Genomic DNA, 121,241 nt, shown 5'->3' on the forward strand with positions numbered 1-121,241 from the left:
GGGTACATTAATAGCACCTGGTTAAGGCTGGAAATAAATTTATTTGTTTTATTATTTATTATTTAGATTTGTATGCCGCCCCTCTCCAAAGACTCGGGGCGGCTCACAACAAGATAGAACAAATCATAAATAATTCAAATAACTTTAAAATATTTAAAGATTTAAAAGAACCCCATATACTAACAGACACACACACAAGCATACCATGTATAAATTGAACATGCCTGGGGGATGTGTTTCAATTCCCCCATGCCTGACGGCAAAGGTGGGGCAAGTAAAGCAATGGAACCCCCCCCCCTACAAAGGCAGGGTTTGTAATACATTCTTGGCAGAGAGTAACAATGAAAGAGCTTGCAAGCTGGTAAGAGCTGGGAACATTGTTAGTACCTGGTTAGGGCTGGAAAGAAATTTACTCAGAGCAAGTTAGAGTAATGAAACAAACCCTGCAAAGACTTAGGGATTGGAAAACATTCTTCACAGAGAGAAACAATGAAAGAGCCTGCAAGGAAAGAGCTGGGAAGATTGTTAGCAGCTAGTTAGGGCGAGGAAAAAAGCTACATTCAGAGTATAAGATGCACACTAATTGTCAGCCTTTTTTAGGGAGGAAAAAGGGGCATCTTATACACCAAAAATACGATATGAAGTTGCTGATACCATGCTAGCATGGAAAGACAGACCAACATTTATTGTTATTTAAATTTGGAGCCTTCTTTGTGTCTACGTGGACTAAAGGTAATTAACAATCAAGATAAGCAATAAGATTGGAAGGTTTTTCTGTCAAGGTGACTTCCGAGAAGGACTATTGCAGGATCCCAGTGGGGTCCAGGAGAGGCATGGGTTACTCTTTTTCAGTCTGGGTTCCTTAAAAAAAAAAAAAATAATAATAATAATAATAATAATAATAATAATAATAATAATAATAATAATAATAATTATTATTATTATTATTATTATTATTATTATTATTATTATTATTATTATTTATTAGATTTGTATGCCGCCCCTCTCCGAAGACTCGGGGTGGCTCACAACAATAATAAAAAACAATATTATAGCAAAACATATCTAATATTTAAAAAGAAGCATATAAAACCCTATCATATTTAAAAACCAAACAGCACATACATACCAAACATAAAATATAAAGAGCCTGGGTGGGGGCAGTTCTAATCTCCGGGGGGGAGTTGATTCCAGAGGGCCGGGGCTGCCACAGAGAAGGCTCTTCCCCTGGGGCCAGCCAAATGACATTGTTTAGTCAACGGGACCTGGAGAAGGCCAACTCTGTGGGACCTTATCGGTCACTGGGATTCGTGCGGTAGCAGGAGGTTCTGGAGTTATCCTGGTCCAATGCCATGTAGGGCTTTAAAGGTCATAACCAACACTTTGAATTGTGACCAGAAACTGACCAGCAGTCAATGCAGCCACGGAGTGTTGTAGAAACGTGGGCTCTCGCGGCCACGTTCTGCATGATCTGAAGTTTCTGAACACTTTTCAAAGGCAGCCCCATGTAGAAAGCATTGCAGTAATCGAACCTCGAGGTGATGAGGGCATGAGCGACTGTGAGCAATGACTCCCTGTCCAAATGGGGACACAACTGGTGCACCAGGCGAACCTGGGCAAACGCCCTCCTCGCCACAGCTGAAAGATGATGTTCCAATGTCAGCTGTGGATCGAAGAGGACACCCAAGTTGTGAACCCTCTCTGGGGGGGGATCAGTATTTCCCCCCCCCTGGTGATGGATGGACAGATGGAATTGTCCTTGGGAGGCAAGACCCACAGCCAATTCCGTCTTGTCTGGTTTGAGTTTGAGTTTGTTGACACCCATCCAGGCCCCAACAGCCTCCAGGCACAGGCACATAACTTCCACTGCTTTGTTGACTGGACATGAGGTGGAGATGTATAACTGGGTATCATCGGCATATTGATGATACCTGACCCCATGCCCTTGGATGATCTCACCCAGCGGTTTCATGTAGATATTGAATAGCAGGGGGGAGAGGACTGACCCCTGAGGCACCCCACAAGGGAGAGACCTAGAGGTCGACCTCTGACCCCCCACTAACACCGACTGCAACCGACTGGAGAGGTAGGAGGAGTACCACTGGAGAGCAGTGCCTCCCACTGCCAGCCCCTCTTGCCAGCACAGAAGGATACCATGGTCGATGGTACTGAAAGCCGCTGAGAGGTCAAGAAGCACCAGGACAGAGGATAAGCCCATGTCCCAGGCCCGCCAGAGATCATCCATCAACGCGACCAAATCAGTTTCCATGCTGTAGCCGGGCCTGAATTCAGACTGTTGAGGACCTAGATAATCCAATGAGGGAAGGTTGGAGACTGGACGGTAGTTATTAAGCATGGCTGGGTCCAGGGAAGGCTTATTGCAGAGGGGGCGCACAAGTGCCTCCTTCTAAGGGGCTGGAAAGGACCCCCTCCCCAAGAAGGTGTTGACAATCTCCTGGACCCAGCTCCATGTCACCTCTCGGCCGGCTGAAACCAACCAAGAGGGACATGGATCCAGTAGACAGGTAGCGGAACTCACAGCTCCAATGGCCTTGTCCACTTCATCAGGTGTCACCAAGTCAAACTCCTCCCAGACAGATGGACAAAGACGTTTAGCCCCAGTCACCTCGACTGACTCATTGTCAGCCGATACATTACAGACAATGGACCTCCCATTTCAAGAGACTCTGTCTCCAGCTAGGACAAGTGGAATCATAATTTGGAAGGTTATTTCACACTGAGATGAGCAGGACTTCCATGTAGTCTTGATTCAATTTCATGGGATGAGATACACATTTCAGAAGGGACATAAAATTGCCATGGTTTTTGTCCTAAATAATAATAACTGGAAATTCCAATTTGTGAATAGCTGAATCAGTTAAACAGTGTTCCATATTGTGACATCAGAAAGATATAATCATAATCATAATCATAATCATAATCATAATCATAATCATAATCATAATCATAATCATAATCATAATCATAATCATAATCATAATCATAATCATAATCATAATCATAATCATAATCATAATCATAATCATTTATTAGATTTGTATGCTGCCCCTCTCCGAAGATATGTTGGTTGATAGAATTGAAGGCTCCCTATCTAAGAGGAAAATTATATAAAAAGTACTCTGCACATTCAGTTCTCAGTGAAGGTTAACAACCATTTAGACTAGGCTTAGTTTACTTGAAATGGTTCCTCCGGCTTTATAAAAAAAGAAAGATACACCAATATTTTCCTCACCTTATTGAGCAAGTTGAGCCGTGACAGAACATCTTGGTTGATTGTAAGTCTCTGTCTTTCAAAACTCCCCAGTTGCTCTTTGATGGGATTCCCTTTGGAGAGAAATATCCAGCTCACAATGTCCAGATCAGCAGATATAGCTCCATTTTCATCCAAGTACAGTTTCACCAGGGAAATGTTGCACAATTCATTCTTCTTCAGAAAGCGGTGAAACTAGAATGGCAACATCCAAAATATTTAAAATTAGAAACAATGATTTCTTAACCAATGTGGTCTTTTCACATTTTCATCTTTCTGAGTTACCTCATTTGCAAATATTCTTATTTGGCACAACAACTGTGGAGGAAAAGAAGAAATATGCCAGAGCAGGTCGTAAATAAATGGAAAATACAAACAAAGAGATTATTCATAAATTCTTTAAAAGCAACACGGAGATTACTAGAAAGCATGGATTTGTCAAGAAGAAAGTTATCAGACTAATCTTCTCACAAGTAGATCAGATGGGTAGCAAGACCTCATGATCTAATTCTTCTTTATTATAAGGTTATTTTAACAAAATCTCAAAGGTCTGAAGGAACAAACCAGAAAAGTTAGAGATGATACTTTCTGAGATTCTTCCCCATTTGCTTATGTAGCTGTGGGCTCTTTTCTTTTCATTTGATGTTTCTGATTAGCATTTCTTTCCAATGTCCCATCACCCAATGTCAATCCAACATACATTATGCTTTCTAACTTGATTGTGGAAATTTCAGGTGATATAATTTCAATCAGAAAAATATTAGCAAAAGTACTTCATGATATGAAGATTAGGAACCCCATTAAATTGATGGGTGATCTCTGGCAAGCCCAAAATAGGGGTCATTCCTCTATCTGGTACTCCTTGACCTTTCTTTGCTGGTCCCTGGAGACTGTGAGAGTCTGGATGGGAGAACAGACTCAAGCTCAACCCTGACAAGACCGAATGGCTATGGATATTGCCTCCGAAGGACTATACTATCTGTCCATCCTTGGTTCTGGGGGGGAAACATTAACTCCCTCAGAATTATCCCTGAGATAATCTGAGGGAGATAATCTGAGGGAGTTCTCAATCTGGCTGTCCTCCTAGATTTGTGATGGTGAACCTATGGCACGCCTGCCACAGGTGGCACATGGAGCCATGTCACCAGGAATGTCAGGCAGTGGCCATGGAACTTCTGGGATCCTGGTGTACATGCTCAATGACCAGAATGCACTGTAGCAAGCTTACAAAACATATCCTCTCTGTTTGCTTCCTCTCTTCACTGGCTTAATTATAAGTGGGCTGGTACAGGGATAGAGGGGCTGTGAGGGGGGTGGCTGGCAGGAAAAACCCTGATTGGCTCCCACCTCCACTACTTCAGTCCCTCACTGTCCTATTTGCATGTTCTGCCCCGATACTGCTCAGTCCTGGAGCTGAAGGGCCAGCAGGACACCAGGCATTTTCTTCTCCATCCAAGGAGAAGAATAGAAGAGAAAGAAAAAAAGAAAGGGAGATAGAGATAAGAAAGGAAGAAAGGAAAGGAGGAAAGGAAAGATGGAGAGGAGGGGAAGGAAGATGAAAAAGAAAAGAGAAGGAAAAGAGAAGGAAAGGAAAGGAAAGGTAAGGAAAGGAAAGGAAAGGAAAGAAGGAGGCCGAGTTGAGCGTGATGCCACCTGCTGGCCATGAAGCCCCCACTGGTGCCAGACCTGTGGAAGCTGCTAACTGGGCTGGCAGCCACATGCACAACGGGGGAGTCCCAGCTCTGAATGAGCAGCTGCAGGACTTGGAGAGGTAGGCATGCCTCTGCTCCTCCACCCGAGGTGCCAGCCTGCCACTTTTCCCTACTGCGCAGCTGCACAGGCAAGAAGAAACTTCCATGCAGCACTTCCCAAGTGTCACACAGTTGAGAGTATGAGAGAAAGAGGGAGGGAGGGAGGAATGAGAGAGTAGAAGGGTGAGTGTGTATGCACATGCACATGCTCAGGTGGTGGGGGGAGATTTAAGGGTGCATTTGCAGGGTGCCTGGAGGCACAGAGGTAGGCTTCACAAAAAAAGCTTCGTGACAAAGTCTTTTAAACCTCCCACCACCACCTGAGCATGCACACCTGCATATACACACACACACTCCTCCTCCCTCCCTCTTAATGCTGCACCTGGGCACCCTGCCCCCTTGGAGGAAAAGTGGGATGGGCTGCTAAGTTTAAGGAGAAGGAAAAAGTCAGCTCCAAGTGCTTTGAATTGAGCACGCTGGTTATCTTGGTTTGCCCAGGCCCAGCGGAGAGGCTGGGATCGCCCTGACAGCCTTCCCAGCAGGGGTAATCCAGCAATTTCATCAAAGCCATTGCTATCAGCGACCCCTGTGCTGTCTCCCACCAGTACAACCCCTTTCCAAGATAACAAACGTTGAGCCCCCACACACACACACTCTTCCCTGTTGCTTCTTTTAATGTGAGAAGTTGTGTTTCCTGGCTTTTAAGATAGAAAACAGGTCTGACTGAATTACTTGCAGATTTCCCCATCCTCATCATGCAATATTCGACCTCCCTTTGTCCATTCCTTGCCTTTACAGATGGGAGAGAGGTTTTATTTATTTTATTTATTTGTATTTGTTTGTTTGTCAAACAATTATAGGGTGATAATTTGTACATATTAAACATTAGATAAGTAATGATAAAAAGAACAGATTTCTGTTCAGAAATCTCCATCCTGTTCCTTTAATTGGTTTCACAGACATTGATAAGATTTGGGGGGGGGGAGTTGAATATCTGATATTCTCTTTTTAATGCGTAATTGAAGTGTTTGCAGCAGTGAATCATCTTTAGGCTTGACAAATGCACACTATGTTAAAAGCTGAGCTCAAAACCCATGAGTTGATCGAATTGCCAACAGTTTACTTGACTTAGGTGTCTGAATTCTGTTCTTAAAAAGGGTAATCATTTGCAACAAGTTAACTGTGCTGTTAACTCCATGCAGAGTAGCAAAGGGGAATTTCCTGGGAAATTTGGAAAGGACTCATCTCTAAAATAATGATATTTCAAATATATGCTCTTTATGGCAAATGTAAGTACTGTATATGGAATTTAAAACATTTTATCTTAATTTGTGGTGAACATAATTTTACAAAATTTAATAATAATAATAATGATGATAATAATAATAATAATAATAATAATAATAATAATAATAATAATTATTATTATTATTATTATTATTATTATTATTATTATTATTATTATTATTATTATTATTATTTATTAGATTTGTATGCCGTCCCTCTCCGTGGACTCGGAGTGGCTCACAACAAATAATACATGAAATACAAACCCAATATTAAAAAACAATTTAAAAACCCCTATAAAAAACAATCATACAGTTCAGACAAACCATACATGAAATAGAGCAGCTAGGGGTATGTCAGTTTCTCAGGCCTGGCAACAAAGGTGGGTTTTCAGAGGTTTGTGACAGGCAAGGAGGGTGGTGGCAGTCCTGATGTTCGGGGGGGGGGGGAGTTGATTCCAGAGAGCCGGGGCCACCACAGAGAAGGCTCTTCCCCTGGTTCCTGCCAGATAACATTGTTTTGTCGATGGGACCCGGAGAAGGCCAACTCTGTGGGACCTAATTGGTCACTGGGATTCGTGCGGCAGAAGGTGGTCCCGAAGGTATTCTATTATACAGACTATTTAATGGGTTGTAGAGGGAGCAAAGTATAAAAGGAAATAAACAAAAGAGAGATAAAGAAAAGGAAAGGAAGAAAATGAAAGGTGAGAAGGAAAGGAAAGGAGAGAAGAATAAAGAAGGAAAGAAGAGGAAAGAGAAGGAGAAGAAAGAAGGAAAAAGAAGGAAAGGAAAGGAAGAAAAGAGATTTGCAGGGGCTTTTCATTTTGTCTATCTGTCATATAACAACCTCCTCCTTCTGATATACTGAAAACTCCAGGATCAACAGATAGATAATGTAACAAGACAACCATATTGTGTGCCAATTTCCTTGGTTGGCTGAAAAATAAGGGAATTGGAGTCCATGTTAATTGGATGGCACTAAACAAAACTGCTATATATAAATCTTAAGAATTTAAATGGATTGTTTGGCTGGGTAAATTCAACCCCACTCCCAGGGCCTCTTGGGATCAACCAGGACAGCTGTATCTCTCCCCTGCCTCCTCAGGCATTGGAACATGTGTGGGGGATACTTCTGAAGGAGGTACAGGTGGGGTGGTGATTAAGAGCTAGTTTCTGTCCCACAAGAAAGATTTGGTCCAGAGCCAATCCCAACGTGAAGATCTTTTATTTGCTCCTTGTATTCCTTGTCTTTGCATTTTTACCATGTAAGAAATTAACTTTCTGATAATGTAAAAATAGCTCATAACTCACCTTGCTAGACAGCTGTTGTTGTCTAAATGCAAGATACTCTTCTCATTTTTTGTCTGGAGTACCATTTAATCCAGAGCCTGACTTCTGGAAGTAAAAGGCTGATAAAAATGCAAAGACAAGGAGTACAAGGAGAAAATAAAAGACCTTCTAGGTTTGGATTAGTTCTGGACCAAATCTTAAATGTGGTACAGAAACCAGCTCTCGGCCCACTTTGTATCTCCTTCAAAAGCATTTTTCAATGCCAAGAGGCAGGGAAGGGCTGCAGGTGTCCTGGTTGCTAAGAAGCTAAGGATCTCTTCCCTGTTATTCCAGAGTGTGTGACATGGAAAAAATGAACCCAGTTATAAAAGGGGAGATTCTGACTTAATGAAAGGAAAACATTGTAAAAAGAAGGAACAGTTTTAGAGCTGAACCAGTAAACCAGAGAAGAGGAGCAGTCTTCTTCAAATTTATGAATATAAAATTCTATTATGCTAATCAAAAGCTCAGGGATACAGGAATCAATGCCTTAACAAAAGACATAGAAGTCACAGACTTAACAAAATAACACTAACCATTTCCATATGGTGACTGGTTTTTTTTAAATGTAGAAAGCACAAATTGGGAAAATAGTATTATACACACTGATATATAATATGATTTAATATAATGACAGGCATATTAAGGTTAGAAGGTGGAAGACTATGATTAGATATATTTAATTGTATGTTGTAAAGTGGTACAATAACTTCACATGATCTCGATTTTATCATGTTGTTGATTGGACAGTCTAGGATTGTATTGGCTTTTTTAACAGCTGCAGCATATTGCCGGCTCATATTTAAGTGATAGCCCATTAGGATACTTAGATTCATGCATGTATTCTTTTAAAAGTTAGCAGTAAATATCACCAAAGTTTATCTGACATTCTGCCTTTTCTTTGGAACATTATTCTCTGAGTGATTAGATTGGCCAAACCTTTGCCATTTTGAAGATTGATGGTATTTTGATGAAGTGGTAAAAGTGGTAAAAGAAGAGGTAAAGGAGGAGCAGAGGGAGGAGGAAGAGGAGGAGATTGGCTCTCCTTCTTTGAATCAGTTTGCTAAAAAAAACTCAGATTGATGAATCCATGTCAGGAACGCATACCTGCCATGATTGCAGGCTTGGAGCTCCAAAATTATTTCCATTCTCCTTTCTTCTCCTCCAGGAACTGGAGGAATAAGCAGCATTCAGGGCGTGGGCTAAAGTCTTAACTATACTGTAAAAATAATGGTCATTTTCAATCTGCTTTTTGTTCCATGTCCCTTGGATGCATCTTCTCCGACCTTTGATGGAAAGCACATGTTTTGAAAAAGAACAGGAAAAATTTGAAAATAGGGGTTCGGCAAGGAGTTTGGATTCAAAGGCATCATAATGTGATCTTTTTTTCCTCTGATAAGCAAAGTTTGAAATGCTATGGAAGTGTTTGTAATGTCTTTCCTTTTTTATATGCAATTCCAAGCTGGTTGAAACAATCCAGATTTTCCCTTCTATGGGTCCTGGCAAAGCTTCAAGTGTTAAGTGAAAAGGAAGAAATCCATTGATGATGCTAACAAATTTTGTAAAGAAAACAAAGACATTGACCTGTCTCCATTTAGAGATGATATTCCAGAGGGCTTCTATAGGTGTATCTCTTCTCAATTGTTGTGATATAACAACACAACATCCATTTCTGACAAGCACAGGAGTTAAACTTCTTATGGAATTCTCTCCTTCTTCTGTCTCTGTAGCAAAGAGACCAATCAATGTCCATCTGAAATGGAGGAGCAGTTGGAGAATTGCTGGGTTGTAGACTTCTTCTTTGGGGGCCATTGGGTAGAAAAAGGGAAACTGACTTTTATCATTCAGAACCTTTGAAACAGTTGCATAAGTGATCTGAAAAAGCAATGCAGAATTTTGTGTTACATTTGATAACAAGTGCAAAATATTAACTTTTAGAATACCCAACTTAGTTCTAATCAATATGTTAGAATAGTTTATTATTGAATAGCTATTTTATGTATATTGAGAGCATGTGGACCAAGACAAATTCCTTGTGTGTCCAATAATACTTGCCCAATTAAAATTTCTCTTCTATTCATTAGACAATATACAGAATGGAACACAATGCTATATGATAGTACAATACTAGATAACATAGTATCAACAGTAGAAACCCTCAAATTTTTAGGTTTAACCATATTGCAAGATCTAAAATGCTTGTTCTCTGGAGTCATCTTCATTATTATTATTATTATTATTATTATTATTATTATTATTATTATTATTATTATTTATTAGATTTGTATGCCGCCCTTCCCCAAAGACTATTTGTTCTTTTAATGTTAAAGGCCAGTCCAACGTTTTCATTTTCATCTTTGACTCTTAGATTTAGCCACCCCAGACCTTCCATGCTTTACATGTGCAATGTTGTATCATCTGCAAATTGGAAGTTATTGAAATCCCCACTGCTGATTTTAGCACCAATGGTAGATTCCTCCAAATGTTCATCTCTCATGAAATATTTCTATGTACGTATTGAACTGTATAGCTGACAAGATGCTGTTGTGGCTCACCAGCAGCCAAAGGAGCTGGCAGCAGATTCAGACAGTGAGGAACATGGGCCAATTCTGGAGTTTAAGGAAGTATCTGATGTTGGAAGCAGAGAGGCGGCTAGAGCCAAATGCCAGCTATCAGCTGCTTTCAGAGTCAGTCACCAAGAACTAAGCACAACAATACAACACCATCAAACACAGACATAATGAAGGCTAGCCCCCTCTCCCAACCCAACCAAAAAGAAAAGGAGAGTGGTGGTAATTGGTGACTCAATTCTCAGGGGCATTGAACCTGCCATTTGTAGACCGGACAATCAATCCAGAGAGGTGAGCTGCCTCCCTGATGCCAAAATCTCTGACATAGCGTTAAACCTCACAAAACTCCTTAAGCCCACTGACTACTACCCCTTACTGGTGATTCATGCAGGAACAAAAGACACAAAGAAAAACATGAATCAAATTACGAAAGACTACGACCACTTGGGCAACACAGTCAAAAAGATAGGGGCACAGGTTGTCTTCTCCTCTATTCTACTCACAAGAGGACAATATCCTATCAGAAAATGCAAAATCCCACAAATAAACCACTGGCTAAAGAGATGGTGTGGCCAAAATAACTTTGGATTCCTCGACCATGGTCTACAATACCTTCAAGAAGGGCTCCTAGCAAGAGATGGGCTACACCTTACCAGAGCTGGAAAGAACCTCCTTGGAAATTGACTAGTCCAACTTATCAGGAGGGCTTTAAATTAGAACTGAGAGGGGCGGGTGACCAAAGTAAAAGACTGAATAATGAACAAAACAAGAAAGGGGTACAAGTTAAGCCCACAAATAAACCAGAGGATAAAAAATGCCCACCCAGAACCAGACACAAACATCTAAAATGCCTGTACACTAATGCACAAAGCCTGGGGAACAAACAAGATGAACTAGAGTTACTAATGCATCAGGGCCAATACGATCTAATTGGTATTACAGAAACATGGTGGGACGAATCACATGACTGGAACACACAGATAAAGGGCTACAATCTCTTCAAGAAAAACAGGTCAAACAAGAAAGGAGGTGGAGTTGCACTATACATAAAAGACCACTACACCGTTAAAGTCGGTGTAAAGTCCCCCATTATTGTAGTGCTTTACAACCCAACTATCAGCAATATGCAACAAGCACAGCACTACAATAATGGAGGACTTTAACTGCCCTGACATTAACTGGAAAACAAACTCAGCACCGTGGAAAGTCTGACAGATTTCTCACCAGCCTCACAGATAACTTTCTAACTCAAAATGTGAAAACAGGAACCAGAGGGACTGCAATACTAGACCTAATTCTAACAAACAGGTAAGAAATGATAGAGAGAATAGAAGGAGAAGGGACGCTAGGTGAGAGTGACCATATCATCCTAAAATTCAACATTGTGCAATCACTAACTACAATACCCACTCCATTACAGTCCCAGACTTCAGAAATGCGGACTTTAACAAGCTCAGAGCGAACCTGAAAAATAAACCCTGGAAGGAACTTCTAAATAGTAAATCCACATAGGTAGCCTGGGAAGCCCTAAAAAACAGTATCATTGAGGCCCAAAACAATTCAATCCCCATGAAAAAGAAAAGCAGAAAAACTAAAATGAAACCAGCATGGCTAAACAAGGACCTCGCAGACAACGTAAAAGAAAAAAAAGCCAAATACAGAAAATGGAAAGAAGGACTCATAACCAAGGTGGAATATCAGCAAAGAGCCAGAACCTGCAAACAAAAAATAAGAACAGCAAAAGCTCAACACAAACAATACCTCGCAATGAAAGTTAATGACAACAAAAAAGTTTTTTCCATCACATAAACAACAAGAAGAAAATCAAGGAATACAGTCACTATACTAAAAAATAAAGATGGTAATGAAATCACAGACAACAGAGACAAAGCACAGCTGCTCAATGCCTACTTTACATCAGTCTTCACACATAAAGGAACCACCAACCAACCAACCTACAACTTAACTGCAATAAACAGCCCCGGAACTAAACTCAACACAGATAAAGCTACTATTAGGGACTATGTGTGGGAGCTCAATGAGTACAAATCACTGAGACCTGACGGACTTCACCCCATAGTCCTAAAAGAACTGGCAGATGCCATAGCGGAACCTCTTCTCCTCAACTACCAAAAATCTTGGGCCTCTGGAGACCTATCAGAAGACTGGAAATGAGCTGATGTAGTTCCCATCCACAAAAAAGGTAAAAATTCGGATCCAGGCAACTACAGACCTATTAGTCTGACATCTATACCTGGAAAAATATTGGAGAAAATAATTTAAAAAACAGCTTTGCCACTACCTGAAAAAAACAAGGTAATATCTAACAGCCAACACGGGTTTGTCAGAAACAAATCATGCCAAACCAATCTCATATCCTTTGTCAACACCATAACCAAATCAGTAGACCAGCGCAACATAGTGGACCTCATATACTTAGATTTCAGCAAAGCTTTCTATAAAGTTGACCACAATCTCCTAATCAACAAATTAGAAAAAAGCGGCATAGATTACAACGCATGCAGTGGGGTACCACAGGGTTATGCCCTGGACTCTGGGCCCTGTGCTCTTCAACATTTTCATCAATGACCTGGACGAGGGAATAGAAGGGCAACTAATCAAATTTGCAGATGACACAGAGCTGGCAGGGGTAGCCAATACCCTAGAAGACAGGCTCAAAATACAGAAAGACCTGGACAGACTAACACAGTGGGCCCATACTAACAAAATGATGTTCAACATTGACAAGAGCAAAATCCTTCACCTAGGTAAAAAAGAACTCTGGACACACATAGAGCCTGGGAGAAACCCCTCTTAGCAGTAGCAATTGCGAAAGAGATCTCAGAGTCTTGGTGGATAATCAACTAAACATGAGCCAACAATGTTCAGCAGCGACCAAAAAAGCCAATACAATCCTAAGCTGCATCAACGCGAATACACTCCAAGACCAGGGAAGTCTTAATATCACTCTCCTATGCCCTGGTCAGACCACACCTGGAGTACTGTATTCAGTTCTGGTCAACACACTTCAAAAGAGACATTGAAACTCTGGAGAAGGTGCAGAAAACAGCAACCAAAATGATTAGGGGACTAGAAACCAAGACTTACGAAGAGAGACTGCGGGAATTTGGCATGGATAGCCTTGAGAAAAGGAGGGCCAGAGCTGACATGATAACAGTCTACAGGTATCCTAGGGGTTTATTCTCCAGGGCATCAGAGGGCCGGATGAGGAACAACGTCTGGAAGCTGACCAAGGAGAGATTCAACCTGGTAATAAGGAAGAACATCCTGATGGTCAGAGCGATCAACCAGTGGAACAATCTACCAGCGGACGTTGTGAACTCCAATACTCTGGACATTTTTAAGAGGAGATTAGCCTGCCATTTGGCTGGGGTGCTATAGGGTTCCTGCTTAGGCAGGGGGTTGGACTTGATGACCTGCATGGTCTCTTTCAACTCTAACAATAACTAAATAAACATCAGTAAGGCAGACAAATAACTTGAACCTCCTCCCAGTGTGCACATTCACAATTTCCAGAGCAAGAGAACAACTAAAGAACAGGGGTCAACTTGGGACTCAAGTCAGATGATGAATGATAAAGAGGAGCAAACAGGGAATGGGCTTTTGCAGGAAATAATTAATTCGTTCAGTCATTTCAAGAGTAGAAAGTGTTATTAATAACTCTAAGACAGTGATTTTCAACCTTTTTTGAGCCGCGGCACATTTTTTACATTTTAAAATCCTGGGGCACACCACCAACCAAAATGACATAAAATGACACCCTAAGACACGTTCCTCTCTTTTTCCATCCCTGTCTCCTCCTCATCCTTGTGTGTGTGTGTGTGTGTGTGTGTGCATACACACTCTTGAACCATTTCCAAAAACAGGTGAGGGCTGGGTTTTTTCTCTCTCTTATTCTTTGGGTGCTTTTTATCATATGCTTTAAATCAAGAGTCACTTCTCTCTCTCTTTCCTCTCATTCTCTGTCTCAATCATTTTCTCATTTCTCTTTTTTTCCTCCCCTTTTTGCTCATTTGTCTCTCTCTCCCTCTCCCTTGCTTTCTTTCTTTCTGAAACTTGCTTTCTCTCTCTTTCTCTCTTTTCTTTCTGTCTCTCTCTCTCTCTCTTTCTTTCTTTCTTTCTCTCTCTCACTCTCTCTCTCTCAGCAAAAAGTTGCGAGACTGGAACCTGAGCTTCCTTTTTCGCGGCACACCTGACCATGTCTCGCGGCACACTAGTGTGCCACGGCACACTGGTTGAAAAACACTGCTCTAAGAGACTGTTTCAAGTTTTGCCTTGCCCTGCATTTGGAAATTAGTTCAGTAATTGGTTCTCTAAGACTCTTTGCCAAGTTCTGCAGTTATGGACCTGTCAGCTCTCCAAGCCAGATAAGGTCTGTGACTGTAAATCCTCCCCTGAAAGACTTTGCCAGTTGTGAATGAAGAGAATTCACAGTAAATTAATAAAAGGAGTTATTTTCCAGACTAGAAGTTTGCTTCATGCTCTTGGAAAGCCTTGCCAAATGTCCTTTCCAAATGCCCTTTCCAATTCTAAACCATTTTGTGTCTCTGTATTTCATTTTTACAATGGCTGCCTTTTCAGAATACAATGACTGAATGAGCTGGATGTGGTATGGGGATATTCACAATTTTAAGGCAATTTAAGAGCTTATCATGGTCAACAAGGTCAAAAGCTTTGGTGTACTCAATGAAGCACACAGAGAGGTAATATGATCACACATTATTTCTTTTAAAAACCCACTTGTACATCTGGTGCTTCTCTATTGGCAGTTAGATTCAAATGTTATTGGATTATCTTTTGAGATTTTTATTCAAGTGTAGTAACACTTGACAGTGGAATAGAACTTTTCATCTACCTACTCTCAATTCTCAATTCATTACACTTTGGGAAGAGGGAAGAGGCAGCGACTGCAGCTCCTTGGAGGGGAGATTTTCTGAGAGAAAAGCCATAAGAAATTGCAAAGAAACCATAAGGAATTGCAAAGATCCTGAGGGGAGAAGTTCTAACGACTGAATACTCCAAATAAAAGCAAAGAATCGGTGAGTTTTAGCATGCTACAAATATAGCAACGTGTACCCCTTTCCACTCACCTTCTCCTAACTGCTCCATAACAAAACAAAGAATCTCAGCAGCCAGCATCTGAGGTATAAGAATCCAGATACTTTTCTCTCCTTAACTCCAGAAAATCTCTTTCCCTCTTCCAAAGCTTAAACTCAAATCATAAGCTAAGAGACTCTTCCAAAGCTTAAACTCAAATCATAAGCTAAGAGACTTAATTAACTTCAAGAAGTTTCAAGAAACTTTAAAGAGGAAAAGTTCTTCTCTCCCCCCCCCCCCGCTTCCCCCCCTCAGCCCATCTCAGTTTGCATATCAAAGGCCTTTTCTGAGAGAAAAGCCATAAGGAATTGCAAAGATCCTGAACGGAGAAGTTCTAATGACTGAATACTCCAAAGAAAGCAAAGAATCGGTGAGTTTTAGTGTGCTACAAATATAGCAACGTGTACCCATTTCCACTCACCTTCTCCTAGCTGCTCCATAACAAAACAAAGAATCTCAGCAGCCAGCATCTGAGGTATAAGAATCCAGATACTTTTCTCTCCTTAATTCCGGAAAATCTCTTTCCCTATTCCAAAGCTTAAACTCAAACCATAAGCTCAGAGACTTAATTAACTTCAAGAAGTTTCAAGAAACTTTAAAGAGGAAAAGTTCTTCTCTCCCCCCCCCCGCTCCCCTCCCCCCTAGCCCATCTCAATTTGCATACCAAAGGCCTGAAGAAAGGAAACTGACTTTTCAAACACCCAGGTGGTGCTAGGAGCTGGTAGGCGCTAATAATACTCCAACAAAAGGAATAAACAAACCAACTTACTAACAAAGAATTGCCTTCAACCCAACAGTAAATTCTCTGATTTTCCAATTTTTACTTACTCAGCATTAGGAATCCTGACAATAGCGAAAGGACTCTGAATAAACTTTAAAAAGAGTCCAGCCATTGCAAAGGACTTGGGAAGACGCCTGACCCCCAGCTGTGTAGAGACATCATTAATTACCTGACCTTAAAATTCCTAACTGAGACACTCAGTGGTAGGAGCCCAGCCTGCAGTGAAAGACCCTGCTAACACCAGAGTCTAACTGCTAGTGAAGGACCCTGGAAGACGCCTGATCCCCCCTAGTGGCTGTATAATAACACAGCAACCTTTCTCATTCAAAAGCTATAAATCTCTACAGGTCGCTCCAAAACCTCTAGTGGCTGCAAAGGAACCCAGCAGTCTCATTCAACCAGCAGCTATGCCGTCCAAGAAAAAAATTCAAGCAAATCAAGTAAATGAGTCTGTTAACATCTGCTTCATATGTAACAACACTATTAATACACAAGAAGGATTTATAAAATGTCACTCCTGCATAAAATCAGCTCATCATACCTGCCTTAACATAAATAAGCATGTCGCCACTTTTCTTCAAGATAATTGTTCTTTCTACTATTGCTGCCCATCCTGCACTCCCAAACCAGACTCCCTTGGCAATCTATCCGAGGTAATCCAATCAGCAGTCTCTAAAGCCCAACTATCATGCTCAGAAAGCATGGAACTACGGTTTGCCTCCATAGAAAAAAATATCCAAGATCTGATACAAGCTAAAACACCAAAACAAGTACCCTACACCACTCCACCACCACCACTTTATACTCCACCCAGGCCACCACTACCTCTATCTTCAAACCCTTCTACTGACATCTCCACCCTGATGCAAGATGCCATGGAACGTGGACAAAAACGCCATAACGCCATACTTTTTGGCCTGGAAGAAAACGGGGAAACCAATCTATCAAATATCCGTAGTATCATCCACAACCATCATCCTCAATCAATCGCCCCTGACGATATCTTAGCGGTTTCTAGAAGTGGCCCTGTACAGTGGCCCTGTACAGTGATGGAACAATGGCTCCCCGGCTGTGCAGAATAGTCTGCAAAAACGAGACTACCAAACAACAGTTCATCAGGACCATGAACTCCATCGCCAGAAATAACGCAAATTACAACAAACTCAGATCCAGACCAGACCTAACACTACTCCAACGCATCCACTCTCGTGAACTACGGGCCGAACTCCGGAGACGTTATGACCAAGGTGAAACTAACCTCTACATTGACTACCGCTCTGATTGCATCAGGACCAAATCTCATAATCCTCCCTTCTTCTCCAAACCCACTGTCCCTCCTCAGCCATCTTCTCCACCTATCATCCCTCATCTTCAAACGGACCCCCCCAGCACTTCAAGCAACAAATAGGATAGTGCGCCTCTTACTACCTCATTCCAATCCAATTTCTACCCAACTCAACCCAATCCCACCCTTGACCACGAACTCAATCTCAAATGTAAACTAATCAATGCAAGAAGCATAATCAACAAATTATCTGAATTCCTCATCCTACTTGACACAAACATATTTGACTTAATATTTGTTTGTGAAACATGGCTGAACTCTTCATATCCTGACTCCATCATCACACAAAGTAACTACCTGGTCTTCCGGTCTGACCGCGACTCCCGCAGAGGGGGTGGTGTAGCCATATTCTACAAAAGCTCACTCAACCTAAAAAACATTCAAGTTACACAAGATCTCATCCTCCCTGAAAGCCTAGTTTGCGACATTTCCCTCAACACTACACTCCGTTTCCTTCTGTGCTACAGAGCTCCTAACTATGACATTACCCATGCAACTAAACTAACCACCCTCCTAACTTGGGCAACCTCCTGCCCCCATCCCATTATCTTCCTTGGTGACCTCAATCTACCACACATCAACTGGTCACTAAACAAATGCTCCACTGAACCCATACATACCGCCATCTATAATGCCGTCACCAGCCTAGGACTAGAACAATTAGTATCAAACAACACCAGACTCAACAACTGTCTCGATCTCATATTCTGCAACAGCAAAAGTGCTATCTATGGATTGCACATAAAAGAACCTTTTTCCAACAGCGACCACAGCACGATCAACTTCAACCTCAACCTACATCATCTAAACACTCACATGAAGTATGCGGCGCCTAAGTACAATTTCAGGAAAGCCAACTATGAACTCATAGATGCCAATCTCTCATTTATTAATTGGCAATCCTTGTTCTCTAACTGCATCACCATTGATGACCTCTACAACACGTTCTTATACCAAATTAATAGACTTATAGATCTGCATGTTCCACTCACCTCTCCTAGAAGAAAACGAAAAAATAACGTACCAGTCTCGATAAAGAAACTACAAACCAAAAAAAGATCCCTCTGGCGTAGAAATAAAAAAGGCCCAGTAACCAACTTTAAAAGCTGCTACAGAAGCATATGCCAACAAATAAAAGTAGAATGTCTCAACTATCACAGTGAACAAGAGGAAAACCTCCTACGTGCCAAATCTAACCGTGCCTTCTACAACTTCGTCAACAACAAACTTAATGACTCCAGACCTATTCCACCTCTCGTAGGACCCAACAACAAAGAATACCATGATGACCCATCCAAAGCTAACCTCTTCAACTCCTTTTTTGGCTCTGTTTTTGTTAACAGTAATGGCTCATCCCCCCTCTTCGCAAATCGCATTCCAAACTCATTAAAAAACCTAACCCAAACCATCTTCACTATAGACTACGTTGAAAAAGCAATCCGTGACCTCAAACCTTCCCTATCTGTTGGACCAGACGGTCTTTGTGCATACTTCCTAAGAAAACTTTCTTCTGCCATAGCTGAACCCCTAAGCATTATCTTCCAAAAATCCTTCAGGACCAGCACTCTCCCCAAGCTGTGGTCAAAAGCAGTAGTCATCCCCATTTTCAAAAAAGGAGACCCATCACTAGTTGACAACTACAGACCAATATCACTATGCTGCGTCCCTTGTAAAATAATGGAATCAATTATAAATCGATCAATCACCCTTTACTTAGAATCTAATAACCTACTATCAAAAAAACAATTTGGATTCAGAAAGAAACTATCCTGCAACCTACAACTACTTCACTGCAAAAACATCTGGACTACCCACCTTGATCAAGGAAAATCCATCGATGCAATTTATATCGACTTCTGCAAAGCCTTTGACTCAGTGGTTCATGACAAACTTCTCCTAAAACTCAAATCCTATGGCATCTCAGGACTCCTCCACAACTGGATTACTGCATTCCTGTCAAACAGGCAACAAGTTGTCAAAATCGGAAGCGCCATTTCCACCCCCGTCCCTGTCAAAAGCGGCGTTCCCCAAGGCAGTGTACTAGGTCCTACTCTTTTCATCCTATACATCAATGACCTCTGTGATAATATCGCAAGCAACTGTGTGCTTTTTGCCGACGATGTGAAACTATTCAACACCACTGACAACACACTCACTCTCCAAAAAGACCTTGACTTTGTTTCAGATTGGTCTAACACCTGGCAACTTCCAATATCAACCAACAAATGCTCTACCCTCCACATCGGCAAAAAGAATCCAAACTTCGCATATGAACTGAATAAACAAATTCTCGCAGCCAACCCACACTCAGTAAAAGACCTTGGAATACTAATACCAAACGACCTAAGTGCTAAAGCCCACTGCAACAATATCGCCAAAAAGGCTTCCAGAGTTGTTAATCTGATCCTACGTAGCTTCTGCTCTGGCAATCTCACACTACTGACTAGAGCCTACAAAACCTATGCCAGACCCATTCTTGAATACAGCTCATCTGTCTGGAACCCATACCACATCTCAGACATCAACACTCTCGAAAACGTCCAAAGATATTTCACCAGAAGAGCCCTTCACTCCTCCACTCGAAACAGAATACCCTACGAAAATAGACTATCCATCCTGGGTCTTGAAAGCTTAGAACTGCGGCGCCTAAAACACGATTTAAGTATTGCCCACAAGATCATATGCTGCAACGTCCTTCCGGTCAACGACTACTTCAGCTTCAACCGCAACAACACAAGAGCACACAACAGATTCAAACTTAATATTAACCACTCCAAACTTGACTGTAAAAAATATGACTTCAACAATCGAGTTGTCGAAGCGTGGAACTCATTACCGGACTCAATAGTGTCAACTCCCAACCCCCAACACTTCTCCCTTAGACTCTCCACGATTGACCTCTCCAGGTTCCTAAGAGGCCAGTAAGGGGCGTATATAAGTGCACTGATGTGCCTATCGTCCCCTGTCCAATTGTCTTTCCTTATCTCATATGTCATATATATTCTCTCCTTATCTATCTATCTATCTATCTATCTATCTATCTATCTATCTATCTATCTATCTTCTCTCCTTATCTCTTATATCATATATACTCTCTCCCTCCCATCTACTTCTCTTCTTTTTACTTTCTATCGTCATATATATTACTTAATGTCTATTCTCTTCCATATGTATTGTACATTGGACAAAGAATAAATAAAAATAAATAAATAAATAAAACGTATATTTTAGACACAGCCTACATTAGAAAAATAGCCCTATAATTGCTAACCGATATTTTTTATTTCATTTATAGGAACTGATATTGCTATAGATATTGATATTATTGTAGAAAGACCCTTTGATTAGATACAGAGCCTTTTCATACTTTCACAAGTGGGCAGAAAAAGAAATGGAAATGGTGTCATGTGAGGATAGGACTGCTTTCATTCTTTCTCCTCCCCATTGTGAATCAATAAGAAAAGCAGCTCTTGACTACCATAGAGATAATATGGTTGGATTTATCATTTACCAACCACCACCTCATTCACTTTATCAGATAGAGAAACACACACACAAACCTGTGGGACTTTGTATATGCCTGATAATGTTGACATCCCGATGGAGATTTCACTGTCAGCTGCATCAACAATAACCAAAATGTTGGCCTTTCTTCCACAGCTGTAGTTGGGAATATTGGCTTTTCCAGGAGAGAGCATGTCCAGCATGGCATCTGAAGTGTAAAGTGTGCTCAAAGTGTTATCATAGATGTTGTATCCCAATGTGAGATTGTATGTGAGCTGGGGATTCCTGTTGACCACTTGAATGGCAAAAATGAACTGCAGGCTTCTTGTATCATCAAAAGATAGCCAATTGTTAAAAAAAAATATGTTATCAGCATCAATTCCATCATCATCAACATCAACATTTTATTTTTTCCCCTTTGTCTCCACAAGCCTTTGTCCTATTAAGCCAAAACAGACCCAAAACTAGAGGTAAATGAGAATGTCACAAACAGTTATCTACTATAATGTCCTACCTGCCAATGACTACTTCAGCTTCAACCACAACAATACATGAGCAAACAACAAATGCAAACTTAAGGTAAACTGCTCCAAACTCAACTGCAAAAAGAATATGATTTCAGCAAGAGTGGTCAATGCCTGGAATGCACTACCTGATGCTGTGGTTTCTTCCCCAAATCCCCAAAACTTTAAGCTTAGGCTAACTACTGTTGACCTCACCCCATTCCTAAGAGGTCTGCAAGGAGCATGCATAAGTGCACCAGTGTGCCTGTCCTAATGATTCCTTTTATTTGTATGCTTTTCATGAACTCAAATCGTATTTATACTTTTATCTGTTATCTTATATATGCTTGACAAATTTTTCAAGTTTCATCTTTAGTGCTGATATGCATTTGTCCAATAAGCAGAGTGTAATTTATTTAATGAATCAGAAAAGCAATTTAAAAAATAAGTCATTCTTTTTAAAAAAAATATATAATCTTTATCACAAATAAATGGGGAAAGGGAATACAAAAAACAAAAGGTCTATTTAGACATTGGTATAAATTCGTGCAATTTTAAAGTATGCAATTCTAAAATAGTATACATATTTACATAGGGGAGAAAGGGGGAAATCAAAAGTAAGAGCAGGGAAAAAGAAAAAAAGAGGGGTAGAAAGAAAAAGAGAAGAGAGAAAAGCCAAAGGCAAGAAATGAAGAAGAGAGAGAAATAAAACAGTGAAATAATATTTCCTCACGTTGCTTTTGATCTTTCCCCCAACTAACTTCAGATTGTGTCCTCTTGTTCTTGTGTTCACTTTCCTATTAAAAACACTTCCCTCCTGGACCTTATTTAACCCTTTAACATATTTAAATGTTTCGATCATGTCCCCCCTTTTCCTTCTGTCCTCCAGACTATACAGATTGAGTTCATTAAGTCTTTCCTGATACATTTTATGCTTAAGACCTTCCACCATTCTTGTAGCCCGTCTTTGGACCCGTTCAATTTTGTCAATATCTTTTTGTAGGTGAGGTCTCCAGAACTGAACACAGTATTCCAAATGTGGTCTCACCAGCGCCCTATATAAGGGGATCACAATCTCCCTCTTCCTGCTTGTTATACCTCTAGCTATGCAGCCAAGCATCTTACTTGCCTTTCCTACCGCCCAACCACACTGCTCACCCATTTTGAGACTGTCAGAAATCACTACCCCTAAATCCTTCTCTTCTGAAGTTTTTGCTAACACAGAACTGCCAATGCAATACTCAGATAGAGGATTCCTTTTCCCCAAGTGCATTATTTTACATTTGGAAACATTAAACTGCAGTTTCCATTGCTTTGACCATTTATCTAGTAAAGCTAAATCATTTACCATATTACAAACCCCTCCAGGAATATCAACCCTATTGCACACTTTAGAGTCATCGGCAAATAGGCAAACCTTCCCTACCAAACCTTCCCCTATGTCACTCACAAACATATTAAAAAGAATAGGACCTAGAACAGACCCTTGTGGCACACCGCTTGTAACCTGTCTCTGCTCAGAATACTCGCCATTAACAATAACTCTCTGATGTCTATGCTTCAGCCAGCTTGAAATCCACTGAACTATCCAGGGATTAAGTCCAATCTTCACTAATTTATCTACCAGCTCTCTATGTGGAACTGTATCAAAGGCTTTGCTGAAGTCCAGATAGGCAATATCCACGGCACCACCTTGATCCAACACCTTTGTGACATAGTCAAAGAAATCAATGAGATTAATCTGACATGATTTGCCTTCAGTAAAGCCATGCTGATTTGGGTCCAATAAGTTATTGTTTTTTAGGTGCTGATTTATTCTCTTTTTGAGTAGAGTCTCCATCATTTTAACTATAACTGATGTCAAGCTAACTGGCCTGTAGTTACCAGCTTCTTCTCTACTGCCCTTCTTGTGGATAGGCACAACACTGGCCATTCTCCAATCCTCAGGAACATCTTCTGTTAACAGGGATTGGTTAAACAAATCAGTCAGGGGGGTGGAAATGACAGATCTGAGTTCTTTAATAACTCTGGGGTGGATGCCATCTGGACCCATTGCCTTATTTATCTTTAATGTTTTAGTTAGTTTTACTGGAGCTGTTTGAAATAGACATAGATATCTTGGAAGGATATTTAATTTAATCGTGGCTATCCTTCCCATTAGGGAAAGAGAGAGCTTTGTCCATTTTTTAAAATCTTTATCTACTTCTTCAGAAAGTTTGTCATAGTTATCTTTCTTGATTGTTGCACAGCTCACAGTAATCCATAAACCTAAGTATTGGTTTCCTTCCGATGAGAAACATTGGAATGAACACTCGAATTGTACTTAACTCTATAGAATATTATAACAAAAATATTGATAAACTGTTGCATTTATATTTGTTGACCTATATAAGGCCTTTCATAGTTTACACTGGCAATTCCTTATATCACAACTTGAAATTATGATCATGGGGGACCTTTTTGCTAATTTAATTAGAGCTTTATATAATGCACCAACAGCGAAGATATTAGTTAATAACGACACTACAGACAAGATATATATAGGTAAAAGTGTCAGACGAGGATGTCCACTAGCTCCTCTACTTTTTATTTTGGCATTAGAAACCTTATTAAATAATATAAGAGCAAATACACAGATACAAGGCCTTAAAATAAAAAAAGAACATTTCAAACTACAAGCGTTTGCTGACGACATGGTTTTCATCCTGCAGGATCCATTAAAATCAATAACAAATTTCAACAAGGAAATGGGGAGATTTGGTGCTGTCTTCGGATTAAATATCAACAAAGAAAAAACTAAAATGATAATTAAAAATATGACTCAAACCCAGATAAATATATTAGGAGAATTAGCAACACTTAAATCCACAAAAAGCCCTAAATACTTAGGTTTATGGATTACTGCGAGCTGTGCAACAATAAAAAATAAGTCATTCTTATACCAATGATGGCCTGGTACACTTTTTAATGTGGGCTGGCAGAAGCAATTAAAATTCTTTCACTAAATGTGCCAAATAAAAATCAATATTCAAGTAATGAACTCAAAGACTGGAAGATCTTCTGGATTTTTGTCTGTCTTTCTGATGTTCTTTTATGGTTTCTTCTGCCTCTTCCTTGGATGTGTATCTTTCACACAAGATAAGACCAGGGGAATTAAATAGATCTTGCAACATAGGAATAAGTAAAGGAATAAAGGAAGAACACTGTTAGAAATAAAATGGAAAGAATGTAGCTCCATCACACTGAATGACTTACCTAGGATGAGAAATATAAGGAGCTTCATTGAAATGTAATGGTTGAAACAAAGTTCTTGATGCAGTGAGAATCACATTAATGAAATGGTCTCCTGGCCTGTAATAGCTCAGTGGTTTTCTTCTGTCCTGCTGCTTTAAACATGAGGGACACTTAGTTCTGAGTTGCCCAGAATTGCCCAGCAGCATCAGAATCAGAAGCACAAGGTTCATTTCTCCTTAGACTGAAACAGCAACTTCTCTTAAAAGAGAAGTTGTAATACAAACAGAATACTAAGTACTCTCACAAAACTGAATATCAATGTTTTTTTCTGATTCAGAAGAAGACAAACAGAGATTCCCCTGGAAAGGAGACAAATTTACATCTAACAGCATAATCCCTGCCTATCCTCAGTAATGTGAAAAACCTTCAACATGAATGGAAACATTTATAATTTTCTAATGGATAATCTGATCTAATCCCATGTTGTTTCGGTCTGATGTTTATATCAAAGGCGGTCATTGGAGAAGAAGCAAAGAGATCCCCAGGACCAGGATGGTGATAATTACAGTGAGAAGTAATTTCTCCTCTGGGGATCCTGAACTTCTTTCAGAGCTCCATGTGCAAAAGACATGGGAAAAGGCATGTTAGTGAAAACTTAAAGATACAGCCCTGGGATCACTGCTCTGAAGTTGGTCATGATCTGCCTACTAGAATATGTTAGGAAATTAATGTTGGAGGCTGAAAATACAACCCCCACTTGAAAGTCGTGTGATGGCCTTCTAGATGATATATTTTCTTTCATGATTTTCAACAATAACAGAAACCACTTTGCAAGGTCATCTTCAATCACTATTACCTTTAAAGAGTTTTAGGAGACTGTAGATGGTTCAAAAAGCAGCCGTGCGAGCAGTCATGTGCTTGCCTAGATATGCCCATGTGTTGTCAACACTCTATGAGCTGCATTGTCTGCCAATTAGTCTCCAAACACAATTTAAGGTGTTGGTTTTGACTTATAAAGCCCTACATGGCTCTGGAACATATTATTTTCAGGACCGTCTCTTGCCTCATGAATCCCAGTGACCTGTTAGGGCTCACCGAATTGGCCTTCTCCAGGCGCTGTCCGCCAAACAATGTCGGTGGGTGGGCCCCAGGGGAAGAGCTTTCTCTGGGGGGGGGCGGCCCTGTGGAATGAACTCACCCCCGGAGATTCACACCGCTCCCACTCTCCCGGTCTTCTGGAAGATGCTTAAAATGTACATATGCTGGCAGACCTGGGGCTATTCAGCTTGGACACACTGCTCCAGCCATGGTATGAGTGGAGATTGAATGGATGGTCTGAATGCTTGGATGAGTCGGGCTGGAAAGGTTTTTAAATGCTTTATTGGGGTCAATTTTTAAATTTAGTCTTTAATTTTCTATTTCTAACACATTTTTATGTGTGTCCTTGGATAAGGGCGGCCTAGAAATTGAACTAATAGATAGATAGATAGATAGATAGATAGATAGATAGATAGATAGATAGATAGATAGATAGATAGAGAATGAAAGAGAAAGAAAGAAAGAAAGAAAGAAAGAATATACATATTGTAATGGCTGCGAGGATCGTATATGCACAAAATTGCAAATTGTGAACAGGGTACCAAATGAAAGAGAAATCTTGAGAAAAATTATGGATTCTGCAGAGATGAATGGATTGACTTTGAAGCTCGAAGATAAACAAGATTCATTTTATTATATTATTATTAATATACAATTTATTATTATATCCAGAAAGGTGTTAGGATTCAATGACTCAAGACCAAAGTTCTTAATTTCTGAGATTACATAAAGGCTGTAATATGATATAATGTCTGTAGAATAATGTGCATAGGTCATCTAGTGTTGCAACTGGGGGTCATCTTTTGTTCTTAAGATCTAGATTTACTGCCTTCATCTACTTTCAAAAAGTAGTCATAGAGTGAACGAGAGAGAGAGTGTGTGTTGAAAGATTTATATTTCTGCATTCAATACAGTTTAGACAACATACACTTTCTGACTATCTTTTGGGATCCTCGTCTCCTCTGCATTTGTTTCACGTCAATATAACTACAATATCTTATTTCTTATCTGGGGTATTCATCTGTAACTACGTGAGAATTTTAATTATCAATCAAATTGCTTTAGTGCTTGAAGCTTATGTTGAATTTTAATTTGATTAGACTTATACACTTCATATTTTTATTCCATTTGTTTTAAATAACCCAAATTGACAAATTGATACAAAGAATCACACAAGGACAATATTAACTTGAATGAAAAATGAAATGTTAATGAGTCTAAAAACAGTTTCACTATTATTTCCTTACTTTCATCATTAAATGTTCTTTAATATTTAGATCTGGCCTCAGGATGATGATATAACATTTGGGGAAGAAGATGCAGCCCAGAAGCCCAGCACTGGAGGCCAAGATGGAGAAGATCTGTATGACCACCATTGACTTTCCTTTGGTGCTCAGGTAGGTGGGCAGAAAAGAGACCCAGACACTGCAGAAGATTAGCATGCTAAAGGTGATTGGCTTGGCTTCATTGAAGGCCCCTGGGAGATTCCTAGCGAAAAAAGCTACAGTGAAGCAAATGGCAGCTAGGAAACATATATAGCTGAGCACAACATAAAACATGCTGACAGATCCTTCATTGCATTGAAGAATGATCTCTCCAGGTTGGGACTGCAGATCAGAATCAGGGAATGGGGGAGAAACACCCAACCATAGGGCACAGATGACAATTTGGACTCCAGAACCAGAAAGGAGGATGGAGTAGGCCAAGCTCTTCCCCAACCACCTTTTCATCCTGTTTCCTGGTTTTGAGGCCAGGAATGCCAACACCACTGTGATTGTTTTGGCTAACACAGAAGACACTGCTATTGAGAAGACAATGCTGAACACTGTTTGTCGTAGAAGGCAGGTAGCTTTTTTTGGTGGGCCAATGAAGAGCAAGGAGGATAAGAAGCAAAATAGAAGGGAGACCAGAAGAATGTAGGAGAGGTTGCGGTTGTTGGCTTTCACAATGGGAGTTTCTAGATATTTAGTAAATATAATTGAAACTAAGCCTGTGGTGAGAAACAAGAGTATGGCAAAAGAGACAAGAATGATGCCCAGATGCTCTTCAAAGGACAGGAAAGTTATTCTTTTGGGAATACATTGGACTCGGTTCTCAGTTGGATATTGATCATCTGGGGACTGGGTGCATTTTTCAGTATCTGAGGAAACAGAAAGTAATATTACTTTTATAGGTTCTCCTTTTGCATTTCAAGAAAGAGCTTCTTTGGATGACAACTGATATGACCAACCATGGCAAATGCATTAATTGGAAATACAAATGGGGGTAATAGTAACTATGACTGTGGAAAGGTCCCATAAATTTTACTTCATATTGCAACGGAATCCTCTTTCAGATGGTTCTATGGATCCCTGCATGAAATGCATCATCTCAAGCAGGGAAGGTTGCCGACTTCGGTGCTAGCAGTGTGCCTTCTAAAGCCGTTTGTTTGTTTGTTTGTTTGCTTATTTATTTATTTATTTATTTTATTCATTCATTCATTCATTCATTCATTCATTCATTTATTAGATTTGTATGCCACCCCTCTCCGAAGACTCGGGGCAGCTAACAACAGTATAAAAAGACAATGTAAACAAATCTAATATTAAAAATAATCTTAAAAACCCCAATTTAAAGAACCACTCATACATACAAGCATACCATGTATAAATTCTATAAGCCCAATTGGCCTGCATGTGCCTGTTGGTGTTAGATTTTGCTTTTGCGCATGCACAGCAAGTGAAATTGCATGTGAGGACACTCGTGTGAGCGATATTTCAGCAATTTTCACTGATATTTTTGCTTCTGCGCATGCACAAAAGCAAAAAATTCAGTGAAAATTGCCAAAATCTCACTCACACAAGCATTTTCACATGCGGGCTTGCACATTGGGACATGCAGCTGTGCACTCATCCCTAAAATTGCTACCAGAATGGAGCACTTTACCATTCCGGTAGCAGGTCTTCACTGATCTCGAGGGCATTGCTGTCCAATGTCTAAACAATCTAGATGTCCATCCAAAGTCTTAGTCACTCCAGTAACAATACATAGGATTGCCATATAAATTTGGGAAATAAATGAATAAAGATGAAATCATGAAATAAAATTGAATAGCTGAATCTATTTCCATGCTAGACATGGTGACAATTTTAATCTTAATAAGCTTAATAAGCTCTACATGGTATAAATGCATTATGTATGTATGTATGTATGTATGTATGTATGTATGTATGTATGTATGTATGTATCTCTCTCTCTCTCTCTCTCTCTCTCTCTCTCTCTATCTATCTATCTATCTATCTATCTATCTATATATATATATATATATATATATATATACACATACACACACACACACACACACATATATATATATGTAGATTGTTCTGAGTTCGGGTTTTGCCCCGTGTAATATTTTGAGTGTCTATGCGACGTTTCGGTGAAATCACATTCACCATCATCAGGCTGAAGTTGTAAGCTTCGTGCTGCTCTAAATATAGAATGTTTGCAACTGCCATTTGTTCCTTATATATAGTGTTGGGGGTGGAGATTTGGTTTGAATGTAGCAAATAGATTGGGTGACTGTGTTTTAATGATTTGATTGGTTGGTGGAATCACATTTAGTTGAAGGATTGACATGGTGATGATTATGATATGTTTTTTTGTTTAAGGCTGGTTTCCAAATCTCTGGTAGGTGGGACGTGTCATCCCGTTTGTTCATGCTGAGGGGGTGCTTTTCTATCTCTATGGCTTCCATAATTATTCTTCTATATACATTTTCTGTTTTGGAAAGTAATTTAGTTTTTTCAAAGTCAATTTCGTGCCCTGTTTTTTTAATGTGCTGGACAAGGGAGGAAGTTTTTTCTTCTTTTTTGACTGCATTCTTATGTTCTGCAATGCGTGCGTTTACTCTTCGATTAGTTTGTCCAATGTATGTGGCTGCACATGTTTTGCAAGGGAATTAATAGATTCCTTGGTTTTCAAGTTGGATTTTATCTTTTGGGTTTCTTAGGATGTTTGATATTTTTTGGTTAGTGACAAATGAAGTTTTGTAAAATTCTACACAAACATAATATCAAAACTTATATATATATAAGTGTATATATATATATATATCCGTAGATTTTCACGGGTATATGTATGTAGATTGTTCTGAGTTCGGGTTTTGCCCCGTGTAATATTTTGAGTGTCTATGCGACGTTTCGGTGAAATCACATTCACCATCATCAGGCTGAAGTTATAAGCTTCGTGCTGCTGTAACTTATAACTTCAGCCTGATGATGGTGAATGTGATTTCACCGAAACGTCACATAGACACTCAAAATATTACACGGGGCAAAACCCGAACTCAGAACAATCTACATACATACATACATACATACATACATACATACATACATACATATATATATATACACATACACATAGTAAGGTTATAGAGGAGATACTCATAGTAAAATATATCTATGAAAGAATAGAAAAGAAGATACAGTAGTCCCTTGCTATATCGCGCTTCACCTGCCGCGGATTCACTTCATCGCGGGTTTTGAAGTGAGCTTCATTTGAATGATTTTACCACACAAACAAGCGCTAGAATCCCCCAGCGGGACTCCCAAATGATGAGCGGGGCGGGGACTGAGCTCCGGTGGAGGCCCGTCCCCTCGTTCAATCCCCCTCGCCAGTGCCGAAAGGAAAAAAAAGAAAGGAACGCGACGCGGCGGGGATTTCCAGACTGGGCTCGAGGGCGGAAGAGGAAGTGCTCGAGGGCGGAAGAGAGAGAGAGAGAAAAAGAAACAGCCGGGACAGCTCACCAGGGACTTTACAGCCGGGGCAAGGCAAAAACCACAACATTTGGCCGAACTGCTGCAAAGAACAGAGTAAGTAGTAGTGGGGGGGAAAGGTTAGCCAGCCGTTGCTCGCCTCCAGGCATCCGGAACTGGTGGGAAAGAGGATAAATTCCCCATCGCGGATTTCACCTATCGCGGCAAGGTCTGGAACGTAACTCCCGCGATAGGTGAGGGATTACTGTATAGTAATAGAACATATCAATGAAAGAATAGAAGAAGAGATATAGGAATAGAAGAAAGGAATAGGAGATATAGGAGAGCAATAGGACAGGGGACGGAAGGCACTCTAGTGCACTTGTACTCGCCCCTTACTGACCTCTTAGGAATCTGGATAGGTCAACCATGGATAATCTAAGGGTAAAGTGTTGGGGGTTTGGGGATGACACTATGGAGTCCGGTAAAGAGTTCCACGCTTCGACAACTCGGTTACTGAAGTCATATTTTTTACAGTCATGTTTGGAACGATTAATGTTAAGTTTAAATCTGTTGTGTGCTCTTGTATTGTTGTGGTTGAAGCTGAAGTAGTCGCTGATAGGCAGGACGTTGCAGCATATGATGTTGTGGGCAATACTTAGATCATGTTTAAGGCGTCCTAGTTCTAGGCTTTCTAGGCCCAGGATTGAAAGTCTAGTCTCGTAGGGTATTCTGTTTCGAATGAAGGGCTCTTCTAAAAAGATTTGGAAGATACCATGAAGATCCCTTAATTATCTTTACCCCTCTTTTTTATTAGATCTGGTCGCTTTTGTGAATGTAAGGCTTTCCCCCACTTTTAGAAATACAAAAGTATTCCGTTTGTGTGTATGAGAGGGGTGGGTTCCAAGTATCTTCACCCCCAGTTTGTATTGTGACATTTCACGTGAACATCTTCTCACGCAATTCTGCATGTGTGCATGATCCGTAGCTAGAATCAGCCCAAAACACATCTGAGGAGCCGATCAGCTGTGCTTCGGGCAAAAGAATAAAGATCAGTATAAACCCTGAGGTGAGTGGGAAAGCCCTTTTACCAGCAGCAGAAAATGAAAATACTTCAAAGCAGTAAAAAAAATGCTATTTTTTTAAAAAGATGGTGGTGCCCATAGACCAGCATCGCCCAATCCAATTCAGTAACGTCACCAGCAGGTTGCTACCAGTTTGGGTGATCTGATCTGAACCGGGAAGGACCCACCCCTCGTGTGTGTGTGTGTATAACATAGAAACATAGAAGACTGACGGCAGAAAAAGACCTCATGGTCCATCTAGTCTGCCCTTATACTATTTCCTGTATTTCATCTTGCAATGGATATATGTTTATCCCAGGCATGTTTAAATTCAGTTACTGTGGATTTTCCAACCACATCTGCTGGAAGTTTGTTCCAAGGATCTACTACTCTTTCAGTGAAATAATATTTTCTCACGTTGCTTTTGAACTTTCCCCCAACTAACTTCAGATTGTGTCCCCTTGTTCTTGTGTTCACTTTCCTATTAAAAACACTTCCCTCCTGAACCTTATTTAACCCTATAACATATTTAAATGTTTCGATCATGTCCCCCCCCCCTTTTCCTTCTGTCCTCCAGACTATACAAATTGAGTTCATTAAGTCTTTCCTGATATGTTTTATGCTTAAGACCTTCCACCATTCTTGTAGCCCGTCTTTGGAACCGTTCAATTTTGTCAATATCTTTTTGTAAGTGAGGTCTCCAGAACTGAACACAGTATTCCAAATGTGGTCTCACCAGCGCTCTATATAAGGGGATCAAAATCTCCCTCTTCCTGCTTGTTATACCTCTAGCTATGCAGCCAAGCATCCGTTTCCTACTGCCCGACCACACTGCTCACCCATTTTGAGACTGTCAGAAATCACTACCCCTAAATCCTTCTCTTCTGAAGTTTCTGCTAACACAGAACTGATAATGCAATACTCAGATAGAGGATTCCTTTTCCCCAAGTGCATTATTTTACATTTGGAAACATTAAACTGCAGTTTCCATTGCTTTGACCATTTATCTAGTAAACCTAAATGATTTGCCATATTACAGACCCCTCCAGGAATATCAACCCTATTGCACACTTTAGAGTCATTGGCAAATAGGCAAACCTTCCCTATGTCACTCACAACTTTCTGATGTCTATGCTTCAGCCAGCTTGAAATCCACTGAACTATCCAGGGATTAAATCCAATCTTCACTAATTTATCTATCAGCTCTTTATGTGGAACCGTATCAAAGGCTTTGCTGAAGTCCAGATAGGCAATATCCACGGCACCACCTTGATCCAACACCTTTGTGACATAGTCAAAGAAATCAATGAGATTAGTCTGGCATGATTTGCCTTCAGTAAAGCCATGCTGATTTGGGTCCAATAAGTTATTGTTTTTTAGGTGCTGATTTATCCTCTTTTTGAGTAGAGTCTCCATCATTTTAACTATAACTGATGTCAAGCTAACTGGCCTATAGTTACCAGCTTCTTCTCTACTGCCCTTCTTGTGGATAGGCACAACACTGGCCATTATCCAATCCTCAGGAACATCTCCTGTTAACAGGGATTGGTTAAACAAATCAGTCAGGGGGCTAGCAATGACAGATCTGAGTTCTTTAATAACTCTGGGGTGGATGCCCTCTGGACCCATTGCCTTATTTATCTTTAATCGTTCAAGTTCTTCTAAGACATCGGCTTTTAAGATCACTGGAGCTGAATCCGTACAGCTGGAAGCAATGCTATATCCCTTTATAGTATTATTTTGTAAGGTGTCTTTTGAGAAAACTGAACAGAAGTAGCTATTGAAATGGTCAGCAATCTCCTTATTCCCATCAATGCATGTATTATTCCCGGTACTAAGCTTCGTGATGCTGCAGTTTTTCTTCTTCCTATCACTAATATATCTGAAGAAGGTTTTATCCCCCTTCTTTACAGATTTGGCAATTTCTTCCTCTTTTGAGGCTTTAGCAGCATATATTATCTGTTTTGCCTCCTTCTGTCTCTTTTTATATACCTCTCCATCAGCTATACTTCCAGACTCTTTATACCTCCAATAGGCAGCCTTTTTTTTCATTCTATAGCCCTTACATCATTGTTAAACCATAGCGGTTTCTTCTTCCTTTTACCTTTAGTTATTTGCCTTACATACAGTCCTGTGGCTTTTAAGATGGCCTTTTTAAATACAGTCCACTGGGTGCTCGCTCCTGCCATTTTATCCCTCCCCTTTAATTCATCATTTAAATATTTCAATGCAATACTTTGGTTGCAGTATAGGATTGCTCACAATTGTGAATTTATTCATTTATTTATTTATTCATTTATTTATTCGTTATTTATTTATTCATTTATTTATTCATTCATTTGTCCAATACACAAGTACATAGGAAGAAAAATAGACATGTAGTAATATATATAAGGGTAAAAGTGAACTTAGAGGAGAGGATATATGAAAGAAAGAAAATATATATGATAAGTGAGAGAAAGGAAAGACAATTGGACAGGGGACGAAAGGCACGCCAGTGCACTTATGTACGCCCCATATTGGCCTCTGAGGAACCTGGAGAGGTCAATCGTGGAGAGTCTAAGGGAGAAATGTTGGGGGTTGGGGTTGACACAATTGAGTCCGGTAATGAGTTCCACGCTTCGATAACTCGATTGTATGTATTGCACAGTTTAATATCTAAGAAAATATTTTAGAAAATAACTAAGGTGGGATCACGTGTGATGAGTGACATTGAGTTGGCCATGCCCACCCAGTCACATGCCCACCCAAGCATACTTACCCAGTCATTAGAGCAGCAAACCAATTGTTAAAAAAATTGCAGCCCACCACTGCCTATATTCTTAATAAAGATTGTCTGATGGATTAATAATTGAAATAATGATTGATTGATTGATTGATTGATTGAATAAATGATTGATCGATGCATCATTAACCTATGAAGTAGAGTTTGTTAGGTGAGAAAAAGGCTGAAATCATTCCTTAACTTACAAAAAATTCAGAGAGGGCAACATGGATGAACACTTCCACAGTGATAAATAGAGATTTTATCTGGTAGAAGAAACTGTGCCCAGTCTACCATGTGGTCGGGCAGTAGGAAAAGCAAGTAGGATGCTTAGCTGCATAACTAGAGGTATAACAAGCAGGAAGAGGGAGATTATTATCCCGCTATATAGAGTGCTGGTGAGACCACATTTGGAATACTGTGTTCAGTTCTGGAGACCTCACCTACAAAAAGATATTGACAAAATTGAACGGGTCCAAAGACGGGCTACAAGAATGGTGGAAGCATAAAACGTATCAGGAAAGACTCAATCTGTATAGTCTGGAGGACAGAAGGGAAAGGGGGGACATGATTGAAGCATTTAAATATGTTAAAGAGTTAAATAAGGTTCAGGAGGGAAGTGGTTTTAATAGGAATGTGAACACAAGAACAAGGGGGCACAATCTGAGGTTAGTTGGGGGAAAGATCAGAAGCAATGTGAGAAAATATTATTTTACTGAAAGAGTAGTAGATCCTTGGAACAAACTTCCAGCAGACGTGGTTGGTAAATCCACAGTAACTGAATTTAAACATGCCTGGGATAAACATATATCCATTGTAAGATAAAATACAGGAAATAGTATAAGGGCAGACTAGATGGACCATGAGGTCTTTTTCTGCCGTCAGTCTTCTATGTTTCTATGTTTCTATGTCCTTCTGTCTCATCCTACCTCTTCCTCCAAGATCTATTTCTTACTCTTATCTTTATTGGGGAGGGGGAACCATAAATGGAATATGGATAATTAAATTATTATTATTATTTATTTATTAGATTTCTATGCCGCCCTTTTCCTCAGACTCAGGACGGCTCACGACAGAAATTAATAAACAAGGACAAAATGTTTATGTGGAGTGTGTACAGTGATTCTCAATCATCCTAGTCATTGTTATCCCAAAAGTGCTTTTTTCAAGAAGCAACTGGACTTTCATGTTTAGACGTGTCCATTAACAGTACTTTGATTAAAATGCTATGCATAAATCCAGTAACCTCTCCTCAGATATCACCCACCTTCCTGTGTGGAGATGGTTCCACCTGGACAGGGAACACAGTCATAACAGCAAGCTGGCTCTCCTTCCCGAGTCTGCTTGAAAAATCCAGGATGACAATTGTCCATACATTGGGACTGAGGCAGAGACTAAGTGGAAAATGGGAAAAAACACAGAAAACACAGTATGTTTGGAATCACCATGCATGAAAAATGGAGATAGAAGTGAACATTAGCCAAGTAGTATCTTGCTGTCACTTAGATAAGTATAAAATTTCTAAGTAATACAAAATAGTTGCAGGAGATACAGCTACTGGCAGATTCTTCATTTAGTTTCTCAGTTTTGCTTCTGGGACATCAGATTGCAATAAAGGAGTTTTTATTTAATAAACTCTGAAGTAATGGAATTGAGAAAAGATTTAAGCATTAAATGTTGACCAGTGGGTTCCTCCTCATATTAATGCATTCCTTCATTCAACATAGACATATGAAGTTGATGCCACCAAGTTAGCATAGAAAGACAGACCAACATTTATTATTATTATTATTATTATTATTATTATTATTATTATTATTATTATTATTTTATTATTTATTGGATTAGTATGCCACCCCTCTCCGCAGACTCGGGATGGCTAACAACAGAATAAAAACAGCATGTAAATCCAATACAAAACAGCTAAAATCCCTTAATTCTAAAACCAAACATACATACAAACAAACAAACATACCATGCATAAATTGTAAAGGCTTAGGGGGAAAAAATATCTCAGTTCCCCCATGCCTGACAGCAGAGGTGGGTTTTTAGGAGCTTGCAAAAGGTGAGGAGGGGGGGCAGTTCTAATCTCCGGGGGGAGTTGGTTCCAGAGGGTCGGGGCCACCACAGAGAAGGCTCTTCCCTGGGCTCCGCCAAACGACATTGTTTTGTTGATGGGACCCAGAGAAGGCCCACTCTGTGGGACCTAACCGGTCGCTGGGATTCGTGCGGCAGAATTTGTTATTTAAATTTGGAGCCTCCTTTGTGTCCATACGGACTAAAGGTAATTAACAATCAAGATAAGCAATAATATTGGAAGGTTTTTCTCTCAATGTGACTTCCTAGAAGAAGAAGGACTATTGCAGGATACCAGTGGGGTCAAGGAGAGGCATGGGTTACTTTCTTTTCAGTCTGGGTTCCTTAAAAACATTACAGACTATGGACCTCCCATTTCAGGAGACTATGTCTCCAGCTAGGACAAGCTGAATCATAATTTTAAAGGTTATTTCACACTTAGATGAGCAGGACCTTTATGTAGTCTTGATTCAATTTCATTGGATTCAATCCAATTCTGAATCAAGACAATTCTTTTTGTTTTTCTATTTGAGAACAAGGAACAAGTTGTTGGAACACTTAAGTCTATCAGCACGACAACCCCCAGCACCTGATGGCCTCTCCCATACATTTTATGAAGATACACATTTCAGAAAGGACATAAATTGTCCATGCTTTTTGTCCTAATGAATAATCACTGAAAATCTCATGTGGGACAGTGTTCCATATTGTGGCATTAGAAAGATATCTCGGTTGATAGAACTGAAGCCTCCCTATCTAGGAGGGAAATTATATAAAAATATTCTGCACATTTAGTTCTCAGTGAAGGTTAACAATCATTTAGACTAGGCTTGTTTTACTTGAAATGGGTCCTCTGGCTTTGTATATATATAAAAAAGATACACCAATATTTTCCTCACCTTATTGAGCAAGTTGAGCCGTGATAGAACATCTTGGTTGATTGTAAGTCTCTGCCTTTCAAAACTCCCCAGTTGCTCTTTGATGGGATTCCTTTCAGAGAGAAATATCCAGCTCACGATGTCCAGATCAGCAGATATAGCTCCATTTTCATCCAAGTACAGTTTCACCAGGGAAATGTTGCACAATTCATTCTTCTTCAGAAAGGAGTGAAACTAGAATGGGAACATCCAGGAATTTTAAAATTAGAATCAATGGTTTCTTAACCAATGTGGCCTTTTCACATTTTCATCTTTCTGAGTTACCTCATTTTCAAATGTTCTTATTTGGCACAACAACTGTGGAGGAAAAGAAGAAGCATGCCAGAGCAGGTCGTAAATAAATGGAAAACACAAATAAATAAAGAGATTATTCTTTAAAAGATTACTAGAAAGCATGGATTTGTCAAGAAGAAAGTTGACAGACTAATCTTCTCACAAGTAGATCAGATGGATAGCAAGACCTCATGGTGTAATTCCTCTTTATTATAAGGCTATTTTAACAAAATCTCAAAGGTCTGAAGGAACAAACCAGAAAAGTTAGAGATAATACTTTCTGAAATTCTTCCCCTTCTGCTTATGGAGCTGTGAGCTGTTTTCTTCTCGTTTGATGTTTCTGGTTAGCATTTCTTTCCAATGTCTCATTCCCCAATGTCAATCCAATATACTTTATGCTTCCTAACTTGATTGTGGAAATGCAGGTGATATAACTTAAATCAGCAAAGTACTAACAAACGTACTTTCTGATATGAAGATTAGGAACCCTGTTAAATTGATGGATGATCTCTGGAAATCCCAAGATAGGGGTCACTCCTCTATCCTGGTACTCTTGACCTTTCAGCGGCTTTTGATACCTATTATGGTTGTTCTCCTCCTATTTCTCTGGTCGATCGCAGTGAAACTATTGGGTGAGATCATCCAACAGCATGGGGTGAGGTATCAGCAGAATACTGATGATATTCAGCTTTACATCTCCAACCCATGCCAGTTCAGTGAAGTAGTGGATGTGAGGTGCTGGTCCCTGGAGACTGTGAGGATCTGGATGGGAGAACAGGCTCAAGCTCAACCCTGACAGGACCAAATGGCTATGGGTATTGCCTCCAAAGGACTATACTATCTGTCCATCCTTGGGGTTCTGGGGGAGGGGGGGAGAGAAACATTAACCCCCTCAGCATTTATTTATTTATTTATTTATTTATTTATTTATTTATTTATTTATTTATTCAGTTTTTTATGCCTCCCTTCTCCTTAGACTCAAGGCAGCTTACAACATGTTAGCAATAGCGCTTTTTAACACAGCTGGCATATTGCCCCCACAATCCGGGTCCTCATTTTACCCAGCTTGGAAGGATGGAAGGCTGAGTCCACCTTGAGCCGGTGATGAGATTTGAACCACTGACCTACAGATCTACAGTCAGCTTCTGTGGCCTTCAGTGGCCAGCTCTTAGAATTATTTTTATTATTATTTTATTTTTATTTATTAGATTTGGATGCCACCCCTCTCTGGAGACTTGGAGCAGGAATGAGTTCTCAATCTGGATTTCCTCCTATATCTTTGATGGTGAACCTATGGCATGCATGCCAAAGGTGGCACATGGAGCCATGTTGCCAGGCACATCTGGCAGTGGCCATAGAACCTCCAAGTTCCTGGTGCATATGTTCAGTGACCAGAATGCACTGTTTGCTTTCTCTCTTCACTGGCTTAATTATAAGTGGGCTGGTGTGGGGATGGGGGGGCTGCGAGGGGGGATGGCAAGATAAAACATGGTTTGCTCCCACCTGTGCCACTTCAATCCCTCACTGCCCCATTCTCACATTCTGTCCCGATGCTGCCTGCTCCTGGAGCCGAAGGGCCAGCAGGGGTGCCAGGAACTTTCTTCTCCCTCCACCAAGAAGAATAGAAGAGAACGAAAGAAAGGAAGGAAGGAAGAGAGATAGAGATAAGAAGAAAAGAAAGGAAAGGAGGAAAGGAAAGAAGGAGAGGAAGGGAAAGAAGATGAAAAAGAAAAGAGAAGGAAAGGGAAGGGAAGGAAAGGAAAGGAAAGGAAATGAAAAGAAAGAAAAGGAAAGAAAGTGGTCTAGCTGAGTTTGAAGCCACCTTGTGGCCATGAAGCCCCTGCGGGTGCCAGATCCACTAAAGCCACTGACTGAAAGCTGTGCAACAGGGAGCTCCTTGCTCTGAATGAGCAACTGCGGATGTTGGAGAGGTGGGCTCCCCATTGAGCTGCATGGCCGCACAGGTAAGAAGAAACTCCTATGCAACACTTCCCAAGTGCCGTGCAGTTGTGTGTATGAGAGAAAGAGGGAGAGAGGAATGCTCAGGTGGTTGGGGGAGATTTAAAAGATTTTGTTGTGAAGCTTCTAATGCAGCATAGAGCCTTCCCCTGCACCTCCAGGTACCCTGCAAATGGGCTGCCCCTTCAGGTAGCCTTCACATCCCCGCTCTCCACCCAAATATTGTGGCTACTCCGGGGTGCAGGGATGCAAAGACTAGTTGAGGGGAAGGGGGCAGCCCATTTGCAGGGTGCCTGGAGGCAGAGGGATAGGCTCCATGTTGGATTAAAAATGTCATGACAAAGTCTTTTAAATCTCCCCATACTATCTGAGTAAACACCCTCCTCCTCCTCCTCCCTCCTCCCTCTTAAAGCTGCACAAGGGCACCCTGCATTCTTGGAGGGAAAGTGGGACGATCTGCTAAGTTTAAGGAGCAGGGAAAAGTCAGCACCGAGTGCTTTGAATTGAACATGCTGGTTATCTTGGTTTGCCCAGGCTCAGAGGCTGGGATCGCCTTGACAGCCTTCCCAGCAGGGGTAATCCACCAACTTCATCAGAGCCATTGTTATCAGTACAATCCACTTCCCCTCTGCTTCTTTTAAAATAAGTAGCTGCGTTTTGTCATTTTTAAGGTAGAAAACACGTCTGACTGAATTACTTGCAGATTTCTCCATCCTCATCATACTATTGTTGGCCTGAAAAAGTTAGAAGGGCTTCTGCATTACTGTAATATTCGACCTCCCTTTGTGCATTCCTCGCCTTTACAGATGGGAGAGAGATCCCATCCTGTTCTTTGACTTCACAGTCATTGAGAAGGGTTTTTTGGGGGGGGAGGGTGAAGCTCTGATATTCTGGGTTGGTTGTGGTTCACTTTTTCATGTGTAATTGAAGTGTTTGCAGCAATGAATCGTCTTTACAAATGCACACTGTATTAAAATGCACACTGTATTAAAAGCTGAACTCAAAACCCATGAGTTGATCGAATTGCCAGCATTATTATTTTGGTTTACTTGGCTTAGGTGTCTGATTTCTGTTTCTAAAAGGGTAATCCTTAATCATTTGCATCAAGTTACCTGTGTTGTTAACTCCATGCAGAGTAATAAGGGGGGAATTTCCTGGGAAATTTGCAAAGCACTCATATTTTTTTTAAAAAAGCACAGACTTCAAATATATGCTCTTTATGGCAAATGTAAACAATATATGGGATTTAAAACATTTTATCTTAATTTGTGGTGAACATAATTTTACAACATTTTACACAGCCTATTTAATGGGTGATAGAGGAAAGTATAAAAGGAAATAGAGAAAAAGGAAATAGAGAAAAGGAAAGAAAAAGAAGAAAGAAGGTAAGGAAAGGAGAAAAGAGGAAAGAAGGAAAAAATAGGAAAGAGAAGAAGGAAAAAGAAGATAAATTAGTGAAGATTGGACTTAATCCCTGGATAGTTCAGTGGATTTCAAGCTGGCTGAAGCATAGACATCAGAGAGTTATTGTTAATGGCGAGTATTCTGAGCAGAGTCAGGTTACAAGCAGTGTGCCACAAGGGTCTGTTCTGGGTCCTATTCTTTTTAATATGTTTGTGAGTGACATAGGGGAAGGTTTGCCTATTTGCCGATGACTCTAAAGTGTGCAATAGGGTTGATATTCCTGGAGGGGTCTGTAATATGGTAAATGATTTAGCTTTACTAGATAAATGGTCAAAGCCATGGAAACTGCAGTTTAACGTTTCCAAATGTAAAATAATGCACTTGGGGAAAAGGAATCCTCAATCTGAGTATTGCATTGGCAGTTCTGTGTTAGCAAAAACTTCAGAAGAGAAGGATTTAGGAGTAGTGATTTCTGACAGTCTCAAAATGGGTGAGCAGTGTGGTCGGGCAGTAGGAAAAGCAAGTAGGATGCTTGGCTGCATAGCTAGAGGTATAACAAGCAGGAAGAGGGAGATTGTGATCCCCTTATATAGAGCGCTGGTGAGACCACATCTGGAATACTGTGTTCAGTTCTGGAGACCTCACCTACAAAAAGATATTGACAAAATTGAACGAGTCCAAAGACAGGCTACAAGAATGGTGGAAGGTCTTAAGCATAAAACGTATCAGGAAAGACTTAATGAACTCAATCTGTATAGTCTGGAGGACAGAAGGAAAAGGGGGGACATGATCGAAACATTTAAATATGTCAAAGGGTTAAATAAGGTTCAGGAGGGACGTGTTTTTAATAGGAAAGTGAACACAAGAACAAGAGGACACAATCTGAAGTTAGTTGGGGGAAAGATCAAAAGCAACGTGAGAAAATATTATTTCACTGAAAGAGTAGTAGATCATTGGAACAAACTTCCAGCAGACGTGGTTGGTAAATCCACAGTAACTGAATTTAAACATGCCTGGGATAAACATATATCCATTGTAAGCTAAAATACAGGAAATAGTATAAGGGCAGACTAGATGGACCATGATGTCTTTTTCTGCCGTCAGTCTCCTATGTTTCTATGTTTCTATGTTTAAGAATTTAAATGGATGTGAATATCAGTTAATATATACAATTGATTAGTTAGTTGATACAATTGGTAGCAGTTGATATCCTGTTATAGTAAATAGTAAGGTCAATAAATTCATTAAGGTAAATTCATTAAATTTAGATTAATTAATATACTGAGTATTTTAATATGAATCATAAAATTATAAGTTATAAAAAATCAGATATTGTACGGTAGAAAAACCTTATGTGAATTATCAAATGTAAATAGGAATATAGCAAGACATTAGAGCTAGAAAGTTACTTATTATACATTTAAATAGAATATCAAACTCTTCTGAGTCCTCCAAATCTAAGTCGTAAAGTTCAGGTAGGATTTCAGTGATGCTGCAAGCTGTTGGTTATTGGTTAGGTTGGTTAGGTTGGTAAGTAGTTTACTGAATATGTTCGATATTAACGTGATTGCTCCAAAGGTCTTCTGTCACAGATGTAATTTAGGGTTATTTCCAGTCCTGTAGCTTCGCAAGGTCTGTCTGGATTGCGTGGGGAATTATGAAGCAAATCCTTTCCTTGCTGCCAGTTTACCAGAGTGTAGAATAAGACCAAACTGTGACTCGGCAACAAAAAGGGAAATCAAAAGAAGAAACAGGAAACAGGAAATACATGAATCACGCTGATAAATCGGAGCCTCTAAATGAGCTTCAGAAATAAAGGAAGACAAAGCGGGAGCACTTCTAAGAAGGTAAAAATTCCCTCAGGGACGTCAGATCTTCATACTGTATTGTAGAAACTTCGAATGATGTTAGTAGATGAAATAGACTGTCGGAGATTGTTACGACCCGAAACGCTAGATCGCCGCCAGCCGGAAAGAGGAAGATGTCAGTTCCTCCCTCTCCTTCTCCGGTCAGAGCTGTTTGTTTTTCGAGCTCAAAAGACGCTGCCCATAAGAGGGGGAAAGAAAATTCTCTGGTTGTAAATCTCCAGTACGATCTTTGTCTGGTATGTTAATACTCAACTCCGCCGTCTCGTTCGCCTCCGCTAGTCACCGTTTAGTCGTATCCAGCTGGGAGCTCTCTAGGCCGCCATGTTGCTCCTAGCTTACAGGCACTCAATCGTGAAGGGGATTGATCGCTCCGTTGATCGGGCTGCCGCCTCGGGATCGAACTAGCATCACCCCCAATCCGTCAGACCCCTGACCGCAGGGTCTGTGGCTCTCAAGGGACCAAAGAGAACCTATAAAAATGGAGGTGTATAATGGAGCCCAACTCCACACCGTCCGTTCAGCTCCTCCGCTGGCTCCGCCCCTCTGTATAGAATATTTTGCTAGGAATCTACTAACTTATCTATTGTCTTATAGGCTATTTGACTACATTACCAACTTTTTAAGTGTTTTTCCCTCTTGAATATTAACTATTAATTATAAGGTTACTATAGTTTAATAATAGAAATATTAGATAAGATTTACTTACTGTATTAATTTGATTTAGTTTATATGTATTATTCTGTTTCTGTTAATTTTCTATTGGTCTTTAGTAAGTGACAACTCTCTTTAGAAGTTAACTACAATTAAGACAAGGCAATACCCTCTTTGTAATATATATATATTCTATATAATCTATATATACTCAATTAATACAATATATATAATTAATTAACATAAAATCTGCTAGAATCTGTTCCTTTTCTTTTTCTTTTTTTCTTCTCTTTCATTAGAGGGAAGAATTACCTTTAAACTTTATATTTACACAAAATAACTGAAACTAATTTACCCCACTACTTTCTTACTTCCCATTTCTCTTTCTATTCCCTTTAGCTATTTACTATCTCCCCTTGCTATTTGTTCTAAGGTTTTTCAATAGATATAACTTGAATTGCTTTTCCGTCTTTACATTATCTAAAAGTCCAACAATATACTCTACTTATATTAAATTCTGGATCGGACCATTAGACAATTGTATAAGTGGGCTAGCTGGTGGTCCATCGCAAAAATGACAAGCCTCTCTAATCTGTCCAGACTGGGATCTGGGAAGAAATCAATTAATCATTCTACCTCAGCCATACCAAGTCCTTCTACCCAGAGATCTCTGGAAGATATGTTACCTAGAGAAAGGTCTAATTCCTATAAAGACCTCCAAGCTACACTGCTTCAAATGCAGGAGTTAATGCTCAAGAATCATCAAGACATAAAAAAAGAAATAGGCGAGGTGAGGAACGATACATCTGAGTTAAAAGAAAGGATGCAAAACATGGATAAAAGGCATGAGGCCTTCCAACAGCAGATGATTAAACAAGAACAAAGAATTCAGGACTTAGAAGATAGAATTGATCAGGATCATAAACAAATGGAAGACCTGACAGAAAAATTAGTTCATGCCAATAAAGAATTAGAAAGTACAGTAATTCAATTAGAGAGCGAAAAAGCTAATCAATACCTTAGATTCCAAAATCTTAGAGAGGAGAAAAGCGAAGACCTACCAGACATTATGGCCGATATTCTTTCAAAGGCTCTGGGCATTGAAAAGGACACAATGCTAAATGAAATCGATGAAGTCTATCGAATAAATACTAATTACGCCAGACGCCATAACCTCCCCAAGGAAGTTCACATCAAGTTTGTCAAAAAATCAGTTAGGGACGAAATTCTTCATAGAGCACGAGAAGACCCCATAGATTACAAGGGGAGACAATTGGTAATTCTAAAACAAGTCCCAAAACACGTTAGAGACTTACGTAGGCCATACACCTTTTTGTCAGCCAAATTGACCAGGCACAACATAAACTTTAGATGGCTTGTCCCAGAGGGTATGCTTGTGACCTGGCAAGACAAAAAGCTGAAAATTGATTCGGTCGAAAAAGCAGAATTTTTTGATAAAAACTTTCCCACTGAACGGACATCCGAGATACAAGATAGTAAAGGAACAAGGAATCCCCCATCAACCAGTGCACAACCTATAGAACAGATCCCAATCAGTTCGGAAGGAACACAGGCTATCGACAACTTAACTTTAGGTAATAATGGCTATGCAAGATATCCAAAAGAAACAAGAAGTACAAGGGCAACAAGACCCAAATATAGATAATTTAAATTTGGCACAAGAAAAACCAAACAAGGGAATTGAGTTATATTCAATTAATATAAATGGATTAAATGCACCAAAAAAAAGAAATCAAATTTTAAACAAAATTGCTAAATTAAATTTTGACATCATTGCAATGCAAGAAGTCCATATCAAAAATAAATTTGAACATTTACTCAAAAGAAACAAACTTGGGAATCTGTTTACGTCTCTAGCTGCGGAAAAAAAGAGGGGTGTAATATGTTACATCAACTCTAACATCCAAGCTAAATTGAAATACAAAGATAGGGAGGGTAGAGTCCTAATTTTAGAATTAACCATAGAACGGGATACAATAACATTAATTAATATCTACGCTCCGAATGAAGGCCAAGAAAGATTTTATAAAAGATTGCTAAATACCATTAAAGAATATTCTACAGACAATATCTGTTTATTAGGAGATTTTAACGGTATAACTAATAATGAATTGGATTATAAGAATGATAAAATGAACAAACAAAAGAAAAGAATACTACCGAAAGCCTTTTTCGAATTAATTAAAGAACTAAAATTGAAAGATAGCTGGAGAGACAGAAACCCCAACCTTAAAAAATTTACCTTCTATTCTGACAGGCACCAATCTTGGTCAAGATTGGATATGGTCTGGGCAACAACAGAAATTAATACTAAAATTCATTCGATAGAGATAGATCCTAATTACATCTCAGACCACAGTGCGCTCAAAGTAACTTGGAAAGGAACTAAACAGTGTTGTAGATGGTCTCTTCAAAAATCTATACTAAACCAGGAAGATTTTAAGCAAAAATTCAAAACCGAAATGAAAATTTTCTTTCAAGAAAATCTTAAAGACCACACTAGTCTCCAAAATGTTTGGGACACAGCCAAAGCCGTTATCAGAGGGATAGCCATTTCATATATGGCCAAAGAATTTAAACTAAAAAAACAGAAATCGGCTAAACTAGAAGAAGACTATAGGGCCTTAGAAGAAGAATTACAGAAATTCCCCCCCAAAAAAGAAATTAAACAAAACATGCTACAAATAAAGCATCAACTAAATTTAATAGACCAACAAAATTTGGCACAACAAATAAAAAGAACTAACCAATATAATTTCGAAAATGCCAATAAACCTAGCAAATGGTTAGCCAATAAACTCAGAAAACAAAAAGAAAAGAAACTTATAAACTGTCTTAAAAACAAAAATGGGGAATTATGTCATGATCTGGAAAGGAAAAAAAAGATTGCTGGCGATTTTTATAGTAAACTTTATGAGCATACCGATATTACACAAAACAATACTCATGATCTAAAAACTCAAGAAATTCTAGAGCAGGCCAAGCTACCCAAAGTACCACAAGAAATGGTTGACACAATTAATAAACCGATCACCGCTACAGAACTAAAAGAAGCAATAAAAAGTCAAAAAAACAATAAAGCCCCGGGTCCGGATGGGCTCCCCATAGAACTCTATAAAGATCTTCCCAAAGAAATGGAAAAGGCCATGTTAGAAACGTTAAATGAGGCTCTAGACAGAGGTAAAATACCAACTTCATGGACAGAAGCAAATTTAGCGTTAATTCCAAAAAAAGATACAGACCATATAGATATATCTAATTACCGCCCGATTTCTCTCTTAAATGCCGATTATAAAATCTTTACCTCCATCTTAGCAAGTAGAATCAAAGGATTCCTAAATTATTTTATACATTCGGATCAAAATGGTTTTCTTCCCGGGAGACAGCTAAAGAACAATATTAGAATTGTGTTAGACACGCTCGAGTATTATGAAGCCCATAATGAAAAACAAGTGGCGTTAATATTTCTTGATGCCCAGAAGGCTTTCGACAACGTGTCTTGGGAATTTATGATCAAACAGCTTGAGTATATGGAATTTGGCCCCAAATTTATAAATGCAATAAAAGCTATTTACTCTGTCCAATCAGCTTATATTATCCTTAACGGAGATACATCGACAAAAATCTCTCTTTATAAAGGTACAAGACAAGGGTGTCCACTGTCCCCTTTATTGTTTATCTTAACCCTTGAAGTATTAACTAGAATTATTAGAGATAAGGAAGATATAAGGGGATTAAAATGTAAGAAAGAAACCTATAAGCTTCAAGCCTTCGCGGACGACCTGGTATTTATCTTAGAAGACCCTTTAGAGTCAGGTCCCAAATTACTAGAAGTTCTGGAAGATTACGGTACAGTGGCAGGCCTCAAAATAAATAAAACTAAAACACAAATTCTAACCAAAAATATGCGACAATCACAGAAAGATATCTTAACAGCTAAACTGGATATTCAAATAGTTACAAAAATTAAATACCTCGGCATTAATTTGACAAATAGAGTGTCCAGCTTAAAATCAAACAATTATGATATTTTAATAGACAAAATACAAGCTGACTTGTTAAAATGGAGAAATTTACAACTTTCCTTACTTGGAAGGATTGCAGCCATAAAGTTAAATACTCTGCCCAAAATTCTGTTTCTATTTCAAACAATCCCTATACAATTAAAACAGGAATTTTTCAATAAATTGACCAAAATAACTAACAATTTCATCTGGCAAAATAAACGTCCCCGAATTCGATTAAAATATTTACAAGGAAAGAAAGAAGAAGGAGGACTGGCTCTCCCAATTTGGAAGGACTACTATATTGCTGCATCTCTATCATGGACGAGAGACTGGATGAGCCTAACAAATACTAGACTTCTTAACTTAGAAGGCCACGACCTCCACTTAGGGTGGCATTACTATCTCTGGGATGAAAAGCGGACAACCCATAAATACTTCTCCAATCACATGATTAGGAAATCGCTTATTTACACTTGGAAAAAAATTAAACCTAAACTTTATAAAGGAATTCCCATCTGGTACGCCCCTTTAGAAGCCTATTTTCATCCTAATTTACACAAAAGAAACAATATAATAAGATATAAAGATATTCTAAATCCAAATGGGGCAATTAGAACAAGGCTAGAACTAGAAAATCTGGGTCAAAAAGTGGAATGGTCGGAATACCTACAGATTCAAACTAAATTTAACAAAGATAAAAACAAAACCGGGATAAGCAAAAATGCCCTGCTAGATAAGCTTTGTATAGGCCCTCAAGATCAGCTAATCAAAAAATGCGCAGTGGTGGAAAAATGATGAACTACCCCCAAATGAAGTAATAATTAAAAGAAAATATACTGCGCAGAAATGTCGAAACTGACTACACTAGTTAGAAACGAATCATTGGCTACGTTCAATAATTGTTGGGACCCTTTTTATAATTGGTTAGGAAGCAAAAGCGAGAACAACAGACTACAAGATTGAAATGTCAGATATAACCTGGAACTGTTACAAATCTGGTATAAAGCAACTTTTTATCTAATATAATAACATGAGACTTTATATATATTTGGATATGAATTTTATTATTATTTGTTAATTTCTATGCAATTCGTTTATTTCAACCCTTGCATTTAATCATTCTAGATAAACTATTCGAAACATGGTAATGAGCAAATATAACTGGATCTAGTTTTCGTTCTTAATACAACTCCCATGTATATTCGCCGATACTTTTATCCTTACTACCTGTTTGGATTTTGTTTGTTTGCTTTGTTTTTTTCGTATTTTATGTTTTATGTTTTGTATTGTACTAGATGTTGTATTAAATGATGTACATGTTTCAATTTTAATAATAAAATTTATTAAAAAAATAAAATTAAAAAAAAAGAATTTAAATGGATGGTTTGGCTGGGGAAATTCATCCCCACTCCCAGGGCAAGGAGAAAATAAAAGACCTTCTAGGTTTGGATTAGTTCTGGACCAAATATTAAATGTGGTACAGAAACCAACTCTTGGGCCACTTTGTATCTCCTTCAAAAGCATGTTTCAATGCCAAGAGGCAGGGAAGGGCTGCAGGTTTCCTGGTTGCTAAGAAGCTAAGGATCTCTCCCCTGTTATAAAATAATTCCGATTTAATGAGAGGAAAACATTGTAAAAAGAAGGAACAGTTTTAGAGCTGAACCAGTAAACCAGACAAGAGAAGGGGTCTTCTTCAAATTTATGAATATAAAATTCTATTATGCTAATCATAAGCCCAAGGATACAGAAATTACTGCCTTAACATAGAAGTCACAGATTTAATAAAATAACACTAACCATTTCAATATGGTGACTGTATTTGTTTTTTAAATGTAGAAAGCACAAATTGGGAAAATAGTATTACACACACTGATAAATAATATTATTTAATATAATGACAGGCATATTAAGGTTAGAAGGTGGAAGACTATGATTAGGTATATTTAATTGTATATTGTAAAGCAGTGCAATCACTTCACATGATCTTGATTTTATCATGTTGTTGGACAGCCAGGATGTTTTGGCTTTTATGGCAGCTGCAGCATATTGCTGGCTCATATTTAAGTAATAGACTATTAGAATACCTAGATCTATGCATGCATTCTTAAAAGTTAGCAATAAATATCACCAAAATATTTTTGTCATGCTGCCTTTTCTTTGGAACATTCTCCTTTGAGTGATTAGATTGGCCAAACCTTTGGCATTTTGAAGATTGAGGGCATTTTGATGAAGTGGTAAAAGAAGAAGTAAAGAAGGAGGAGGAGGAGGTTCTCCTCCTTCTTTAAATTCCTTCTTTTAAAAAAACTCAAATTGATGAATCCATGTTAGGACCCCATACCTGCCATGATTGCATACTTAAAGCCCAAAAGGTGTCTCCATACTCCTTTGTTCTCCTCCAGGAACTGGAGGAATAAGCAGCATTCAGGGTGTGGGCTAAAGTCTTAACTATACTGTAAAAATAGTGGTCATTTTTAATCTGCCTTGTGTTCTGTGTCCCTTGGGGACCCAAGGGTGCTTTTGTGGTGCATCTTATCCGACCTTTGATGGAAAGCACATGTTTTGAAAAAGAACAGGAAAAAGCTGCAATTAGGGGTTCGGCAAGGAGTTTGGATTCAAAGGCATCATAATGTGACCTTTTTTTCCTCTGATAAGCAAATGTTGAAATGCTATGAAAGTGTTTGTAATGTCTTTCCCTTCTTATATGCAATTCCAAACTGGTTGAGACAATCCAGATTTTCCCTTCTATGGGTCCTGGCAAAGCTTCAAGTGTTAAATGAATAGGAAGAAATCCATTGATGATGCTAACAAATTTTGTAAAGAAAACAAAGACATTGATCTGTCTCCATTTGGAGATGATATTCCAGAGGGCTTCTATAGGTGTATCTCTTCTCAATTGTTGTGTTATAACAACACAACATCCATTTCTGACAAGCACAGGAGATAAACTCCTTGTGGAATTCTCTCCTTCCTCTGTGTCTGTAGCAAAGAGACCAATCAATGTCCATCTGAAATGGAGGAGCCGTTGGAGAATTGTTGGGTTGTAGACTTCTTCTTTGGGGGCCATTGGGTAGAAAAAGGGGAACTGACTTTTATCATTCAGAACCTTTGAAACAGTTGCATAAGTGATCTGAAAAAGCAATGCAGAATTTTGTGTTACATTTGATATCAAGTGCAAAATATTAGCTTTTTAGAATACCCAACTTAGTTCTAATCAACATGTTAGAATAGTTTATTATTGAATAGCCATTTTATGTATATTGAGAGCATATGTACCAAGACAAATTCCTTGTGTGTCCAATCACACTTGACCAATTAAAAACTCTGTTCTATTCATTAGACAATATACAGGATGGAACACAATTCTGTATAATAAATAGCACAATATTAGACAACATAGTATCAACACTAGAGACCTTCCAATTTCTAGGTTTATCCATATTGCAAGATCTAAAATGCTTGTTCACTGGAGTCATCATTATATTTGTTCTTTTGATGTTAAGGGGCAGTCCAAAGTTTTCATTTTCATCTTTGACTCTTAGGATTAGCCACCCCAGATCTTCCATGCTTTCCATGTGCAATGTTGTATCATCTGCAAATCGGAGGTCATTGATATTCCCACTGCTGATTTTAGCCCCAATGGTAGATTCCTCCAAATGTTCATCTCTCATTAAATAGTTCTATGTACGTATTGAACTGTATAGATGACAGGATACTGTTATGGCTCACCAGCAGCCAGAGGAGCTGGCAGCAGATTCAGACAATGAGGAACATGACCCAGTTCTGGAGTCTAAGGAAGTATCTGATGTTGGAAGCAGAGAGGGAGCTAGAGCCAAATGCCAGCTATCAGCTGCTTTCAGAGTCAGTAAGGCAGGCAAACAACTGGAACCTGCTCCTAGTGTGCACATTCACAGTTTCTAGAGAAAGAGAACAACTTTGGACTCAGGTCAGATGATGAACGACTCCTCCCATAGGATATAAAAGAGGAGCGAATAGGGAATGAGCTTTTGCAGGAAATAATTGGTTCGTTCAGTCATTTCAAGAGTGGAAAGTTCTGTTACTAGCGCTAAGAGACTCTGCCAAGTTTTGCCTTGCCCTGAATTTGGAAATTAGTTCAATAATTGGTTCTCTAAGACTCTTTGCCAAGTTCTGCAGTTATGGGCCTGTCAGTTCTCCAAGCCAGATAAGGTCTGTGACTGTAAATCCTCCCCTGAAAGACTTTGTCGGTTGCAAATGAAGAGAATTCAGAGTAAATTAATAAAAGGAATTCTTGTACAGACTAGGAGTTTGTTTCATGCTCTTGGGAAGCCTCAATCAGAACAGATGCAACCTTGATTTGATTTGATTTGATTGGATTGGATTTGTATGCCGCCCCTCTCCGTAGACTCGGGGTGGCTAACAACAGTAGTAAACAGCATATGACAATCCAATATAAACAGTTAAAAACCCCTATTGTAAAACCAAACATACATACAGACATACCATGCATAAAATTGTAAAGGCCTAGGGGGAAAGTGTATCTCAATTCCCCCATGCCTGGCAGCAGAGGTGGGTTTTAAGAAGCTTACGAAAGCCAAGGAGGGTGGGAAGCAGTTCTAATCTCTGGGGGGATTTGGTTCCAGAGGGTCGGGGCCACCACAGAGAAGGCTCTTCCCCTGGGTCCAGCCAAGCGACATTGTTTAGTTGATGGGACCCGGAGAAGACCCACTTTGTGGGACCTAACTGGTTGCTGGGATTCATGCAGCAGAAGGCGGTCCCTGAGATAGATTGGTCCGGTGCCATGAAGGGCTTTATAGGTCATAACCAACACTTTGAATTGTGACCGGAAACTGATCGGCAACCAATGCAGACTGCGGAGTGTTGGTGCAACATGGGCATATTTGGGAAAGCCCATGATTACTCTCGCAGTTGCATTCTGCACGACCTGAAGTTTCCGAACACTTTTCAAAGGTAGTCCCATGTAGAGAGCATTACAGTAGTCGAATATTGAGGTGATGAGGGCATGAGTGACTGTGAGTGGGCCCCAGTCACCTCAACTGACTCGTTGTCAGTCGACTCTGTTTTCCAATTGGAGTCGAGATCTGCTCGGATCCGAGCGATTTTATCAGCGAAAAACATGTTAAAATCCTCGGCACTACTCTGCAAGGGCTCCCCAACTCCCCCCTTGTTAAGGAGGGAGCGGGTCACCCTAAACAGAGTGGCCGGGCGGGATTCTGCTGATGCACTCAAGGTGGCATGATATGCGCATCTTGCCGCCTTGAGCGCCACTTTGTAAATCTTAATATGAGCTCTTACAAGTGTTCGATCAGATTCAGACTTACTCTTCCTCCATTGCTTCTCTAGACCAGTGTTTCCCAACCTTTTTTGAGCCGCGGCACATTATTCATATTTTCAAAATCCTGGGGAACACTGAACGGGGGGGGGGGGGCGGCTAAAGAAAAGTTTGGACAAAAAAAAAATCTATTCCTCCATTTTGCTCTATTTCTCCCTCCCTCTTTCTCTCTCTTCCTTCCTTCCCTTCTTTCTCTCCATCCCTCTTTCTTTCTTTCTTCCTCTTTTTTGCTCTCTTTCTCTCTCCCTCCTTCCCTCCCTCTATGTCTTTCCCTCTCCCTCGTTCCCCCCTCTTTCTCTCTCTCTCTTTCTTTCACCACGCCGTTGAAACACATCACAACTTCATTCCAGCGGCTCTCCAAGAACGAAACGCAGCAGGAAGATCTGCAATCTAACCGGGGCTTCTTCAGAGGGGAACCAACCAGCCCTAAGCACGGACTCAGTGTTTAAAACCACCGGAGCAAATGCTGGGGATTCAGCCAAGAAGGGGCAGAATTGCAGAGGAGCTGACAAGGGGCGAAAGGGGGGCTTGAAAAATAGCCCACCCTGGTATTTATTGTTGCTTCTGTGGGAGGGCATCGTGGGACTGCAGCCGCCTCCCCCTTCGAGGTGGGAGATGACTTGCCGGCAACAGAGAGAAAAGAGAGCTCGAGCCGGAGAGCGCCGTTGTCTTCTCCTCCGCCCGGCTCTGCAGCTAAGAGGCAGCAGTCATCAACCCCCTCGCCCTCCCAGGCGGCGCCCGGCCACGCTCCACCTCCCGGTAGCCCAGCCGACTTTTACCTGCTACCGGAGCCATTTTCTCACACCCTGCCGCTGCCAGGGAAGCTCCAGCCGGGCGGAGCGCACCGTAAAACAAGAAGAAAAGGTCAGCTGTGAGGCGGCACCCCCCACCCCGCCTTTTCTTCATGTTTTATACGGTGCGTTCCGCCCGGCTGCAGCTTCCCTGGCGGCGGCAGGGTGTGAGCTTTGGGGCCCGGAGGGAGGGAGGGTTGCCGGCGGTAGCAGGGGCAAGGTGGTCAGCTGTGAAGCGGCTACTCCGGGTGCCACTGCTGCCACCGCCAGGGAAATTTCCCCCACGCGCACTTAGCCATGGCGCACTTAGCTGCGTCTTTCGGTTTTTGAACCCTGCCCAGGAGCCAATTGCCAAAGGTAGGCTTTTGCAAAAGGTAGGCGATTGGCTCCTGGGCAGGGTTAAAAAAACGCGCTGGGCCCCAAAGAAGGAAGGTGGGAAAAAGGAGGCGTGAAGAATGAAGCTCTCCTTTTTCCCGCCTTCCTTCTTTGGGGCCCAGCAAGAGAGCGCCGAAAACAACGGCATCGGGTGGCAGTACCCTGCCCAGCTGGAGCTTCGCAGCACACCTGACTGTGTCTCGCGGCACACTAGTGTGCCACGGCACACCGGTTGGGAAACGCTGCTCTAGATGTCTCTTCTGGCGTTTCAACTCCCAGAACTCCTTGCCAAATGCCCTTTCCAATTCTAAACCATTTTGTGTCTCCGTATTTCATTTTTACAGTGGCTGCCTTTTTAGAATACAATGACTGAATGAGCTGGATGTGGTATGGGGATATTCACAATTTTAAGGCAATTTAAGGGCTTATCATGGTCAACAAATCAAAAGCTTTGGTGTAGTCAATGAAGCACACAGAGAGGTAATATGATCACACATTATTTCTTTTAAAAATCCACTTGTACATCTGGTTCTTCTCTATTGGCAGTTGGATTCAAATGTTATTGGATTATCTTTTGAGATTTTTATTCAAATGTGGTAACAAGGCTATGGTTCAGTAGGATAGAACTTCTCATCTACCTACTCTCAATTCTCCTTCAGAAGAAACTAACCTATATTTTAGCCACAGCATACATTAGACAAATAGCCCTATAATTGCTAACAGATCTTTTTTATTTCATTTATTGGAACTGATATTGCTATAGATATTGATGTTGTAGAAAGACCCTTTGATTAGATACAGAGCCATTCCATACTTTCACAAGTGGACAGCAGAAGCCCCCAAAGAAATGGAAATAGTGTCATGTGAGGATATGACTCCTTTCATTCTTTCTCCTCCCCATTGTGAATCAATAAGCAGCTCTTGACTACCATAGAGATAATATGGTTGGATTTATCATTTACCCACCACCACCCCATTCACTTTATCAGATAGAGAAACACACACACAAACCTGTGGGATTTTGTAGATGCCTGCTAATGTTGACATCTGGATGGATATTTCACTGTCAGCTGCATCAACAAGTACCAAAATGTTGTCCCTCTTTCCACAGCTGTAGTTGGGAATATTGGCTTTTCCAGGAGAGAGCATGTCCAGCAAGGCATCTGAAGTGTAAAGAGCGCTCAAAGTGTTATCATAGATGTTGTATCCCAATGTGAGATTGTGTGTGAGCTGGGGATTCTTGTTGACCACTTGAATGGTAAAAATGAACTGCATGCTTCTTGTAGCATCAAAAAATAGCCAACTGTTAAAAAAACCTTTATGTTATCAGCATCAATTCCATCATCATCAACATCAACGTTTTATGAAAGGAAGAAAAGATATATTGATATATGAGATAAGGAGAGACAATTGGACAGGGGATGAAACGCACACTAGTGCACTTATGTACGCCCCTTACTGACTTCTTAGGAACCTGGAGAGGTCAATCGTGGATAATCTAAGGGAGAAATGTTGGGGGTTAGGGGTTGACACTATTGAGTCTGGTAATGAGTTCCACGCTTCAACAACTCGATTGCTAAATTCATATTTTTTACAATCAAGTTTGGAGCGATTAATATTAAGTTTGAATCTGTTGTGTGCTCTTGTGTTGTTGCAGTTGAAGCTGAAGTAGTCTTTGACAGGAAGGACGTTGCAGCATATGATCTTGTGGGCAATACTTAAATCGTGTTTTAGGTGCCGCAGTTCTAAGCTTTCTAGATCCAGGATTGTTAGTTGATTTTCGTAGGGTATTCTGTTTCAAGAGGAGGAGTGAAGGGCTCTTCTGGTGAAGTATCTTTGGACGTTTTTAAGGGTGTTGATATCCGAGATGTGGTATGGGTTCCAGACAGATGAGCTGTATTCAAGGATGGGTCTGGCAAAAGTTTTGTAGGCTCTGGTGAGTAGTGTGAGTAGTCTCTTGATGCACTGACTCCAGCATCAACGCACCCCTTGTGAAAGTCGCCAACACTTTTGAATGGCCTTTTCCTGACAAATCTCTTCAGGCTGTGGTCATCCCTGCAGCTTATGCACCTATTTTAAATTTAATATATATTTATTAATTTTTTCCTCTTTTTTTTTTAAGTACATAGTCATATTTACAGATGAATCTACATCGTATATACATTCCTATCGACATTGCCTTCTAATTACTTTTAGATTTCTTGATGTTTTATTCCATTGCTTCTTTTAAGTTTCTTTTTTTTGTCCATTGGTACCATTTTGTCCAGGTTTCATAATAGTCCGATTCTTTTCGATTATTAAGTTCCATTGTCAATCTGTCCATCTCTGCACAGTCATATATTTTCTTGATAATCTCATTATCTTCAGGTATTTGCGGATTTTTCCAGTTCTGTGCAAATACAATTCTTGCAGCTGTTGTAATATGCAAGCTTAAATATTTTACATTTTTAGAATAGTTACCTCTCATAATACCCAATAAAAAAAATTCTGGCGTATATTCTATTTTTGTATTTGTTATTTGACACAACCAATTATTTATTTTTTTCCAGTATTTTCTTGTGCACCTTTTTATTCCACACTTATTCCTTCCATATAACTTTCTATTAATGTGCTTTGATAGAATACTTTGGGAACATCCAACATCCGATATTGTTCTATGTACAATCCATGTTTAATTGATTGCATGTAATATTCCAATTTTCTAAGATTGTGGATTTTGGGTTTTCATGAGTTGTACCCCATAGTCGTCACAATGATGACAAATCATGGCTTGAACTATCTTGCCTTGCATGTTATGAGTCTCTGTCATATATTAGTTTCATCTTTTAAGTTGCATTACTGAAATAAATGAACTTTTTGACAATATTCTAATTTTTCAAGTTTCACCTTTAGTGCTGATATGCATTTGTCCAATAAGCAGAGTTCAATGATTCAATCTTTCAAATAGAACCACCATAAAAGCAAGAATATGATTTATTCAAAGAATCAGAAAAGCAATTTCAAAAAATAAGCCATTCTTTTACCTTTGAGGACCAGATACACTATTTAATATGGGCTGGCAGAAGCAATTAAAATTATTTCACTAAATGTGCCAAATAAAAATCAGCATTCAAGTAATGATCTCAAAGTCTGGAAGATCTTCTGGATGTTTGTCTCTCTTTTTGAGGTTCTTTTTGGATTTCTTCTGCCTCTTCCTTGGTTGTTTATCTCTCACACAAGTTAAAGTGATTTAATAGATTAAATAGATCTTGCAATGTAGGAATAAGTAAAGGAGTAAAGGAAGAACACTTTTAGAAATAAAATGGAAAGAATGCAACTCCACCACACTGAATGACTTACCTAGGATGAGAAATATAAGGAGCTTCACTGAACTGTAATGATTGAAACAAAGTTCTTGATGCAGTGAGAATCACATTAATTAAATGGTCTCCTGGCCTGTAAAAGCTCAGTGGTTTTCTTCTGTCCAGCTGCTTTAAACATGAGGGACATTTAGTTCTGAGTTGCCCAGAGTTGCCCAGCAGCATCAGAATCAAAAGCACAAGGTTCATTCCTCCTTGGACTGAATCAGCAACTTCTCTTAAAAGAGAAGTTGTAATACAAACAGAATACAAAGTACTCTCACGAAACTGAATATCAATGTTTTTTTCTGATTCAGAAGAAGACAAACAGAGGTTCCCCTGGAAAGGAGACAAATTTACATCCAACAGCATAACCCCTGCCTATCCTAAATTTTGGGCAAAACCTTCAACATGAATGGAAACATTTATAATTTTCTAACGGATAATCTGATCTAATACCATGTTGTTTCAGTCTGATGTTTATATCAAAGGCGGTGGGAGTGCCCCCTCAAGACACCTGCCCGACTGCTGGTGCCCTGCTTTTTCTCTCCCCTCGTCCTTTCCAGCTCCTCGTGGGTCGCTGCCAGGTGTGGGATCCCCTTCCCCTCTCCCCTCACTAGAAAGCACATGATTATGTCAACAAGGCCTCTTCCAAGAAGTGCCAAGGAGCTGTAAATAAGCCATGCTCCGCCTGACCGATGCCAGGAGGCTCTTTCTTTCCCTTGCCGCTCCCGCTTCTTTCTTTCTCCTGGATGAGTCCACACAATTGGCTTAACCCAGTTCCTGAAATAGCCTCTGGCTGGGGAATTCTGGGAGTTGAAGTCCAGATATCTTCAGGTTGCCAAGGTTGGGAAACACTGGCCTATGGAACCACCTCGCTTGGCGTAAAGCGGGAAATGATCCCCGGGGGATGGAGTGGCTTGGCGACTTAAAGTAGTTTTACAATGGCGGGGCCCCAAAATTCCTGATGGCAGCCCTGGGTCCATGGTTGCCATGTTGCCTATGAACTACTTTACTGCTCTGTACATTTACTGCTCCATACATCAATTTTTAGATCCAACTATGAAAACATCAAATGCCTTTTTGTTACTGACCTCATATCTACAATAGTGTAACCAAAATAGTATATTTCTGGCTAAGGGTTAGATAAGGTTCAAAGGTACTGGTTTCTTCCTTCTCAATAAAAGATAAGTAGCAGTTAAGTACCACCATCCTAGAATGTCAGCAAACTACATAGCTCTCCATTCCCCAATGGTCTCAGCAGAGACCATTATCTGAGTTTTTATATTCCTCCAGCATCACCTTCTGGGCAAGAACTGACAGGAAGGAACACATGTACTATAGGGCAGTGCCCTTGGGGGGCGGGTGGTGGTGGTGGTGGAGTTCTTATTTTTCACTAAAATGCTTTTCTCCAGCTGCTCCTCTGCAAATGGAGCCCTGAAGAATCTTGGAATCCCCAGAGAAGAAGCTGCTTCTTACTGCAATATGCACTTCGGAATATTCTGAGGTAATTTCTGAGGTAAACACCAGACTGAAGCAACATAGAAAGGACCTTGCATCAGAAAAGGGTACATAAATCCGTCACCCACCTTGTGGCACATAGTTTTTGAGACAGACAAGGGTTGTGCTATTGAATGTATTTTCTCTCCTTTCCAGGTGAATCTTGGTTTGTCTCTGTCTGAATCATAAAGCCAGTATAAGTCCAAATTGTAACGGTGCTTTGAAATAATCTAATTCTTTATTTTTTTTGGTACTTATTTAGAAACGGGAAGGAGATTGATTCAGCCCCATAAATTATGGACCTTCTGCTTCTACTTCTGATGCTGTTGGTGCCCCAGCCAGTATCTGGGAAGCTTACAATTAAGTGTCCATTGAAATTTGAGCTCCAGGATGGAAAAAAGCCATGGAGCTATTACAGGACAGGAGACCATATCATTAGTATCATCACCACTGGAACAAAAATAATGCATACAACAATATTGCCTTTCAACTTGGCTCCTTATTGTCAGTTTGACACGTAAGTCATTCTGTTTAATGGAGTTGCATTCCCTCTATTTACAGTTCTAGCACTCCCATTATTTTCTTTTTTAATTTAACTTATGCTTATATTGCAGGCCTGTTTAATTTTTGAATCATTTTTAATTTCCATTATTATTATTATTATTATTATTATTATTATTATTATTATTATTATTATTTGTATGCTGCCCTTCTCCGAAGACTCGGAGTGACTCACAGGATACAAAAGCAACACAACAACAAATCTAATTAATTAAAAATTACTGCTAAAATCCCATATATAATAAAATCAGTCAGCCAATTCATTCACAACCACACATTGCATCTCATAAACAGAGGAAGGGGGCTTGATCTAATTGCCCCATTGCCTGGCGACATAAATGAGTTTTGAGCCTCTTGTGAAAGGCGAGGAGGGTGGGGGCAGTTTGAATCTCTGGAGGGAGCTGATTCCAGAGGGCTGGACTGCCACAGAGAAAGCTCTTCCCCTGGGCCCCGCCAGACAACATTGTCTAGCCAACGGATCCGGAGAAAGCCAACTCTGTGGGACCTAACCGGTCGTTGGGATTCATGCAGTAGAAGGTGGTCCCGTAAGTAATCTGGTCTCATGCCTTTGTCTTACTTTGTAGCTTACTGTAGATCTGTAGGTCAGTGGTTCAAATCTCATCACTGGCTCAAGGTTGACTCAGCCTTCCAGCCTTCCAAGGTGGGTAAAATGAGGACCCGGATTGTGGAGGCAATATGCTGGCTCTGTTAAAAAGTGCTATTGCTAACATGTTGTAAGCCAACCTGAGTCTAAGGAGAAGGGTGGCATAAAAAATTGAATGAATGAATGAATGAATGAATGAATGAATGATAAACAAACAAACAAACAAACAAACAAACAAACAAACAAATAAATAAATTCAAAGATGAGGTGGGGGGGGGGACTGAAAAATGTCCAGATTCTATAACTTTTCTGGTTGAATCCTGACATCAGTTGGATGCTTTAGATATAACCCATTTAAAAGTAACTGTTTAATGGGTTATATCTGCCTCTGCCCAGCCCATGTCTATATTTTTATATCTGCTTGTTTATATCCAAAGCCTGATCCTTACAGAAAGAGAGAAAAAACTTATTTCCTAGGTCATCTATGATGATTCTACTTTAATGATTAAATTATTTTAAATCCTGGTTACCTGGCAGGTGAAAATTTGTTCTGCTACAAATAATGCATTATTTGTGATTGCCAACCCTAGTAGAAAACTGTCACCATCGCATCTCACCAACCCTCAATTTAGGTAAAATGGTAATCGGTAAATATTATTTGCCTCTGGATTTGGCTTAGCATTAGCTTAAGACTCAGAAGGCTTGTGAAGATAAAGAAGATTTAATTTGAAAAAGTGTTTTGTTGTTGCTGCTTACGATGATAATAACGTGAACATTTTATCATTAGTTTACCTTTTGATAAGTTTAGAATACTACGCTACATTTTTAATATTCAAGTGATCAATAAGACTCTCAGGATTCTGCAAAATCTCACTCTTGGCTACAACATCCATGACAACTATTTGAACACACTAGTGACTTCAGAAGCCTTGTTAGACATGCTGTCTACTGGAGAAGCCAATGTTCCCAATTACAGCTGTGGAAGGAAGGATAACATTTTGGCTCTTGTTGATGCAGCTACTGAAGACATCTCCTTCCAGATGTCAACATTAGGAGGCACCTACAAAATCCCTCAGGTTTGTATATGTCCTTTTCTATAGGTAGATTGATTTGGAAACAATTCACAATTTGTATGAATCAATACCTTGGAGAATTGAGGCTGTATTTGCCGCAAAAGGTGGACCAACACCATATTAAAATATATTTTGATGATTTTTCAGGGTGTTTCCATTGTTTTGTCCACCCCCTGTAGATAGATAGAGAGATAGATATTCTCTTAATGTAGTGTAATATTCTGGGCTCCCAATTCAAACCAATTGAGCAAGAACAAATCAGAATAAAATCCAGTCATGCTTTGTAGAAAAGAGATGATTTATTTATTTCCCAAAACACAAGAGGTCCTTTCTGGGGGTAGTTTCAGAGGTCTAACTTTGTTTGTATGTATGTATGTATGTATGTATGTATGTATGTATGTATGTATGTATGTATGTATGTTTGTATGCATGCATGCATGTATGCATGCATGCATGGATTTATCTCTGTGTTTGTCTGTGTGTGAACATGTGCATGGTGGAATTGTGAAAAATAGGAGTGTTTTCCTATTAACCTAATGGTAGTATTGATTTAGAGGAAGGTCATTTTAACATCAATTTGATTATGTACATTTTTTAGATTCTTTTCCTTTACATTTCTGGGTGCAGAATATTGAGTATTAAATTTTTTATATTTATGGATTTGAATTCTTTGGGATTTATTTTGTCAACCTTTCTCTCATTTAAATGAATTGCCTCTAGTGTTGCCAGTGATTAGTCTAGTCTAGTTTTTGCAACATGGTTGAATATAGAAGATATAACCAAGACCCTTGTAATGAAGAGAAGTGTGTTTGCCAAGCCCCAGAGATAGACAAAACACATCTATTTGTTTTTATTTATTTATTGGATTTGTATGCCGCCCCTCTCCGTGAACTCGGGGCGGCAAACAACAGTGGTAAAAAACAGCATGTGACAATCCAATACTAAAAACAGCTAAAAACCCTTGTTATAAAACCAATCATACATACAAACATACCATGCATAAATTGTAGAAGCCTAGGGGGAAAGAATATCTCAGTTCCCCCATGCCTGACGGCAGACGTGGGTTTTAAGGAGCTTATGAAAGGCAAGGAGGGTGGGGGCTATTCTAATCTCTGGGGGGAGTTGGTTCCAGAGGGCCGGGGCCGCCACAGAGAAGGCTCTTCCCCTGGGTCCTGCCAAATGGCATTGTTTAGTTGATGGGACCCAGAGAAGGCCTACTCTGTTTATCCCGGAGATAATCTGGTCCGGTGCCATGAAGGGCTTTATAGGTCATAACCAACACTTTGAATTGTGACCAGAAACTGATCGGCAACCAATGCAGACTGTGGAGTGTTGGTGTGACATGGGCATATTTAGGAAAGCCCATGATTGCTCTCGCAGCTGCATTCTGCATGATCTGCAGTTTCCGAACACTTTTCAAAGGTAGCCCCATCTATTTTGATTAAGGGAATAATTTATTTATTTATTTATTTATTTATTTATTTATTTATTTATTTGCCTAAATAATGCCTATCCTAAATGAAGTTAATCAACCTAATGATCCCTAATATATGATTTATCAATATTTAGTAAAAGACCAGGGAATAACTCTCATCATTAATAAACTAATTCCATTATAATTAATGATTAAATCCCAATAGAATAAATCAAAGCTCCGCGCTTCAAAATAAATACATGAGCTTCATTCAAAAGGTAGATTATTTACTCTAGCAACCCAGTTCATTAATCACTTAAGATTTAATCTATCATTACTGATTATTAATGTATTCATGACTTATATATGTATGTACAAAATGTCAATGACCAAATGTATGTGAGCCTTTTCCCCCAACCGGGAGCGAGGTCTAACTAATAGATAAGAGTGGGATGGAAGATGTGTTACTGCCTCCATCCAGGAGTGTTAATTTTATGCTGTATACAGAGATATGCATGTGTACACACACACGTACACATACCTATGTCCAGATAAACATATACAGGTAAATACACTGAACATATGCCTATATTAATATGTACTATGCCATGATTGATATACTGAATAACCTGAAGGGTAAGGTAAGTGGGCAGATGAAATGGTTACACAAAGGGAATGCTTAAATAATTTAGGAGTAATTTCATGAATTAACCCAATCAACAACTCATCAGTCCCCTTTTATGTAATTGAACATCTGATCAGGCCTCCATAAGTGTTTAATTTAGTTCATGCCATAAACCTTAAGGAGTAAGTGGAATCTTGTCCTACTCAATTGTAATACAACCTGGGAGAAACCCCTCTTAGCAGTAGCGACTGCGAAAGAGACCTCGGTGTCTTGGTGGACAATCAACTAAACATGAGCCAACAATGTGCAGCAGCAGCTAAAAAAATCCAACACAATCCTAAGCTGCATCATCAGGGGAATACACTCCAAGACCAGGGAAGTCTTAATATCACTCTACTATGCCCTGGTCCGACCACACCTGGAGTACTGTATTCAGTTCTGGTCACCACACTTCAGAAGAGACATTGAAACTCTTGAGAAGGTTCAAAAAAGAGCAACCAAGATGATTAAGGGATTGGAAACCAAGAGAGACTGAGGGAACTGGGCATGGATAGCCTAGAGAAAAGGAGGGCCAGAGCGGACATGATAGCAGTCTACAAGTATGCGAGGGGATGTCACAGAGAGGATGGGATCACTTTATTCTTCAGGGCACCAGAGGGCCGGACAAGGAACAACGGCTGGAAGCTGACCAAGGAGAGATTCAACATGGAGATGAGGAGGAACTTCCTGATGGTCAGAGCGATCAACCAATGGAACAACCTACCAGCGGACGTTGTGAACTCCAACACTCTGGACATTTTTAAGAGAAGATTGAACTGCCACTTGAATGGTGTACTATAGGGTTCCTGCTTGGGCAGGGGGTTGAACTCGATGGCCTTCATGGTCCCTTTCAACTATAACAATAAATAAATAAATAATGTGCTGTGAAATAAGTAGGGCCTGAATGAAGAGCAAAAGCTTTGTAAGACAAAGGCAGCAGGAAAAAACGCTGAGCCCCAGCAGGAACCAAAAGGCAGCGACTATACAAAAGGGTGCCAGTCAGCCTCCACACACTGAATTACAGGCTGGTGCTAAAGTGAGTTTCTGAGGTGATGCTGCCTAACCGTCCCCAAGATCTTAAACCAGAAAAAACCTCCTTGGCGACCCTTGTCCTGGTCACCAGTCCAGTTGAGACCCTCAGTACGTGTGATGTTCCGGGAAGGCTGCCAAGGGAGGTTAAACTGCTCCTCCAAACCTGGGCGCAGCCTGAAGTAAGACTGCACCATGTGGAGGAGAAGACTGCAGCTTTGCAGATGCCTGTCTGCCTCTTCATTGGCCAGGGGCAAAAAGAGGATTGCCTCAGGCGCAGCTCTCTATATAGGGCTCGCCTGGCATGCCCCTGGCAGCAAAACACTGTGGGCGGAAGCTGTGATCTTGCGATGTCTTGCGAGATCGCCAATGTGAAAGTGACACCAAGCACTGGGCCGTGTTTCCATGCCCCGAAGCAATTTCGACCGGCCGCTAAATCAGCCAGCCATGCATTTAGATGAATGGCCTATTTGGATCCTTATATTAAAACAACATATTTCCTGTTTGATCAACATTTTTTAAAAATAGATACAATATGTAATCTTATTTGAACAAAACAGTTCAGTTGACATCTGCATATGCAGGTCTGATTGTCATATATTATAGGGGTGATACAAAATACAATTTCCATTCTTAGTTATTTTTATGCTATTGTCATATATAGTCCTGCTTTTTTATTCTGTATCTTGATATTGGTTAATGACTAATCAATAATAAACTATTTGACTATGTTTATTACAGCTAAATTTGATTTCTTTGAAGCTAATATTTTGGAATTGAACTGACCCCAAATGTAACATAGGATTCTTCATTGCTTTTTCAGATTAGCTTTGAAATATTTTCAGAGTCATTGCATGACAAAAGTCAATTGCCCTTTTATCACTGGCTTTTCCCCAAAAGAGGGTTCCATTACCCAGGAATTGTCCAAGTGCTCCTCCATTTCAAATGGACCTTCATTGGTGTCTTTGCTTCAGATACAGAAAAAGGAGAGAATTTCATGAGGACCTTTATTCCTTTGCTTGTCAAGAATGGAATTTGTGTGACTATATCACAACGATTCTCAGCAACTAGACATACAGCATCCCTCATGGATGCTCTTTCTAAGTGGAGACAAGTCAATGTCTTTCTTCACTACATAGAATATGGTGCCATTTTGGACAGAATTGTTCCTTTCCATTTAGCACTAACATATTTGCCAGGACCAATTGAAGGGAAAGTCTGGATCACAACCCTCATTGGATTATATCCACTGAAATACAACAAATATCTCAGATATGTGAATAGTATCTGGACCATTGCTTTGGAGGAAAAAAGATGGCCAATAAAGGAAGGCTTTGAACCCAATATCTTTGTGGAGCCACCCTTTGGAGAGCAGTCATTTCTCTGTTCTTTTTCAAAGCATGTCTTTTCCACCAAAGGACGTACAAAATGCACTCAAAAAGTGCCACTGGAGACCCAAGAAAAAAAGAACATGATCCGGATCATTAATTTCCACCATTTTTATACTGTTATTAAAACTCTAGCCCATGCCTTGAAAGCTGCATATTCCTCTGTATTCAGGAGAAGGAAGGAAATTGAAGAGAGATTGGGGACTCTAAGGATGCAGCCATGGGAGGTATGCAGGTTTACCAAACATTCATCAAATTTAGTTTCTTTTCAGAAAAAATCCAAGGAAGTGTGAGGGAAACTATATAAACATCCTTGTGCTATGAGACACCAAGAATGTTAGCCAATCTAAGCACTCAGGCCTTTATGGTCCTTGGATGAAACTGATAATCTAGGCCCTCAGCAGTCAGGATTCAGGCCCAGCTACAGCACGGAAACTGCTCCTTGACCTCTCAGCAGCTTTCGATACCATTGACCACGGTATCCTTCTGCACCAAATAGAGGGGTTGGAAGTGGGAGGCACTGTTTTATGGTGGTTCTCCTCCTACCTCTCTGGTCAGTCACAGTCAGGCAGTCAGAGGTCCCTCCCTGGTGGGGTTCCTCAGGGGTCGGTCCTCTCCCCCCTGCTGTTTAATATCTACATGAAACCGCTGGGTGAGATCATCTGAGGGCATGGGGTGAGTTACCATCAATATTCTGATGATACTCAGCTATACATCTCCACTCCATGTCCACTCAGTGAAGCAGTAGAGCAATGTGTCATGGTCTGGAGGTTGTTAGGGTCTAGATGGGTGCCAACAGACTCAAACTCAACCCCAACAAGATGGAGTGGCTATGGGTTCTGCCTCTCAAGGACACTTCCATCTGTCCATCCATTACCCTGGCGGCAGGGAGTTTCTGACCCCCTCGTAGAGGGTCCACAACTTGGGCATCCTCCTCGATCCACAGCTGACCCTGTAACATCATTTGTCAGCTGTGGCGAGGGGGGCGTTTGCCTAGGTTCACCTGGTGCCTCAGTTGCATCTCTATTTGAACAGGGAGTCTCTACTCACAGTCACTCATGCCCTTATCACCTCGAGGTTTGACTACTGCAATGCTCTCTACATGGGGCTACCTTTGAAGAGTGTTTGGAAACTATAAATGCAGCTGTACAAGCAGTCATGGGGTTACCCAGACATGTCCATATCTCCCCAACACTCTGCGGTCTGCACTGGCTGCCAATTGGTTTCTGGACCCAATTCAAAGTGTTGGTTATGACCTATAAGGACCTACATGGCATGGGACCAGATTACTTACAGGACCGCCTCCTGCCACATGAATCCTTCTACAAGTCCCATCAACCAGACAATGTCACTTGGCGGGATCTAGGGGAAGACCCTTGTCTGTGGAGGCCCCAGACATCTTGAATCAATTCCTCCTAGAGATTTTTGTGCATCCCACCCTCCTCACTTTCCATAACAGTCTAAAGACTCATCTATGCCGCTAAGCTTGGGGTTATTAGATTCTACCCCCCTGGCCAATGGATGTATGGTGGGTTTGTTTGAATGGATATGTATGTATGTAAACTTTCTTCTTGACAAACCCATGTTTTCTGGTTCAGGGGTGGGTTTTACCTTACCTCGCTGCCAGTAATTTTGCTTTATGAATTTATGAATATTCTCTTTATGCAATTTATTTATGGCCTGCTCTAGAATGCTTCCTGTAATTGACAAATTTCGTACATTATATCTTTCAAATGCATCTATTTTCAATATGCGTTTGACAAATTTTGGCGAACGTTTCTTTTTCATGTTTGAAGATAGTGGTAAAATGTTTTCTCCCAAGAAGGAATATTTACAAGTTAGACCACTGTAGAAGAAACATTTAAATGAGAACAGATAAAAAGAGGTAAGTTACCATGTTTACTGCTTTTAAATTCTGGATGTTCCCATTCTAGTTCCATCCTTTTCTGGAGAAGAATGAGTTTCTCAATATTTCCACCTACAAACTGTACTTGGATCAAAAAGGAGATGTAGCAGCTGATTTGAAGATCATGAGCTGGGTGTTTTTCTCCAAGAAGAAACTCATCAAAGAGAAACTCGCAAGTTTTGAAAGACAGAAAATTATTATCAATCAAAATCATCTGTTATTACTAAAATTGCTCAACAAGGTGGGACAAATATTGATGTATTTTCTCTATTTTCCAAAAGCTTCTGATCCATTTCATTGGGCTAAGCCAGAGATTGGCAACCTTAATCACTCAGTTTAGATCCCTTTGGACCCATTTCCCACAGAAAAGAAAACACCAAGACCCAAAAAACCCTTTTGACGTCTAAAATAAATATTACTGCATATATAATTGAAATGGAGAAACTGCACAAAAATGCTAAGAGATGATCTCATATGCTCTATTTAATAATTCTTTTAATATTTTTTTATTTGCAAACACATAATACAAACAAAAAACATTTAAAAACATTGGACATCACATGGCAGATCTGTTTTACATTTCTTGTAATACATATTTTATGCTTGTTCATTAATAAAAAAATAATATTTACAAATTATTTACATTTTCTATACATTATTCTCTCAAAAAGATCTTTCCTGTTTCCCTTTTCTCTGGGTATTTCAATTTTCTTTTCTATCAAGCATTTGTTCTCTTATTCTGACCCCCCCCCCCCCCCACCATTCCCAACATTTATAGTAGCCTGAGTCATCTTTCTTTTTAATTCCTATGTTAATTTATCCATTTCAGCACCATCATTATTTTTTCAATAACCTCTTCTTCTTTTGGTAAATCATTATTTTTCCATTATTGTGCTAATTTTAATTAAATTAATCTCGGAGCTGTAGTTATATGCAGGATCAAATAAAATTGTACTAATTTAACCTAAATTAATCATGCAGCTGTAGGATCAATTATAATTTGTTTTTTCAAATTTCTCCTTTGATATTCCCAGTAAAAGTCCTGTTTTTCCCTATTTTCTTGTCTAGTTTCTCTTCTAACCACACCTTAATTCTATCCCAATAAGTTTAACTTTTTCGAAACCCCACCATATGGGATAATAAGAGCCCCATTCTTTTTTTGCATTTCCAGCATATTGGTTCATACTTTTTATCACTTTTTGCAAGTTGGGTTCTCTTGATATGATGTCACTAATGTCCATTTCCTATTTCTATCCCAAATTTGTTGCCATTCATTTAAATGATTAAGAATTTGTTTTCCTTTTTTGCGGCATATCTAATCCATTGACATTTACTGAGTATATTTCTATTTTATGTCCCTCGGATTTACTTATATTTTGGTCTAACTGCCCTAGTGCTTCTGATTTCTTTGGGTTCTCGTGTTTTGCCATCATCATTATTTCTTTTTTCAATCACCACAGTCACCTCCTCTTGTCTTTCCTTATTTAATATATCTTCTTGGCTTGACTCTTTTAGGGAGAGGATAGGATGCATTTTGCCATGTTTCATAGACAAAAATAATGTCAAAGATGTCAATGTCAAGTAGGAGGAGGAATTCTGACATCCTGTTAACTATGCTTCTTTCATTGATTAGTTTGCATTTAAGATTGGTTCTGTATTTGACATTGGTTTTGGATTGATTGAGGAAGTAAGGAGCACACTTTCCTATTCTTAGTTGGTGGTACTTGGGATGTCGATTTCCTGTTGAGGTTTGGTAGGTTGGAAAATGTAGGAGGGATTGTGGGTCTTGAATTTGATGTGGTAATCTATCTATCTATATATGTTTCTCCAAGACCTAATCATCTCTTTTGACCTTGTAACATTTATCTCTCCTCCTTCACTCAATTCTCTTTCCTCTATTTCTCCTTCCTCTTCAAAATTTGTGTAATAAAATTCCTCTGCTTTTTCTGAGGAATCAATTCTCACCCTTTTGTCTTGCCATGAGACCAAGATTCCGTCTGTAAGCAACCATCTAAAATGTACATTGTGATGTGTTAGTTTAGTTGTTAGAAAGAGATATGGTTTCCTAAGGTCTCTAATACATTTTTGGCACCTGTTTCAAGACTATCAGCTGTCTTACCCTATATTAAATTAGTATAAGGGCAGACTAGATGGACCATGAGGTCTTTTACTGCCATCAATCTTCTATGCTTCTATGTTTGTAAGTTTCTAGTCAATTCCCACGTTCATTATAATCCTGTCCCAAATATTCTCACTTTTGATTCTGTTGATCCCGATTTGAAATCCCCCTTCAAAATGCTGCCTGCTGTGACTCAGCACTTCTTTTGTCTTCCAAGTCCTTCTAGCAAGTCTTTTTTATTTTTATTATAAATCCATATAGGGTAAACGGTTCCAGTATACACAGTTCTTTTCAGTGTTTAAGTTTCTAATTCCAAACTTTAGCCTGAACTTACACAGTTCAATATAAGCTCTTCCAGAGTCTTTTTTCCTTTCTTTCTTTCTATCCTTCCTTTCCATTTGCCACTATTTCAGAGGTGAGAAAAATGGCACTTCCCTCCCTCCTTCCCTTTTTAGCCTCTTCTTTTTGTATCAGTCACTTCTGAGGCTAAATTTCAGGTTGTAACCTTCTTTTATCCCAAAAACTGACTCTGCCCCCCTCCCCTCTCACATGCTGTCATTGGACTGCAGTATTTATAGCTTCAGGTTGACTGAATGTAAATGTATTTGGTTCCAGTTGAAATTAAGTTTCAGAATTAAGTGTGTATGGAGATTCTCAGTCATCTGCGTCACAGCTGTCCCAAATTACTTTTTGAAGAGGCAACTGGAATTACTTGTTTTTCTTAGAAGACATTTTTCTTCTCATCCAAGCAGCTTCTTCGGCTGTGACTGGATGGTGGGGAAGAGAGTTATTTGTATTCCTTGCAGACAGCTGGTCATTTGAGTCATTAGAGAGTCATTGTGGCCACTTGAAGGTTTGTCTATATCCTCAAGATCATCTGAGTAGTGAAAATGGTGACCCTGAGGACACAGACAAACCTCCAAGTGGCCTCAGTGACTCTCTAAAATAATGCAAATGTCCAACTGTCTTCAAGGAATATAAATATTTCCATTCCTCACTATCCAGTCAGAGCTGAAGAAGTTTGTTGGATGAGAAGTGAAACAAGAAAGTCCAGTTGCCTCTTGAAAAAGCACTTTTGGGACCTCAGAATTAGGATTACCTTGTCGTGGTGGCCCCAGTGCCCCATGAAAGAGCAGGAGAAGATGTTTATAAGCAACACAGACCAAACCAGAGTTATCCATGCCTCCAAATCAACCCACTTGTATAAGGAAATAGGTCTTCTGTGTCACCTTAGTAACTGATAAGGCGGAGGGATGGATTTAAAGGAGACTCAGGCAGTAGTAAATCAAAACAAACATTCTTTATTATTAAAACAGAAAATAACAGTGCCGTGAGAGACACACTATCAAGCAGCTTAAAAACATGGCGTAGAGAAGGAGAGAATAGGAATGTGCTGCTATGTAAGCAGGTGGAAATGATTAATAGGATATGATGTGAATGTGGGAGTGATCAAGAGGGAAAAGGCACACATTAACTCTTTAACTACTGAATGTCTCTGTGGCTGGCAATTTCCAGCGTGACACCCCTTCTTTGGCAGTCACCAGGGACATTGGTTCATATAAGGCACATTTTCTCAGAGAGGTATTCATGTTGGTTGGCTGGCAGTGGTTTATTCAGCATGTCAGCGATCTGTTCATTTGTAGGCACATATTGTAGTTTCACGAATCCTTGTTGCACATATTTTCTTGCATTCTTATATCTTAAGTTGATGTGCCAGGAACGGGCTCCCACATATTCAGCTTCAGCAATGAATTTTACTGAAGTATTGTCCTCCATAATAACAATTGGTTTCATTGGATCAGCCCAGATACTATTAATGAGAGCAGAAATATTGGTTAAAACATTACAATAGTCAGAGACACAAGCATATTCTGACTCAGTGGAGGAACAAGAAATAAATTTCTGCTTTCTAACTTTCCAATAAATTGGACAACCATTCAAAAACATTATAAAACGACTTCCGGGTGGGAGCCCGATTGCGCCGGAGGAGCGGAGGCTGAGCTCCGGCACCGCTGTCCTCCTTTCCAGCCTGCAGGATGCGGTTTCGCGTTGTGCCGACTCCGGAGGGGTCGGCACAGGACAGGGGGTCTCCTGGACACCCTGGGACGGATCGCCACGGTCCCGGGAGCTAGGGATAGCCCCGCAGCTGTGGATATGGAGAGCTGCGCCCAGGCGGCTGCCTGGTCGCAGCCATAGCGATCGCCGAAAGCGGAAGGTCAAAAAATAGAAGAAGAAGTCTACAAAAAATAGATCAGCAGATAAAGGAGACTTACAGCACCACACGAGATTCTCTTGGTATCATCACAAGTTTGGGAAAAAGAAGATTTTTAACCCTAAGGCGAATACAGTAAAAGAAGAAAACTGTAAGTGATATCCATCCGCGGAGGAGAAGATCAGCCGGAACTACTTGCCTTTGTTACAACTGAGTATAACTTTCACTTTTTTTTTGCTACTTTAAGATTACAGTGTGGTGTGTCTACTTTCCCTTTTCTTCCTATATTTTTTCTTGTTACAATTTTGAAATATAACTTTTTCTCTTCTAAAACTAAAGTTTGACTTGGAAATCATGGAGTGAATGAAGTAAAATATATTAATCAATTGAGCATTGTAGAACTAATGAACTGAACTAATTCAATTTACGTTTTTTTTTTCAATGAAATTTTTCTGAAGCTATAAATATTTTAAATGAATTTTGGAGTATACATCTTATTTTTCTATTTTTAAAACTTTTGATATTATCTTTATTCTATTATAAATCTTTCCTTGGACTTGCTGGGACTATTTTTTGTGTGATTTTAGAGGCGTAAGGATATTTTTTGTATTTTTACTTTTTTTACTCCTCGTTGTTCTCTCTCTTTTTAAATATATAATATAGGAACTTGGACTATCTCATTGGTATTTGAATTTAGAAATTACTCTGGACATTGATTTTGGACCTATTTTTCTCTTTTTTCCCTTTTTCTCTGGATAATTTTATTAGAGCATAAGTTAGGCCTACTGCTTTTTGGGGGGGGGGGGTTTGGACTCATTAGAAATTTTTGAACCCTTTTTCCTTTAGAGTTTTTGATATATCTCTCTTTTCTAACAAAAAGTCTGTTTATTAATTGGATTAATTTTAATTTTATTTTATTTTTTCATTTTATTTTATTTTTACATTCCTACACATATAAGTATATTTTTAAAATAATTTTAAATATATTTTTCTATATTTTTTAAAAATATATAAAATATTTTCTTCTCCTCTCTCTTTTCTGTCTTCTTAAAAGAAATTCTTTCTAGGTATTGTTTTTACTTTCTATTTACCTTTCTTTGAAGAAATCCTCTGTATCTTTCTTTCCTTTTACTTTTCTCCTTTTTTCTTCTCCTCTTTTTCTCTTCCCCTTTTTTTCTCTTTTATATTTTTTCTTTTTTTTATTATTATTAAATAGATATGTGCTAGAATATTGGTTTCTTCCTTTCCCCTACCTGACCCCCATTTAAGGAATTTAGGAACTCACCAAAATATTTTTTCTTTCTCTACCTTTACCCCTTTACTTTTTCTTTTTTACTTTCCTTTTAATTAAACCCAACAATTAATTACAGCATTAATTGAATCAAATCAATATATTTAATCTTTCTTTTTCCCTTTTACTGCCTCATTTTTCTATTAAGATACATAAGATCCAGATTAAAATATTTTTTTAACATAAAATAAATAACAGTAAATTTTGGATTATGAAAGGTTCCCACAGGGCACAGAGTGTGACTTCAGTGACTACAATAACAACGCGAAAACAACCAACTACTCCTGCTCCAACTTCAACACCCAGGACTTCTCCAACTTCATCACCGTTACAACAAACGACCATACCCACAATGTTAGCCAAAGAGAAAGAAAAAGACAAGCTTATGATGGACCCTGGTCTTCAGATTATCCAAGAAGCATTAGCTGATATCAAGGCATTACAAACCGAGGCAAAAACTCAAAGCAACACAGACAAAGAGGAAATGAAAACCTACTTACAGGAACTGAGGCAAGAGATGAAGGAGATGAAAGACGAAATTAAAAAAGAAATTGCAGAACTTCGAACTGAATTAACTGAAGTAAAAGGAAATGTTGCCGAAATGGATGGAAATATAAAAGTTATTCAACAAAAATTGCAAGACAGCGAAAAGAGAATACAAGTGACAGAAGGAAAAATCCAAGATGTGGGACAGAGAGTAGAAGAATACGAAGACCGTAACTACGCTGCCCGCAGAGACTTTGATATAGCAATAACCAATTTAGAACTTCACTCCGCACAACATGGCCTGAGGTTTCAAAACATCGAAGAAGAAAAAGACGAAGATCTGCCTGCAAAAATGGCAGAAGTTATGGGAGCTATTTTGCAGTTAGAACCAACAGAACTGGTAAAAGAGATCGACGAAGTCTATCGAGTTCAGACTGGATATGTTAGGCGCCACAATTTACCTAGAGAAGTCCACATTAAGTTCACAAGAAGAATTGTCAAAGATATGATACTGAGATACACAAAAAATGAGTCTTTCCAACGTAATGGAAAAGAAATTGCGATTTTGAAACAAGTTCCGAGGAGAGTTCGAGAGGCCAGAAGACAATATTATTTTCTTACCAGTATTCTAATCAGAAAGAGCATTGCCTTCAGATGGCTGATACCAGAAGGTTTGACCCTAACATGGCAATCAACGAGAGTGAAAATAGAAAGTGTAGAACAAGCACGCTCCTTTCTGGCACGTAGTGGACTTGACAGTACCGTACAAATTCAGATTCAACCGAAGCCTGGCGACGAAATGATGGGGGCCGCAGGTGGTGGAGGGGAAGAAGCGTTGGTGGTAAGGCAGAAACAACTACAGATTTCACAAGATCTAATTTTGGATACACGACTTCGAGAACCAAAAGAACCCAAAAGGTACTATAAATAAAGATGACGCATGATCTGAAAATATTTTCAGTTAATGTAAATGGATTGAACAACCCAAGGAAGAGAAACCAAGTATTAACTAAACTTACGAAACAAAAAGCCCAGATAAGCATCCTACAAGAAGTCCATATCAAAAAATCAAAAAGAAGTCTTCTTAAGAACTCAAAATTGGGAAAATTATACATAAGTTTGGCCAATCAAAAGAAAAGAGGTGTAGCAATGTATATTGATGATTTAATTGAATCCAAAGAAATATATAATGATGGTGATGGAAGGATTTTGATAGTACAATTAGATTTAGAAATAAAATCTTTAACAATTGTCTCAATTTATGCACCAAATGATAATCAAAAACAATTCTATAAAGACCTACATGAGAAAATTAATGAGTTATCAATTGAAAATATGATAATAATAGGAGACTTTAATGCAATATCAGATGACCAAATGGATTATAATGGGAAAAGAAAAGAAAAGGGAAAAAAGGTAATATTACCGGCATCATTTTGGAAAATGAGAACAGAATTGGCATTAAAAGACGTATGGTGAGAGCAGCATTTAAAAGATAAACAGTATACTTTTTATTCCAATCCGCATAAGACATGGTCTAGAATTGATATGGCATGGGCCCCTACTCATATAATGGAACAAATAAGTGAAATAGAAATAGAAACAAACACTTGGGCCGACTATAACCCTCTATCCATATATTGGAAAGGTAAAAGGATAATAAAGAATTGGTCAATGAATAGAATTATAATGAAAGATCCTGAATATAAGAAATGGATAGAGAAGGAATTAAAGATTTTCTTAAAAATAAATAAAAATGCAGATACTACCCCTCAAAATTTATGGGACACAACTAAAGCATATATACATGGATTAACAATAGCATTCATAGCAAAAAAGAATAAAGAAAAGAAAGAATACCAAGAAACATTAGTAGAAGAATTAAGAAAATTAGAAATTTTAATGCAAAAAGAGGATAAGGACGACAAATTAAAAAATCAGAGAGAATTAATAAGACATAAATTGAGATTAATAGAACAAGAATCAATTGCAGAAAAGATAAAAAGAGCAAAACAAGATTATTTTGAATATGCAAATAAACCTGGAAGATGGCTGGCATATAAACTTAGAAAAGAGAGAGAAAATAAAATTATAAAAAATCTGATGGATTCAAAAGGTACAATAAAACATAGAATAGAAGACAAAAAGGAAATAGCTTCGGAATTCTATAAACAATTATATAAGAAAGAAGAGATAAGCGAGGATTTAATTTTTAAATATTTGGAACAAATAAAACTTCCAGTTCTAATGGAAGCCCAACAGCAAAGATTAAATAGACCCGTTACAGATATAGAATTAAAACAATCTATAAAGAATCAAAAAAATAATAAAGCGACCGGTCCAGACGCAATACCAGCTGAATTTTACAAACTAGATTTAGAAATATTCTTTTCCAACATGCTTGAGATATATAATCAAATATTGACAACAGGTAAATTACCAAAAACCTGGTCAGAAACTTTAATAACCTTAATACATAAGGCTGATACCAAGAAAGAAAAAATTGAAAATTATAGACCTATCTCATTGTTGAACGTAGACTATAAAATTTTTATATCAATATCTGCCAATAGACTTAAAAGTATTATAAACAACATGATACATAGTGACCAAAATGGATTTTTACCAGGAAGACAAATTAAAAATAATTTAAGAATAATTGTTAATACTTTGGAATACTATGAACAGCACCCTGAAAAGCAAATGGCACTTGTATTTCTAGATGCTCAAAAAGCATTTGACAACGTGGACTGGAATTTTATGAAAATACAATTAAATAAGATGGAAGTAGGAACAAAGTTTTTTAACATAATAGACGCTATATATTCTGAACAAACTGCTAAAATTATAATAAACAGTGAACAAACAGAAAAAGTAGTTATACAAAGAGGAGTAAGACAAGGTTGCCCAATATCACCATTGTTATTTATTTTGACTTTAGAAGTATTGCTGATAAAAAATAAGAGCAGATCAGAAAATAAAAGGATTGAAAATCAGAAAAGAAGTTTATAAAACACAAGCATTTGCAGATGACGTAGTTTTTATTTTAGATGACCCAACAGAATCTATCCTAAATTTAATAAATGTGATTGAAGAATATGGGAAAGTCGCAGGATTGAAAATAAATAAGGAAAAGACACAGATACTAACAAAAAATATGACTGAAATACAGAGAAAACACTTAGGAGACTTATCAAACATGAAGATCACGAAAAAAGTGAAATACTTAGGGATATGGATGACCTCCAAAGCCCTATCTTTAAATAATGACAATTATTTAAAATTATTAAGTCAGATTAAAAAAGATTTAGAAATATGGAGTAATTTACAATTATCATTCGTAGGAAGAATCTCCACAGTTAAAATGAATATCCTTCCAAAAATATTATTCCTTTTTCAAGTGATTCCAATAAATCCAGGAGCAAAATTCTTTGCCGAATTGAATAAGATAATAAGAAAATTTATTTGGCAAGGTAAAAAATCAAGAATAAAACAAAATTCATTAGAAGACCGTAAGGAGAGAGGGGGCCTGGGGCTCCCAAATTGGAAACTATACTATCATGCCACGGCTCTGACATGGATAAAAGAATGGCTTACACTAGAAAATCAAAGATTGCTTAACCTAGAAGGCCACGACTTGATGGTCGGGTGGCATGCATTTGTATGGTATGATAAGTTAAGAACCCACTCATATTTTAAAAATAATGTTATTAGAAAGGCATTGATAGAAGTGTGGAATGAAATAAAGAAAAATAATTTTTTAGTAATGCCAGAATGGGTTTCACCCCTCGAAGCCATAGTACACCCAAATCTTAAAGGAAAAGGTAAGATTTGGAAATATAATGATCTGTTAAATAATCAATTAAAATTAGGAACAAAACAAGAGTTATACGAGATAGGTATAGATTTAGATTGGTGGCATTATATGCAGATTAGTTCTAGATATCAAATAGACGTAAAGACTTACATTTTTTAAAAAGAAAATAATGTACTGGGCAAATTATTATTCCAAAATCAAACAAAGACAATTGGAAATGTTTATAAATATTTACTAAATCATAGAACGATAGGTTGGATATTGAAAGATAATATGATCAGTTGGTGCAAAAATTTTGGCAAAGAGATTGATTTAGATACTTGGGAAAAGATATGGATGTATAATTGGAAAATAACAAAATCAATCTCTTTCAAAGAAAATCAAATTAAGATGTTTTATAGATGGCACCTTCCACCATATAGAATCTCTAAAATGTTTTCTTCGGTATCGCCCATTTGTTGGAAATGCAAAAAAAAAGTTGGTACATATTACCATGCATGGTGGACCTGTCCGGAGACAAAAATATTTTGGAATAAAGTAGAGAATTGGATAAATGAAATAACAAAGGAGAAGATTAAAAAATCTCCTGAATTTTTTCTATTGGGTATTTCAAATATAAAGTATAAAAAAGAAATTTATTATTTAATAATACATATATTGACGGCGGCACGAATAACATTCGCGCAGAAATGGAAAGAAAAGACGATACCGAAAGATTCCGAGGTGTTTAAAAAAATTATAGAGTGTGCAGAACTAGATATGATGACTAAAAGGTTGAACAATCAAACTGAAACAGAATTTTATAAAATTTGGGATAAAGTATATGATTGGTGGAATGTTAAAAATAGTATTAAAAATTAAACATATAAGAATAAATGATTATTTAAAAATTATAAGATAGAATTATATAGTTTATATAGTTCATATTATAACTAACTTAGAAGTGTTTATATTATTTTCTTTTTGTATTACTAATAATTTGTTTATTGCTTTTTGATATATATATACATATAAGTATATTATTATTATTTTTTGTTCAAAAATATATATATATAAAGAAACTCAATCAATAATCTTAATTTTAAAAATCTATAATTAAATTTAATGATAATGTAATCTTCAAGTGTGGCTTTTCTGCTTAGATCTTGTAACAGTTATAGCTTTTTATATTTTGTATTAGTTAGACTTCTATGATAAGCGGAGCAATAGTAGCTCCTTAAATGTTCAATGTTGTATGTCTTTGTTCGTTTTACTTTGAAAATAATAAAAAATATTTTTTTTAAAAAAAACATTATAAAACCAGAAGTACTTTGACGAGTTTCAATGTCACTCGCCCAATCAGAATCTGCATAGTAAATCAATTCAGGATACTTGTTGTGTTCTGGTTCCAGGAACAACTTCGTGTTCTTCGTGCGCTTCATGTATCTGAGCAATCTCTTTATGCATGTCCAATAAAATGTAGTTGCGTTGCCTACGTGTCGTGACAACAAATTCACACTAAGTGAAATGTCGGGTCTTGTCCAACTGCTAATGTATAACAGTGACCCAATGACTGAGCGATAAAGTGTTTGGTCCTTAAACAAAGGACTGTTTTGGTATGTCAACTTGTAAAAGTCTGTCTGCATTGGAGACCGACATGGGCGTGCATCAGCCATGTTGCAATGTTGTAAAAGTTGATCAATCTTGTTTGCTTGTGAGAGGCTAAACCCCTTCTGAGTTTTCTGAATCTGAACTCCTAAGTAATCATGAATGTGTCCTAAGCTTTTCAGTGTAAAATGTTTTTCTAAACCTTTTGCAATAATCTCACTCATACGTTGATTTGGACCAATGTAAACAATATCATCAACATAAACAAGAACAATTTCATAAACATTACCTTGCCCTTTTGTAAACACGCATTCATCAGAGTCGGACTTAATAAAGCCCATTGAATTTAGCTTGTCAATGAGACATCTGTGCCACATTAAACCAGATTGTTTCAATCCATACAGACTCTTTTGCAGGTGCCAGACACATCCTTCCTGGTCCTGGAATCCGGGCGCACCTTTCACGTAGATTTCTTCATCTAGATCAGCATTCAGATAGGCAGTTTCGACATCGAACTGGAAAACTTCTAAATTCAGGGCAGCGGCAGTTGTTAAGGTGATTTTGACACTTTCATTTCTGACAGTAGGTGAATAAGTATCAGCGTAATCATCTGGAAAAATCTGAGAGTAGCCCTGTGCTACTAATCTTGCTTTGTATAGTTGCTCACCGTTTGGCTTTTGCTTAATTCTGTAGACACATCGTGTGCCAATAACTTTCTTGTCCTCTGGAGGATCAACGTGTTTGTACACCTTAAGTTTCTTTAAACTGTCAAGTTCAGCTTGCATGGCATCATACCATTTTTCTTGTTCAGGTTCAGGTAAATGTCTTATTTGATAGAAATTATCAGGAGGAAGTAAAACATTGTTGCAAATAACAGGAAACAATTTTTGAGATACTTGCGCTTGAGGAGGAACTCCTTTTGTGGTTCTCCTGGAACATCTTAGAACCGTGGTCCATTCATTTTGGTCATCTCCGTCTTCATTTACATCGCTAGGAACATCATCTGCGACTTGTGAAGACTGTACATCAGGAACAGCTGGAACAGCTGGAACAGCTATCTGTGAGTCAGGTTGCGCTGTACCTTGAACATCTTTAGGAAAATAAACTGAAGTATCATTACTGTGTATTCTGGATCAATTTGTATCTTCCTTTAGCTGAATTGGAAATAACAGCTCTGTAGTTAGAGTCAGTATATTTGTAGTACTTGGAACTTTCATCAAAACCTATAAATCTCAGTCTTTCTGCCACTGGACCACCCTTCTTTCTCTGGGACAGTGGAATGTTAACCATGGCATACGAGCCAAAAATGTGAAGGTTTTGAATGTCAGGTTTCTTCCCATAAAACATGTAGTACAGAGTTTGTTTTAAAACACTGCTCCAAGTACGATTAACAAGGTAGTTTGCATACCTTAGTGCTTCGCCCCAGTAGGAATTGTCGAGATCAGCGTCTTCTAGGAGACAGCGATATGTAGTCTGTAAAACACCTTGTCTTCGTTCTACAATCCCATTGTGAGCTGGAGTGTAAGGGGCTGAAGCTTGGTGCCATATTCCTTTGCGTCTCGTCCAGTTTTGGAATCGCTGAGACATGAATTCTCCACCACGATCACTTTGGATTCTTCTGATATGGACACCGAATTGAGTGAAGACCTATGCAGCAAAGTCTGTAAAGATCTGAAACATCTCTGATTTCTGTTTCATTAGATACACAAAACCATATCTAGAAAAACTATCAACAATTGTTAAGAAATACTTATTGTTACCCCTAGTAGGCCGAAATGGACCGAAAATGTCGGTATGAACCAAATCGAAAATGCGTGAAGACAAACGAAGGGCATGCTTAGCAATGGGATAAGCTTTGGATTTAGATTTGTTACAAACAAAACAGTCTAAGTAAATAGGACAATTACTATCGACTTTGAAACCGTTCACACATTCAGGCATCTTGGCTAAGACGTCATATGAAGCATGGCCCAAACAACGATGCCAACGGTGAATGCACCTGGAATGAAAATGTTTATTTGTTAGTACAGGTTTAGCATTTGCAACATTATGCGGAACACCTTGAGATTCATTGGCTTTATGAGCCTCTGATTTTATAGTAGCAGCAGGTTTTCTCTCTAGGCCTGCGCTTTCATGGTTTGGAACACTCATACTTACATCTATCAGTGAACAAAAATTTGGCTTCAGGTAGAAAACACCACCAATCGGAATGGCATATGCGACAACAGTTCCACTTCTAATAATGTGGATGTCATAGTTCAGGAGCATAGCTTTGTAGCCTAAGTCTTTGTTTAGGCGATGAAGGCTGAGTATGTTGCTTCCAGCATCTGTAATGTAGAGAATGCATGGAATCATCTGATCCAATTCATCTATGTAGATAGTTCCTTCTCCTTCGACTTGGCATACATGATTTGAGACTGCATACACATCCTTTATGTCAGTTTCATGTAATTCGGTAAAAAGTTCTTTTTGGTGAGTGATGTGAAAAGCAGCTCCGCTATCTAAAGTCCATAAATGTCTTGTGCTGTACTCACAATTTAAGTCAGGAACATTTTTTACAATCAAGGTATTGATTTTAGAGTGTGATTCGCTTCCGGAACCTCGTTGAGCTGATCTGTAGTTACTGGAACTCCTGCGTCTGCCGCCTCTGGAACCTCTTCCTCTGGGCTGGGCAGGATATTGAGAGCGTTGTGGATCAGCAGATTGAGAGCGTTGAAAATCTGATCTTCTGGATTGGTTACTTCTTTGTTGGTAACCACAACTCGCTGGAGCTCTAGTAGTAGTTGATCTGGATTTAAGCATGCGTTCCATAATTATTTCTTCTTCGGTTAAAATTTGGCAAACTCTGGATGTAGTACGTTGAGGTAGAGGTATACTAAGGCACTTCGTAATAGCCTCTTTCCAGTCCTCATTTAGCGACGTAATGATTGCCGTGGTCATTTGTATGTGATCAATGTTGTATCCTCTTTCGCCCAATTCCTTTTGCATCGTCAAGAGTTTTGACAAGTGTGGAGCAATTTTCTCTCCAGGTTTTAGTTTCGCATTGAAAAAGTCAGTAAACAACAGGCATGTGCCCTCGGCAGAGATTGGATGGTAAAGTTCATCGAGCACGGTAATCACGGTGTTTGCAGTATTAGCAAGAGAGAATCTGACTGATAAATCTGTATCAAGAGACATGAGAATCAAAATGGTCGCTCTTCTATCTAAGGCTCTTTCTTCTTGTGTCCAGAGTCTATTTGGCAAGTTGAATACAATGTTGTCAACCCCTTCTGCAGCTAATATCAGCGTGATCTGGTGTAACCACATCTTGTAATTCCGCCCATTGTTCTGAAGTTGAGACTCACCTTGCAATGGTGACAAGGTAGAGAATTGTCTTGGAAACAGCTGGCATCTGTTTTTGTAGTTGAGGACGTGGTGCCAATAATGGCTGAGCTGGCTGAAGTGGAATTTGCGCCGGTTGCACGGGCGTAGCAGGAACTTAAGGCGGTTGTACCTGTGAGAATTGCACCCCTTGACTTGGTTGGGGTACTTGCTGAAAAAAAGTCTGTTGAGGTACAAACCTGCCTTTGTCTGCAAAATAGAATTGTCCTGCTGAAGCTTCTTTATTCATTTGGAAATCTAAAAAGGAATCTTTTTGGCGCAAATCAATATTTTTCTGGCCATCTAAATTTTTTAGTGACCTGTATTGCTTAAAACAGTAACTGGATGGCGCTCCTGAGTCTTCTGGCAATAAAATAACATTTTGGTGCAGTTGGTGCAGTTGCTTAATTTGGCCACCAGGTGGCACATATTTGATCTGACTTGAAAATGAGCTGCTTTCTGGAAAAACAAAAGTTGACCTGGATAAATTCTCAGTTTGGCTACTGGGTGATGCTGCACATAGTTCCTTGGATGGCAAGGAATGCATTACATCAGTAGTGCTTTAAAAAAAATCAGTCTGTCTTTGGACAGACTCCATTTTCTTTGCCTCTAATGAATCATTTCTTTTGCTTTCACAGTATTTTAATTGCATGCTTCTTATTTTATCAAGCTTTTGCTCCTTCTGGGTAACCTGGGTACAATAAAACTGTATCAAATCCTTTTCACTTTGAGTAAGGTCACTTGACTTTTTGTCTATATTTAGTTCTGATAGACATTTCTGCGCAGTTTTAATGTCCTGTCTTAAATCTTCAGCTAAGGAACTTGTAATCTGAATTTTTACTAATTTATAATTTTTATCCTATATTTATATAAGTATAATTTTAATGTTTTAGTGTTTTAAATTTTTTATCAATTGTTATTTTATACTATTATAAATTTAATTGTTTTTTAATATAATTGGGGTGCTAAGTAATGGATGACTGGGATAAGTATACTTGTGGGTATGAATGGAATGATTGGTATAATTGGGTGGGTGGGTGGGGGGTTATGGTATGGATGAGTGGTTTGATAGTAGTGTGAATGATAGATTTGGCCCACCTGACGCTCGGGAGACGGGAGAGGAAGGGGCACTGATCTCTGGGGTGGCAGAGGGTCGGAATATCCCTGTGTTGCTGGGGAGAGGCAGATATGGCGGGGGCCACAGAGCTAGCCGTTCCAGGGGAACGAGGGACCATTGCTTAATAACGGTCCCTTGTTCTGGCTCTGTGAGCCCAATCTTGGGTACTGGTGGTGAGTGTAACTCTGGCCCTGGACTCAGGTTGCTGCTGCTTAACGCCAGGTCGGTGGTAAATAAATCTCTCCTCATCCGGGATTTGATCCTGGATGAGGAGGCCGACCTGGCATGTGTTACTGAAACCTGGCTGGGCCCGGAGGGAGGTGTTCCTCTCTCTGAAATTTGCCCAGCCGGGTTTCGGATATGGCATCAACCTCGACCCCAGGGAAGGGGGGGAGGAGTGGCTATTATAGCCAGGGAGAGCCTTTGCCTGCGTAGACTCATTGCTCTGGAAATTGCGGGTTGCGAGTCTCTCTTGTTGAAGTTGGACTTAGGGGTCCAGGTGGGCTTATTTCTCACGTACCTGCCTCCCAGCTGCGTGTCAAAAGCCCTGCCTGTGCTACTCGAGGAGGTAGCCGGGTTGGCGGTGGAGTTCCCCGGACTCATTGTCCTGGGGGACTTCAACCTGCTGTCACTCGGCGAAACCTCTGGGTTGGCACAGGAGTTCATGGCCACCATGACAGCCATGGACCTGACTCAAGTAGTACAGGGTCCGACTCACGAGGGAGGGCACGCGCCTGACATGGTATTCCTTTCCGAGCAATTGAGAAATGGTCTGAGACTAAGGGGCTTAGAAGCATTGCCTTTGTCATGGTCAGACCATTTTCTACTACGGATTGACTTCCTGGCTCCAATCCTTCCCCGCAGGGAGGCGGAACCAATGAAGATGTTCCGCCCCAGACGCCTGATGGACCCAGAGGGATTTCAGACGGCGCTTGGGGTTATTCCAGAGGCACTCATCCACAGTTCGGCGGAGTCTCTTGCGGAGGCCTGGAATACGGCTGCTGCGGAGGCTCTCGACCGGATTGCGCCTTTGCGACCTCTCCATGGCGCTAGACCCCGTAGAGCCCCATGGTTCAACGAGGAGCTCCGGGAGTTGAAACGCCAAAAGAGACGTCTAGAGAAGCGATGGAGGAAGAGTAGGTCTGAATCTGATCGAACACTTGTAAGAGCTTTTATTAAGACTTACAAAGTGGCGCTCAAGGCGGCAAGATGCGCGTACCATGCTGTCTTGATTGCATCAGCGGAATCCCGCCCGGCCGCTCTGTTTAGGGTGACCTGCTCCCTTCTTAATCAGGAGGGAGTTGGGGAGCCCTTGCAGAGTAGCGCCGAGGAGTTTAACACGTTTTTCGCTGATAAAGTCACTCAGATCCGGGACGACCTCGACTCCAATTGTAAAACAGAGTCGACTGACAATGAGTCAGTCGAGGTGACTGGGGCACGTACTTGTCCACCTGTCTGAGAAGAGTTTGATCTGGTGACACCTGATGAAGTGGACAAGGTCATTGGAGCTGTGAGTTCCGCCACCTGTCTACTGGATCCGTGTCCCTCCTGGTTGGTCTCGGCCAGCAGGGAGGTGACACGGAGCTGGGCCCAGGAGATTACCAACGCTTCCTTGGGGAGGGGAGCTTTTCCAACACTCTATAAAGAAGCGCTTGTGCGCCCCCTCCTCAAGAAGCCTTCCCTGGACCCAGCCGTACTTAACAACTATCGTCCAGTCTCCAACCTTCCCTTTATGGGGAAGGTTGTTGAGAAGGTGGTGGCACTCCAGCTCCAGCGGTCCTTGGAAGAAGCCAATTATCTAGGTCCCCAGCAGTCGGGTTTCAGGCCCGGTTACAGCACGGAAACCGCTTTGGTCGCGTTGATGGATGATCTCTGGCGGGCCCGGGACAGGGGTTTATCCTCTGTCCTGGTGCTCCTCGATCTCTCAGCAGCTTTCGATACCATCGACCATGGTATCCTTCTGCACCGGTTGGAGGGGTTGGGGGTGGGAGGCACTGTGCGTCAGTGGTTCTCCTCCTACCTCTCTGGCCGGTCGCAGTCAGTGTTAGTGGGGGGTCAGAGGTCGGCTCCGAGGTCTCTCCCTTGTGGAGTGCCTCAGGGGTCGGTCCTCTCCCCCTTGCTATTTAACATCTACATGAAACCGCTGGGTGAGATCATCCAAGGACATGGGGTGAGGTATCATCAATATGCCGATGATACCCAGCTTTACATCTCCACCCCATGCCCAGTCAACGAAGCAGTGGAAGTGATGTGCCGGTGCCTGGAGGCTGTTGGGGCCTGGATGGGTGTCAACAGACTCAAACTCAACCCGGATAAGACGGAGTGGCTGTGGGTTCTGCCTCCCAAGGACAATCCCATCTGTCCGTCCATTACCCTGGGGGGGGAATTACTGACCCCCTCAGAGAGGGTCCGCAACTTGGGCGTCCTCCTCGATCCACAGCTCACATTAGAAAACCATCTCTCAGCTGTGGCGAGGGGGGCGTTTGCCCAGGTTCGCCTGGTGCACCAGTTGCGGCCCTATCTGGACCGGGACTCATTGCTCACAGTCACTCATGCCCTCATCACCTCGAGGTTCGACTACTGTAATGCTCTCTACATGGGGCTACCTTTGAAAAGTGTTAGGAAACTTCAGATCGTGCAGAATGCAGCTGCGAGAGCAGTCATGGGCTTACCCAGGTATGCCCATGTTTCACCATCACTCCGCAGTCTGCATTGGCTGCCGATCAGTTTCCGGTCACAATTCAAAGTGTTGGTTATGACCTTTAAAGCCCTTCATGGCATCGGACCAGAATATCTCCGAGACCGCCTTCTGCCGCACGAATCCCAGCGACCGATTAGGTCCCACAGAGTGGGCCTCCTCCGGGTCCCGTCAACTAAACAATGTCGGTTGGCGGGCCCCAGGGGGAGAGCCTTCTCTGTGGCGGCACCGACTCTCTGGAACCAACTCCCCCCGGAGATCAGAACTGCCCCTACTCTTCCTGCCTTCCGTAAACTCCTCAAAACCCACCTTTGCCGTCAGGCATGGGGGAACTAAACATCTCCCCCTGGGCACATTTAATTTATACATGGTATGCCTGTGTGTGTGTCTGTTAGTATATGGGGTTTTTTAAATCTTTAAATATTTTAATTAATTGAATTATTTATGATTTGTTTTACACTTGTTGTGAGCCGCCCCGAGTCTTCGGAGAGGGGCGGCATACAAATCCAAATAATAAATAATAAATAAATTAATTAATTAATGTCATCTGATAAAGGCTTGCTTTCTTTTAAAATTGGCTCAGACATCAAGCTTTGCTGAAATCTAACTTTCGGCTTCACTCCGAGATTTTCTGGCAGACTCCCTTGCTGACTAGGATTTATAACTATTTCTGTCTGGAGCTCCGGGCTGATTGCCCGTGCTTCGCTTGATAGATTAATTTGTTGAGTTAATAAGAGTAAATTAGATTCAGCACTTATCTGTTCCTTTGATGTGTCCTCAGCAGAAACATTGCTTAGTGCGAAGCCAGGTAGCTGTTCGGCTGGGATCGGCATATCTTCTTCGGAAGGAGGGAAATTTTTCCGCTTTTTTGCAGGCATTCCAGCCTGATTAATTAGAATAAATAAACCATCCTCTGGCTTCCATGTCACCTTAGTAACTGATAAGGTGGAGGGATGGATTTAAAGGAGACTCAGGCAGTAGTAAATCAAAGCAAACATACTTTATTTTAAAAAAAAAAATAACAGTGCCGTGAGAGACACACTATCAAGCAGCTTAAAAACATGGCGTAAAGAAGAAGGAGATAATAGGAATGTGCTGCTACGTAAGCAGGTGGAAATGATTAATAGGATATGATGTGAATGTGGGAGTGATCAAGAGGGAAAAGGCACACATTAACTCTTTAACTACTGAATGTCTCTGTGGCTGGCAATTTCCAGCGTGACATTCTGATCCTATGAAGGATTTCCAATGATTTCTGTTCACAGGGAAAGATAATTCCTTGTGAACTTTAAATCATAAATAATTATTTTCCTTCTTTCACAACTTTCTTTTGAGAGCAAGCAATAGAATTTCATTTTTGTACTCACAGTAAAAAAAATGATGATAAAGATTTTCTGATCTTATGCTTTGTTATCATTTTCCATGGATACTTGGTCTTGAGACATTTTCTTTGGGTTAAGTGGACGGTACAAGAAACACCCCCAATTTGGTGGTGGGGAATGTGTGTGTGTCGGGGTGGTGGGCACAATTCACTATGCACTGTTATATGTTGTGTGATATAAAAATTGTTAAAAAATCAATAAAAATATTTACAAAAAAAAGAGACATTTTCTTTGGCATTCCTTCTTTTTCTTCTCAGTCTTTGCCTCAGTCCAAATGTGTGGAAAAATGTCGTTCTGGATTTGTCAAGCGAGCTTGGGAAGGAGAGCCAGTTTGTTGCTATGACTGTGTTCCTTGTCCAGAGGGGACTATCTCCACTCAGGAAGGTAGGTCAAACTGAAGAAGTGTGTAAGTGAAGCCTTGTGTAAAGTGGATCCATCCAGAACATTTTGATGAAATTATATCTAGAAAACCATTGTCAAGTCAAAGCCATCATTTGGAGCTAGAGACTTTGGCCTGCCACTGTAGAATAGTATTACGGGAAATAGAAGGGAGGTAGTATCGGGATGGCAACATGGCAACATGTGACCAACATGGCTCTGCTAATAAATTGAACCTTGGATGAGAGATTTGGACTGGAATCTGATTTATTTCTCAGATGCTATTTGGGATACTGACATTATCCCAATACTCATAATGTCAGCGCCCCAAATAGCATTTGAGAAATAAATCAGATTCCAGTCCAAATCTCTCATCCAAGGTTTGATTTATTAGCAGAGCCATGTTTGTTTCACTGTTGCCATCACAATATTAACTTTCTTCCAGTACCCCACTCAGGTTAAGGTTCAACCCCCCCAATCCCCACACCCACAAATTCATCACAAGGAATAGTCCAAGTGCAGAGATTACACCAACCTCCTCCTTACATCCACTGGTGCAGAACTCTAAGAAAGGAATTTTTTGTGGCTAATAAATTTCCCTCTCATGCAACTACCTCTCTTGGTTTCCATGATACTATTTTACTGTAGCAGGCCAAAGTCTCTAACTCTAAATGTTGGCTTTGGTCTGACAGCCATATTGAATGTTTTCTTTTCTATTTTCCAAATGCACAGTTCTTATATAAAGGGAAGAATAGCAAAAATACCTTGAAGGGGAAGCAGATAAGAAAGGAGAAATTGTGGATTGGAGAAGCTTTGGAAAAATCTATTTTCTGCTTTATAATTTGAATCTGTTCTTCCATGTTTATCTTTCTAGGAATTCTTTCAAAATTAATAAATTTTCTTAGGTCCATTTTTAAAAATGATTGTTGCCATGAAATCTATATAACTTCCCATCATATTTCCCTTCTCTGGAGATATGAAGTACATCTTGGAAAATGGTGTTCAATTGTTTCCATCTTGGAAAATATCAGTCGTTGTCACAAGGAGGAAGTCAAGGTTCCAGCTAACATCCAAACTAAATCAGACACCAAGTATTTCTCAAAGTTTCAATTTATTCCTGAAGCCATTCTGGCACCTACATAGGGAAACATGAATCTGAGTTTCCCACTCAGTTGAAAGTTCACATCCCTTGTCTCCCACTCACAAACTTATCATGTTTCCTAGTCAGATAGCGCCAGCGTGGCCAGTTCTTTCCTCACTTCCAGCCCCAGTGGCTGCATCTGTTCCCTCCTGGTATTCACCCCTCACATCTTTTATAGAATGTGTGGCAAGCCATTAATTTATCATCAACTTCTGCAGCAGCTTGGCAAAGGCATATATTGAAAGGTAAAAAGAGCCATGGTGGTGCAATAGTTGAAGTGCAGTACTGCAGGCTACTTCTGCTGATCACCAGCTGCCAGCAATTTGGTAGATCAAATCTCACCAGGCTCAAGGTTGACTCAGCTTTCCATCCTTCTGAGGTGGACAAAATGAGGACCCAGATTGTTGGGGGCAATATATGCTGACTCTTTAAACCGCTTCGAGAGGGCTGTAAAGCAATGTGAAGTGGTATATAAGTCTAAATGCTATTGCTATAGCTAAAATACAGAGTATTAAAAGAAAAAAAATGTTTTTGGGGTTTTTCAGATACAAAAATATGCACCAAGTGTCCAGATGATAAACATCCAAATGAGGATAGATTCCGATGTATTCCCAAAAGTATATCTTTCCTGTCTTATGGAGATCATCTGGTTATCATTCTGGTCTCTTTTTCACTTGTCTTGTTCCTAACTACTGGAGCTGTTTTAATCATGTTCCTTCAGTACCGAGAAACTCCTATTGTCAAAGCCAACAACCAGGACCTCTCCTACATCCTCCTGGTCTCCCTTCTGCTTTGCTTTTTGTCTCCTTTTCTCTTCATTGGTCAACCAAGGAAACTCACCTGTCTTCTACGACAAACAGTGTTTAGCATTGTCTTCTCAGTAGCTGTGTCTTCTGTATTGGCCAAAACAATCATTTTGATACTAGCTTTCTTGGCCACAAAACCAGGAAACCAAGTGAAGAGATGGTTGGGGAAGAGCTTGGCCAACTCCATCGTCCTTTCTTGTTCTGCTGTCCAAATTATCATCTGTTCCATCTGGCTTGGAGTTTCTCCACCATTCCCTGATTCTGACTTCCATTCCCAACCTGGAGTGATCATCCTTCAATGCAATGAAGGTTCAGTTGTTATGTTCTACATCACCCTCAGCTATATGGGCTTCCTAGCTGTCATCTGCTTTACAGTGGCTTTCCTGTCCAGGAATCTGCCTGGGGCTTTCAATGAAGCCAAATTGATCACCTTCAGCATGCTGGTCTTCTGCAGTGTCTGGATGACTTTTGTACCCACCTACATGAGCACAAAAGGGAAATACATGGTAGCTGTGCAAGTCATCTCTATCCTGTCTTCTACTGCTGGTCTATTAGGTTGCATCTTCATCCCTAAGTGCTACATTATTGTAATCAGACCTGAACTGAATACAAAGGAGAATCTTATGGTCAGAAGAAATATAGAAACATGAAAGAGAGGAATTTTAATTCTAATCATCCTCTGAAAGGATAATTTCTGAAAAATGAGCCAAACTGTTCCCCATATGTGAACTGAGCTAATAATTTTGCTTGAAATAAAGTGCTGATGGATGGTAGTATGCGCCATCCTTGTCAGTAAGAATTGCAAGATGGTCATTGAACTCTTTTGAGCAGTTGAATTTGCATTTATGTTTTTTGCTCTTAAATTTCCTGAGGTCAGAAATTTGACATTTACATATTTGAAAAATGAATGTTCAATAGTTGCACCACTTTCCACTGATTCTTATAGCTCGGAAAGTAGGGTACAGGATGTTATACATATAATAGTGGAGTTTTGTAGTTGGTCAACATGATGAGAATCTGAGATGTCTTAGTTCCTTCAATGACAATGAAAATAACTTTCTCCCTTCCACAGGTTTATTTAGTAACATTGGTATCCCTAACTGAGAATAGCTCTAACAGAGCATTCCAAGACATAGCTATCAGATCCTTGGTGGCGTTGGGTTCTAGCTGTTGTTTTTGATTTCGCTCACTTGAAATGGGTCCTAATTGGGTTTTTTGGTGGTGGTGGTGGTGGTGAGAAAAGACATCAATATTTTCCCCACCTTGATGAGCCATTTTAGATTTAACAAAGCATCTTCCTTGATTATAAGTCTTTGCCTTTCAAAACTCCCCAATTCCTTGTTTATGGTATCATCCTTCGGGATAACCATCCTACTAAGAACCTCCAGATATGCTACTACATCTCCATTTTGATCCAAGTATCCTGTCACCAGGGAAAGATTGTACAATGGAAACACTGAGGAATTTTAAAAGCAGAAATATTGGGTTCTTATCATACATGGTCTTCTTACATTTGAATCTTCTACAGTTTTCTTAACTTGCACATATTGTGAATTGGGAGACCATAACTTTTGACTTTGACTTATCAATAATCAAATAATACTTAGGAGCCAAGTCTTCTTAACAGTGCTGATGATGTCCATCCATCGTTTTCGAAGAGGACTTGGACATCTAACAGGTTGTGGGCTGTCCATAATGTGTCTGCATCATATAGAAACATAGAAGACTGATGGCAGAAAAAGACCTCATGGTCCATCTAGTCTGCCCTTATTTTATTTTATTATTTATTACTTAGATTTGTATGCCGCCCCTCTCCGAAGACTCGGGGCGGCTATTTCCTGTATTTTATCTTACAATGGATATATGTTTATCCAAGGCATGTTTAAATTCAGTTACTGTGGATTTACCAACCACGTCTGCTGGAAGTTTGTTCCAAGGATCTACTACTCTTTCAGTAAAATAATATTTTCTCATGTTGCTTTTGATCTTTCCCCCAACTAACTTCAGATTGTGTCCCCTTGTTCTTGTGTTCACTTTCCTATTAAAAACACTTCCCTCCTGAACCTTACTTAACCCTTTGACATATTTAAATGTTTCGATCATGTCCCCCCTTTTCCTTCTGTCCTCCAGACTATACAGATTGAGTTCATTAAGTCTTTCCTGATACGTTTTATGCTTAAGACCTTCCACCATTCTTGTAGCCCGTCTTTGGAGCCATTCAATTTCGTCAATATCTTTTTGTAGGTGAGGTCTCCAGAACTGAACACAGTATTCCAGATGTGGTCTCACCAGCGCTCTATATAAGGGGATCACAATCTCCCTCTTCCTGCTTGTTATACCTCTAGCTATGCAGCCAAGCATCCTACTTGCTTTTCCTACTGTCCGACCACACTGCTCACCCATTTTGAGACTGTCAGAAATCACTACCCCTAAATCCTTCTCTTCTGAAGTTTTTGCTAACACAGAACTGCCAATGCCACCATTATTGCAGCATTAGCAGTTCTGGCTTTGCAGAGTGCTTGCTTCTCTTCTTCTATGACTGTTCTTCTGTCCTCAGATGTCAGGCAATCTTAGTGGATCAGAATATGCCATGTTGATTGATTTTGTTGCAGAGTTTTCCAGGAGGTAGTGTTGATATTTAGGGACTTGAAGGAGGCTTTCATTGTATCTTTGTATTGCTTCCTTTTTTCCCTGCGCAATTGCTTTCCTTTAGACAGCTCACCATAGAGGAGCTGTTTAGGGATGCGATGGTCTGGCATCCTTGCAACATGTCCTGTCCAGCGTGTCTGGGCTTTCATCAGCTGTTCTGTCGGGCTCTCTGGTAGACTCCTCTCAAAAATTCACAGGTACAAATTTCACACACACTCACATTTGAAAATTCAAAACAATGTTCTTTATAATGAAAATTCACTTCAACTAAGCCCTCTTTTGGTATAGCAAAGAGCACTCCTCTCCAAACAAACTGGTAATTTGTACAAGTCCCTTATCAGTTCTGAGATACTTAGCTTGCAGCTGTGAGGTAATTCACAGTCCTTCTACTTTCACAAAGTGAAACACACTTTGCTCTGGTTTAGTTTCAAAGCGGGGAAAAATCAGCACACAAAACGTCCAAGTCAGTAAAGCAGTCACGAAACACAACGATCAGATAATCCTCCACAATGGCCAAACCCACAGGCTGCTATTTATAGAAGCCTCACTAATTACCACAGCCCCACCCAACCACAGATGGCCTCATTTTCTTTGATAATAATCTCTCAGTTGTTGTTGCCTATGCATCACTCTCCGCATTGACTCTTGTTCCGAATCCAAGGAGGAGCTAGATAATTGATCTCCTTCTGAGCTGTCTGCCACACTCTCCTCCTCCCTGTCACTCGTGTCTTCTTGGTCAGAGGAGCCTTCATCAGCAGATTCCACCGGGGGGCAAAACAGGCCTGCAGCATGTGGATGTCTCCCCCACATCCACCGTCCTTGGGGCAGGAGCTGGGCCAGAGCTAACCACAACACCAGCAGAGTGTGAATTGATGGCAGGCCTGCTCTCGAGAAGAATTCTGTGTCTGGCACTTTATCCTGCCACCTGATCCTCAGAATTCTATGGAGGCAGGTCATATGGAAATGGCTCAATTGCCTAGCATGTATCCTGTATTCAGTCCAACTCTCACTGGCATACATCAGGTAATTAGCACTACTACTCATTAGACTTTGAGCTTAGTGGCCAGGCTTATTCCATGATCGTCCCACACATTGGTCAGTAGTCTGCCTAATGCAGAGCTTGCCTTGGAGATTCTGCAGTTGACCTCAATGTCAATTGTCACTGTAAGGGAGAGGGTGCTGTCAATGTACGTAAATTGGTCAACTGCTTGCAGCTTTTGTCCCTTCATTGTGATGGTGGGCTCTTGGTGTTGGGCTTTCGGAGCTGGCTAATGCATCTCTTCAGCCTTCTTAACGGTACATGAAATCCAAATGTCATATTGGCAGCACATTTGTCCTACCTTTTCCTAAGGATCAGTCCTACATCTCAAGACTCCATTGATCCTAAAACAGGGATCCCCAGCCTATATACCATGGCCCACTAGTGGTCCATGAAGGGTTTGCTACTAGGCTGCAGAAATGGTCAGCAACTGTGCAGATGCATGTGAATACTCACTTGTGTGAGCGGAGTGTGTGTGTGTGTGCATGCGCGCACACACATGCACATGCAAGCACATGTCCATGCATGCTCAATCTAAGCCAACTGCCTGCACAGAACCATCTCTTCTAAACTCCCCCACCACCACTGATCCGCACAGCTGGAAATGGTGGGGAACTCAATCCTAAAACACATTCTCAAACAAATGAACATAGCACATGAAAAAATGGGAATAGAAGGGATCCTTGGGGTCTTCTATTCCAACTGCCTGATCACACAATAAATCATATACCATTCCACAGGGCTGCCGATAGACGGGTATTACTGGGACTGCTGTCCCGGGCCCGGGCAAATTGGAAAATTGGGGGGGCCCGGGCCCTGGCGCCCGCCAAAAACTCCCCAACCCCGAAGAGAGCCGCGCCTTTTGGCCTCCGGAAGTGCTGGGCCGGGGGACGCCTCCACCGCACAGGTTTAGGAGGCGGAGCGGCGCCGGAGGAGCGTTAGCGGCTCAGAGCCTTTCCTGGAGCGCTCCGGACGCCCCTCTCGATGGCCCGGCTGCCAACCCGGGCGGAGGCGCGGTTAGGGAAGGCGCCGCCCTTCCCGCGCAGCGCAATGCCAAGGCGAAAGCGCTGCCCATCCGACACCTCCGTCCGACCCGTCCGATGCTGGCGCCTCCCTCCCTGCCTGCCAGCCCCTGCACGCCCCAACCCCCCCGAACTCCCATGGAAGGCAGTCCCCGTTCTCCCCCGCTTGCCAGCTCTCGCTTTGGTGTTTCTCTGGTGGAAGCAAGGCGGTTGAGTTGCTCCGAGGTTCCGCTTCCAAGAAACCATTTGCCGCCCCCCCGCAAGCCCCCTGCCCGAAGCTGCAAGCGCGAGATCCTGGGGCGAGGGGGAGGCGGCAGTCCTGCGCTTTGCACTGGGGAGGTGCAGCGGGGAACCGGGGCGGCGCGGCGCAAGGTGAGCCCTTCCAGTGCCGTGTGGAGCCCTTCTTGACGCTGCCTCCCCCCCGCTGCTGGGAAGTTCTGTTTCTAAGGGGCTCCGGGAACCCAGGTGAGGCTTCTCATCTGAAACCTATTTGTGGAAGAAGTTGGGAGAGGTTGGTGAGCAGAGCTCTCCTTGCAGGAGGAAGCCACCCCTCTGTGCTGGGAGGGAAGAAGGAACAATGTTCACAATCTCCCAGGACCACCAAGCCCCCTTCCAACAGCACATGCGAGGCTCCTGGCCTGCCAGCTCTCAGCTTCTCATTTCTGCTTTCTCTCTTTCTCTCTTTCTCTCTTTCTCTCTTGCTCTTTCATTCTTTTTTCTTTCTCTTTCTTTCTTTCTTTCTCTTTCTTTCTCTCCTTCCTTCCCTCCTTCCATTTCTTTCATTCCCCCTCTCTATTTTTATTTCTCTTTCATTCTTTCTTTCTCTCTTTTTCTTTCTTTCTTGCTCTTTTTCTTTCTCTCTTTTACCTTCCCTTCCTCTATTTCTTCTTTTCTTTCTCCTTCCTACCTTCTTCCCTCCCTCCCTTCCTTCAGTCCTTCCTCTCTTACTCTCCCCTTTCATAAGTTGCCTTGCTTCCTTCCTCTGTTCTGTCCCTTCCCCCTTTCTTTCTTTCTTTCTTTCTTTCTTTCTTTCTTTCTTTCTTTCTTTCTCTCCCTCAATTTCTTGCTTTCCTTCTCCTTCCTCCCTTCTTTCCTCCCTCACTCCCTTCTTTCACTCCTTCCTCTCTTACTCTCCCCTTTCACACCTTTCCTTGCTTTCTTTGCACCCTTCCTCTGTTCCTGTCCCTTCCCTCTTTCCTTCCTTCCCACCCTCCGTCCATTCATTCACCCATTCCTCTCTTGATCGCCCCTTTTACCCTTCCTTCCTTCCTTCCTTCCACCCTCCCTCCTTCCTTCATAGCTCGCCCTTGCCTTTCTTCCGTTCCTTCCAGATGGGAGTGCCCCCTCAAGACACCCGCCCGACTGCTGGTACCCTGTTTTTTCTCTCCCCTCGTCCTTTCCAGCTCCTCGCAGGCTGGGGAATTCTGGGAGTTAAAGTCCAGATATCTTCAAGTTGTCAAGGTTGGGAAACACTGGCCTATGGGACCGCCTCGCTTGGCGTGAAGCGGGAAATGATCCCTGGGGGATGGAGTGGCTTGGCGACTTAAAATAGTTTTTAAATGGCGGGGGGGGGCGGACACTTAGGCTGTATGGGGCCCCAAAATTCCTGATGGTGGCCCTGCCATTCCATACAAAATGAATCTTCAGTCTCTTTTCGAAAAGCTCCAGTAATGGAGTACACACAGCTTCATGAGGCAAGCTGTTCCACTGATTAATTGTTCTCGCTGTCAGTGCTCATAGAAAGCAGGATCAGCATTCTCAGTTCTCTTTTAAAGCAATCTGTTTCTTCCATGGCATTCCTTTGTTAACTGTGTCAAATGTTGTAAAGGCAGGAAACCATTGTTTCCTCTGAGTGATATTTTTTATCGTTAGATGGTTCGAGGCAATGGAATTACCAATAGTGGATCAAATCTGCTTAAAGACTGCTGGTTCTTCTACAAGAAATGCATTTTTCATGGACCATTCTCGACTCTATTCAAGGGAAAGCTGTCATGTATTTTAGTCACAACATCTGTTAGACAAATGGGGCTGGAATTTTTAGGGTCTGTTTTATTCCCTTTTTATATGTAGGAACAAGAATTGTCATCTTTCACCCAAATGGGTAGAGCAAGTACTATTTATAATAGAGGGGCCCACCAACTGGGATATTCATTGCATTGTTCAGTTGGTAGAAAATCTTCTCCAGGGCAATACTGCTCTTCAAAGTTTTTATGATGAATTTGATCATGAGAATTTTAGGACAAAATTGATGACATGTGGGCTAACCTATTTATAAATGTTTAATAAAATGATTAGTTAATGTTAGTGGCCTCTAAAGTTTCATAATACATGTATGCTTTATCTTCAGTAGGAAAGGTAATCCTGTAGGACTTTAAAATGTAGAACATATGAACATAGAATACAGATCATAGAACATATGAAGAAAGGTTGCAGGAACTGGGCATGAATAGCCTAGTGAAGAGGAGGTCCAAGGGAGACATAACAGCAGTCTTCAAATACCTGAGTGGCTGCCACAGAAAGGAGAGGGCCACACTGTTTTTCAAAGCACCAGAAGGCCAGACAAGGAACCACAGATGGAAGCTAACCAAGGAGAGATTTAACCTGGAAATAAGGAAGAACTTCCTGATGGTGAGAGCCATTTGACTGGGGGGGGGGGGTTAGGGTCTTGCACAAGTGGGGGGGTTGGACCAAATGACCTACAAGATCCCTTCCAACTCTAATAAATAAATAAATATCTGAGGTTTTTTTTCATGATTGAGGTTATCGTTAATTTGGCTAAGATCATGTACAAATATGAGTTTTGCATCAGTGCTGGTCCATCAGAAGACCCCTTGATTGAACACAGACCCCCTCTTCACTTTCACAAGTGTGCAGCAGAAGTCCTCTAAGCAATGGCGATGATATCTTGAAAATAAATGTCACTTTTGACCCCTGCTTCCTCCCCTCTGTATATGCTTCACCTAGGTAAAAAAAAAACTAGACACACATACAGTCTGGGAGGAACCCCACTTAGCAGTGGTGACTGTGAAAGGGATCTCGGAGTCTTGGTAGATAATCAACCATGATGGTGGATAATCAACCATGATGGGATTCCGGGGGCAGGGCTTTGATGTCATGGAGACTCCTTCCTGGCCCGTGCCTTTATTTCCGGAAGATGGGAGGGCGGGGCCAGAAGGGTTCAGGATTTGGCAAACTTACCTGAACTCCACTGCCAAGTTTGTCCAAACCCACCAAACCCGAACTTCGTTGGGTTCGCCCAACACTAGTTGGGACTTTGCTCCCCCGTTGTGAGTCAGACCCTGAATTTATGGAAGATGGGAGGGCGGTTAAAGCAGGGTTCAGGTTCGGGTTCGGCAAACTTACCTGAACTCCACCGCCAAGTTTGTCCGAACCCACCAAACCCGAACTTCATTGGGTTCGCTCAACACTAGTTGGGACTTTGCCCCCCTCTTGTGAGTCAGACCCTGAATTACTTGTGTCAGGTCCATGGTTGCCACGATGCCTATGAACTGCTTTACTGCTCTGTACATTTACTGCTCCATACATCAATTTTTAGATCCAACCATGAAAACATCAAATGCCTTTTTGCTACTGACCCCGTATCTACAATAGTGTAACCAAAATAGTATATTTCTGGCTAAGGTTCAAATGTACTAGTTTCTTCCTTCTCAATAAAAGATAAGTAGCAGTTAAGTACCACCATCCTAGAATGTCAGCAAACTACATAGCTCTCCATTATTATTATTATTATTATTATTATTATTATTATTATTATTTATTCGATTTGTATGCTGCCCCTCTCCGAAGACTGGTCTCAGCAGAGACCATTATCTGAGTTTTTATATTCCTCCAGCATCACTTTCTGGGCAAGAACTGACAGGAAGGAACACATGTACTATAGGGCAGTGCCCTTGGGGGGCGGGTGGTGGTGGTGGTGGTGAAGTTCTGATTTTTCACTAACATGCTTTTCTCCAGCTGTTCCTCTGCAAATGGAGCCCTGAAGAATCTTGGAATCCCCAGAGAAGAAGCTGCTTCTTACTGCAATATTCACTTCTGAATATTCTGAGGTAATTTCTGAGGTAAACACCAGACTGAAGCAACATAGAAAGGACCTTGCATCAGAAAAGGGTACATAAATCTGTCACCCACCTTGTGGCACATAGTTTTTGAGACAGACAGGGGTTGTGCTCTTGAATGTATTTTCTCTCCTTTCCAGGTGAATCTTGGTTTGTCTCTGTCTGAATCATAAAGCCAGTATAAGTCCAAATTGTAATGGTGCTTTGAAATAATCTAATTCTTTTTTTGGGGGGTACTTATTTAGAAATGGGAAGGAGATTGATTCAGTCCTATAAATTATGGACCTTCTGCTTCTACTTCTGATGCTGTTGGTGCCCCAACCAGTATTTGTGAAGCTTACAATTAAGTGCCCATTGAAATTTGAGCTCCAGGAGGGAAAAAAGCCATGGAGCTATTACAGGACAGGAGACCATATCATTAATATCATCACCACTGGAACAAAAATAATGCATACAACAATGTTGCCTTTCAATGTGGCTCCTTGTTGTCAGTTTGACACGTAAGTCATTCTGCTTAATGGAGTTGCATTCCCTCTATTTACAGTTCTTTTTAAATTTTACTTATGCCTATATTACAGGCCTGTTTAATTTTTTAATCATTTTTATTTCCATTATTATTATTATTATTATTATTATTATTATTATTATTATTTTATTAGATTTGTATGCTGCCCTTCTCCGAAGACTCGGAGTGGCTCACAGGATACATAAGCAACACAACAACAAATCTAATTAATTAAAAATTACTGCTAAAATCCCATATATAATAAAATCAGTCAGCCAATTCATTCACAACCACACATTGCATCTTGTAAACAGAGGAAGGGGGCTTGATTTAATTGCTCCATTGCCTGGTGACATAAATGAGTTTTGAGCCTCTTGCGAAAGGCGAGGAGGGTGGGGGCAGTTTGAATCTCTGGAGGGAGCTGATTCCAGAGGGCTGGACTGCCACAGAGAAAGCTCTTCCCCTGGACCCCACCAGACAACATTGTCTAGCCAACGGGACCCGGAGAAGGCCAACTCTGTGGGACCTAACCGGTCGCTGGGATTCTTGCAATAGAAGGTGGTCCCGTAAGTAATCTGGTCTCATGCCTTTGTCTTACTTTGTAGAAAAATCTCAAATTTTAGAGTCCTGTACTGCAGGCCACTGAAGCTGACTGTAGATCTGTAGGTCAGTGGTTCAAATCTCATCACTGGCTCAAGGTTGACTCACCCTTCCATCCTACCGAGGTGGGTAAAATGAAGGACCCGGATTGTGGAGGCAATATGCTGGCTCTGTTAAAAAGTGCTATTGCTAACATGTTGTAAGCCAACCTGAGTCTAAGGAGAAGGGGGGCATAAAAAATTGAAAGAAAGAAAGAAAGAATGAATGAATGAATAAATTCAAAGATGAGGTGGGGTACAAAACTGAAAAAAGTCCAGATTCTATAACTTTGCTGGTTGAATCCTGATATCAGTTGGATGCTTTAGATATAACCCATTTAAAAGTAACTGTTTAACTGCCTCTGTCGCCAGGCATGGGGAAACTAAGATACACTTTCCCCCTAGGCCTTCACAATTTTATGTATGGTATGTATGGTATGGTATGTCTGGAGGACAGAAGGAAAAGGGGGGACATGATCGAAACATTTAAATATATTAAAGGGTTAAATAAGTTCCAGGAGGGAAGTGTTTTTAATAGGAAAGTGAACACAAGAACAAGGGGACACAATCTGAAGTTAGTTGGGGGAAAGATCAAAAGCAACATGAGAAAATATTATTTTACTGAAAGAGTAGTAGATCCTTGGAACAAACTTCCAGCAGATGTGGTAGATAAATCCACAGTAACTGAATTTAAACATGCCTGGGATAAACATATATCCATTGTAAGATAAAATACAGGAAATAGTATAAGGGCAGACTAGATGGACCATGAGGTCTTTTTCTGCCGTCAGACTTCTATGTTTCTATGTTTCTATGTTTGCGGAGAGGGGCGGCATACAAATCTAAATAATAAATAAACGTTTGTATGTATGATTGGTTTTTATATAATGGGTTTTTAACTGCTTTTTTAGTATTGGATTTTGTTGTACTGTTTTATTGCTGTTGTTAGCCACCCCGAGTCTGCGGAGAGGGGCGGCATACAAATCCAATAAATAATAATAATAATTAATGGGTTATAGCTGCCTCTGCCCAGGCCATGTCCATATTTTTATATCTGCTTGTTTATATCCAAAGCCTGATCCTTACAGAAAGAGAGAAAAAACTTATTTCCTAGGTCATCTATGATGATTCTACTTTAATGATTAAATTATTTTAAATCCTGGTTACCTGGCATACCTGGATTACTTGTGATTGCCAACCCTAGTAGAAAACTGTCTCTATCCCATCTCACCAACCCTCAATTTAGGTCAAATGGTAATCAGTAAATATTATTTGCCTCTGGATTTGACTAAGCATTAGCTTAAGACTCAGAAGGTTTGTGAAGATAAAGAAGATTTAATTTGAAAAGGTATTTTGTTGTTGCTCCTAATGACAATAATAACATGAATATTTTATCATTAGTTTACCTTTTGATAAGTTTAGAATTCTACGCTACATTTTTAATATTCAAGAGATCGATAAGACTCTCAGGGTTCTGCAAAATCTCACTCTTGGCTACAACATCCATGACAACTATTTGAACGCACTAGTGACTTCAGAAGCCTTGTTAGACATGCTGTCTACTGGAGAAGCCAATGTTCCCAATTACAGCTGTGGAAGGAAGGATAACATTTTGGCTATTGTTGATGCAGCTACTGAAGACATCTCCTTCCAGATGTCAACATTAGGAGGCACCTACAAAATCCCTCAGGTTTGTATATGTCCTTTTTCTATAGGTAAATTGAGTGGGGTGGTTTATTGATATGTGATAGATCCAGCTATATTTTTATTTTGGAACTGACTAACTGCTTTTCACCATGTTCATTGTAAGTGTCACGGTTATGGATTGGGATTCATAGTGTGGATGAGGAAAATATCAAAGCAGTGATATGCTTTCACGTCATCATCATTATGGCTTTAGGTCTTCTGCTGCATATTTGGGGCAGTTAGGAGAGACCCTATATTCAATCAAAGGGTCCTATGTAAAAAAAGAAGGAGTAGCAGAAATGGGAAATCATCTTTTGTACAAAAATAATGGTTTTTCAATGGTAAACCAATTCCAGAATCATGCAAAAAAACCCACATCCAGATTGATTACGTTTGGAGACAGCCAAAAGAATCATTCCAAATAGACTGCCTTCTCCCAACTATCAAACATGGCAGGGGTTCAGTGATGATCTGGGGTGCTATTTCTTGGAAATCCACCAGGCCAATGATTTTCCTTCATGGAAGAATTAACAGCCATCACTATTTAGGAATTTTGCCCAACCAAATTCATCCTATGGTTCAAGAACTGTTTCCAGAGGGGGATGCCATCTTTCAAGATGATAATGCACCAATCAATAGAGCAAGAATTGTTAAAGAATGGCATGAGGAACTTTCTAATTAAGTTCAGCATCTCATCTGGCCACCACATTCACCAGACCTCAACATTATTGAGCATTTATGGTCGATTTTAGAGATTCAAGTAAGAAGTCAATTTCCACCACCATCGTCTCTAAAAGAACTGGAGGGTGCTTTAACTGAAGAATGGGCTAAAATTCCTTTGGAAACAATTCACAATTTGTACGAATGAATACCTTAGATAATTGAGGCTGTATTTGCCACAAAAGGTGGACCAACACCATATTAAAAGATATTTTGATGATTTTTCAAGGTGTTTCCATTGTTTTGTCCACCCCCTGTAGATAGATAGAGAGATAGATAATATCTTAATGTAGTGTAATATTCTGGGCTCCCAATTCAAACCAATTGAGCAAGAACAAATCAGAATAAAATCCAGTCATGCTTTGTAGAAAAGAGATGATTTATTTATTTCCCAAAACACAAGGGGTCCTTTCTAGGGGTAGTTTCAGAGGTCTAAATATGTATGTATGTATGTATGTATGTATGTATGTATGTATGTATGTATGTATGCATGCATGCATGCATGCATGCATGCATGCATGGATTTATCTTTGTGTGTGTCTGTGTGTAAACATGTGCATGGTGGAATTGTGAAAAATAGGAGTGTTTTCCTATTAACCTAATGGTAGTATTGTTTTAGAGGAAGGTCATTTTAATATCAATTTGATTATGGGGGACGATTGCCCAGGTTCGCCTGATGCACCAGTTGCGGCCCTATCTGGATCAGGACTCACTGCTCACAGTCACTCATGCCCTCATCACCTCAAGATTCAACTACTGTAACGCTCTCTACATGGGGCTACCTTCGAAAAGTGTTCGGAAACTTCAGATCGTGTAGAATGCATCTGCGAGAGCAATCATGGGCTTCCCAAGGTATGCCCATGTTAACCAACACTCCGCAGTCTGCATTGGTTGCTGATCAATTTTCGGTCACAATTCAAAGTGTTGGTTATGACCTATAAAGCCCTTCATGGCATCGGACCAGAATATCTCCGGAACCGCCTTCTTCTGCACGAATCCCAGCGACCGATTAGATCCCACAGAGTTGGCCTTCTCCGGGTCCTGTCAACTAAACAATGTCGTTTGGCAGGTCCCAGGGAAAGAGCCTTCTCTGTGGTGGCCCCGGCCCTCTGCAACCAGCTCCCCCCCGAGATTAGAACTGCCCCCATCCTCCTTGCCTTTCGTAAACTCCTTAAAACCCACCTCTGCCGTCAAGCATGGGGATACTGAGATAACTTCCCCAGGCCTATATTGTTTATGCATGGTATGTTGTGTGCATGTTTTTTTTAAATTATGGGTTTTTAGTTTTAATTATTAGATTTGTATTGTACATTGTTTTTCTATTACTGTTGTGAGCTGCCCTGAGTCTACAGAGAGGGGCGGCATACAAAGTAAATGCATGAGCTTCATTCAAAAGGTAGATTAGCTACTCTAGCAACCTAGTTCATTAATCGCTTAAGATTTATCTATCATTACTAATTATTAATGTATGCGTGACTAATATATGTATGTACAAAATGTCAATGACCAAATGTATGTGAGCCTTTTCCCCCAACCGGGAGCGAGGCCCAACTAATGGATAAGAGAGGCATGGAAGATGTGTTACTGCCTCCATCCAAGAGTGTTAATTTTATGCTGTATACAGAGATATACATGTGTACACACACACGTACACATACTTATGTCCAGATAAACATATACAGGTAAATACACTCAACACATGCCTATATTAATATGTACTATGTCATGATTGATATACTCTATAACCTGAAGGGTAAGGTAAGTGGGCAGATGAAATGGTTACACAAAGGGAATGCTTAAATAATTAGGAGTAATTTCATGAGTTAACCCAATCAACAACTCATCAGTCCCCTTTTATTTAAATGAACATCTGATCAGGCCTCCTTAAATATTTAATTTAATTCATGCCATAAACCTTAAGAGTAAGTGGAATCTTCTCCTACTCAATTATAATATGCTGCGAAATAAGTAGGCCCCGAATGAAGAGCAAAAGCTTTGTAAGACAAAGGCAGGAAAAAACACTGAGCCCCAGCAGGAACCAAAAGGCAGTGACTATAGAAAAAGGTGCCAGTCAGCCTCCACACACTGAATTACAGGCTGGCGCTAAAGTGAGTTTCTGAGGTGATGCTGCCTAACCGCCCCCAATATCTTAAACCAGAAAAAAACCTCCTTGGCGACCCTTGTCCTGGTCACCAATCCAGCTGAGACCCTCAGTACGTGTGATGTTCCGGGAAGGCTGCCAAGGGAGGTTAAACTGCTCCTCCAAACCTGGGCGCAGCCTGAAGTAAGACTGCGCCATATGGAGGAGAAGACTGCAGCTTTGCGGATGCCTGTCTGTCTCTTCATTGGCCAGGGGCAAAAGGAGGATTGCCTCAGGTGCAGCTCTCTATATAGGGCTCACCTGGAATGCCCCTGGCAGCAAAATGCTGTGGGCGGAAGCACGCAGCTGGCAATGGTGATCTTGCGATGTCTTGCGAGATCGCCAATGTGAAAGTGACACCAAGCACTGGGACGTGTTTCCGTGCCCCGATGCAATTTCGGCCGGCCGCTAAATCGGCCAGCCATGCATTTAGATGAATGGCCTATTTATATTAAAATAACATATTTCCTGTTTGATCAACATTTTAAAAAAATAGATACAATATGTAATTTTCTTTGAACAAAACAGTTCAGTTGACATATGCATATGCAGGTCTGATTGTCATATATAGGGGTGATACAAAATACAATTTCCATTCTTAATTATTTTTATGCTATTGTCATATATAGTCCTGCTTTTTTATTCTGTATCTTGATGTTGGTTAATGACGAATCAATAATAAGCTATTTGACTATGTTTATTACAGCTAAATTTGATTTCTTTGAAGCTAATATTTTGGAATTGAACTGACCCCAAATGTAACATAGGATTCTTCATTGCTTTTTCAGATTAGTTTTGAATTATTTTCAGAGTCATTGCATGACAAAAGTCAATTGCCCTTTTATCACTGGCTTTTCCCCAAAGGAGGGTTCCAGTACCCAGGAATTGTCCAAGTACTCCTCCATTTCAAATGGACCTTGATTGGTGTCTTTGCTTCAGACACAGAAAAAGGAGAGAATTTCATGAGGACCATTATTCCTTTGCTTGTCAAGAATGGAATTTGTGTGGTTATATCACAACGATTCTCAGCAACTGGACAGACAGCATCCCTCATGGATGCTCTTTCTAAGTGGAGACAAGTCAATGTCTTTCTTCACTACATAGAATATGGTGCCATTTTGGACAGAATTGTTTCTTTCCATTTAACACTTACATATTTGCCAGGACCCATTGAAGGGAAAGTCTGGATCACAACCGTCATTGGATTATATCCACTGGAATACAACAAATATCTCAGATATGTGAATAGTATCTGGACCATTACTTTGGTGAGAAAAAAATGGCCAATAAAGGAAGGCTTTGAACCCAATATCTTTGTGGAGCCACCCTTTGGAGAGCAGTCATTTCTCTGTTCTTTTTCAAAGCATGTCTTTTCCACCAAAGGACGTAAAAAATGCACTCAAAAAGTGCCACTGGAGACCCAAGAAAAAAAGAACATGATCCGGATCACTAATTTCCTCCATTTTTATACTGTTATTAAAACTCTAGCCCATGCCTTGAAAGCTGCATATTCCTCTGTATTCAGGAGAAGGAAGGAAATTGAAGAGAGATTGGGGACTCTAAGGATGCATCCATGGGAGGTATGCAGGTTTACCAAACATTCATCAAATTTAGTTTCTTTTCAGAAAAAATCCAAAGAAGTGTGAGGGAAACTACATAAACATCCTTGTGCTATGAGACACCAAGAATTTTAGCCAATCTAAACACTCAGGCCTTTATGGTCCTTGGATGAAGCTGATAATCTAGGCCCTCAGCAGTCAGGATTCAGGCCCAGTTACAGCATGGAAACGGCCTTGGTTGCACTGATGGATGGCCTCTGGTGGGCCCGGGATAGGGGTTTATCCTCTATCCTGGTGCTCCTTGACCTCTCAGCAGCTTTCGATACCATTGACCATGATATCCTTCTGCGCCAACTAGAGGGGTTGGAAGTGGGAGGCACTGTTTTACGGTGGTTCTCCTCCTACCTCTCTGGTCGGTCGCAGTCAGTCAATCAGAGGTCCCTCCCTTGTGGGGTTCCTCAGGGGTCGGTCCTGTCCCCCCTGCTGTTTAATAACTACATATAATATTGCTGGGTGAGATCATCTGAGGGCATGGGGTGAGTTACCATCAATATTCTGATGATACTCGGCTATACATATCCACTCCATGTCCACTCAGCAGTTGAAACAATGTGTCAGTGACTGGAGGTTGTTAGGGACTGGATGGGTGCCAACAGACTCAACCTCAACCTCGACAAGACAGAGTAGCTATGGGTTCTGCCTCCGAAGGACGTTTCCATCCGTCCATCTATTAACCTGGCTTAGGAGAGTTTCTGACCCCTTCATAGAGGGTCCACAACTTGGGCATCCTCCTCAATCCACAGCTGACCCTGTAACATCATTTGTCGGCTGTGGCGAGGGGGGCGTTTGCCTAGGTTCGCCTGGTGCCCCAGTTGTGGCCCTATTTGAACAGGGAGTCTCTACTCACAGTCAATCATGCCCTCATCACCTCGAGGTTTGACTACTGCAATGCTCTCTACATGGGGCTATCTTTGAAAAGTGTTTGGAAACTTCAAATTTTGCAGAATGCACAAGCAGTCATGGGGTTACCCAGACATGTCCATATCTCCCCAACACTCTGAGGTCTGCACTGACTGCCAATTGGTTTCTGGACCCAATTCAAAGTGTTGGTTATGACCTATAAGGACCTACATGGCATGGGACCAGATTACTTACAGGACCACATCCTGCCACATGAATCCTTCTACAGGTCCCATCAACCAGACAATGTCACTTGGTGGGATCTAGGGGAAGAGCCTTCTCTCTGGAGGCCCCAGACGTCTGGAATCAATTCCCCCCAGAGATTTTTGTGGGCCCCACCCTCCTCACCTTCCATAAGAGTCTAAAGACTCATCTATGCTGATAAGCTTGGGGTTATTAGATTCTACCCCCCTGGCCAATGGATGTATGGTGGGTTTGTTTGAATGGATATGTATGTATGTAAACTTTCTTCTTGACAAACGCATGTTTTCCGGTTCAGGGGTGGGCTTTGCCTTACCTCGCTGCCAGTAATTTTGCTTCTTCCCATGCCGCATGGCTGCACCACGTGTGCTTCATGAATATGTGCATTCACAGTAACCAAAATGTGTGCATGCAGAGTAGCAAAAAAATTTCCAAAACCAGGATAATGATGCATGCAAAATGCTGGAAACTCAGCTACTGCGCATGCACAGAAGTAAAAAAACATTTTAAAAACTTAAAAAATTATGATCGCACCCACCGACTGGCACTGACTGAACTGGTTCAATGACATCATTGTGACATCAACAGCAGTTTGCTACCAGTTCGGGCAATCCAGTTCAAAGTAGGAAGAACCCACCTTTGTTCTGGTTGTTTTCAAAAGGTTTATAAATATTCTCTTTATGCAATTTATTTATGGCCTGCTCTAGAATGCTTCCTGTAATTGACAAATTTCATACATTATATCTTTCAAATGCATCTATTTTCAATATACGATTGACAAATTTTGGCGAACCTTTCTTTTTCACATTTGAAGATAGTGATAAAATGTTTTCTCCCAAGAAGGAATATTTACAAGTTAGACCACTGTAGAAGAAACATATGAGAACAGATAAAAAGAGGTAAGTTACCATCTTTACTGCTTTTAAATTCTGGATGTATCCCATTCTAGTTCCATCCTTTTCTGGAGAAGAATGAGTTTCTTAATTTTTCCATCTACAAACTGTACTTGGATCAAAAAGGAGATGTAGCAGCTGATTTGAAGATCATGAGCTGGGTGTTTTTCTCCACGAATGATCTCATCAAAGAGGACCTCGCAAGTTTTGAAAGACAGAAACTTAATATCAACCCAAATAATCGGTTATTGCTAAAATTGCTCAACAGGGTGGGAGAAATATTGATGTCTTTCTTGTCTCTGTTTTCCAAAAGCTTCTGATCCATTTCATTGGGCTAAGCCAGGGATTGGCAACCTTAAGCATTCACTTTAGACCTATTTGGATCCATTTCCTACAGAAAAGAAAACACCGAGACCCACAAAATCCTAAAATGAAGATAATACTGCATATATAATTTTTTACCTTTATGCTATGTATCAAAAAACCTATAGTGTGTTACATTTGTGAAATCAATGAACTGCTACAGAAAAAAAAACATTTTTTTTTATTTCTGCATGCAACAAAAACATTTTGAATTCTGAAAAAATGATGTGTCAAAAAGCTCAAAAAATCGCTGCTGGTGCTAAGAGATGCTCTCACATGCTCTATTTTTTATTATTTTAATGTTTTTTTATTTGCAAACACATAATACAAACAAAAACTATTTTAAAACATTGGACATCACATGGCAGATCTGTTTTACATTTCTTGTAATACTTATTTTATGCTTGTTCATTAATAAAAAAATAATATTTACAAATTATTTACATTTTCTATACATTATTCTCTCAAAAAGATCTTTCCTGTTTCCCTTTTCTCTGGGTATTTTAATTTTCTTTCCTGTCAAGCATTTGTTCTGTTATCCTGACTGTTTTTCTCCCCTGCCCCCCCCCCATTCCCAACATTTATAGTCGCCTGAGTCATCTTTCTTTTTAATTCCTATGTTAATTTATCCATTTCAGCACACATCATTATTTTTTCAATAACCTCTTCTTCTTTTGGTAAATCATTATTTTTCCATTATTGTGCAGCTGTAGGATCAAGTATAATTGTTTTTTTCAAATTTCTCCCTTGCTATTCCCAGTTTTTAAAAAAAGTCCTGTTTTTCCCTATTTTCTTGTCTAGTTTGTCTTCTAACCACACCTTAATTCTATCCCAGTAAGTTTTAACTTTTTCGCAACCCCACCATATGGGATAGTAAGAGCCCCATTCTTTTTTTGCATTTCCAGCATTTTGGTTCATACTTTTTATAAATTTTTGCAAGTTGGGTTCTCTTGATATGATGTCACTAATGTCCATTTCCTATTTCTATCCCAAACTTGTTGCCATTCATTTAAATCCAGATTCCAAATAAGATTCCACTTTGGGTGTGAATTCTATTTCTGTCTCAGTAATTTCTGTCAACCACCTGTATATAGTCTTCCATAACTCTTTAACTTTAGGACAACTCCTTATTACACTTCCAGCATGTGGGTGCAAATCTTGGAAATATTTTAACAGTTCTTCATGGGGAATGGTACCATGTATAAAATAATTTTTCCTTGTAAGCTACAGGCAGTGTTATTCTGCTAGTTATATTCCATGTTTTCTCCCATTCTATTAAATGAATATTGCAACCTACATTTTTAGCCAATGCGAGCATGGGTCCTTTCACGACTTCATCGGGGTAATTGTTTTCCAGAAGATAATTATATATCTTCATCATTTTTTTTGCCCAGTCCTAAAAAAAATTGTCTAATGGGTTAGCAGATTTATCTATGCCTGCCCCTTTTATATCCTTATTGAATCTGGATCTGATTTGGTTGTACGTCCACCAGTCCATTTTATTTTGTTGCAGTTCTAATTCTCTTTATTTTGCTCATAAAAGCCCGCCCCGCCCCCTTTTTTATGAATTTGTTTTCAATTTATGGATAGTTTTGCCTGCAAACAACATACAATTTTACTAAATTTGGTGTGGAATTGCTAGTTTGAACATTTCTGAAAATAGTGATATGAAAATTGAACTGAATAAAATGATGCTTATTTGTTTATTTTGCTCATAAAAGGACCGTGCCCCCCTCCCATTTTTTCAAGCATGTAAATTTTTCTAGGCCCCTAATTCCAAATATTTTCAATAACTTTGGCATTGAATTACCAGTTTAGACATTTATGAACATAATGAAATGAAAATTGAACTGAAAACATTGATGCTTATTTGTTTATTTTGCACATAAAAGTCCCCCCCGCTGTGTTCAATTATTTCAAATGATATAAAAATTATGATGTTAATTTCAAAATTACATACTTGTTTTTAGTAAAATGGATTTCTTTCATAAAATTAGTTGTCTGGCTATCATGTGCTTGCTTTTCAAAAGGATATTCCCAATATTTCTAGCCAAATCTACATAAAAAGTGAAATTAATGGCACACAACAAGGCTGAGGGGGGTGGCCCTTTTGTGAGCAAAATAAACCAATACGCATATTTTTCAGTTCATTTATATAGAAACATAGAAACATAGAATTCTGACCGCAGAAAAAGACCTCAGGGTCTATCTAGTCTGCCCTTATACTATTTCCTGTATTTTATCTTAGGACGGATATATGTTTATCCAAGGCATGTTTAAATTCAGTTACTGTGGATTTATCTATCACGTCTGCTGGAAGTTTGTTCCAAGGATCTACTACTCTTTCAGAAAAATAATATTTTCTCATGTTGCTTTTGATCTTTCCTCCAACTAACTTCAGATTGTGTCCCCTTGTTCTTGTGTTCACTTTCCTATTTAAAACACTTCCCTCCTGGACCTTATTTAACCCTTTAACATATTTAAATGTTTCGATCATGTCCCCCCTTTACCTTCTGTTTTCCAGACTATACAGATTGAGTTCATTAAGTCTTTCCTGATACGTTTTATCCTTAAGACCTTCCACCATTCTTGTAGCCTGTCTTTGGACCCGTTCAATTTTGTCAATATCTTTTTGTAGGTGAGGTCTCCAGAACTGAACACAGTATTCCAAATGTGGTCTCACTAACACTCTATATAGCGGGATCATAATCTCCCTCTTCCTGCTTGTTATACCTCTAGCTATGCAGCCAAGCATCCTACTTGCTTTCCCTACCGCCTGACTGCACTAATATTTATTTTTCTTATGATCATATTTTTCTTATGATCAGGAATGTTCAAACTAGTAATCCCACACCAAATTTAGTAAAATTGTACACATTTTGCAGGCTAAACTATCTATAAATTGTGGACTTTTATGAACAAAATAAACCAATAAGCATTAATTTTTTATTTCAATTTTCATTTCATTGTTTGCAGAAATGTTCAACCTAGTTTCCAAGGGAAAGAAGTTTTCAAATTGACCAAATATAAGCACTTAAAATAAGGAATTTTCAGTGCGAGTCACACAGACTCGTAAACAGTACAAGTGTGACTTTTTTTGCCCAGCAAAAACTAAGCCCCCCCAATATGTTAAAAGTTTAAATAAGGAGGGAAGTGTTTTTAATAAAGAGAACACAAGAACAAAGGGAAAGATCAGAAGCAACATGAGAAAATATTATTTTACTGAAAGAGTAGTAGATGCTTGGAACAGACTTCCAGCAGATGTGGTTGGTCTTTTACTGCCATCAATCTTCTATGCTTCTATGTTTTTATGTTTCTAGTCAATTCCCACGTTCATTATAATCCTGTCCCAAATATTCTTACTTTTGATTCTGTTGATCCCGATTTGAAATCCCCCTTCAAAATGCTGCCTGCTGTGACTCAGCACTTCTTTTGCCTTCCAAGTCCTTCTAGCAAGTCCTTTTTATTTTTATTATAAATCCATATAGGGTAAACAGTTCCAGTATACACAGTTCTTTTCAGTCTTTAAGTTTCTAATTCCAAACTTTAGCCTGAACTTACACAGTTCAATATAAGCTCTTCCAGAGTCTTTTTCCTTTCTTTCTATCCTTCCTTTCCATTTGCCACTATTTCAGAGGTGGGAAAGATGGCACTTCCCTCCCTCCTTCCCTTTTTAGCCTCTTCTTTTTGTATCAGTCACTTCTGAGGCTAAATTTCAGGTTGTAACCTTCTTTTATCCCAAAAATTTAAATGTAAAATATCAGGTGTCTCTTTAGTCCAGTTCTGACATGGAATCCTCCTGCTAGTTAACTGCTAATTTTTGCCAGTTGGAAGCACTCTCCGGCCACCGTCACATTCTGTCTCCTTGCTTGATCAGTTTCTCTGGGGTCTCCCTGGTCTGCTTTCTGGACTGCTGTCTCAGAATCAGTTCCCAGGAGTCCCCCTATCTTCTGATCCCTCTCCCGGGGAACTTGGGATTCCAAGAAGCCCACCAATCACTCAAAAGCATCTGTAAACAATTGGAGCTTTACTCTATGTCTCCGCCCAGCTCCATAGCTGACTCTGCCCCCCTCCCCTCTCACATGCTGTCATTGGACTGCAGTATTTATAGCTTCAGGTTGACTGAATGTAAATGTATTTGGTTCCAGTTGAAATTAAGTTTCAGAATTAAGTGTGTATGGAGATTCTCAGTCATCTGCGTCACAGCTGTCCCAAAGTACTTTTTGAAGAGGCAACTGGACTTACTTGTTTTTCTTAGAAGACATTTTTCTTCTCATCCAAGAAGCTTCTTCGGCTGTGACTGGATGGTGGAGAAGAGAATTATTTGTATTCCTTGCAGACAGCTGGCCATTTGAGTCATTAGAGAGTCATTGTGGCCACTTGAAGGTTTATCTATATCCTCAAGATCATCTGAGTAGTGAAAATGGTGACCCTGGGGACACAGACAAACCTCCAAGTGCCCTCAGTGACGCTCTAAAATAATGCAAATGACAAACTGTCTTCAAGGAATATAAATCTTTCCATTCTCACCATCCAGTCAGAGCTGAAGAAATTTCTTGGATGAGAAGTGAAACAAGAAAGTCCAGTTGCCTCTTGAAAAAGCACTTTTGGGACCTCAGAATTAGGATTACCTTGTCCTGGTGGGCCCAGTGCCCCATGAAAAAGCAGGAGAAGATGTTTATAAGCAACACAGACCAAGCCAGAGTCATCCATGCCTCCAAATCAACCCACTTGAATAAGGAAACAGGTCTTCTGATCCTATGAAGGATTTCCAAGGATTTCTGTTCACAGGGAATCATAATTCCTTGTGAACTTTCTATCATAAATAATTATTTTCCTTCTTTCACAACTTTATTTTGAGAGCAGGCAATAGAATTTCATTTTTGTACTCACAGTAAAAAAAATGATGATACAGATTTCCTGATCTTATGCTTTGTTATCATTTTTCATGGATACTTGGTCTTGAGATATTTTCTTTGGCATTCCTTCTTTTTCTTCTCAGTCTTTGCCTCAGTCCAAATGTGTGGAAAAATGCCATTCTGGATTTGTCAAGCGAGCTAGGGAAGGAGAGCCAGTTTGTTGCTATGACTGTGTTCCTTGTCCAGAGGGGACTATCTCCACTCAGGAAGGTAGGTCACACTGAAGAAGTGTGTAAGTGAAGCCTTGTGTAAAGTGGATCCATCCAGAACATTTTGATGAAATTATATCTAGAAAACCATTGTCAAGTCAAAGCCATCATTTGGAGCTAGAGACTTTGGCCTGCCACAGTAGAATAGTATCATGGGAGCTAGAATGGAGGTAGTATCGGGATGGCAACATGGCAACATGTGACCAACATGGCTCTGCTAATAAATTGAACCTTGGATGAGAGATTTGGACTGGAATCTGATTTATTTCTCAGATGCTGTTTGGGGTACTGGAGGACAGAAGGAAAAGGCGGGACATGATCGAAACATTTAAGTATGTTAAAGGGTTAAATAAGGTTCAGGAGGGAAGTGTTTTTAATAGGAAAATTAACACAAGAACAAGGGGACACAATCTGAAGTTAGTTGGGGGAAAGATCAAAAGCAACATGCGAAAATATTATTTTACTGAAAGAATAGTAGATCCTTGGAACAAACTTCCAGCTGACGTGATTGGCAAATCCACAGTAACTGAATTTAAACATGCCTGGGATAAACATATATCCATTGTAAGAGAAAATACAGGAAATAGTATAAGGGCAGACTAGATGGACCATGAGGTCTTTTTCTGCCATCAGTCTTCTATGTTTCTATGTTTCTATAATGTCAGTGCCCCAAATAGCATTTGAGAAATAAATCAGATTCCAGTCCAAATCTCTCATCCAAGGTTTGATTTATTAGCAGAGCCATGTTGCCATCCCGATATTAACTTTCTTCCAGTACCCCACTCAGGTTAAGGTTCAACCCCCCCCCCCCATCCCCACACCCACAAATTCATCACAAGGACCAGTCCAAGAGCAGGGATTACACCAACCTCCTCCTTACATCCACTGGTGCAGAACTCTAAGAAAGGAATTTTTTATGGCTAATAAATTTCCCTCTCATGCAACTACCTCTCTTGGTTTCCATTTTACTGTAGCAGGCCAGCCATTAACTCTAAATGTTGGCTTTGGTCTGACAGCCCTATTGAATGTTTTCTTTTCTATTTTCCAAATATACAGTTCTTATATAAAGGGAAGAATAGCAAAAGTATCTTGAAGGGGATGCTGATAAGAAAGAAGAAATTGTGAATTGGGGAAGCTTTGGAAAAATCTATCTTCTGCTTTATAATTTGAATCTGTTCTTCCATGTTTATCTTTCTAGGAATTCTTTCAAAATTAATAAATTTTCTTAGCTCCATTTTTTAAAATGATTGTTGCAATGAAATCTATATAACTTCCCATCATACTTCCCTTCTCTGGAGATATGAAGTGCATCTTGGAAAATGGTGTTCAGTTGTTTCCATCTTGGAAAATATCAGTTGTTGTCACAAGAAGGCTGTCAAGGTTCCAGCTAACATCCAAACTAAATCAGACTCCAAGCATTTCTCAAAGTTTCAATTTATTTCTGGAGCCATTCTGGCACCTACATAGGGAAACATGAATCTGAGTTTCCCACTCAGTTGAAAGTTCACATCCCTTGTCTCCCACCAACAAACTTGTCATGTTTCCTAGTCAGATTGTGCCAGTGTGGCCAGTTCTTTCCTCACTTTTAGCCCCAGTGGCTGTATCTGTTCCCTCCTGGTATTCACCCGTCACATCTTTTATAGAAGGTGTGGCAAGCCATTAATTTATCACCAACTTCTGCAGCAGCTTGACAAAGGCATATATTGAAAGGTAAAAAGAGCCACGGTGGCGCAATGGTTGAAGTGCAGTACTGCAGGCTACTTCTGCTAATCACCAGTTGCCAGAAGTTTGGTAGATCAAATCTCACCAGGCTCAAGGTTGACTCAGCTTTCCATCCTTCTGAGGTGGACAAAATGAGGACCCAGATTGTTGGGGGCAATATATGCTGACTCTGTAAACCGCTTCGAGAGGGCTGTAAAGCAGTGTGAAGTGGTATATAAGTCTAAATGCTATTGCTGTAGCTAAAATACAGAGTATTAAAAGAAAAAAAATGTTTTTGGGGTTTTTCAGATACAAAAATATGCACCAAGTGTCCAGATGATAAACATCCAAATGAGGATAGATTCCAATGTATTCCCAAAAGTATATCTTTCCTGTCTTATGGAGATCATCTGGTTATCATTCTGGTCTCTTTTTCACTTGTCTTGTTCCTAACTACTGGAGCTGTTTTAATCATGTTCTTAAAGTACCGAGAAACTCCTATTGTCAAAGCCAACAACCGGGACCTCTCCTACATCCTCCTGTTCTCCCTTCTGCTTTGCTTTTTGTCTCCTTTTCTCTTCATTGGTCAACCAAGGAAACCCACCTGTCTTCTACAACAAACAGTGTTTAGCATTGTCTTCTCAGTAGCTGTGTCTTCTGTATTGGCCAAAACAATCATTTTGATACTAGCTTTCTTGGCCACAAAACCAGGAAACCAAGTGAAGAGATGGTTGGGGAAGAGCTTGGCCAACTCCATCGTCCTTTCTTGTTCTGCTGTCCAAATTATCATCTGTTCCATCTGGCTTGGAGTTTCTCCACCATTCCCTGATTCTGACTTCCATTCCCAACGTGGAGTGATCATCCTTCAATGCAATGAAGGTTCAGTTGTTATGTTCTATATCACCCTCAGCTACATGGGCTTCCTAGCTGCCATCTGCTTTACAGTGGCTTTCCTGTCCAGGAATCTGCCTGGGGCTTTCAATGAAGCCAAATTGATCACCTTTAGCATGCTGGTCTTCTGCAGTGTCTGGATGACTTTTGTACCCACCTACATGAGCACGAAAGGGAAATACATGGTAGCTGTGCAAGTCATCTCCATCCTGTCTTCTACTGCTAGTCTATTAGGTTGCATCTTCATCCCTAAGTGCTACATTATTGTAATCAGACCAGAACTGAATACAAAAGAGAATCTTATGGTCAGAAGAAATATAGAAACATGAAAGACAGGAATTTTAATTCTAATCATCCTCTGAAACGATAATTTCTGAAAAATGAGCCACACTGTTCCCCATATGTGAACTGGGCTAATAATTTTGCTTGAAATAAAGTGCTGATGGATGATAGTATGCACCATCCTTGTCAGTAGAATTGCAAGATGGTCATTGAACTCTTTTGAGCAGTTGAATTTGCATTTATGTTTTTTGCTCTTAAATTTCTTGAGGTCAGAAATTTGACACTTACATATTTGAAAAATGAATGTTCAATAGTTGCACCACTTTCCACTGATTTTTATAGCTTGGAAAGTACAGTACAGGGTGTTATACACATAATAGTGGAGTTTTGTAGTTGGTCAACATGAGGAGAATCTGAGATGTCTCAGTTCCTTCAATGACAATGAAAATAGCCTTCCCCTTCCACAGGTTTATTTAGTAACATTGGCCTCCTTAATTGAGAATAGCTCTAACATAGCATTCCAAGACATAGCTATCAGATCCTTAGTGGCTTTGGGTTCTAGCTGTTGTTTTTGATTTCGCTCAATTGAAATGGGTCCTAATTGGTTTTTTTGGGTGGTGGTGGTGAGAAAAGACATCAATATTTTCCCCACCTTGATGAGCCATTTTAGATTTAATAAAGCATCTTCCTTGATTATAAGTCTTTACCTTTCAAAACTCTTCAATTCCTTGTATATGGGATCATCCTTCGGGATAACCATCCTATTAAGAACCTCCATATATGCTACTACATCTCCATCTTGATCCAAGTATACTTTCACCAGGGAAAGATTGTACAATGGAAACACTTGGGAATTTTAAAATCAGAAATATTGGGTTCTTATCATACATGGTCTTCTTACATTTGAATCTTCTACAGTTTTCTTAACTTGCACATATTGTGAATTGGGAGACATAAATTTTGACTTTGACTTATCAATAATCAAATAATACTTAAGAGCCAAGTCTTCTTAATAGTGCTGATGATGTCCATCCATCGTGTTCGAAGAGGATTTGGACCTCTAACAGGTTGTGGGCTGTCCATAATGTGTCTGCATCATATAGAAACATAGAAACATAGAAGACTGACGGCAGAAAAAGACCTCATGGTCCATCTAGTCTGCCCTTATACTATTTCCTGTATTTTATCTTACAATGGATATATGTTTATCCAAGGCATGTTTAAATTCAGTTACTGTGGATTTACCAACCACGTCTGCTGGAAGTTTGTTCCAAGGATCTACTACTCTTTCAGTAAAATAATATTTTCTCATGTTGCTTTTGATCTTTCCCCCAACTAACTTCTGATTGTGTCCCCTTGTTCTTGTGTTCACTTTCCTATTAAAAACACTTCCCTCCTGAACCTTATTTAACCCTTTGACATATTTAAATGTTTCGATCATGTCCCCCCTTTTCCTTCTGTCCTCCAGACTATACAGATTGAGTTCATTAAGTCTTTCTTGATACATTTTATGCTTAAGACCTTCCACCATTCTTGTAGCCCATCTTTGGATCCTTCAATTTTGTCTATATCTTTTTGTAGGTGAGGTCTCCAGAACTGAACACAGTATTCCAGATGTGGTCTCACCAGCGCTCTATATAAGGGGATCACAATCTCCCTCTTCCTGCTTGTTATACCTCTAGCTATGCAGCCAAGCATCCTACTTGCTTTTCCTACTGCCCGCCCACACTGCTCACCCATTTTGAGACTGTCAGAAATCGCTACCCATAAATCCTTCTCTTCTGAAGTTTTTGCTAACCCAGAACTGCCAATGCCACCATTATTGCAGCATTAGCAGTTCTGGCTTTGCAGAGAGCTTGCTTCTCTTCTTCTATGACAGTTCTTCTGTCCTCAGATGTCAGGCAATCTTGGTGGATCAGCATATGCCATGTTGATTGATTTTGTTGCAGGGTTTTCCAGGAGGTGGTGTTGATATTGAGGGACTTGAAGGAGGCTTTCATTGTGTCTTTGTATTGCTTCCTTTGTTCCCTGTGCAATTGCTTTCCTTTAGACAGCTCACCATAGAGGAGCTGTTTAGGGATGCGATGGTCTGGCATCCTTGAAACATGTCCTGTCCAGCATGTCTGAGCTTTCATCAGTAGAGTGTGAATTGATGGCAGGCCTGCTCTGGAGAAGAATTCTGTGTCTGGCATCTTATCCTGCCACCAGATCCTCAGAATTCTATGGAGGCAGGTCATGTGGAAGTGGTTCAATTGCCTAGCATGTCTCCTGTATACAGTCCAACTCTCACTGGCATACATCAAGTAATTAGCACTACTACTCAGTAGACTTTGAGCTTAGTGGCAAGGCTTATTCCATGATCATCCCACACATTGGTCAGTAGTCTGCCTAATGCAGAGCTTGCCTTGGAGATTCTGCAGTTGACCTCAAAGTCAATTGTCACTGTATGGGAGAGGGTGCTGTCAATGTATGTAAATTGGTCAACTGCTTGCAGCTTTTGTCCCTTTACTGTGATGGTGGGCTCTTGGTGTTGGGCTTTTGGAGCTGGCTAATACATCTCTTCAGCCTTCTTAACAGTACATGAAATGCAAATGTCATATTGGCAGCACATTTGTCCTACCTTTTCCTAAGGATCAGTCATACATCTCAAGACTCCATTGATCCTAAAACAGGGATCCCCAGCCTATATACCATGGCCCATTAGTGGTCCATGAAGGGTTTGCTACTAGGCTGCAGAAATGGTCGGCAACTGTGCAGATGCAAGTGAATCCTCACTTGTGTGAGTGGAGTGTGTGTGTGTGCATGCGCGCACGCACACATGCACATGCAAGCACACGTTCATGCATGCTCAATCTAAGCCAGCTGCTCGCACAGAACCATCTCCTCTAAACTCCCCCACCACCAGTGATCTGCAAAGTTGGAAATGTTGGGGAACTCAATCCTAAATCACATTCTCAAACAAATGAACGTAGCACATGAACAAATGGGGATAGAAGGGATCTTTGGGGTCTTCTAGTCCAACTGTCTGCTCACACAGTAAATCATATACCATTCCATACAAAATGAATCTTCAGTCTCTTTTCGAAAAGCTCCAGTAATGGCGTACACACAGCTTCATGAGGCAATCTGTTCCACTGATTAATTGTTCTCGCTGTCAGTGCTCGTAGAAAGAGCTTTAAGCAGGGTCAGCATTCTCAGTTTCCTTTTATTTATTTATTTATTTATTTATTTATTTATTTATTTATTTATTTATTTATTTATTTATTTATTTATTTATTTATTTATTTATTTATTTATTTATTTATTTATTTATTTATTTATTTATTTATTTATTTATTTATTTATTTATTTATTTATTTATTTATTTATTTATTTATTTATTTATTTATTTATTTATTTATTAGATTTGTATGCTGCCCCTCTCCAAAGACTCGGGGCGGCTAACAACAATAAAGAAGACAATGTAACAAATCTAATAAACCCCAATTTAAGAGACCAATCATAGAAACAAGCATACCTTGTATAAATTCTATAAGCCTGGGGGAAGAGAAATTTTCAATTCCCCCATGCCTGACGACAGAGGTGGGTTTTAAGGAGCTTGAGAAAGGCAAGGAGGGTAAGGGCAACTTTGATATCTGGGGGGAGCTGGTTCCAGAGGGTCGGGGCCACCACAGAGAAGACATTGTTTAGTCGATGGGACCCAGAGAAAGCCAATTCTGTAGGACCTAACCAGTCTCTGGGATTCGTTCGGCAGAAGGCGGTCCCTTTTAAAGGCAATCTGTTTCTTCCATGGCATTCCTTTATTAACTGTGTCAAATGTTGTAAAGGCAGAAAACCATTGTTTCCTCTGAGTGATATTTTTTATTGTTAGATGGTTCGAGGCAATGCAATTACCAATAGTGATTTAAACCTGCTTAAAGACTGCTGGTTCTTCTACAAGAAATGCATTTTTCATGGTTCAGTTGGTAGAAAATCTTCTCCAGGGCAATATTGCTCTTCAAAGCATTTATGATGAATTTGATCATGAGAATTTTAGGGCAAAATTGTTGACATGTGGGCTAATATATTTATAAATGTTTAATAAAATGATTAGTTAATGCTAGTGGCCTCTAAAGTTTCATAATACATGTATGCTTTATCTTCAGTAGGAAAGGTAATCCTCTAGGACTTTAAATGTAGAACATATGAACATAGAACACAGATCATAGAACATATGAAGAAAGGTTGCAGGAACTGGGCATGAATAGCCTAGTGAAGAGGAGGTCCAAGGGGGACATAACAGCAGTCTTCAAATACCTGAGTGGCTGCCACAGAAAGGAGGGGGTCACACTGTTTTTCAAAGCACCGGAAGGCCAGACAAGGAACAACAGATGTAAGCTAACCAAGGAGAGATTTAACCTGGAAATAAGGAAGACCTTCCTGATGGTGAGAACAATCAACAAACACTAGAGTGAATGCTCCAACACTAGAGTGAATGCTCCAACGCTAGAGGCTTTCAAGAGGAGATTGGATAGCCATTTGACTGGGGCAGTGTAGGGTCCTGCACAAGTGGGGGGGTTGGACCAGATGACCTACAAGATCCCTTCCAACTCTAATAAATAAATAAATAAATATCTGAGATTTTTTTTCATGATTGAGGTTATCGTTAATTTGGCTAAGATCATGTACAAATATGCATTTTGCATCAGTGCTGGTCCATCAGAAGACCCCTTGATTGAACACAGACCCTCTCTTCACCTTCACAAGTGTGCAGCAGAAGTCCTCTAAGCAATGGCGATGATATCTTGAAAATATATGTCACTTTTGACCCCTGCTTCCTCCCCTCTGTACATCCTTCACCTAGGTAAAAAAACAAAAACCCTAGACAC

The 121,241-nt window shown here is 40.0% G+C and overlaps 2 protein-coding genes across 2 annotated transcripts; both read left to right on the top strand.

Annotated features, from left to right (window-relative positions):
- The first annotated feature begins 51,271 nt into the window (after positions 1-51,271).
- On the top strand, positions 51,272-90,570 carry LOC139159174 (vomeronasal type-2 receptor 26-like). The gene is made up of 7 exons (XM_070736526.1): positions 51,272-51,412; positions 58,803-58,894; positions 60,840-61,128; positions 65,056-65,847; positions 67,555-67,767; positions 87,853-87,979; positions 89,660-90,570. The coding sequence occupies exons 1-7, from the start codon at positions 51,272-51,274 to the stop codon at positions 90,568-90,570; spliced, it is 2,565 nt and encodes an 854-aa protein (XP_070592627.1).
- Positions 90,571-98,985: 8,415 nt separating this feature from the next.
- Positions 98,986-116,420, top strand: LOC139159176 (vomeronasal type-2 receptor 26-like). Its single transcript, XM_070736527.1, has 6 exons — positions 98,986-99,206; positions 101,251-101,539; positions 105,184-105,975; positions 108,065-108,277; positions 113,374-113,500; positions 115,510-116,420. Exons 1-6 carry the CDS (start codon positions 98,986-98,988, stop codon positions 116,418-116,420), a joined length of 2,553 nt encoding a protein of 850 aa, XP_070592628.1.
- Positions 116,421-121,241: the final 4,821 nt, after the last annotated feature.

Source organism: Erythrolamprus reginae, chromosome 2 (assembly GCF_031021105.1).
Source record: "Erythrolamprus reginae isolate rEryReg1 chromosome 2, rEryReg1.hap1, whole genome shotgun sequence".
In the NCBI taxonomy this organism is placed as follows: Eukaryota; Metazoa; Chordata; class Lepidosauria; order Squamata; family Dipsadidae; genus Erythrolamprus; species Erythrolamprus reginae.

Bases quoted from the DNA above. Each gene is read 5' to 3' on its own strand.
- LOC139159174 (XM_070736526.1), top strand. From the start codon at position 51,272: ATGGCTCACCAGCAGCCAGAGGAGCTGGCAGCAGATTCAGACAATGAG. The intron at 51,413-58,802 runs GTCAGTAAGGCA...GCTTTTCTCCAG, and splicing joins AGCTATCAGCTGCTTTCAGA to CTGCTCCTCTGCAAATGGAG. The intron at 58,895-60,839 runs GTAATTTCTGAG...TTTTATCATTAG, and splicing joins GCACTTCGGAATATTCTGAG to TTTACCTTTTGATAAGTTTA.
- LOC139159176 (XM_070736527.1), top strand. From the start codon at position 98,986: ATGGACCTTCTGCTTCTACTTCTGATGCTGTTGGTGCCCCAACCAGTA. The intron at 101,540-105,183 runs GTTTGTATATGT...TTGCTTTTTCAG, and splicing joins GCACCTACAAAATCCCTCAG to ATTAGTTTTGAATTATTTTC. The intron at 108,278-113,373 runs GTGGGAGAAATA...TTTTCTTCTCAG, and splicing joins TGCTAAAATTGCTCAACAGG to TCTTTGCCTCAGTCCAAATG.